The sequence below is a fragment of the Callospermophilus lateralis genome, chromosome 5, assembly GCF_048772815.1.
Source record: "Callospermophilus lateralis isolate mCalLat2 chromosome 5, mCalLat2.hap1, whole genome shotgun sequence".
NCBI classification, from domain to species: Eukaryota; Metazoa; Chordata; class Mammalia; order Rodentia; family Sciuridae; genus Callospermophilus; species Callospermophilus lateralis.
The window spans coordinates 73,533,795-73,637,082 of NC_135309.1; the positions used below are offsets into that span (position 1 = coordinate 73,533,795).

General features: G+C 40.7%; 1 protein-coding gene across 1 annotated transcript; it reads right to left on the reverse strand.

Annotated features, from left to right (window-relative positions):
- Positions 1 to 20,035: 20,035 nt before the first annotated feature.
- On the reverse strand, positions 20,036 to 80,905 carry Ube2d2 (ubiquitin conjugating enzyme E2 D2). Its single transcript, XM_076855981.2, has 7 exons — positions 80,384 to 80,905; positions 36,943 to 37,006; positions 34,554 to 34,585; positions 34,396 to 34,473; positions 34,207 to 34,312; positions 24,346 to 24,439; positions 20,036 to 21,698 (listed from the first exon to the last, which is right to left on the reverse strand). Exons 1-7 carry the CDS (start codon positions 80,405 to 80,407, stop codon positions 21,653 to 21,655), a joined length of 444 nt encoding a protein of 147 aa, XP_076712096.1. The 5' UTR covers positions 80,408 to 80,905; the 3' UTR covers positions 20,036 to 21,652.
- Positions 80,906 to 103,288: the final 22,383 nt, after the last annotated feature.

Sequence of the window (103,288 nt, forward strand, 5' to 3'; positions counted from 1 at the left end):
AACCCAGGCAGGTGTTCAAAGACCGTACCCTTCCCAGAGCACCTTCCTGTAATTCAATAGACACTAGGTCCACTGGGAGAAAAGGGGCGGAATTTTTGTTCCCATTTCACAGGTGAGGAAACTGATCTGAGAAAGGACATTTTGTTTCTTGGGAGGCAGGTGCCAGCCCAACCTACTGAGCCCTGGGGTTAAGGTGACGACACTGTAATGGCTTGAGACTCAAGAGCCTACGAACTCTGAGCATGAAACAGTGCAGGGAACACAGCTGGGCTCAACAGATACTGGTTGAAAGAGAATGAAACCTCAGCTCTGGCAGAATAAACGCCCATTTGGGTGGGTATATCCTCGTCCTTATTCCAGTACCCTCACCACCCCCCATCTGCCCGGTTTGGGCTAATCCTACAGCTGCAGGATGTCTTCTCAGGGACCTATAGAGCAAGGCCCTGATGCCTTCCTAATCCCAAACTGTATATAATCCCAAAGTGGAAGTTCTCAATTCTCGGGATTGGTGGGGGTGGGGTGGGCAATGCGTTGGAGAGTTGGCCTCCTTCTGGTTAAAAGTTACAGTTTGAGCTTGATTGGGGTCCAGATAACAGGGAGTTAACTGCAGCCAGGATGCCTCAGCCACAGGCCTCCCTCGGAGAAGCGAAACCTGCTCCCACCTTGCAGCTTCCTCTCTCCTTTTGTGCTGTGTGGCAGTTTCCCAGCCAGGGCAAAGGCCATGGTCAGTGTCCCCCTGGAGTAGCAGCTGACAGCCACCTCTAAGCCTTCTAAGTGTGGATTTGAAGCTCAAACCAGTTGGGGGTGAGGGTGGTGTAAAAGGGCAGAACTCCTCTGGAATGTTTGCTTCTCCCACTCTGACATCCCAGGCCACAAGGAGTGACTCTTCCCAGTTATCAGGGATACCCCCCTCCCAGCCAGTTCCTTCCTTGCACAAATGCTGAAATGTTCTTCTTTAACTATTGTGTCAAAGAATGACTTCTTGCTGGGTGTGGTGGGCCTGTGATCCCAGCCACTGGGGAGGCTGAGGCAGGTGGATCAAAAGTTCAAGGCCGACCTCAGCAATTTAGAGAGACCCAGTGTCAAAATAAAATAAAGCCTGGCTAAGTAGCAGAGCACCACTGAGTTCAATTCTAAGTACCACCCCCCCCCCAAATATATATATATATATCTCCCTTGGGTGAGGCATTTAGCCTCTCTCCATCTCTCCAGCAGGCTTCTTCAAAGACACCCCAAGTAAACATACCATGTGAGTAAAAATAAGGTTCTTGGTTTGGAAATAAAATTTTAAGACAGTGTATACCTCTGAACGTTCACCCCTAAGTTGCTTAAAGATATTCTGGGCCTCACCTTGAGAGGGCAGGCACTGTTTGTCACTGAGCATACAGGAAAAATGAAGCAGAATCACATGTCTAGATGCTCTAGGATGGCCTAGCACTTAATCCACTCCCATCTACCATTTCAGGGAAAGCAGAGGCACAAACTGTGAGGAAGGACCTGTTTCCTGGGAGTTAAAAGCAGGCCTCCGAGTTAGGACCCAAAAAGTGAAACTAACCTACAAACCCATGAAACCTGATATATAAAGTGCAGAACCTTATCCTGTACACCTGAAAAAAAGCTTAATGCCAGGATCCATGGGAGGATGGTAGACAGTTACCCCATTAGGGAATTATTATTAGTTATCCTTTTTAAAAAATTAATTTTTTTATTATTTCTTACATACATCACTATAGAGGAGTACATTATCCTTTTTTTGAGATCCTTATTCCCACCTCCACCCAACTACAAAGGTGAAGGTCTACAGGTTACAGTGAAAGAAGACCAGGTGATCCCAATAGTGATGGTTTCCTCAGGGAAGCGATGATGACAATTACCTGTCCCAGTTCAGAGGGTGAATCTTGTAGCCTTTTCCTTCTCCTGCAAATCAAGAACTGTGGAGACCCCGACCCTTACCTGTCCAACCCAGATGGGAATAAGGGAGGACAGGGCCAGAATATGGAAAATGTACTATGACAGGAAATGTCAAGTGGAAGCCATCCACATAGAACTCTCCATTATGGACGTTGAGACAAGCAGAGGACACTCAGGAAGGATGAGGTGGGGGCTTTTGCCCTTGTGGAAACCATTCTCACCTTATTCTCTTTCCCCAAGAAGAGAAGACTTGCTACCCCTCTTCTACCTCCAAAAAGGAATGCTTGTCTCACATTGTTATTAAACTTTCTGATGAGGTGTTTTATTTTTTGGTACTGTGTATTGAATCCAGGTGCATTCAACCTGAGCCACATCCCCAGTCCTTTTTTTACTTTTTATTTTGAAACAGGGTCTTGCTAAGTGGCCGAGGTTAGCTTGGAACTGGCAATCCTCCTGACTCAGCCTCCTGAGTCGATGGGATTAAAGGCCTGGGCCATCCACACTTGGCTCTCTGCTGACTTCTTTCAAGTAATCATTCAAACTTCAAGTCAGGATGCCAGTTCCTCAAATCTTCAGGACCTATGGGGAGCAAGAGTCCTTGTACCCAGCTGCCCTGTCTTCTAGGGAGGAGTGCTGGTGTTGTGCTTCTTTCTTGTTCTCTTTTGCAGTGCTGGGCATCGAATATAGGGCCTTGCCCCAAGCACCCTACCACTGAGCTACCTCCCAGCTTGATGATGCTCTCTTGAATCCTGCTGATAAAATTCATGTCTGGCATTTATAAAGCCTTACCCTACCTCAGTAGGTCATTGTGCTAAACAGTTAAGGTATATTATCTCATTAACTTCGTATATCATCTCCATTTTTCAGATGAGGAAAAAAGTGAGATTGCACTGATGTTGTTTTCTAATCCTGAGATTTGCTGTGCTCCTGAGGTTCTCCCATACAGATCTGACCAGGAGTTCACCTGAATCAAATCCTGTAGTGCCTTCCCAGAGCACACAGAATCAGCTCAAGCCCCTTACTCCCAAATGATTCCTCTCAGACACCATGGCCACCCTTCCCAAACCAGCCCTCTTCTCCTTTCAATTCCAGGTCTCTGCTGACCAACACCACTTAAAATCAGCAGTCCTGGGCTGGGGATGTGGCTCAAGCGGTAGCGCGCTCGCCTGGCATGCGTGCGGCCCGGGTTCGATCCTCAGCACCACATACAAACACAAAGATGTTGTGTCCGCCGAAAAACTAAAAAAAACAAATAAATATTAAAATTAAAAAAAAAAAAAAATCAGCAGTCCTCTCAGACACTCCAAGGCCCTCTTGCAGATTTCCAGGACTTTACATGTGCTCATCCCTCTGTCTAGAAGAGCTCACCCCATAAACTCCATTGAAGACCAACAGCATATGTATCACTTCCACTGGGAGCTTTTTGTGTCAATTCCAGCCTGAGTTTGGGCCATGCCTACATGGCCACCAGTAGCATTTGTACAAATTAGAAAAAGTCATCCGCTTAGAGCATATATAGAAACCTATGCAAGAGGCCCATGGACTGCCCTTTAGCCTTCCTAGCTACCTTTGCTAGGTGCCTTTTTGAAGTGCATGCACTGCATAGCTGTACTCTGTGGCCTGCTTTGGGCCCCTTGTCCCCTCCTATGGCCACAGTGACCATACTGCAGAGAAATTTTTGTTTTGGTTCTGAGAATCGAACCCACAGGCACTCTACCATTGACCTACATCCCTAGTCCTTTTTATTTTGAGATAGGGTCTAACTAAATTGCCTAAGGCTGACCTGGAACTTGTAATCCTTCTATCTCTGCCTCCAAGAGTCACTGGGATTACAGATGGGTGCCACCCCACCTGGCTAAAATAGTTTTTGGTGTGTGTGTGTGTATGGCTCTGGGTATTGAACTCAGGGCTTCATACATGCTACACAAATCCTCTACCACTGGGATATATCCCAACCCCCCAAAAGCTTATATTTGCTCCTCTATCTCCCTGTTCTCCACTACCATGAAAATTCTTTGAGGCTACCAAACTGCCCTAGACCTGAAGCCTGGCTCTAGGTAGGTCAGATAATAACAATTATAGCCTACCTCTTTCTAAGCACTTACTATGTGTTGGGCACCATATTAATTGCTTTCTGTGCACATACTTATTTAATCCTCAGGCTGGGTCACCTGTTCAATGTTACAATGTAGCAAAACCAGGATTTCAATCTATGCCTTGTCTGAGGCATTTTCTACAACTGCCATGTATCAGCTAGTGGCCAGGACTGATTAAATATCCAGTGACCAGAAATGCTGCACAGAGAGGAGTCTTAAGAGTTACGGTCTCAAGGATGGAAGCAAGGGTGTTTGCATCCCTGCCTGCTAGGACAGGGTACAGGATAGTCTTTAATGAGGTCATACTGGACAGTGATCTCAGTCAAAATTCCAATATGGGCAGAAGCAGGGAGGGGCTTAACTGCCCAGGACTTTGGGGTCTCAGCCTTCACAGCAACCACTGGACCTCAGGTTTCCCTCACCATTGACCCCATGATTTTTGAAGGGGCAAGAGAGCTGTGAAACTAAAAGGAATATTCAAAAAGCTCATAGGTCAGAGCTGGGTGTGGTGGTGCACGCCTGTAATCCCAGCAGCTCAGGAGGCTGAGACGGGAGGATTCCCAGTTCAAAGCCAGCCTCAGCAACTTGGTGAGGAACTTAGCAACTCAGTGAGACCCTGACTCTAAATAAAATATAAAAAAAGGGCTGGGAATGTGGCTCAGTGGTTAAGCACCCCTGAGTTCAATCCTTAGTACCAGAAAACAAAACAAAACAAATAATTAAAAAAAAAAAAAAAAAAAAAAAAACACCTCATAGTTCTATCTCCCAAGTGGTCCAGACTTGCCCATTTCTGAGCAATCAGTTTGATGGCTCATGCCTGGCCTTGACCTTATGTAAACAGAAGGGAAGGGAGTGGGGCAAAAGAGGGACTCCAGCCCCAACACAAAAAGCCTGGGAAAGAGCAGAAATCACACTCGGCTCGTCATACATACACTTTCCCATGCCCAACCACGGTTACATGCATACCATAGACAACCATAGATATAGCTTCATATCGTCTGCCAGGAACAAGGAACTCAGTATGTAGAGGGGGGAGAGGGAGTAAGGACAATCTGGCAGGGTATCGTGCCCCTGACAGTAACCCTTGGCTTCTCTAGGCAAAATCGTGGTTCAGCTGCCTGTGCTGTGGGAATGGGACTGAGTGCTCCCAGAGGCCAAAGCTGTAGTAGCTCAAGCCCCACCCAACCCCCCTCATCATGAAGAGGGAAAGGCAAACATTGGTGAAGGGAGAGAAGGTAACTGAAGAGGAGGCCTTGGGGGAAGGAGAGGGCATGTTTCAAACCTGAAGGTCCTAGACCTGCGGGAGGATGCCTAGGCATTGAAAAGCCAGCCTGGCCTGAAAGTGCTTTGCCTAAGGCCTGCAGGATGGGGTGAAGTATGGGGGAGGCCTGCTGAAGCTCTGCTGCCTCTCAGCTACCTGGCCCCAGGGGCTGGAGCACGGTTGTAAATGCTCTTCCCACCAGGACTTCCAAAAATGGACCAGAGTAGGGGCCCCAAATACCCAGTCCACCAACCCCTCCTCTGCCTTCCTCTTTAGACTCTACAAAATGGGGTGCTCAGGAAGAGCAAGGGGTGGGCCCCAGGATGAACTGCTCTTTGAACTGGTGGGACTGGTTCTGTGTCTAGCCGCCTGGGCAGTCACGGGTTGCCCGCTGGGCTAGGGAGGAGGGAGGCCTCAGGAAGGGGCCCCTCGTAAATCGTTAACTCCCAGAGCCGCCACTGCGTGCCCTGGGCTCCACCCCTCCGCCATGACTCTGGCCTGAGTACCCCCCATACCAGAAGTCAAAAGTCAGAGGTCAGAGCCAGAGGTCTCAGCACCTGGGCAAGTCCTTCCCCCAACTATCAAAAGTAGGAGGAGGGGCATTTCAAAGGGAATGGCCCTTCCCTCTAAATTCTGAGAGCTTCTCAATCTAATTTGCCTTCCTGTCTTGTGCTGTATCCCTGACCTTTGTTTCTCATAGGAAAGAGCCAGACATTGGGATGGGTGGGGGCCCTCTGGGGGAACCCCTGGGCAAGACTCAAGTCTCAGCAGATAATTATGCTTGTCCCACCCACTCCACCTGGGGTGTCACCAGGACTAGATAATGAATGGGGTGAGAAATAGACACTGCTCAGAACTGGGAGAGTATCCTCAGCATCTTTCTAACCTGTTTCCTGGTGCTGGGGTCCTGAGGGTGAGGGGGGATAACAAAGGCTGCTCTCATGGAGGAGTTATATTAAAACAATTTACCTACTTGGTAGGTAATCTGTTTAGCAACTCATTCCTATTTTGCGAATAAGGAAAAAAAAAAAAAGGGGAGGTAATTTACCCAGACTATGGCAGCTATATAGGAAGATGACCTGGATTTGGACCAGTTTTGTACTTGTGAGCTGAATTCTTGAAGGGGTTCAGCCCATCCTCTTCTCAAATTCTTAAGCAATAGGTAAGGAGACACCCTAATGGCTGGAGGGGCTGGACAAGCCCTCTTCCTAGTATAATAATGCTCAGGGCCCCATATAGTAGTAGGGAGATGGGGGGTTGTATGAGAAAGAGACTATCAATGTCCCCTACTGTGCCGCCTCTCTGGGAGCCCCTTCCCTAGCTTACATCCTCCACATGCTACCGCCAGGGAGACTTAGCTGCTCCCCCCACCCCAGGAAGAATTCTTCAGACAGGCCAATGAGGGAGGATTGATGCTGCTGCCACCCTTTTCACTAGGGAGGCATCTCAGAAGCAGAGGAGACAGAAAAAAACAACATCAACTTTTAATCGAGATTGCAGATTCAGAAAAGATTCATAAGTGAAATGATTCCCTAAGGAAATATAAAGTTACTTATGGCATGACTAAATTAGGCATGCTTCAATCAGGGCTGTTGAGAAATCATTAAGATATACAAGATGATTTTTTAGATAAATGTGAGCTCTGTCAGGAGGACTGGCCATTGCTCGATCTAGAAGGCACGTGGTCCTAAACGGTGACCTGGCCTCCTATGTCACCATCTCCCCCACTGTGACCCAGAACTGAGGAAGAAGGGAAAGGCAGGGAGAACCCCCACCTGCCAGGTCCCAGGGGCCACTATCCAGGGACTCAGAAACTAGTAGGGGAGAGTGGAGCAGAAGGGACTGGTGTAGATAAAGCTTTTTATTGTTGGAACTAATTTTCTCCTACTTTCCAACAGCATAATGGGGAGTGGCAGGGTGATAACTATCTCCCTCCCTTGAAAAACTAAAGGGACTCCCTCTTAATACCCCTGACCTATCTCCCTATTCTTTGGGTTAGCCTGAGGAAATGGGTACCCTATGTGGACACTGAGTTACCAGAATAAACTGGCAGGCCTTTGCCTGGGCATGAGAGGCTGGAGGGTACCAGATCATTCTCTTGGGTCACTCCCTACAGGGGAAACAGGCTATGAACCTCCCAGGTTAAGCTCTAGGATGATTGCTAGCTTTTGAAGACATTTTCTCCTCATCATTGTAGCTACCTTCCTGTTCTCAGGTAGAAGGCTTACCTGAGGTCTAAACTTTCTCTCTTGCTGTAGCCTTTCTTCCTCTTGCTTTCCTCAAGACTAGAATTTTCAGGGTGAGGCTGGGACATAAATGAAACATGGGTCCTTGGGACAGGATCCCTGATGCATATTGATCACCCACCCCTTCTTGCATTCCTGGGGCCCAAGACAGGGATAAGACCTTACCCATCCCCATGCCCTGCCCAGTGTCTGGCCCCCAGTTGGTGCTAAATGTTTACTGTGGAGGGAGGCCATCAGAATATGGTTGGAACAAGTTTTGTGTCTTTGTGGTGGGGCTGCGTATGGGAGGCCAGTGCATGGTCGGGAATCTGTAGTGGCAGTGCCTGAACCCACTTCCAGAGACCAGAGTAGCCCCCTCCTCCACTGCCAAATCATCAGAGAAGGGGGGAAACCTGAGCTGGATGGTGGTAGCCATGCTGCCTTGTGGGTGACCCGAACACGATCCTGGCCAGGCCGAGGCGCTATTTTAAACCTTAGCCCCAAGCGGTGCTTTAGCCCGCCAAGCCCATCTCTGGTTACAAAGCCACTGCCCACCTCCCCAGTCACTCCCTCCTCCTTACCCTGGGACCCCTAGGCTGGTGCTGGGATCAGTGGGTGGTATGATATGGCACCAATCCTATCTCCCCAGCCTTGTCCACTTAGGCATCCCCATTTGTCCATCCACCCAGGCAATGGTTGACCTGTATTCTGACTGAGATTTCCCCATGGGTGAGAATTCTCTTCCCCAGGAATGAGGGCACACCCTGGCCTCAATGTTGGGCACTGTTTTTGCTAGGGCAGAGCATGCAGGCCAGGACAGGGCTGATGCTTTAGGAAGAAGGAAGTAGGTTAGACAGAAGTAGGGACTTCACAGCAGTAACACTGTACAGAGAGCTTTCCCTTCCCTGCCTGCCTGCCTGGGTGGGAAAAAGAGAATGACTCAAAGGAGTCCCCTCCCCAGTCCTCTGGTTCAAGGGCTGCAGATTACGATACTTAGTACCTTTTATCCAACCCACATTATAGCAATAGCCTCCACTGGATATGAGTCCTGTCAGCTCCATCCCTACCCCAGCGGTGACCTAAAGGGAGGCAGCAGACATTGGTAGGGCATCAGGGGAAGGGAGGCGGCTAATCATCCATGCTGGTGGCCCATCTCAAGATGGCTGAACAGAAGGCCACCTAGGTAGCAAGTAGCCCAATGACCTCGTCTACCCCCCGCCACTTCCATGACTCGTAGTCTCAGCAGTGAGATGTTGGCATCAAGCCTGGCACAGCTGAGCAGTGACGCCAACAGCCCTGCCATCTCAAGCAAGCATGGTATGCTCCTACCTGGCAGTTAGAGCCAGGGGTATGAGATATTTCCACACTTCTGGACTCGAGATAGCTGGGGACAAAGCTATTTTAGAAGATCCCTCCCCTGCTACCGCAGATCTTTGGCATCCCCATGGGGTCCTGGTTATCTCCTCCAGAGGGTTGGTCCTAAACTACAGAATCTTCCAGAGGATATCTGGCAATATCTGGAAACATTTTCTATCACACTGCTGCTACAGGCATCTAATGGTTAGAGATTGGAGGTATTAAACATACTACAATGTACAGGACAAAGAATAAAATGTCCTATGGCTCAAAGTGTCAGTAGTGCTGAGTTTTCGAGACCTGGGTTAAACCCTGGGAGGAACTTCCATAACTAATCTGGGAACCTGGATGGAAATAGGAGGTATCCTCCACCTACCCACCCTCCCCCACCCCCGGCCATTCACTTCCATAAAGGGGCCAAGGTTCATCATCTCTCACCTTCTACAGGCAGAGAAGGCCTAATTCTGCCACTCTGGATTCAAAGACCCCTTGTGGCCTTAGAAATGTGGTAAGTTGCCAGCCTGTCTACCTACCCACATGCCAGCCTCTGGACATATAAGAAAAAGTATGGACCTGGTAAAGCATTTCATTTGCAAATGGAGGGGGATTCACACATCAGACTGCACCAAGGATTCTGGGCCTTTGGAAAAGGGTGAAGGTTGCCCTGCTTCAAGCCCACCCGCAAAGGGCTGCCCCAGCCTGGAGATGGCTGGTTGGAAGCTCAGGCCTCCTCCTCCTCCTCCTTCCTCCACCCCCTCCCATTTCTATTTAGGAGGCAGCCATGGTGGCTCAGCTCCTGTCTCTGGTTTCCTAGGGAGCTCTGCTGAAGCAGCCCAGCCTCCGTGGGTCCATCTGTCAGGGAGGCTGTTCCGCCCCATCGATTGCTGTTCCCAGGGGGGCTGTGTTGCTCCAGGGACCCAATGTGGCCGCCAGATAGGAGGGAACCACACGGATAAGAGGCGGGGAGAGGGGCAGCTTGGCAGCAGGCAGAGCCAAGAGGGGCTGACACTGCAGTAAGAAGGCACAAAGCTAGATAGGCATGAGAATTGTAGAAAGCCAGGGGCAGTGAGGCAGCAGACTGGCTGTAATGACGTCTGAAGATGGTTGGCACTCTCAGGACTCAGTTTTGCCTTTGGACACACCAAGTTCCCACTTGCAAAGACAACAATAACAATAGCTGACATTTATTGAACAGGAACAATGTGCCTGGCACTGGGCCGGGCCTTCACACACCTCTGCTTTCACTTGAGGATCATACCCATTCAAAGCAGGTGCTGTTATTTTCTAGCAGAAAGGCTCAGAGAGGCTGCAGCACTTGCCAGTAGCCACACAGAGGAGCTGCAGCTAGTCTTGGAGGCGTGTCAGCCTAGCCCAGTGGCGGTGCCCCAGCTCCAGACAGAAGTGAGCCAGGTCCGAGGGGGAGGAGGCAGTCTCGCCTGGCCAGAGGCCCTGCCCACCCTCCCCGCCTTCCCTGCGGAGCCGCCTCCTCCCCTGGGCTGCGTGACATCTGCCCCGCTTCCCGGCCCCAGACAGCTGCCCAGAGCCACGTCAGCACTTCCACCGGGGAGTCTGGAAACTGGCTCCGTCCCCTGTGTGTGTGGGGGTGGAGGGTGTTGAGGGGGAGGGGTTGCTGGTCCCCAACAGGATGGTTTTCAGAGAGTGACCCACTCAACTGAGCAAGGGATGGGGTGGTGTGACCTCAGGCAGCGCACTTCTTCGGACCTCAGTTAACCATGCTTGGGTGTGTGTATGGTGGTGGAGGTTCTTTGGAAAGACATTCAGAAGAGAAGACAGTAGCATCCAGAGTGGACAAGAAGCAAATATTTCCACGTAGTCACAATTCTGGAGACACCCTGGGCAGCCTGCGACCTTCACGGTACACTTGGGGCCAACTGGTCATTTAGTGGGGGTCACTGGAATGAGAGGGAGGATGAGAAGGTCTGGCTGGGCCCAGGTCTCGCACACCGGCAGGCTGAGGCCAGAGATAACCAGCGCCTCCCGGAAAATCGTTAGCATCTGTTTGGGTCGGCTACACTGGCCGGTTGGCCCGCTGGCGCCTCTGTCAGCCGGAAGCGGCATGGCCCCCACCCTGTCACTTAGGCAGGCGCACCTATAGGGAGCAGCCACCCCAGACCAGACAGCTCAAACTCGTTTGGGGACAGCATCCACCCACCCATCCTGGGAAATAGGCGGCCAGGCCAGCAATGAAGGGTCAGGCCGCGCCGTCGGGGGCTTCCTCCCAGGATGTGGGCGGTCCAGTCCGCGCTCCAGGCGATCCAGGCCGGCTCTTGGCGGCGCCCGTTGTGGCGGCAGCCCAGGGAGTGTGTGGAAATGACACCGCCAGGGCGGCGGAGATCCCCCCTCCTGACATTGGCTGGAAAGTGGAGCAGCTCGTCAGGGACAATCAATGGCGATCGATCGCCGCACGGCGCGGGCGGACAGCACGGGGGAGGGGCGGTGCGGCCGGCAGGAGTGGGGGCACTCGTGGCCGAGGTCAAAAAACACAGAGATCCACAAAAGGGCACTGCAGGGTCTTGCAGACACAATCTGTACAGGGAGCTATCACTTGGGCCACCAACATCACAAAGGAATCACACCACAGTTACACAAGTCTCTGATAGAAGTCACAACACAACAGGACCAAGCACCTAGTTTGCAGGGACATACAACAGGGTCACAGGTATGTAATGACACAGAATTCAACATACAATCAGTCACACTATAACACAACCAGTACACCACACAACAGGGCCTCATACCATCACAAGACACCCACCAAACCACCAGAACACAAAATAAGCCAAACACTCCACTAGTGGTCTCAATCACACAACTCTGCCTGCACAACAAAGCAAAAAAGTCACATACCCATATTATACATAGCCACTGTCTTAAAGACCATTGTCAGACTGGGTCTCACACTATACAACACAACGGGATTAAGAGCCCAAGGATGAAATACAACAGGGGCACCTCCTGCTATGAGGTGCACCCAGTAACTAAAATAAGGATAAAGTTTTCACACCCAACACAAATACAATTGTGTTCCCCTCAACCTCAAATGGCACAAGCACTGTGGCATAGGCAAAAGAGCATTAAACCCAAGGGTTCTCACAGGAATGATGCAAGTGAAGTGTTTAACACAGGGCCAGGCACATGGTAAGCACTCAACACATAGGGGGTCTTGGGTTACACTATATATGGCTATAAATTACTAAGTCATACCTACATAATGCTGCAGGTACTTGGCATCACTTCCAGTTTGGTCCATTCCTCTCTGGAAACCAGATTCACCCCAGTGGCAAAACTTAATTTTGCTATTACACATACCTGGGAAGCAACTCAAGTGTCACAAACACAATTCAGGCTATTGCACTCACTGGCATAGCAGGCCACATTTTCACTTCTCCCAATATACAGCCAACCCAGCCCAGACCCCCTTCCCCCAGGGCAGCAGTGTTTGCCCAAGCAGCAGAGTGCCATGGCTCTGGCTCTTGGTGGGGAAACACTCCCAAGCTATCACCAGGTGCAACTCAACTAGTGCATACTGCTGGCCTAATTTCCTTCTACTCCCACAAGGTTGTGGAATATACAGCATTTCTCCCACAAGGGTCACCCACTCAGGATACCAGAGCCTCCAAAATAAGTTCCTCGGCTTTATCAAATTAAAGTCAGTCCCTCTGACAATTCCTTCATTTTCAACAAGAGAAACAGAGTCCTTGGGAAGGCCTTCCCCATTCCACATCTAAAGCAGGAACTGGCTGGACCCAGATCTCAGCATGTCCCCAATCCCCATTCCCAGGAGTGCATGTGAATGGAAGCAGGGCCAAGATCATTAGTCCTTCAGTGTACCCTGGAGTGGTTCCAGTGCAGGGACAGCTGGACTTGTAGCCCTCACTTCCTCCAGTTTAGATCTGGGCCCACCCAGGGGTTTCCAGGAATGTCTTGCAGCTGGGAGCTCCCCCTAAAGGTCTGGGCTAGACTCCCAACATTCCTTAATTTTGCCTAGCTGTGTGACTCTGGTTAATTCCCTAACCTGTGTCTGGATGCCAAGTCCTGCCCATTAAACCAAGACCCCTCCCCCCAGAGGGCATCCTTGACTAATGTGTGTGTGAGGAGGAATGGGTCACTAAACTAGGATGGGGGCAGCAAGGATGCTGACTCTAGGGTGCTACAATCAACCACTAACTTATCCCTCTCCTTAACCCTTCAGGAAAGACTGAGAAACAGGGGAGATCTGGTTTCCTTCCACAGCACCTCCAACTCCATGCCTAGAGGTGAATTCTCCCACTACCCTCCTTCCCAGCTTTTATTCACCAGGATGGGCAGCTACACACATGCCAGCCAATCATGCCATTTGCCTACTACCCTATTCATGGGCAGACACTCTTGCAGGTCTTAGGGGATATGAGTTGTAGGCCCCAAAGGGCCCACAGCCTATCCCAGGTCCCTGGATATCCAAGAAGCTGGTCCAGCTCCAAGAGGGACAAACCTTTGGCTTTATCCAGGAAAGATTTTTCACCATCCATGCCTACCTACCCTCCCAGAACCCACAAATACTAACAGTCAAAAAAGTATTGCTTATGGACCAAGCTGGGGGCCAAGTACCAATTTTCTAGATGAGAAAAATCAAAAAGACAGAAAAATGATTTGCTTAAGATCATACAACTGAAAAGCCTTGGGCCTGTGGTTTAAACCCAGATCTGATTCCTGTTCTTCAGACTACTGACTTAGGTTCAGTACCTAAATACTAACCTGATTTATGCATAATCATTAAGAAATGTCCACCTTCACAATTCTCTCACAAGCTCCTGAACTCATACATATAACGCACGTGTGCACGTACACACATGCTGCCCTATGCTATTCCAGGTCTGGAGCCCATCAGCCACATTCTCTGTGGCTTCCTCTGTAAGTTTCCACCCTGACCCTGACTTCACACCCACTAGAACTTACATTTCTCCTGCAGCAGCCAGATAATCAGCCCCAGGGGCAGGCTTGGGGGCCAAGCTGCAAGCCCTACTGTGAGATGCTTAAGCATCTGTTCTATTGCCTGGGTCTGGCATAGTAGGAAGTCAGAGTTTTTCCCTTCAGCCAAGCTAGACTGGAGAGTTTCCTCCTTACTCAAGGGACTTTCTTCCGTCCAGAGCTTCCTGCAAATCCCCTACATGGTTAGGAACTAGACGAGGATTTCAAGAGCTCCCATGACCTCCCTCCCTAGAATTTATCAGTAGGCAAAGCCCTGTGTTCCAGACACCAATAGCCCCTAGGCAGCTTTCTCCATCTGGGGGTAGTGTAGTTCTCACAGCTCTGCCTGGGTTGCAGCCACTTGGTGGGTTCAGCAAATCTGGAGATATTTGCATACCCAGATGGCCAAGCCTAGAATTTCAAAGAATTCCCCATGAAGAGGCAGCTGGTTTCCGGGTGGCGGCCCTGGGGGCTCACAGCTGTTGGGCAGGAAGACTGGGGAGCCTGGGGGCCTTCCCCTGAACACTAGATTGAAACGCACAAGAATATTTCCCAGGCACTATGACCAGCCCTGCTTTTCACCTCCTGTCTCCAGGCCTCCATCCTTAGGATCTAGAAAAACTATGTCATAGTTGCCTAGACTAGGTAGAAAGGCAAGACTTGGGTTAGTTAGTCTGGTGTGGGCACAGGGACTGCCTGCTTCAGTAGGTACTAAAAATATGGATCCCCTTATTCATATGAAGCAATGGATAGGTCTTTGCTCCCATGTAACCTGCAAATAATGGCCCTGGCCTGGACAACATTTAGCCTGTTCACACACAGTCTACAACAGCCATAAGGAGGTAAGACAGAAGATAACAGCTTGCAACTACTGGTAGGCCTCTGAGTGGAATATAAGTCACTAACCTGGTTTCCTCACTGAAAGGTTCTCTTAGAACCTGACTGAACCAGGCACTGACTCATCTGGTTACTGACACACCAAACAAAAGCCAAGCCCAGAAGAAGTCTCCCCACCTCAACAAAAGCCCCTCTCAGGTTCTGTCCATGCAGATTCACTGATTACACTTTACAGCTGTTTAAAGCTATGGGTCATCATTGCCCTCTGCTGGCCACTCAGGTACTAGCATCCACTCAGAAACTAAGGCCACCTTCACTCCCCAAACTGGTAAATGGCACCTGTATTTACCTGATAAATCCACCTGCAGGCATTGAAATGTAACCACATCCAGTTGTCACCTGAGTCAAGGCCGGACTGGGGGCAGAATGAGCAGAAACCACCTAGGGACCCAATGTGACAGGGCAATTCTCCCCCACCACCTCCAAGTATAATATTAAGTCTAAAACTTCAAAAGTGCCCTTTCTATGTGGCTTAGAGATTTGAATCCACCTGCGGAGAACCTGTCCCCTTACTCGTAATAATGCACTACAACCTCCCCAACCTCTTCTCAAATGCCCTCCCGGTGTTTCCTACAAAGGAGAACACAGCTGAACTGGAACCATCTTTCCAAAAAGCTCAACTTTACTAGCAGGTCTGGGAAAGTCTTGGCTTCCAGAGATCCTTTAGTCACTCTGCAGCAGGAAGCCCTGAATGACCTCTAAAACAAGAATAGCTCCCCTCAACTCTATAAAACATCCTTGAGGTAACCACACTTTCATAGATAGCACACTTTCCCCCTGGCTTGAGGGGAAACTATCCAGATGAACCATACCAGTATTGTTCCTTGAGTTAGTTGGGGGAAGCTCCAGACACCCCTGCCCAACTTTTGTCAATTACTTTAAGCATACAAACTTCTCTTACCTCTGACACGGTATGGTGCTAGTTCTGGAGCCCAAATGTCTGATTGTATTTGTGGGCTGTTTCTAGAACCCTCCAAAGCCACCTCATCATCTATGGAAAACCTGAGAAAGCTGGCAATCTGGGGAATAGCTAGTCTTAGGGTTAACATAACTAAACCCTCCCATTTAAAAAAAATTTTTTTTAAATTGTTGATGGACCTTTATTTTATTCACTTATTTATATGTGGTGCTGAGAATTGAACCCAGTGCCTCACACATGCAAGGCAAGTACTCTACCACTGAGACACAACCCCAGCCCCTCCCACTCACTTTTATTCCCTAGAGGCCCTGCAATTTAGGGCAGGGGGATACCTGTAAAGATTCAATATTTGTGGCTGGATCGTGCATGCCTGTAATCCCAGTGGTTCAAGAGGCTGAGGCAGGAGGGCTGTAAGTTCAAACACAGCCTCAGCAACTTAACAAGGTCCTAAGCAATTTACTGAGACTCCACTGTAAAAAAATAAATAAATAAACAAAAAGGGCTGGTTAAGTACTACTGGGTTCAGTGCATAGTATATTAGACAAAGGGGGCTGGGGATATAGCTCAGTTGGTAGAGTGCTTGCCTCTATGCACAAGGCCCTGGGTTAAATCTCCAGCAACCCCCCCCCCCACACACACACACACAAACAACTCACAAGGATTCAAGATTTGTAAGTACTAGTCAGGCTCAGGGACATAAGCCTGTAATCGCAGTTACTAGGGAGGCTGAGGGAAGGCAATCACAAGTTCAAGGTTGGCCTGGACAACTTAGTGAGACCCTGTGTCAAAATGAAAATGACTGAGGATATAACTCAGTAGTAAAGCTCTTGCCTAGCACGCACCAGGCCCTGGGTTCAATCCCCAGTACCCCCAAAAACAATGGGGGTGGTAGTTCTCTTAGGTTCAAATAGGAGAACATTGAGAACACCTATCTTAGGATAGACAGAAATGTGCCTGGGGAAACGGCCATTATTCTCCCTCAAATCTTAAGTCTGAAAGAGAACACGGTACATTCACCAAAGCTGCTGCAACTCTTCCTTGTATAGCAGCAGCATAGGACAACTAGCTTGAGCATTCAATTGTTTCTTCTTATTTTTCCACAAGTGGTAAATCATTTGCCAGCCCCCTCCCCTTTTTTAAAGTACCAGGAATTGAACTCAGGGGTGCTTTACTACTGAACTACATCCCCAGTCCTTAGTTTTTGAGACAAGGTCTCACTAAATTACTGAGACAGGCCTTAAATTTGCAATCCCCTTGCCTTATCCTTTAGTCGCTGATGAGCATCAACACGTCTGACAACCATTTGCTTTCATAGTACAATCTAGGGCAATTAGGCACCCCAGCCCTGGAAAAGCCTATTCTACAAGTAGGCTTATATGCAAACAACACAAAACCACTTAATCAAAGAACATACATGTATATTTATCTGCAGTCCTGGCGATTGAACCCATGCTAGGCAAGCACTCTGCCCCAAGTTACATTCCCAGCTCTGAAGATAGCTACTAAACTGCTGTCTTAGGAAGATGGTATTCATAGTTTTAAAAAAATATGTTAATTATATTGGACACAATATCTTTGTTATTTTTATATGGTGCTGAGGATCAAACCCAGCGCCTCATATGTGTGCTCTACCACTGAGCTACAACCCAAGCTCTTTTATAGTTTACATCTGCTAAGAGGCCGATTATATTGTGCCTCTGACCAGATAAAGCCCCACAAATATTTAAAATATAAAACTGGTCATTTGTTTCTGATCTGGCCTCAACCACCCCAAGAGCAGTCACTGAGAAAAAGTAAAAGCTGGTTGGTAACAGGCTAAAGGACTTAAAGGCTTTAAGTAAGTCTAAACCTTTCCACTTATATTGACTAAGAAAAATATAAGGGAACTATTTCATGAATATTAACCCTGACAATATGATCTCCTGAACAGTTTCCCTATTTCTTTCATTTTTTTCCCCCTATAGTACTGGGGATTGAACCTAGTGATGTTCTACCACTGATATATATCTTCAGCTCTTTTTATTATTATCTTTTTTAAATTTTAAGACAGGTCTTGATAAGTTGCTCAGGCTGACCTCAAATTTGCAATCCTATTGCCTCAGCCTCCCAAGTACCTGCAATTGCAGGTACACTCCACTGTGCCCAGCCAGTTTTCCTATTTTTCTAAGCTCAGCCCAGGAATCGATCTGGAAATATTAAGAGGTCCCTTAACACGTACCACTATACCAGCTTCAGCTAAGTAAAGTTACAGTGTCAGTTAAAGGCTTACGAAGACTTCTGTGAGGTTAAGAGAACTTAGAGGAAGCCAATTTTCATCTGAGTACGTGCATAGCACAAAGATGGATTCTTAACACTAGTGACAAAATTTGCTGTAGGGGTAATAAAGATGCCTATTCCTGATTCAAAAGACCAGAAACAAGAGACTTCTTCTATTAAAACCTCATCACGGCATGTTAAGGAGCACTACAGAGCACACCAAGAAAAAGCCAGCATTTCACCTTAATTGCAGACAATGTTTATAAGCATTCTAACTGTACTTTAGAAATAACCCATTTTTGTTGGGCAGAGTGGCACAGGCCTAAAATCCCAGCAGCTTGGGATGCTGAAGCAGGACACTCAGAAGTTCAAAGCCAGCCTTAGCAATTTAGCAAGGCCCTAAGCAGCAACTTTGTGAGACCCTATCTCAAAATAAAAAATAAAAAGGGCTGGGTAATATAGCTCAGTGGTTAAGTCCCTCCTGCCCCCATTCAATCCTTAGTACCAAAAAAAGCAGTATTCCATTTCTCCTGACAACCTAGCTAGGTTTCAAAGTAACTTGTTGAGGCAAAGAGGAATGACTTAGAAGGTAGAATATTGCAGCAGGTGGAAATGGAAAAGGAAAGCTTCTATTTTTTAGCTATGTCAGTGCAGAGAAAGGTCCCCTTCTCTGACCATCGAGTTTTCCTTTTCTACAGAATTTCCTACCATTCCCATCCCTATAGCCCTTCCAAGTCATTGTTCTAGGCAAAGTGTAGAAACCTGCAGGACAAACCAGGCAAGATGGCACATGCCTATAATCCAGGATATCGAGGCTAACGGAGACAAGTTTGAGGCCAGCCTCATCAACTTAGTGAGAACTTGTCTCAAAATGAAAAATAAAAAAGACTGGGAGGGGCTGGGGATGTGGCTCAAGCGGTAGCACGCTCGCCTGGCATGCGTGCGGCCCGGGTTCAATCCTCAGCACTGCATACAAATAAAGATGTTGTGTCCGCCGAGAACTGAAAAATAAATACTAAAAAAATTAAAAAAAAAAAAAAAGACTGGGAATGTAGCTCAATAACAAAGCACCCCTGGGTTGAATATCCACTACAAAGAAAGAAAAACAAACAGGACAATGCTCCCTTTGACTGCTGGCCAATAACAGCATGCAAATATCTGAAATGATTTAGTTTTACCAAAAGGAACTGATCCAACTCTAACTTGACTAAGTATTTCAACCTGTTATTAAAGAAGCAAACAAAAGGAAACCCATACACTAACATTCCCTTGTAACTATTGCTTGAAGATAATCAAGGTTGCTGCAAACTAGCTTTAGAAAGCCACACAGCAACATGCTCCTAGATGAGAACCACCCTGAGTAACACTTTTTTTCAGAGTGGCAAAGGTGGCCTTCGTTCTGGGCAAGGCACATGCACATGACTGAACCAAATGTGTATAATACTCAAATGAGCAAGACTAAATGAAATTTCACTCAAGAGCTTAATGTTGTTTGTGACCATCCAAATCTTTAATCTGGCACCTGCACACCAGGATGGCAGCTTTCATATAGCACAAAAATACTTTACAGCACCTTTGTGAAAATATTCTCATTATGATCTAATAAGTGGTAATAAACGGGTTGCTTTTTACCACTAGATGAGAGGCAAATAAAGAAGGCTTTCAAGATCTATGCAGCTGTCCCACAGTCAACAGCAGAGTTAATAGCAAGTCAAAAACTGATAAATTCATCAGGCTAGGGATGTAGCTCAGTGACAGAGCACTTTCCGAGCATATGCCAAGTGTGCAAGGCCCTGGGCCTGATCCCCAAAACTGGACAAAAACAAACAAAAAAACCCCCCACAACCCTCCTCAAAAAAAAAAAAAAAAAAAAAAAAAACACCACAACCAAATTCCCACCTGCCCATGGTACTAAATAAGGTGATTTTAGGATTTTAGGTTCGAATTCCATCCTCACTCCTTTCCCACACCTATTAATAGTTAAGCCTTTTCTGCAAGGTTCAGGATGCTAATAAGCACCCTTGAAATGCTTACAAGCAGCCAGCATCCAAAGATGCAGAACTTAAAGAGGGTTTTAGGTTGTATCACAGGTAGGTTCTTTCTAAGATGGAGAAGTGACACTGAGAGATAAGACAAGGTGACCAAGTTTAAAACCAAAAGCAGTGGACATTTATTCCTCAATTTTTGTGCAAGAGTGTAAAGATGCATTTAAAGAACCTGATGGCTAGAGAGCATCATTCAAGGCCTTCAGGCTGGCCTGGTTTACATTTAAATTAGGAAAAGAAGGGGGCTGAGGAATGTAATTTGCCTAGTTCACACACATGATGTTTCTGGCAGATACAGTTGTTTACAAGTTTCAAACTACATTTTACTAGAGTCAAGGGAAGACTTAAAAAAGCCACATATAGTACAATTTAAAATTGGATGAACATCCTACAAATGTTAGTGCAAAGTAATTTTGTAGACTCTCAAATACAAGATTGTGCTCAGGTTTGGTCAAAGTTGCTCTTCTAAAATTACAATCACAGAGGATTAACTTACCAAATAGCATCGCCTTCGTGTTTTATGGCCTATGTACCAAGGGAATGTCACAAGGTTTTGGTAATGCAGCTTAGTTTCATTAATAAAGCAAATTTCTTATTTAGTTTAACAGTCATGTTCCTGGAATGCTGCACATACGTTTCATGAAAACACTTTTAAGCTTATGCTTCTCTTTGTTCAATAAAACTGCTCAAGATGTCCTTTTTTCTAGGTAAACTGAAATTGTTTCATGATTTTGAAATGCAACCATTATCAATGAAAACATTTCAGGAGAGAAGGAAAATCCACCACTAATCTCAGCTAGACAAAGTTCTTAAAATCAAAAAGCCTATTCACACAAAATTATATGTAATGACTGTAGTAATCAGTTTATTACACAGATTAATCATTCTTGAACGTACAAGCTCCAGAGGAGCAATTGGGTCTTTAAATATACACAAGTATTTCCATCAAATGAATTTTCACCCTTACATCCAAAAAGACCTAAGCAGTTAAAAACATAAGAAAAATAAGAGCTATTAGCTATGTATTAACTGAGAAACCACATACAAACCAAAGAATATGGAGAAAGGGGCTGACAGGACGAAGGTTGAAGGGACAGGGAGATGTAAAAGAAGTTGGGAACAAAGCCCATCACACTTTATATACTAATAGCTCCAATCCATTTAAATGCTGACCAGTTAAACTTAGACCTTAAAATATAGGATGTGGGTAGAGTTTAATCTAGTTGGTCATAACCTTCTCACCTAAGTTGTAGGTCCTTCGGAATAAAATTAATACAGAAACAGCTTCATGTTCTTCATTTCATAACTGTTTTGAGTTTAAATGGATTCCACTTAAAAACAATCTCCTACAGGTCAGTGGAGCTTTACCCCATCCAAGCATACACCGTGTACCACCCACCATTCCTCACACCTTGTCGTTATCCAAATTTAAGTCAATAAGGAGAATTTTTTAGTCTCACATCTAGGTTACGCCTGGAGAATTGGCTTGTCACACACACACTTCTCTGCTAGGAGGCAATGTTGGTACAGAAGTACAGTATTTCTAGTTTGTTGTTCCAAGTATGTACAACACGCAGCACTGCTGTATCAGGTAAACATGTGCACAGGGGAAGATGAGGCGTGGGCTCATAGAAAGCAGTCAAATGGAAATCAAAAGGACTTTCTCTTTCAGAGTTCCCCTATCTTTATTTGTAGAGGTTATCCAATAATTTCTTTAATTACATCGCATACTTCTGAGTCCATTCCCGAGCTATTCTGTTGTACCTGTACACACAAAGAGAAGCTTGGCTTAACATAGGTGAGGAGTCAGTTATTAAGCAACAGATTTTATTTATTATTCCATCTAATAACTTGAGGGAAATAACTTCTAGCAAAGCTACCTTATTTTAACCTTAATTTTTTCTTTTTGATGATACTGGGAACTGAACCCAGGGATACTCTATCACTGAGTTACATCCCCAGTCCTTTTTATTTTATTATGAAACAGGGTCTCAGTTGCTGAGGCTGGCCTTAAATTTGCAATCCACCTACCTCAACCTCCCAAGTAGCTAGGATTACAGGTGTGTACAATCACACTGGGCTACCTCAAATTTATAATGAGCCTTTACTCAATGGTAATAGGAAAGACCTATAAAATGCACATAATTTTCTGTAAATAATACTTATGGAGAATTTTACTTAAATTTTGGCATTTGCTGGCATGTACTTTTTGTAAACTTGATTGACCTATTTCAACGAAAGACCTTCAACTCTCTTTAATTCATTTATTTGAAGTTTTAAAAACTGGAATTCTACATTATATGATTCTTCAAATCATATACTAACAGTTATTAAACTGACATCATGCTTTAATTTATATCAATAAAATAACTGGTTCTGAAAGAACTTAACTTTGCTTGACAAAATGTATGGGCTTACTACTCCAGAAAACATTCCAGTAGTTTGTAATTTTATACTAAAAGAGAGATGTGGGGCTGGGGTTGTGGCTCAGTGGCAGAGCACTTGCCTAGCATGTATGAGGCACTGGGTTCGATCCTCGGCACCACATATACATACATAAACAAACAAATAAATAAATGGTACATCAACAACTAAAAAAGAGAGAGAGAGAGAGAGATAAGCAAGGCTAGGAATGGTGGCAAATGCCTTTAGTCCCAGCTACTCAAAGGCTGAGGCAAGAGGACAGCTTGAGCCCAGGAGTTTAAGGCACCATAGGGAGACCTATCTGAAAACAAAAAAGCAAACAAAACTGAGCATGGTGGTGGATGCCTATAGTCCCAGCAGCTCAGGAAGCTGAGACAGAAGGATCACCAGTTCAAAGCCAGCCTGAGCGAGGCACTAAGCAACTCAGTGAGATCCTGTCTCTAAATAAAACATAAAACAGGACTGGGGATGTGCCTCAGTGGTTGAGTATCCCTGAGTTCAATTCCTGGAAGTCCCCTCAAGCAATCCAGTGTGTGTGTGTGTGTGTGGGGGGGGGGGTGCAGAAAAGTTCTGGTAAACATTACTACCACATAACTTAGGATCTGCCTTCTGGTAAGCATTCATGGCCACAATTCTAGGCAGTAGGCAAAATGACTAGTTAAAAAAAAAATTAAGGACAACCTAATTTTATTCTGAATGCAGCCAAAAACACTACAATTCTATTTGGACCTAAACACAAACAAAACTAAGAATCAAAGCTATTCCCGATGTAGCTCCATCAAAAAAAAAAAAAAAAAAAAAAAACACAAAATACTATGTCTCTCTAATCCATCAAAATTCAAATAATTCTTTAATTATATGTGTGTGTGTGTGTGTGTGTGTGTGTGTGTGTGTGTGTGTATTCCTCTTTTTCTTTTTTGGTACTGAAGATTGAACCCAGAGTTGCTTGACCACTGAGCAACATCCCTAGTCCTTTTTATTTTGAGACAGGGTCTTACTAAAAGTTGCAAAGGGTCTCACTAAATTGCTGATCCTCGAACTTCTGATCCTCCTGCCTCAGCCTCCCCAAGTTGCTTGATTATAAGCATGTACTATCATACCCAGCCAATCCTTTATATTTTAACTTAAGAAAAATATCCATCTGCTTCCATCTAGTTCGTCCTACAATCCCACTGATGAATACACAAAACAAAAATAGGAAGAACACTATCTGTTGATATTCTGACCACTCTTCAATAATTCACAGTATACAATTCTAAAGCATTTAAATTCTTTTTTTTTTTTAGCTGTAGACGGACAAAATTTTTATTTCTATTTGTTTATTTTTATGTGGTGATGAGGATTGAACCCAGGGCCTCACACGTGGGAGGCAAGTACTCTACCACTGAACTACAACCCCAGCCCTCAAGTTTTGTTTTAAAAGAAATTTGGGGCTTTCATATTCTGTAGCGGTAATTTGTTATTTGTTATTCTTCCTTTAGATAGGTAGAAACATCAATTTTCTTTCCCATTAATTTACAAATACCTATGCAAAACAAATGGGAACTTGATGCAAATTATTTTATATGTCAAAAACCAAACATAAGGGCTGGGGATGTGGCTCAAGCGGTAGCACGCTCGCCTGGCATGCATGTGTCCCGGGTTCGATCATCAGCACCACATACAAACAAAGATGTTGTGTCCGCCGAAAACTAAAAAATAAATATTAAAAAGTTCTCCAAAAAAACCAAACATGAGATGTAAAGATGATGGAAAATGTATTGTAGAAAAGTTTATCTAAACAGGATAAATGAAACAACTAGAGATAAAATCAGTATAATCTATTTATAATGATACTTAGTGCAAACCCTCCTCTTTCTTGTTCACAGGAAAGTATATTAAGACTTCATTTAAGATATTTGGCATATGTTCAGTCCTTAGACAAGAAAGATTTGAAACAAACATTTCCATCCCACCATGATAGCTTTCCGTCTAGAGGCATACTTACTTTTCTCTATCTGTTTTGTAGATCCGAGCAATCTCAGGCACTAAAGGATCATCTGGATTGGGATCACACAACAGAGAACAGATGGACAAGAGTACTAGGAAGAAAAAAATATACATATAAATATGAAAAATTAATAGAGAATAAATGCAAAGAGCTAGCCAGGTGCAGTTGCCCATGCATGTAAACCTACTCCAGAGGCTGAAGCAGGATTTTGAGTTCAAGGACAGCCTAGGCAACATAGTGAGCTATATCTTAAAGAGAAAGAAAGGGCTGGGGGTACAGCTCAGTGACTGAGTGCCCCCCGGTTCAGTCCCTAGTACCAAAAGAGGGCGGGGGGAGGGGGTAGAACACATGCGATGGGTTGAAAAAAACACAAGAGAAAACTTCTAACAATCGATTTAGGGATTGGGAGTGTAACTCAGTGGTCAACTGATAACACTGCCCCCCACACCAAAAACAGAACCTATATATAATGCAGTAACTAGAAACTTCAGTGTTGGGGATTGAACCCAGGATTGTTTTGCAACTGAGCTACATCTTTGGCCCTGTTTTATTCTGTGACAAGGTTTTACTAAGTTGCTCAGAGGCTCATTAAATGGCTGAGGCTGGCTTTGAACTTGTGATCCTAATGCCTCAGCCGCCCTAGTTGCTAGGATTATAGGAGTGTACCATTATGCCAGGCCCTTTCTATTACTACCAGTAATCAGAGATTTTAAGTTGAAACAGCTGTCTGATTCAGTCATTAAAAAATTAAAATGAAGGCCGGGTGCAACAGCACACGCCTATAATCCCAGTGATTGTGAGTTCAAAGCCAACTTCAGCAAGAGTGAGGCACTAAGCAACTCAGTAAGACTCTGTCTCTAAATAAAATACAAAATAGGGCTGGGGATGTGGCTCAGTGGTTGAGTGCCCCTGAGTTCAATCCCTAGTACTCACCTCCCCAAATTAAAACAACAGAAAATTTATGTTGAATGACAGACACCTTGGCCTCCCAGGTAAGAGTATCTGGCCCCTTTGATTCAGTGTCACAATTACCCCATGATGTAAGTAGCATAGACAGGACTGCTTTTATGCCTAAATTCCTAAAGAATCTGGCCCAGAGTTAATGATTAGAATGAAATTTAAAAACTCAGGTCTTGAGCTGGGAGTATAGCTCAGTGGTACAGCACTTGCCTAGCATGTACTAGGCCCTGTGTTCTATCCCCAGCACCACCAAAAGAAGAATGAAAAACAAATTTAAAAAAATCACTAAACAAAATAGGTCTTCCACAAATCTTAGACCAAGAACACTTGTCAGAACAAATGAAGTTCAATTTTCAGAAGCCCAGATTCAAGAAAATATACAGCTTTCAAAATTACAAAGACAACCACATTACTGAATTCTCTTAAGCAAAAATGACAACTGTGAAATTCAACAATCACTGTTTTGTCAATGGTAGGTACCATTATCAGATACACTGGATTTTTTTTTAAATATTTTTTTTAGTTGTTAGTGGACCTTTGTATAGATATATAAGTATTGGAAATCAAACCCAGTGCCTCACACATGCCAGGCAAGCATTCTACCACTGAGCTACAACTCCAACAGATTTGTTTCATTTTTAACTGAAAACAATTTAGTCCAAGTCAAGAACATGAAGGCAACAATTTGCTACCAAATGGGGATAGCCACACATATATAAATACAACACATACTTCTACTAAAGTCTTAAATTCTTTTCAGCAATGATTTAGATTTCATCTAATCTATTTCCTCAGTGATAATCTGGGATGCATCAGATAAACCTTAACAGTATAATTTCTTCTATTTAAATATGTCATTAATTTATGCATTCCTTATTGAATGCAAAAGGAAGGAACAGGTTACTGATAATATTAAGTAGTCTCTGATATAATGAAATAAATTCAAATTCTTTTATTCTGATGGTATCAGAATTTATCTTACTTCTCTCTAGTATTCTGTGCCAAGACGCAATGACTTTGAGTACACTTTATTCCCCAAACACCAAATTCAACAAGAAAAGGGTTTACTAATTTTCCTATCAATCTATTCTACAGAGATCAAGGGCTTCTGAGAGACAAAGAAAAAGTTGACATGCCCCTTTTATTGTTCAGTTTGGTAATTTGAAAAAAAAGCTATTTCCTTGCCTTATACAGCAAATAAAAAAACATCAGGAAAGAATATTTTCTGACTCTTCATTTCCGTTGGGTACAATTCAGGTAGATGGTAGTCCTAAAACATCTTTTCTTCCCATCATGTACCATCACCTAATGCCCTCTTCAAGCATGGCACATTCTAATAGAATCTGGAAAGACTGCATGTATTTCCCGGAAATTACAAAAGGGAGTTATAGATTTTTGAATGTTCATTAAAGTGTTGACTATAAAAAGAAGAAATTTCAGTGGTCTATCAAATTAGCAAGAGTACCACTGGTTCTTTTTTTTTTTTCTTTCTTTTTTGATCAATGGACCTTTATTTTATTTATTTATATGCAGTGCTGAGAATCAAAACCCAGGGCCTTGCACATGCTAGGCAAGTGCTCTTCTACTGAGCCACAACCCCAGCCCCTACCACTGATTCTTCACATAAAATCAGACATACTTCAAAATTAGTATGTGTTACAAATTCCCTTTAATTTTTCTTCTTCTTCTTTTTCCAATGATACTAGAGATTAAACCCAAGGTTATACATGCCAGTCAAGAACTCCACCACAGAGCTAGTCCTAGCCCCTTCCCCTTCTTTTTTATTTTATTTTGAGACAGGGTCTTGTTACATTACCCAAGCTGGCCTAGAATTTATCTTCTGCCTCTGCTTCCAGGTGGCTGGGATTAAAAGTTTATGCCATTATGCACAGCCCTTTACTTATTCTTCTAGACAAAATTAAAAGGATGAATTTTAAAGAAGTAGCTTTTCTGACTTTCTTTCTAGGAAAGAGAAGCAGGATAGTGATTATCTGGACCTAATGAAAGGATTCTTAGTACACCACTTAGCTCCTTTAATTCAGGGAAAATTGATTTTTGGCTTATAACCTTCTGTATTTTCTTCTTCCAAACAAAAATAACTTCTACAACCTGCATAGGTTCCTCACTGATAATGAATAAACTTTTACTTATATTTACACACATACATTTTCTGTATATTTAGGTTCTGAACATGTATCTTGAAAGTAGAGGGAAGCTGGGGATATGCTCATTGGTAGAGTGCATACTTAATATGTCAGACCCTGCATTCAATCCCCTGCACTAAAGTTTGGGGAAAGAAAAGGGTATTTGAGGTCAAAATTATTGTCCTTGAAAATGATCATAACCAGGCATGGTGGCACATACCTGTAAATCCTACCTACTCAGAAGGCTGAGAGAGAATTGCAAGTTTGAGGTCAGCCTGTACAACTCAGTGAGATCCAGTTTCAAAATGTGAAATATAAAGGACTGGAAGTGTAACTCAGCGGTAGAGCACCCGTGGGTTCAATTCCCAGCAATGGGGTGGAAGGAGGGGAAGCATATGTTAAAGGACAATTATTATCACACACAGGATTAAGGCCTTTCACAGAAATACTTGAACACACATTCAATTTATGGAAAGGGCTCAATGAAACATTAAAATCTATGATAGGTGACATATTCAACATGATGGCACTACAATTATCTTAAGAGATACCTATCCAGATAGAATATCAGTTAAATAAACTTCTAACAGTCCTTATAATTTACAATAGTGGGGCTTGAGGGGTGGTGGTGGGAGGAATCAACATTAGACATGAAAAAGGGAAGGGATAAAAAAAATGATGGCAACTATTTTAGATATCTAGCTAACCCCTCAAACATACACACACTGCACACAATTCTACCTCTCTTGGTTCCATTATTAGATTTATATCTCTACTGCTCTTTAGCAAAGAAAGAGCAACCAATAGAAACTTCACCGGGTTAGACAATGACAAAAACACATAATAAACACTTTCTCAAATAGCCCTTGAATTGAAAGAAAAGCCCACTTCTCTGAAAAAAAACTATTTAATTCACAACTCATAAAAATGTAGATTTCTCTCAGTGGCTCAGGAGGTCGAGGCAAGAGGTTCACGAGTTAAATAAAGCCAGCCTCAGCAACTTAGCAAGACCCTGTCCCAAAATAAAATATAAAAAGGGCTGGAGGGGCTGGGTTGTAGCTCAGTGGTAGAGCACTTGCTTTGCATGCGTGAGGCTCTGGGTTCGGTCCCCAGCACCACGTAAAAATAAACAAATAAAATAAAAAAAGAATAATAAAGATATTGTGTCCATCTATAACTAAAAAAAGCATTTTTAAAAGGGGGGAGGGGCTGGGGATGTGGCTCAAGTGGTAGTGTGCTCATCTAGCATGTGTGAGGCACTGGGTTTGATTCTCAGCACCACATAAAAATAAAATATATTGTGTCCACCTAAAACTAAAAAAAAAAAAAAAAGAAGGGTTAGAATGCCCCTGGTTCAATCTCCAGCACCAAAAATAAAATAAAAATATGAAGAAAAATGTGGTTCTCTGGGTTTTTTTGTTTCTATTTTTATTAAAGACTCCAGAAATTTTAATTTAATGCTGTAGAGTTTTGGTTTCCTTTAAAGAATTAATTTTAAGAATATACAAATCTTAATATTCAAGTTATAACATAACAAACTTCTAATACTGTGACAACTGTGCTTTTGTCCCACTTTTGAAGTGTTTATAAGGAAAGAGTTGACTATACTTTTGTTTCTTTAATCTTTATAATAACAATGAAAAAACCTATTAAGCATCCCTATTCTACAGATAAAAAACCTGAAACACCGAATTCTATGTCTCAAGTTTCATTCAATAAGAGGTAGCACTGCAATATGCAATTTGACTCAGAATCTATGTTCTTTTCATTGTGCTAGGGCTTCAACCCAGGGGACTTCCACATTGCTACACCCCCACCCCATTTTAAACATTTTTTATTTTAAGATGGTGTTTTGCTAATTGCTGAGGCTGGCCTCCAACTTGGGATCCTCCTGCCTCAGTCTCCAAGAGTTGCTGGGATTCTAGGTGTACACCACCATGCCTCTTGACTAGATTCACTGAAGAAATGTTATATTTGGGGCTTGGATAGTAGCTCAGTGGTAGAGCGTTTCCTAGCACACGTCAGGCACTGGGATCATTCCTCAGCACCACATAAAAATAAATAAAGTAATGGTATTTTGTTCATGTACAACTTAAGGAAGGAAGGGAGGAAGGAAGGGAGGGAGGAAGGAAGGAAAGGAGGGTAAATTTTAATTTTTTCTGGTACTGTCCCTCTACCACTGATACAAGGTCTTAATAAACTGCCCAGGCTAGTCTCAAACTTTCACTCCTCTGACTCAACCACATAGCAGGGATTACAGGAATGCTCCATTGTGCCCTGCAGAAATGGTAATTTTAAGTAGACATAAAAAAACTTTTCATATATCAAATTTAATACCAAATGCAAAAACTTGGACTGCCTTATTTCTAACTATTTAAAACTTTATAAAAAAATTTTTTATAGTTGTAGATGGACAGAAAGCCTTTATTTAATTTGTATATGGTGCTAAGGATTGAACCCTAGCATGTGCAAGGCAAGTGCTCTGTCACTGAGCTACAACCCCAGCCCTTAAAACTTTTTAATATAACTCAAAGTATACAAATTTTCCCCATTTTGGGGGGGATACTGGAAATTCAACTCAGGGGTACTCAACCACTAAGCCACATCCCCAGCCCTATTTTTGTATTTTATTTAGAGATAGGGTCTTAACTGTCTTAACTGAGTCATTTAGAACCTTGCTTTTTGCTGAGGCTGGCTTTGAACTTGGCGGATCCTCCTGTCTCAGCCTCCTGAGCCACTGTGTCTGGCCCTTTTCTGGTTTTTTCCACACCGTATTTTTCCATTTCAATAACTTTATTTATTTTCAGAGAGGGGTTGATGGGAATCAAACACAGAACTGTATGCATGTTAGGCAAACATTATACTAATGACTTTACGTGCCATACTTTTTTGGGGGAGCATATTAAGGATTGGGTACCAATAATGTTCTACCTCTAAGCTACACTCCCAGTATTTATTTTATTTATCTTTTCCTAGTCTATTTTGAGACAGGATTTCAACTAAGTTGCTGAGACTGGCATTGAATTTGTGATCCTTCTGCCTAAGCCTTCAAAGATGCTGGGATTACAGGCACACACCACTGCCTGGCTAGTGTCATAACTTTTTAAAGGCTTTTTTTTTTTCAGCACTAGGAATTGAACCCAGTGCCTCTCATATGGAAGGCAAGCACTCAGCCCCTATTTAAAAGTTACAAACCCAGCCTTTCATTTTGTTTTTTAGATAGGGACTTTCTATGTTGCCCAAGCTGGCATCGAACTTGTGAACTTCCTGCATCAACCACCCAAGCAGCTGGGATTACAGATGCGCACCAGCATACCAGGCTATAATTGATCAGTACTCTTAAATGTGCTAGAACTTATTTTATTTCTTCCTCTACTACTGCACCTGTATATAATCTCCAATTTTCAGAAATAACATCGCTGTCAGCCAGGTACCATGGCAGACAACTGAAATCCCAGGGGCTTGGAAGGCTGAGGCAGGAGGATGGCAAGTTCAAAGCCAGTCTCAGCAACTTGGCAAGTCCCTCATCAACTCAGTGAGACCCTGTCTCTAAATAAAATACAAAAAAAAGGGGGGGGGGGGGCTGAGGATGTGGCTCAGTGGTTAAACACCCCTGGGTTCAATCCCAGGTACCAAACCAAACCAAACCAAACCATATCACTGTCACAAATGTACTTCAATACAAAGCTTTTTTAAACATTTGCTATTGTTGTAATTACTGGATTAGGGGAATGAAAGTCTCTTAACATGTAACAGTGTACAATCTACCCTTCTACTGTATATAGTACTCATTACAATGTACATCATCAGCATTTAGTCTGTGTGTGGGAGGATGGGTTCCTGGAATTTAACCTAGGGGCCCTGTTTCACTGAGCTACTTCCTCAGCCCCTATTTAAAATTTCAGGAAGATTCCAAGTTCAAGCCCAGCTTCCCAACTTAGTGAGACCTGTCTCTAAATAAGGAATGAAGCTCAGTGGTAAAGTGTCCCTGGGTTCAATCCTCATTATCACTAAAAGAGAGGGAAGATGCTGGTGAAATGGTTTACTGGTGAAGAGCGGGCTCAGGATATATCTCAGTGGTACAGTGTTGGCTTAGCATATGTAAGCGAAAAAAATGGGAACTTAAAAATTTTAAGTTGGGCTGGGGTTATATGAGCAAGTGGCAGAGCACTTGCTTAGCACGTATGAGGCACTGGGTTTGATCCTCAGCAGCACATAAAAATAAAGGTATTATGTCTATCTACGACTAAAAAAATTTTTTTTTTAAGTTTCATTATTCTTTGGTTCTTTTTTGTGCATTTGTCTATCGGGACTGGGGTTGTTTGGGTTTGATTGGGTTGGTTTGTCTGTTTTTGCAGTGCTGAGGGTTGAACCCAGGGGCACTCTACGGAAGACAAATTCACTAAAGAAATGGTAAATTTTATTTTCTCTGGTACTGGAGATTGAATCCAGAGGCCCTTAACACTGAACTATAATCCCAGCCCTTTTTATTTTTTATTTTGAGACAAGAGTCTCACTGAGTTGCCTAGACTGGGCTTTCAATCCTTCTACCTCAACATCCCAAACTGCTAGAATTACATACAGCTGTGTGCAATTGCACATGGTGAGATATTTTTTTTTCCTCTTATTAAGTTCTTCACATTTTAAAAATTAACCCATTTGATTTTCATTTCTTTTTTCTTTTAACTCTTTCATTTTCTTTTTTTCAACACTTTTCATATTAGATAATTGAGATCTAGGGCCGGGTGCACACTCTCACCTGTTATCCCAGTGACTCAGGAGGCCAAGGCAGGAGGACTGCAATTTCAAAGCCAGCCTCAGCAACCCAGCCCTAAGCAATCTAGCAAGACTTTATCTCAAAATTAAAAATAAAAAGCCTGGTGATGTAGCTCAGTGGTTAAGCACTCCTGGGTTCAATCTGTAATAGCCCCCCGCCCAAAAGAAAGTTGAGATCTGACAAATCTTCCCTTTATGGGATGGTGCAGGGGTACTGGGATTGAACTCAAGGGCACATTACCATTGAGTGACATCCCCAGCCCTAGTTTGTATTTTATTTAGAGACCAGGTCTCAATGAGTTGCTTAGTGCCTCAATTTTGTTGAGGCTGGCTTTGAACTCCTGCCTCAGCCTCCAGAATCACTAGGATTATAGGCATACACTGCCACGCCTGGCTATAGTTTAGTTTTTAATCCACTTTTAATTTCATTTAGGGATAATATTGGGGGGATGCAAATATTCAAATTAACATTTAAAACAATTCTCATTACCTATCTCACCAGTTCATTAGTACCAAAAATAAAAATAAAATAAATCCCTAATTTACTCATGTAATGATTTAGTAGAACTACTGGTCTTTCATTACAAATTTAGCAATTAACTTTTTTTAAAAAACATATTTTCAAACACACATAGAGCTATACTAATCATCATTGGAATGTTCAGAGGGAAAAAAAAAATTGGAAGGGGGAAGGCAGTGCTGGAGGATCAAACCCAGACCCTTGTGCACGTTAGGTAATCACTCTACTACTAAATGACACCTACAGTCCAAAAATATTTATGCTAAATTGATCATCTTAAGAGGATGAATCTGTTCCTAAAAATAATATTGGGTGAAATCTTAAACAGTCTCTACACCAATTTACCTACATCTGGCTCTTCAAAAATCTAGTATCCAGCTGGGTGCAGTAGCGCATGCCTATAATCCCAGTGGCTTAGGAGGCTGACGCAGGAGGACCACAGGTTCAAAGCCAGCCTCAGCTATTTAGTGAGGCTCTAAGTAACTCAGTGAGACCCTGTCTCTAAATAAAAATATTTAAAAAGGGCTGGGGATGTGGCTCAGGGGTTAAGTGCCCCTGGGTTCAATCCCCAGAACCAACACAGCCCCCCTCCACCCCCATCTAATGCCTGTGTACTGTATTTATAGCACAAGTAATGCTATTCTTCTAAAGAGCTATTTGTTTTTTCCTTTTTTATTGGGGATGGGATACTGGGGATTGAACACAAGGGCAATTTACCACTGAGCTATATCTTCAGCCCTTTTTTTATTTTGAGCAGGTCTTGTGAGGTTGCTTAGGGCCTTTATAAATTGTTGAAGCTGGCCTTGAACTTGCATTCCTCCTGTTTTAGTCTCTCAAATTGTTGAGATTATAGGCATACACTACTATGCTCAGCCAACCTAATCCAAAATAACATAATCAACAGACTAGTTACCATACCAAGGAATATTTAGGCTCAAAGCCCCAACCCTTTCCCATTGTCATGATGTCTATTTCAGACTAAGGGAGATTGTTCCTTTTAAAAGGAATATGAGCTGGGCATGGTGTCCCATGCCTATAATCCCAGCAGTTTAGGAGGTGGAGGCAGGAGGTTCATGAGTTCAAAGTCAGACTCAGCAATGTAGTGAGGTCCTAAGGAACTCAGTGAGACCTGTCTCTAAATAAAATACAAGATAGGGCTGGGGATGTGACCCCTGAGTTCAATTCCTGGTTACCACACCCTGCCAAAAAAGAATGAGTAATCTCTTCAAAAATAGATAATCTTTTTTAAAAAAATTTATTTTTTAATTGTAGTTAGACACAATACCTTTGTTTTATTTATTTGTTTATTTGTATGTGATGCTATAGATAGAACCCAGGGCCTCGTACCTGCAAGGTGAGTGCTCTACCATTGAGCCACAACCCTAGGCCCCAAAATGGATCGTCTTAAGGGAAAAAAAAAAAAGTGTTTAGCTTGGTATCAAATATCCATTCCATTACCTTTTGAAATAGTTAGTGCTGGAGACCACTGTGACCGTAGAATATCGAGACAAATGCTGCCATTACTGTTAATATTTGGATGATAAATTCTTGTTGTAAATGCAACCTATAGAAAAAGGAAATTTTTTGTAAATTTGTTTAATAGTATCACACAGAGCACATTAAAAATAATTATCATATCCCAATTACCTTAGGTGGTTTGAAGGGATAATCTGTTGGGAAATGAATTGTCAAGAAAAATACTCCACCCTGATAGGGACTGTCATTCTGTTAATGATAAAGAAAAGCGGAATTAAAAGGAATAAATTACATAAACTATTTATTCTGAAATTAATCTCAATACTTACTGGCCCCATTATTGTAGCTTGCCAATGGAACACTGAAAAAGAACAAGAAAAAAATCACCATGTATCAATCTCCACATTGTACCTTATCAAGTAAGTCATTATTCCCCATCTAATCCACATTCATGTATAATCCATTCATCCTTCCTTTGTTTTCTTTCTTCCTCCCCTAACCCCTTCCTTCTTTCCTTCTGTACCAGGGATGCTTAATCACTGAGCTAGATCCCCAGCCCTTTTTATTTTGAGATAAGATCTGGCTAGGTTATTTGGACTGGCCTAGAACTTATGATCCTCCTGCCTCAGCCTACTGGAGAGCTGGGATTAAAGGTTATATGCCACTGAGCCTGGCTAAGCCACTTTTTCAAATGAATGAAAAGAGCACACCATTGCAGGTATGTCATATGATATGGCAGAACGGCAAAAACTGGAATAAAAAACACTGAGAATGACTGCTAGGCATGGTGGTGCATGCCTACAATCCCAGTGGCTCAGGAGGCTAAGGCAGAAGGATTGAAAGTTCAAAGTTGGCCTCAGCAATTTAACAAGGCTCTTTTCAATCCCTGGTACCAAAACAAAAGAAAAACAAAAACAAAAAAGAGAGAGAGAAGAATGTACCCACTTCAGAAATCTCTATGAGGCTTTTATTACTTTTTTCTAAGCTACTTTAAAATCTCTGAACTACTCCCTAGCCAGTTGTACTTAAATCATTTTGTATTGTTAAAGTGTGTGGTCTGCCCTGCCCTGCTTGGTATTAAACACAGTAATTATTAATGCTGGACAGGTCAAAATTTAATAATGTAAATGAGATTTTTCACACATGTACATATTTAGTCTCATAATTTATTTTATTTATCTTTTTTATTTATTTTTATGTGCTGCCAAGGATTGAACTCAATGCTTCACATGTGTGAGACAAGCACTCTACCAAGCTATAACCCTAGCCCCAGTCTCATAATTTATTTTATTTATTTATTTTTTAAGTATTTTATTTTTATAGTTGGACACAATACCTTTATTTTATTTCTTTATTTTTATGTGGTGCTGAGGATCGAACCCAGGGCCCCTCACATGTGCGTGCTAGGCGAGCGCTCTACAGCTGAGTCATAACCCCATACCCTCTCATAATTTGTAATTTATAATATCAGTTTTATCTTTAAAATAATCCTCATACTTAGTGATGCCCTAAGCAACTCCCCGGTACCAAAATCATCATTGTCATCATCATCATTCTCCTTTATAGTAAGGAAAAAGAAAAAAGAAATCAGGGAAAAAAAAAAAAAAAACATTCTTAATAAAATCAAGGAATTGGGGTAAATAGTTCAGCAATAGAGCGCTTGCCTAGCATATGTGAGGCACTAGGTTTGATCCCTAGCATCAGAGAAGAGAAGATAATCTCATTCTCATACTCATTTGTTGTTTTTTTTGTTGTTGTTGTTACTGTTTTATTTTGGTACCAGGGACAGAATCCAGGGCACAACCACTGAGACACAACCCCAGCCAAGTTTTTTTAGGTGCTAAGTTCCTAGGGTCTTTCTCTTTTTAAAAAAAATGTATACAATTTTCTTATACAAATGTTTCTGCCAATTACAATCATTTTTTTAACTGATAAACATTACCAATTTTTTGTGGATTTGTCTGGTGTTACAAAACAGTCATTCAAATATCCTCCCTTCAAACAAAATTAGAAGATATAGGGGGGAAAGCTACATTGAATCATATTAGAAAAAAAGGGAAATTATTACTCAACCTATGTGGTAAAATCATTTAATAAATTATTTTAGATAGTAGTAAGTATGAAAATTAGACATTAAAAATATATTAGGAAAACCTGGCAAGGTGGTGAGCACCTGTAATCCCAGCAACTTGGGAGGCTGAGGTGAAAGAATCACAAATTCAAGGTCAGCATCAGCCACTTAGAGAAGTCCTAAGTAATGTGGTGAGACCCCTTGTCGAAATAAAAAATAAAAAGGGCTGGAGATGTGGCCAAGCATTTTAAGTGTTCCTGGGTTCAATTCTCCATACCAGAAAAAAAAAAAAAAAAAAAGACTGTGGTAGGTAAAGCACTCTTGAGTTTCATCCCTGGTACCAACAAATAAATAAACAACTAAATGTAATTAATTAACTATTTTACCCCACAAAAATACACAGAAGGAATGAAGGAGGGGAGAGGAATAAACCAGAACAACGAAGATAATGCCTAGCCCAGGGGTTTCAAAATATAATAGAAAATGACTGAATAGCTTCTTTCATTGGAAACTAAAAGTATACACTCCCTCCTTTCTTTAGCAAACTATCTCTTAAAGTTATCTTAACTTTAAGAGATTGTATAATACAGAGCTCCCCAGAGGCAGTGTTACGCTGTTTTACTCCATAATTCCTTTTAAATACTTACTATCATCTCCAACAGGACCTGCAGAACACTGTGCTGGAGGGTCCCTTGCCAGGTCATTTAATTCCTTAAGGAAGAAAAAAAGAAAGAAAGAAAGAAAAGAAATGTATTCAACATAAATGTAACTGCATCGTGACTAAATTTTCATTGTTACCAATATTCTCTGCCCTACTTACTGTTGAAGCTCTTAAGGATCATTCCTTCAAATGAGGATTGATAGATAGTAAACTTTGGTCTCTTAAATGCAACTGTATGCTTTTAAAAGTGAGAGGGTATACCTCAGAGGTAAGGATGCTTGCCTAGCAAGCCTAGACACCTGGGTTCAACCCTTAGCACTGAAAAAATAGAACAGTTAGGGTGCGACATTTTTGCTTTGTTTAGAATTTAGTAGGTAAATATAGAACTAAGAGCTGGGCAAAGAGCTACATGCCTGTATTCACAGCAACTCTGAAGCCTGAGGCAGGAAGACTGAAAATCTGAGGCCATTCTGTCTCAAAGTAAAAAAATAAAAAGGCCTGGAGGGTAGTTCAGTGCCCTTGGGTTCAAAATAAATAAATATATTAGATAGATAGATAGAAGGTTGAGATTGACATGGTGGCACATACTTGTAATCCCAGCTACTCTGGAGGCTGAGGCTGAAGGATCTCAAGAACAGCCTCAGCAAGTCTGCAAGACCCTATCTCAAATATGTGAAAAATAAATAAAAGGACTGGGGATGTAGCTCAGTAGTAAAGTGCTCCCAGATTCAACCTCCAGAACTGCCCCCACCAAAAAAAGAGGACTGACTGAAGTAATAAAACCCATCATAGCTGGGCGGTTCAGTGGTGCATGCCTATAATCCCAAGGGCTTAGGAAGCTAAGGCATAAGGTTCTCAAGTTCAAAGCTAGCCTCAGCAAAACCAAGGGGCCAAGCAACTCAGTGAGACCCTATCTCTATATAAAATACAAAATAGGGCTGGGGGTGTGGTTCAGTGGTCACATGCCCCTGAATTCAATCCCTGGTCCATCTCTCCCCACTACACACCCACACACCCACACACACACACCCACCACAAAGCTTTATAGACTGATCTACTTAGGTAATGTTCTACAATCAGATGTCAGCTCTTTAGCTGTTTTTGTTTTTGGTATTGGGGATTGAACCCATAGGCACTTTACCAGTGAGCAACAACCCTTTTGATTTTTTAATTTTTAATTTCTAATTTCGAGACAGGGTCTTACTAAATTGCTTAGGGACTTGCTAAAATGCTGAGGTTGGCCTCAAACTTCTGATCCTCCTGCCTCAGTATTCTAAGTGGCTAGGATTACAGATATGCACCTGAGTGCCCTTACTTCCTAGCTAAACTTGAGAACAGTTAACAGTGGGTATGCCTGAATAATTATAAGGCAGAAAATCATACTACTTTCCCTTGGCTTGGTTTTTTTCTTTTGTAATACCAGAAATTGAACCCAGAGCAGGCACATGCTAAGCAACTCCTATCACTGAACCACATTCCCAGCCTTCCACTTGTGTTTTATTTATTTTATATTATTTATTTGTTTCTTTGTTTGTTTGTTTATTGTGTGTGTGTTTGTGTAGTTGTTAGAGTCTGTAAACAAGTCAGGATGGCGCCTGGCATTTTGCCAGAGAAATGTTAGGGTCTGTAAACAAGTCAAGATGGCGCCTGGCAAAATGCCAAAGGGAGTGGTTTATGAAGTAACACCAGTGAGCCATTAAGTGTGGAGATTCCTTATTGGTTGACTGCTGTATCGAGTTTATGTTAATTAGATAAGCTGTGTGAAATATATAAATACCACTCCTTTCCTACAATAAAGGGCACCCCCCCCCCATTATTTTGCTGCAGCCGGACTGCGGCATGTAGTATTGGGGACTAAACCCAGGGCCTTGCTAGACACTATACTTTCAGTACCCTTTGTTTTGGTTTTGGTTTCTGATTAAAAGAAGTTCTGAAGAAAAACTAGTTTTAGAGTATACTTTACAAGAACAACAGCAAAATCTAATATTTTTGAATGCTATAAACTATTTATAGACTTACCAATGTTTTATAAAGGTATGGTTTTAGTACTCCAAATATTATATATTAATTTGCAACATACTTTTTTTTCTGGTTTTGGTGTTTTGTTTTTGAACAGTTTGGTTTTTTGTACTGGGGATTGAACCTAGAGGCATTTTACCATTGAGCCACAACCCCAGTTCTTTTTTTAAATTTTAAGACAGGGTCTCACTAAGTTGCTTAGGGCCTTGCTAAATTGCTGGGGCTGGCTTTGAATTTGCCATCCTCCTGCAAATCTCAGCCCCCCAAATCACTGGGATTACAGGTGTACACCACAGCACCCAACACATATTTGTCTCTGAGAGTTGTCAGAGTTAAAGTTATTCAACCAGTCACTTTACTAAAACTATTATGCTCTTTACTCCTATGTGTAAACTTGGAATACAAAGCATAAGTAGAGACAAGTCTTGGAAAGAAAGAAAAAAAAAAAAGGTGCTGAGACTTGAGATCTAAAACATTTCCTCAAGTATTTCAGTTTTTAGATTTTGCTTCCCTACAGATTTTCCACCCATTTCAAGAAGAAATATAATTACTGTATAATTCCCATTCCCAAATATTCCTTCAATATAAGTCAGTATAACTAAGAACTATGGCTTGATTTAAGACACTGACTGCTATAGCAATAGGCTACTATTAAAATATAATTTGAATTTAACAAGCTATTCCGAAGTCTTGCCATGTTCATTAAATGGAATTTCACTTCTGATTTAGCCTTAATCTTTTGCTCCTTTCAAACTGATTTACCTTTTTTTATGCCAAATGATATCAAGGTTTGACCTCAAGAACTAAGATTTATCTAAGCTGAGTTTACAATCCATCAGTACATTTCTTGAGTCAGTATGATACAATCAATTTTAAAAAACTTACTCAAGTGTAGGCTAATATACATTAAAACACTCATTGAACACTTCTTTGGTTCAAAGGCAGATATGCATGATGCTAAGTAAAAGAAGCCAGACAAAAAAGGCTTACATACTGTATGATTCCATTTATTTGACATTCTAGAAAAGATAAAACTATAATGACAGAAAGCACATCAAGTCAGGCATGGTGGCACACACCTGTAATCCCAGCAACTTGGGAGGCTGAAGCAGGAGGATCACTGAGTTCAAAGCCAGCCTTAGGGGCTGGAGATATAGCTCAATGGTAGACCTCTTGCCTATCATGCACAAGGCCCTGGGTTCAATCCACAGCACAATGACCACCCCCCCCCAAAAAAAAAAAAAGCTTCAGCAATTTAGTGAGGCTCTAAGCAACTTGTGGCTCAGTGGTTAAGAGCCTCTGGAGTTGATCCCTAGTTACCCCCCAAACAAACACAGATCAGTGTTTCCAGAAGCTGGAGATAAGAGTGAGAGTACTGGTTTCCCGCTAGGAAACTAATAAATAAATGTTCTTCCCTACTCCAGAAAGAAGGGAACCAGGGAGGCCATAAGGAGCTCAGACTCAGATATGCAACAAACTTTGAGGAGGGTTCTTGGGATTGAACCAGGGGCTTCGCCTAACGACCAGCCGGACTGACTGAAAGTCGGGCTGATCTTGGGTACCACCGTCTTTCTGTGGTTCTATCTCATCAAACAACATAATGAAGATGTTTTAGAGTATAAAAGAAGAAATTTTGGGGGAGTAAACTTTGGAGATACTAATATAGTTTGTTCCATATAATGATTATTGAAGATCGTCTGGATTCACCAATCTATTGAGTTTCAAATGTCAGAGAAAGTTATATGTGAATGTGAAGTCAAAATTTGTGTTTTGCTTGATTAAATGAAAATACTTCTATGTTCTGCATATAATACATATTATGAAAACATGTAAAAAACGTGTAAGGTACATTATTAGAAATTCTTAAATACGGAAGACGGCATCTTATAACAAGGTCAGTGGTATTTTAAAAAATTCATAAGAGGACTTGTTCTAGGGGCTGGGGTTGTGGCTCAGTGGTCAAGTGCTCACCTAGCATGCATGAGGCGCACTGGGTTCCATCCTCAGAACCACATAAATGTAAAATAAAGATATTGTGTCCACCTAAAACTAAAAAATAAATATAAAGAAAAAAAGAGTGAGTGTACTGAATACAAACGAACAGGAGGAATATTTGGGGGTGATGAAATTATTCTGTATCATAATTTTGGAGAGTGAACAACTTACATATACTTATCAAAACTCAAACTATATAATTAAAACTTTAACTTAAGGGGCTGAGGCTCAGCAGTTAGCACAGTTGCCTGGCATGTGTAAGGCCCTGGGTTCGATTCTCAGTACTGCACATAAATAAGTAAATAAAATAAAGGTCTATCAACAACTAAAAATTTTTTTTTTTAATTTTTAGCCTAAAATTGTTGAACTCAACATTTTTTTTTTTTTAAGAGAGTGGGAGAGAGAGAGAGTGGGGGAGGGAGAAAGAGAGAGAGAGAGAATTTTTTAATATTTATTTTTTAGTTCTCGGCGGACACAACATCTTTCTTTGTATGTGGTGCTGAGGATCGAACCCGGGCCGCACGCATGCCAGGCGAGCGCGCTACCGCTTGAGCCACATCCCCAGTCCTGAACTCAACTTTTAGATACATATTACAAATGTAAAATTCAACTTCTCGAAGCTGGAGGTGTGGCTCAGTGGCAGAGCGATCACCTAGCACACGTGAGGCACTGGGTTTGATCCTCAGCACCATATAAAAAATAAAATTTTGTGTTCACCTAAAACTAAAAAATAAATTTAAAAAAAATTCAACATCTTGGGGCTGGGGTTTTGGCTCAGAGGTAGAGCGCTCATCTAGCATGTGTGAGGCATTGGGTTCGATCCTCAGCACCACATAAAAATAAAATAAAGGTATTGTGTCTACCTACAACTAAAAAATAAATATTTAAAAAAAATTTAACATCTCAAAGTTGTTTATTTTTGTGGTACTGGGGATTGACTCCAGGTCCTTACATGTACTAGGCAACTGCTCTGCCACTAATCTACATTTTCAGCCTTCAAGGTTGTTCACTTTTGCTGAGCACACCTATAATTCCAGCTTTTTAGGAGGCCAAGACTGAAGGACCTGAGGTTCAAAGGCAGCCTGGGCAACTTAGCCAGACCCTGTCTCAAAATAAAATAAAAAGCACTGGAGGTATAGCCCAGTGGTAGAGCATTCTAGGAAAACAACTTTTCTACAGAAAGAGCAATAGAGAAATAAAAGTATGTATAATCAGATTCTGGGAAAATGTGGGGGAAACCTGGGCATGATGGCACACGCCTGTAATCCCAGCGGCTTGGGAAGCTGTGACAGGAGGATTGCAAGTTCAAAGCCAGCCTCAGCAAAAGCAAGGCCTTAAGCAACACAGTGAGACCTGGTCTTTAAATAAAATACAAAATAGGGCTGGGGACGTGGCTCATGGTGGAGTGCCCCCGAGTTTAATCCCTGTTACCAAAAAACATTAAAAAATAAAAAATAAAGAAAAATATGGGGAAGTCAGTGAAGCCTGACAGTTAAACTAGAAAATCCTCAAATTATAAAAAGATTTTACATTTTTAATTTCCTTGACAGCCTTTAAAAATTAAAATAAGTATCATTTGGGGGAGCAAACTATGTATTTTAGCCAATTTAAGAGAGTTCTTTGTCAGCAGGGCATGGTGATGTACACCTGAAATCCCAGCAGCTCAGGAGGCTGAGGCAGAAGGATCCCGAGTTCAGAGCCAGCTTCAGCAAAAGCGAGGTGCTAATAAACAACTCAGTGAGACCCTGTCTCTAAATAAAATACAAAACAGGGCTGGGAATATGGCTCTGTGGTCGCATGCCCCCAGGTTCAATCCCCATACCAAAAAAAAAAAAAAAAAAAAAAAGAAGAAGTTGGTAAAGTACCCTTGGGTTTAATCTGCAGTATTGGGGGAAAAATTATTTCCCTATATTAATCTTGTATATAGGTATATGGTAGAACTAAGATCTTTAAATAAAGACTATGAACTATAAATAATTTTGCTTCTCTCAAACTATCCTGAGTGTTTTTGTCTTAGTTCAAACAGTCCTGAACCTATACCAACTGTTTTAATTATTTTCAAATAAAGTTTAACTTTCAATGAAACTTTTAACACTTTTCCTACTATCTTTTTTTGTTCAGGAATGTGATTTCTAATGCAGAAATAAGAAAGACTAGTAATAATCCCTTGTTATTCCTTAATACCCACTTCCCAAATAATTATTCCTTATTTATTTGTGTGTGTGTGTGTACGCGCATGCTCACATACGCATACAAACATTTTGCTGGGATTAAATTTTGGGCCTCACCCCAGGCACAAGGCCATTCCAGTGACTCAGGAGGCAGAGATAGGAGGATCAGAAGTTTGAGGCTGGTCTCAGGAAATTAGTGAGACCCTGTCTCAAATTAAAAAGTGGTAGTTCAGTGGTAGAGTGCCCCTGGGTCCAATCCCTAGTCTCTCTCTCTCTCTCTCTCTCTCTCTCTCACACGCACGCACGCACGCACGCACGCACGCACGCACCCAGGAAAGAAAGTTTCTTGAATTTTTTAGAGAGAGGGATCCTGCAATCCTGCAAGGGATATGTAGATTTCTTTTCATTTTATCTAAGTAGTAAAGTCATCTTGGGTAAAAATTAATGCCTCTTGCTTGCCCACCACCACAAGACCAGGTCTCCCTATGTTACCCAAGCTGGCCTTGAATTCCTGGGAAGGGATCCTCCTGCTTCAGACTACCAAATAGCTGAGACTACAAGCATGTATCATCATGTCCAGCTTTTCTAGTTATTCCCCAATCTTAACCATTATAAAGCAACATAAATACAGTGCAGAAAAGGTTTGTTTTGCTCTTTTGGTCCTCACCTTATAGTCTAGAGTGAGAAGAACAAGATGGGAAACTAGGATGTTATAATTAGCTTGGTAGAAAACTGGTTTTAAAATGAAGTATTTTGGGGTGCTGAGCTACATCCCCAACCATTTTTATTTTATAGAGACAGTCTAAATTGCCCAGGTTGGCCTCCAACTTGCAGTCCTCCTGCCTCAGCATCCTGAATTGCTAGGATTACAGGTGTGTGCCACCATACTTGACTAAAGACAGGTTTTAACAGTTTTGAACACTGCTAACAAATCAAGTGTTTTGGTGGTTCTTTTTCATGATTTGAAAAGATTTAAAGAGTTTATGATTCACAGGATTATAACCTCAAATTCAGAAAAGATAATCTAGACCTATTCCCAAATTTTATAACAAAACAAAAACAAAAAGTATCTAACATAAGGTTAAGAATTTGGGTGTTTTATTATACCATGCTTCTTCAGTCTGGATCTAAAATATTCTAAACATGCAAGGTCTAAAACATTAGAAATTCACAAGTTTAATATGTTTTAAGAAACTGTTTGCCCAGGAAATTAAGCTAAATCTCATTTAGAATTACTGACCTGCCAAGAACAAACTAGTAGTTCTCGAAACTGAGGTCCTGGGCACAACAACCTGGTCATCATAGGAAACTTATTAGAAATGCAAACTTTCCAGGCTCCATCCTACAACTACTGAGCAAAACAGTCTTCAGCAATTTTTGCCATTCCTCCCCTTTGCCAAACCCAGGGGTGCTCTCTACCACTGAGCTACATCCCCAGCCCTTTTTATTTCTGAGACAGGGTCTTGCTAAATTACCTAGGTTGGCCTTGAATTTAATTTAACCTTAATTTAATTTAATTGTCTATTCCCAATTTATATGCCAATCTTATATTTAAGCTAATATTTGAAAACAACTGCTAGCATATTTTAAATTACCATATGATATTAAATGTATATAATACTATTAATGAATAAAGTAACAGCTTGGAAGATACGAGCAATTCACATTTATCTGAGTTTGACAGAGAAATATGATTTTTAATAATATGAAATTATCCGGAGCCAACAGACTTAACCCCTTGGCACACTTAAATATTATTTCCTTTTTCTCTCTTAATAATGCTATCTTTTAGTGACAAATTGATGGAAAAGGATCTTTATGAATCTTTCTCTGAAATGACTATAAGAAGTGACACCCTTATCAGAAATAAGCCTATTCTTCCTTAAATAAATAATCCAAGTAAATCTTAAATACAGAAAATAAGCAACCTGAACCTACCACCCAGCTTTGTAGTCTTTTTTTTTTTTTTTGGGGGGGGGGGGTGCGGGGTACCAGGGATTGAACCCATTGAACCACATCCCCAGCCTTCAGCTTTACCCAATCTTAATACTGCCACATTAACTCTGAATCTTTACAAAGTTCCCCATGTATACCATTCCATAAGTATTGATTAACTAAATATAGTGTTTTTTATTCCCATGCAATCCTTTATACTATACTTTTCTCTTGTGTCCATAAACAATATAGCACTGTTTTCATATTCATTTATTTATTTTGCAATAGTGAGGATTGAATCAGTGGCGCTCAACCACTGAGTTACGTCCCCAGCCCTTTTTATTCCTTTTTAAAAAATTTTTAAACAAGGTCTCACTAAGTTCTGAGGTTGGCCTTGAATGTGCCATCCTTCTGCCTCAGCCTCCCAAATACAAGCCTACATCACTGCACATACAATTTTTAAATTTATATTTAGAAAGCCTTACATGGTTACATATATTTCCATACTTTGCCTTCCCCCTCAAAATATTGAGATATTTTCCCATGAAAATACACAGTAGACCTATTTTATCCTTTTTCCATTGCTGTTTATTCTGCTACTCACAACAATAAAACCTTTCTTTAGTTTACGGATATTTACAGTTTATTTCCTATTTTTCACTATTAAAATGCTTTACTAAATATTCTCTTTTATTCATGAGTTTCAAGGTAAACACTAAGTAGAAAGAACTTCATCTTTTAAAATTACATTTCTAATTCTATAGCTATTGGTTTACAAAACAAATTATTTGCTATTTATCTAATTGAAATGTTTCCATTATTAAAGAGGAATTTGCTCTAAAACAGATCTTTCTTTCCCCCTCCTTTGTTGTACTGGGAATTGAACTCAGAGGTGCTATACGTGAAGGCGCTATATTCCCAGCCCTTATTATTGAGACAAGGTACTGCTAAATTGCCCAGGCTGGCCTTGAAGTTAGGATCCTCCTCTCTGGGATTATAGATATGCCCCCAATGCCCAGCTGGCTCTTATTTTCTCTCTTCCTTCCCTTTTTTGTTGTGTGTGTATGTGTGTTTCTGAGGACTGAACCCAGGGGTGGTTTTCCACTGAACTACATTCTAGCTCTTTTAACAAATTACTTACTAAATTTATGAAAAATTCGAAATGAGACCAGCCTCAGCAACTTAGCAAGACCCTGTCTCAAAATTAAAAAAAGTATGAAGGGTTGGGGTTGTAGCTCAGTGGTTGAGCTACAAAAGAACCAGTACAAAATAAATAAATAAATAAAATAAAACCTGTTCTCAGGCTGGGATTAAGGCTCAGTGGTAGAGATCTCGCCAGCATGTATAAGGCCCTAGGTTTGATCCTCAGCACGACATAAAGATAAATAAATAAAGGTATTGTGTCCATCTACAATTAAATATATATATATATGAAAAAAAACCTAATAAATGAATGGTTCTACAAGAATACCACAGAGATTTTTATGTTGCAAATAATGAAATAAGCAGTCCATGTGAAAGCATGAAAATGAAACTAAGGACTAGGCATGGAGGCACATGCCTGTGATGCCAGTAATTGGTGAAGATGGGGCAGGAGGATCACTGTCTCAAAATAAAAATTCTACCATGGAGCTCAGTGGTAAAGCACTCCGGGTTCGATCCTAAGTTCAAAAATAAATAAATAAATAACTTCCTTATATTCTTGCTTATAATCACTAGGGGTAATATGCAGAATTCAGGTTTTCTAAATGCTAATATACTTCAATATTTTTCATTATATGCTCGACATAACTTAAAGCAAATCAGTCAAACAGTCCAGATCAGAGTTCTCATATCTATAAAATAAGGCCACTTTCTCGGCAGCAAACACTGGTGAGTCTCTACTACTCAGGAAGCTGAGGTGGGAGGGTCACAAATTACAGACCACCCAAATAAGACCAGGACTGAGGGGCAGAGAGTTAAGACTGAAAAGGAAATTTACACAGCATGGTTTATTTATAGGTCTTTAAGGGTCAAAGAAATTTGGAAAATGTTGTAATCTACATTCTTACACATTAGAATATTCAAGGTTCTAAAAAGGTTCTGCATATAGAAAACAGTTTTGAACACAAAAGCAGCCTTTACTTCTTTCTTCCTTCTCCCCCTCAAGATTTGATTCTCACAAAATACATAATGTCTAAGTTTAAAAGAACCAAGAAAAATATTTTTATCCCAGACAAGAAATGTTAGTTTCACGAATAAGTCTTTCAACATGACAGAGAAATCTGCACAATACAGCTAAACTGTCCAATAGTTATTCCTCATCTTCATTTTAGATCTATCCAAAAAACTACTTTGAAGTGTTTTAAGCAAATGTTAAAAGTAAGAAAAAGTTCAAGTTTAGTAGTTTCAGATATGGTTAACACAACATAATTACTTTTTTCCATTAAGTTTCATCCACAGCCCCTTTTAAAATTTTGAGACAGGATCTTGCTAAATTGCGAAGTTTGGCCTACAATTTAGAATTCTCCTGTCTCAGCTTTCAATTTCGCTGGGATTACAAGAGTGCACACACCCATTATAAATTCTTCTTTATTTTTTTTAAATCTTCACATGTTTTTTAAACTTTATTTTGTTTATTTAATTTATTTACATGGTGCTGAGAATCGAACCCAGTGCGTCACACATGCTAGGCAAGCACTCTACCATTGAGCCACAACCCCAGCCCAATCATCATAAATTCTTTCCAAGGCAGATTACATGTATTATCTATGAATTTTCAGAGATTGGTTTTATTTTTATGTACTTATATTTATTTATAGGCAGTAGTGAAGACTGAACCCAAAAGGTTTTTATCTCAAACTAAATCACCAATCCCCTGAAAATTGTTTTTTTATACTCACCACTGACCTCAAGTATAAAACTAGGTCTACATATCAGAAGGTAAGGGAGAGCAATATGGAATCAGGAAGTCAGAGAATAATGAATATCACTTTGGCAAGCAGGAAAAAATCTACCTTGAGAAAAGAAGTTTTAAAAAGTCAGTGAAGCTCCTATAGTCCTAGCTACTAAGGAGGCTGAAGCAAGAGAACAACTGAGTCTAGGAATTCTGAGATCAAGTCAGTGAGTTCAGACTTGTAAGAAATTTCTCCCAAATAAATGACAGCTGACTTGATAAGACATCTGAATTTGCTTACCATGTTCTTGTTTGGTTTGGGTACTAAACCAAGAACACTTTATCCCAGTACTTTCTTTTTTAACTCTTTTTTTTTTTTTTTTTTTTTTTAGTTGTAGGTAGACAATACTTTTACTTTATTTTTAATGTGTTGCTGAGGATTGAACCCAGTGCCTCACATGTGAGGGGCAAGCACTCTACCACTGAGCTACAATCCTAGTCCCATATCCCAGTACTTTTTATTTATTTTTATTTTCTATTTTGAAACAGGTTCTCACTAAGTTGTGGAGGCTGTTCTTGGACTTGCAATTCTGAGCCACTGGGATTACAGACATGAACCACCACACCCAGCAAATTTGCTTATCATTGTTTAAAGTTTCACAATGGAGAAATCTATATAAAACTGACAATGCACAACTGACCCAGTATGAAACAGATTTAAAGAAAAATATATTAAGCTACACCCAGATCTCTCCCAAAGACCCCAGTACTGGGGATCAAACCCAGGCCCCTGTGCATGCTAGGCAAGTGTTCTATCACTGAATTGCACCCCCAGTCACCCCTGGCCCAGGTCATTTTTATCTAAATCCACAATAGCACATTTGTGATTTTAAAATACAGCACTAAACATTTCCCATTATAAAGATAGTGTTTATATATATATATATATATATATGTGAACACGTTCTTAACTTTTTAGACCCCATAAATCACCTTCCTTTTCAAAGTTGCTACTTTATTCATTAACAGTATTATATACATTTAATATCACATATGGTACTCTACAGTTGAACTTCATGTTCAATTAACTATCAAAAGTTGACCTCTATATTCTCGCCCTCTATTCCTTGAATGTTTAAATTATAAACTCTTTAAAGTGAGAGATAAGATATGTCACATTCTTCAGTACATTTCTCAAAGAGTGGAAAATAAGAAGCACTTAAATACCTAAATGAAAGGATTCTTAGCACAGTACCAAGCAGAATTGACACAACAAAAAGAATGATAAAGAGGAGCTGAAGCAGTGGCTCAGTGGTAGAGCACTTGCCTGGCATGTGTGAGGCACTGGGTTCAATTCTCAGCACCGTATATAAATAAACAAAATAAAAGTCAACTGAAAACTAAAAAATATTTTTTAAAAAAAGGACAATAAAACATAAAACCAGGATTGCAGAATATAGCTCAGTTGGCAAAGTGTTTGCCTCATAAGCACAAAGCTCTGAGTTCAATTCCAGCACCACCAAAAAAAAAAAAAACACATAAAAAACATTTCCAAAGGCCATGTGCAAAGCTGCATGTTTGTAATTACAGCTACTAGGGAGGCTAAGGCAGGAGAAGCACAAGTTCAAGGCCAGCATGAGCAATTTAGCCAGATCTGTCTCTAAAAAATATAAAGGGGTAGGGATATATAGCTCAGTGGTAACAGTAAAGTGCTCCTGGGTTCAATCTCCAGTATGACAGTGGGGGTGGGACAATGTGAGGGGTATACTTCCAAGGACAAGTCCAATTTGCTCAGCCTAATCACCTATAGTGCCAGAAAACAAAGTCTATAGTGACATACAGAATACATTAAGATTTATTTATTGAACCTGAATGGAAAAGGCATTTGGGGCTAAGACCAGAAAACAAACCAGGGGCAGTGCTACAAGTTTATAATCCCAGGCTGAGAATCCCTGACTGCCAAATTCTAGGCCAACCAACCTCAGCAACTTGGCAAGACCTATCTCCAAAAAAAAAAAAAAAAAAATTTGGAAATGTAGCTCAGTGGCAAAGTATCCCAGGGTTCAATCCCCAGTTCCAAAAAAAACGGGGAACTGGAGCTGGGGATTTAGCTCAAGTGGTAGCGCACTCGCCTGCCATGCGTGCGGCCTGGGTTCGATCCTCAGCACCACATACAAACAAAGATGCTGTGTCCACCAAAAACTGAAAAATAAATATTGAAATTCTCTCTCTCTCCCTGTCTCTGTCTCAAAAAAATGGTCAAACTTTAAAAAAAAGGGGGGGGGGCTGGAAAACACTACAGAGAACACTAAATTTCTCCCTTTGAGCAGAAACCATTTAGATGGAAGTGTTCTGCTATAATTAATGACAACATCTTTTCATAATTTGTTTTAATCTCCTTTTTTTTTTGGAGGGAGGGGAGTTCTAGGGCATGAACCCAGAGGTGCTTTACTATTGAGACTCATCTCCAAACCTTTTTATTTTTATTTTTTTAAAGAGAGAGAATTTTAATATTTATTTATTTATTTTCTTTAGTTTTCAGCGAACACAACATCTTTTTTTTTAATTTGTATGTAGTGCTGAGGATCAAACCAGGGCCACACGCATGCCAGGCGAGCGCACTACCGCTTGAGCCACATCCCCAGCCCCCAAACCTTTTCATTTTAAGACTAGATCTCATAGATGGGCACAGTGGTGCACACCTGTAAACCCAGCAAATTTGAGAGACTGAGGCAGGAGGACTGCAAATTCAAGGCCAGTCTCTGCAATTTAGCAAAGCCCTAAGCTACTTATCAAGACAGTCTCAAAATAAAAAAATAAAAAAGGCTGGGGAAGTGGCTCAGTGGTAAAGTACCTCTGGGTTCAATCTGCAGTATCAACTTAAAAAAGACAGGGTCTCACTAAATTACTTGGGGCCTCACCAAATTGCTGAGGCTGGCCTTGAATTTTCGATCCAATTGCTTCAGCCTCCCAAGTCACTGCGATTACAGTGCCACCCAGCTACTTATTTCTTTTGAGGTCTCATTATGTCACTCAGCTTATCTAAATTTCTGGCTCAAGTGATCCTCCCAGCTCAGCCTCCAAAGTAGCTGAGACACTGGCAATTATCATCATGCCTACTTTCCTCTGTTCCTTATGAGGATCAAGAACTTTTCCTAGGGCTGGGGGTATAGCTTGGTGGCACAGCATAAGCTTACCATGTATAAGGCCCTGGGTTTGATCCCCAGCACCAATAAATAAATAAGTAAATAGACAAACAAATAAATCTTCCCTAGGCTTTATTTCACTTGCTAAGAGCCATAGCCAAGTAGTAATGATGCATGGCATTTTTGGTTGAAAGGTGACGCCTGCAAGCCATTGAGATGATATGATTATGTTAAGATTTGCATTCAAATGGATATTAGACCCCTGCTGTCCACCCTGGCCTGCTACAGGACTCCTGGAGAGTTCCCATTGGTTGGGGAAGTGAGGTAGGAGAGAATTCCGGAGGAGGGATTTCCTGTGTGTGTGTGTCCTAGAGAACACCCTGTGTGTGGGTCGGCATATTTCACAGGAGCATACAGGGCATTGGCGGGAGTTTCAAAATAAAGTTTGTTCCTGTTTGAGTGGCTCATGATTTTGTGCCTAGCAAGACTGCGGCATTTGGTGGCCTGTACGGGGAACGCCTGAAGCTTGGAGGTAAGCAAAATTGCTCGCCCCTGAGGGAAGGCGAGAGAATGGGTGACCATTTCAAAAAACAATGTGTTCTTGTTTTGATTTATTTTGTTTTTGTTTCAAGCTGCCTATCCCTAGAACTGTCTCAGGCAAACTGGGAAAAATGGTTGGCTCAAGGTTTGAAGTTGTTTGGCCCTGAGAAAGAGTAAATTGATACAACAATTTTTTGTTCCATTTTTGTTTCATTCTGTTTCGGTTTTGTTTTATGTTATGTTGTTGGGTTGTGTTATCTTTATAGTAGATTAGAAATTAATAAAATACAAACCGAAAAACTGTTAAGTAAATTGTTAGAGGTCCAGACTATGGTAGAAAACATGTTACGTCAAGCATGAAGGTCAAACATGAAGGTCTCTTGACCTAGTCAGATAGAGGAAGAAAATTTAAAGGAAGAAAGCTTAAAGGACAAACAGCTATCAGGTGGGAAACTACAACAGGAGGCTGCTACTAACTCCGTTCTATCACCAGAGGGCATAATTCAACCAACAGCTCCATCTATAGAGACAGCTCAGAGGCCCTCAACCCCTGTAGTTGATAGAGGGAATCCTGAGGCAGGAACTCAAAGATTAGCATGTCCTGTACTTGAGCAGGCAGGAGGGCAATGAATTCACCATGCTTTAGATTTCAAAACAGTGAAGCAGTTAAAGGAGGCTGTAATAACCTATGGTCCACAAGCACCCTTCACGGTAAGCATGGTCGAATCCATTACCAACTTGGACATGACTCCAGCAGATTGGGCTAATATGTGTCGATCTGTGCTAAATGGAGGACAATATTTGTTATGGAAGGTTGCCAATGAGGAATTTTGCAAGGAGACAGCTAGGCGAAATGCAGCAGCCAGTTACCCTCAAAGAAATCTAGATATGTTGTTAGGAAAGAGACCTTATGAGGGTCAACGGCAACAAATTGAATATGATCCTGGCGTCTACACACAAATTGCTGTAGATGCAGTTAGGGCATGGAAAACTTTACAGGGGCATGGAGATTTACAAGGACAATTATCTAAGGTAATACAAGGAACTAATGAACCTTACACTGAATTTGTAGATAGGCTTATTCAAAGATCTGCCAGAATTTTGGGGGATACAGAACAAGCAATGCCATTAATAAAACAACTGGCTTATGACCAAACAAATCGTTATTGCAGAGAGGTCATTAGACCATGGAGACATGAAGATTTAAACACATATATTAAATTATGTAGAGACATTAATGAACAAGGGCAAGTCTTGGCAGCTGCAGTACAACAGGCTTTAGATGCCAGGCCAAAAACATGCTACAATTGTGAACAAACAGGACATTTTAAAAGGAGTTGCCCCATAGGAGGAGGGTTTAACAAACCTAGGTATCAAAGGAATAGAATACCGGGTATTTGCCCACGATGCCATAGACGGAGACATTGGGCTAATGAATGTCGTTCTCAAACCACCATAGAGGGTATTCTGTTATCAAAAAACGGACAAGGACCAAGTGTTTACCCACAATATCGTGGAGAAAGGCATCAGGCTCCACTGCCAAAAAACGAACTGGGGGCCCCATGCTCCGGGGCCCACAACCACAAATATACAGGGCAATGGAGGAACCCAGCAACACCATCAGGGTAGTGCCCAGGACACATTATCCATTAAATCCCTCATCAGACAAACCAGAGGGAGCGCAGGGTTGGACATCTGCGCCTCCCCCACAGCAGTACTAACTCCAGAGATGGGAGTTCAAATCATTCCCACAGGAGTAAAAGGACCTCTTCCCCAAAGAACAGTAGGCTTATTATTGGGACGCAGTTCTTCTACACTAAAAGGACTTATGATAAGTTCTGGGGTAATTGATCCCGATTATGAAGGTGAAATAAAAATTATAGCTAGTTCTCCAAGAGGTATATCAGTAATTTCACCAGGAGATAGAATAGCACAGTTATTAATAATACCCAGCCTGCATGATAAATTTTCCAGTCATACTGTAGAAAGAGGTTCCAGGGGATTAGGCTCCACAGGTGTGGATTGGGCTATGCCGTCTTTAAATTTAGATTCTCGCCCAATGCTAAAACTAAATATTCAAGGACATGAATTTAATGGGCTACTGGACACAGGTGCTGATCTCAAAACATTGGCCATTACAACAAGCCACTCAAACGCTTCGAGGCCTAGAAGTGGCAACTAATCCCCATAGAAGTGCAATGGTATTAGATTGGAAGGATCCTGAAGGATGTGAAGGAACTATACAGCCATATTTACTGGATCATCTTCCTATAAATTTATGGGGACGAGATGTCCTAGATCAATTAGGTTTGACATTAACAAATAACATCAATCCTAACACGCCCACTACTAGGGCTAGACAAGGCTTTAGGAAAGAAAGATTAAGAGAACAAGAACAAGGTATAACAGCACCAATTCAAATAGATCAAGGAATAAATAGACATGGATTGGGTTTTCAGAAAGGGCCACTGAAACAATCAAAATTACTTGGAAATCAGAAAGACCAGTATGGGTTCCTCATGTGGTCCCTGACTAAAGAAAAGATATAAGTAGCCCATGACCTGGTCAAACAACAATTAGCAGAGGGACATATACAACCTTCCGTATCTCCCCATGATACTCCTATTTTTGACATTAAAAAGAAATCTGGTAAATGGAGATTATTGCAAGATTTAAGAGCCATTAATTGCCACAGTCCGGCTGCAGCAGAATAACCGGGGGGTGGACGATAACTTGTGTACGCTGATGCAGCAGGAATAGGAGCCGTTTATTGTCGAATAAGAGTGGTATTTAAACATTTTACATAGCTTATCTAATTAGCATAAAATAGATACAGCAGTCAACCAATAAGGAATCTCCACACTTAATGGCTCGCTTTTGTTACTTCACAAACCACTCCCTCTGGCATTTTGCCAGGCGCCATCCAGACTTGTTTACAGACTCTAACATTTCTCTGGCAAAATAACAGGTGCCAATCTGACTTGTTTACAGACCTTAACAATTAATAATGAGAGGTTATTATGGGACCTGCTCAATCAGGGATACCCCAATTGTCTGCTTTGCCAAAAACCTGGTATGTTTTAGCTACAGATATTAAAGATTTTTTTTTTCAATTCCAATTCATCCCGAGGATAGTCCACATTTTGCATTTACTATCCCTGCACTGAATCATAAAGGTCCTGATCAGAGATATGAATGGAAAGTACTCCCTCAAGGGATTAACAGCCCAACTATGTGTCAAATTTATGTTAACAAAGCAATCCAGCCACTTAGAAATCAAAATCCTGAACTACAAATATTTCACTATATGGATGATGTATTATTGGCACATAAAGATAAAAACACATTGCTAGAATGTTATGCCACACTTACAAATTTATTAAAAAATTATAATCTAGAGATAGCAATAGATAAAGTACAATTAAATCTTCCAATTAATTATTTAGGAGCTCTATTATCCTCAACCATGGTCCATCCACCAAAAATTCAAATACGAGTAGATCAACTCAAATCACTTAACGACTTTCAAAAGTTATTGGGAGACATAAATTGGATAAGGCCTTATCTAGGCATACCAACAGGAGAATTGGGACCTTCATTTGATATCTAAAAGGTCCATCAGATCCAAATTGACCCCGCATGTTAACTCCTGAAGCAAGAAAGGCATTAAAAATCATTGAAACATATATGGAAAATATGCATTTGGATACAATTGATATAAGTTTGCCTTTATCATTTATTGTACTACCAACAAAAAATATTCCTACAGGAGTATTTTGGCAAGAAGGTCCATTACTGTGGATACATTTATCTTATTCTCCTAACACTATTCTTACTAGGTATCCTGAGGCTGTAGGACAATTAATACTCAAAGGAATAAGAGCAGCAAAGGGAGTGTTTGGGATTTCTCCCAATAAAATTATTACTCCATATACTATGGATCAAATTGATGAGTTAGCTAATGAGTTAAATACTTGGGCAATAATCATGCGTAAATCTAACGTTTCATTTGATAATCACTTATCATCTAATCCTTTGTTGTCTTTTTGGTCTTTGCATCCTGTAGTTTTTCCAAAAATGACAAAAAAAAAAAACCTATCATGAATGCTCCAAATATATTCACTGATGGGTTAAATAATGGTACACAGCAGTAGTTACCCCTGATCAAACTTTTACATTTTTAGTACCCAAACAATCAGCTCAAAAGGTAGAGCTTAATGCAGTATTACAAGCTTTTGTGATGTTTAAAGATTCTGTATTTAACTTGTGGTAAAAAGGTCACACAATTTTGACATTGTTTTATTATGTCTGGCTTGTTCCTTAGTTATTTTAAAGTGCTTTTGTAAAGTATTAGCATTGACATGGAATCTTTTATGAAAATTTATAGCTTCTTCTATTGTGGAGAAAATATGTATGTCATGTGTAGATTTATCTGCTAATTCATTGTCCAAACTAAGGGCTCCAGGCAATCCTGTATGTGCCCTGATATGTCCTCCAGATTAATCTACATTATTACAAAAAGGCTGTCCTTTTTAAGGCTTAATAATATCCCATTGTTTATAATACTTTTTCTTAATTCATTCATGTTTGGTTTCTGGAGATTTTTTGTTTGTTTGTTTGTTTTTTGTGGTACTTGGGAATTGAACCCAGAGTCTTGTACATGTTAAGCAAGTGCTCTACCACTGAGCTACATCCCCACCCCAATTCATTTCATCACTTTAGAACTCCAGGAACATACTGCCTGGAATACTCTTCTCTCTATCCCTACCACCTCCAGATACCTTTGGGTTATATGTACACATCGTCCTTAGACATTCTCTGAAATTCCTTACCCCCATTTTTCTTTTCTTTCTTTCTTTTTTCTTTAACTGCAGTTGAACCCAGGGGTGCTCTACATCCCCAAACCTTTTTATTTTTTGAGACAGGGTCTCACTAAGTTGCTTAGGGACTTGCTAAATTGCCGAAATCACTTGCCATCCTCCTGCCTCAGCCTCCTGAGTTGCTGGGATGACAGGCATATGCCACTGCAGCTGGCCCATTTTTCATTAATTTCTCCTTAAATACTACAAAGAAGCAGAAGATACTCTTCCGACTTAGCATAGTTCATATTTCTGTTTTTGTTGGTACTGGGGATTAAACCCAAGGCCTTGGGCAAATTAGGCAAGCATTCTACCACTGAGCTACATATCCAGTCCTTTTTATTGAGACAGGGAATCAGAGGTTGCCCAGGTTGGCCTCTGAGCTTTGTGTACTATTTAATGTCTCATGACCAAGTACCAAACAGGAACCTAACTTAAAGCAACAGAATAATAGGGAACTCATAATAGAAGTAAGATGGCAATCTGATTCTCATTATACCCTGTAAAACTATGCCCCTCTCCCAAAGAACCTATGTGAACTATTTTTGTTAAGCAGCATATGGGTACTTAAGTGGGGTGATGTGCTGAAATACATAAAACTGTCAGAACTGTAAATCCTTGAAACAAAAAGTAATGCTTCTCATGGACTTTCATCTTCATTCCTCCACAGTAAAGCCAATAGTTTTCATTTCACAAATTTTCAATGACTATCAAGAGTTTCAAAGTATGAAACTGCTGGGCACAGTGGCACACATCTGTAATCCCAGCAACTCTGAAGGTAGGCCCTCAGCAATTTAGTGAGACCCTGTCTCCAAAGAAAAAATACAAAGGGCTGGGGATGTAGTTCATGGTATAGTCTCCCTAGATTCAATCCCAGTTATCAAATAAATAAATATGTAATAAGAAATCTGACTATGGTTACATCAGTCTTCACACAGATTGACAAACTGTATGGTACATGATGGGTAAAACAATAGTCAAGTAAGCTGTCAAACTGTACAATGGTAAACCAAGCACAGTGTACATTCCTGTCACCCCACTTGAGGCTAAGGCAGGAGAACCACAAGTTCTAGGCCAGCCCAGGAAACTTAGCAAGACACTGTCTCAAAAAATAAGGGGTTGGGATGAAACTCAGTGGTAAAGGGCCTGTGGGTTCAATTGTCAGTACCAATCACTAGAAGACTCGTTGTATATCTGCAAAATTTCCTCACATAATGAATCAAAGGCACAAGAGTTTGTAATCCCAAGTATTTGACACGCTAGGGGGCAGGATAATTGCAAATGCAAGTCCAGCCTGTGCAATTTAGTAAGACCTTATCTCAAAATAAGAAAATGGAGTGGGGGACATGGCTCATGGTAGAGCACTTGCCCAGCACACAAGACCCTGGGCTCAATCTCTAGCACTGAAAAAGAACAAATCAAAACACCAACTAACAGAAAGAGATCTTATCTCTCCCTGGAACATTTCAGTCTCCAAAACTAGACACTAATAACAAATGTGACTTGGTACATATGAAATAATGTTTTTAAAAATTACATTGTATGTAAGCTTAAAGATAGGAGTCCTTTGTCTACATTAAAAGCACCTGAGATGGTATCTAATCACCTTTCTTCTATACAGGAACAGAAGCAGTTAGTACAATCTTGGGGGATAGAGTACTTAGACAATAAGAAAGTAGAACAGTTTGTTTTCCTGTGATGATGAAAATTCACACCCTGAAAGAACTGTCATGCTATCTGCAAGTAAAGTGGAAGAGGCCAAACAGGAAATTCAAGTCTATAGCTAGGCTAGAGTACCAACCTGCACTGTCTGTTTCAAGAAAACATTTAGAAACCTCAGCTCTAAAGCAGTTTATTAAGGTGGGGAAAAAAATACTAGGTCAACTTCTTTCATTAAATACAAAAATAGCATGCACAAACTTTTCATAGTATATTAATTTTTTTTTTAATTTACTTTTTGTGGTACTAACGATTAAACCCAGAACATTTTAGCACTAAGTCACATCCCTAGTCCTTTTTATTTTCTATTTTGAGACAGGGTCTCACTAAGTTGCTGAGGCTGACCTAGAACTTGGGATTCTCCTGCCTCAGCTCGAGTTGTTTGTTTTATAGGCATGTGCCACCACGCTTGGAAATCATTTATCATTTATACATCTGTACAATGAAGGACAGTCAGGCACTCCAGTTCTGGAAAAGGTTATTCTACAAAAAACAACTTACCTAGCCAGTTAAAAACAAACAACACAAAACCATTTAAATGAAGAAGAGTTTCTGTGATCATAGGTATGCCACCATGACCAGCTAAATTTACTTTTTGACATAAAAATTGTATATATTTATGAGTACCATGTGATGCTTCAATACATATTTATATTGTGTGATGTCCAAGTCAGAGTAAACATATCTATCTTCTCAAACATTATTTCTATGTAGTAAGTAGTTTACAATATGATAGATATGATTAAGTTTTAGAGGATATTTAATCATACAATCATTACAGTGGTGCTACTTGAGGATTCCAAGAGCATTTCTGAGATTAATACAGAGGAGGCAGAAAGTAGAAAAGTTGTTCTGTAGTACAATAGAAGTATAAAAATATTATGAATGAAGTCCTTCCCCCTAAAAACACAATCTAGTCAGTCTCAAGTCTTAACAAGTGTGGGCTATCAAGCCTATGACTCTTAAGTGAAAGTTTCAAAAGAAAAAGGCTGTAAAAGCATGAAATTCATCTGTTATTTAATTCTTTTACCTTTCTAACTTCTTTCCCTTAGTCTTAGCACTAGGCTAAACAAAGCAAATTCGGAAATTATTCTGACAGGAAGCACCCCGTCCTCAAACTAGATAACTTCTCAAAACAATCACACTTTTCCCCTGCCATCTCCTTCTCTATTCCCGCCCACTATTCCCAAACAAATCTTGAGAAAAGAGTTTTGTTGGATAAACATTTAGAAAAACATGTTCATTTAGGGCTAGAAATATAGGAATATAGCTCAGTGGTAGAGCACTCCCAGAACATGTGTAAAGCCCTGGGTTCAATCCCAGCACCACAAAAAATTATTTAATTGTAGATGGACCGATATCTTTATTTTTATGTGGTTCTGAGGACCAAACCCAGTACCTCACATGTGCGAGTCAAGTTCTCTACCACTGAGTCACAATGCCAGCCCTCAACTAGCTCATTTATAACGACTCTATAGCAGCAAAAATTACATTAAGGGCTGGGGATGTGGCTCAAGCGGTAGCGCGCTCGCCTGGCATGCCTGCGGCCCGGGTTCGATCCTCAGCACCACATACAAACAAAGATGTTGTGTCCGCCGAGAACTAAAAAATAAATATTAAAAAAATTCTCTCTCTCTCTCTCACTCTCTCTTTAAAAAAAAAAAAAAAAATTACATTAAAAAATAAATTTATGGCACATGAACCTTATCCAATAATTATGTTAAGAAAGCATTAAATATCTTGCCGGGCACAGTGGCACACACCTGTAATCCCAGCAGCTCGGGAGGCTGAGACAGGAGAATCTAAAGCCAGCCTCAGCAACAGTGAGGTGGCTAAGCAATTCAGTGAGACCCTGTGTCTAAATAAAATACAAAATAGGGCTAGGGATGTGGTTCAGTGGTTGAGTACCTTTAAGTTCAATCCTCAGTACCTCACCCCTGAAAAATAAACAAATAAAAATAAAACATTAAATATGTCCTGAAACACATAATCTTCAAAGATGGCTACAAACAATTTCTTCCTTGTTATAAGCAGGGCCACTTCTCTTATCAGTAAATAGAGTCTATATCTCCTCCCTCTGAAGCCAGGAACACGTCTTGTTTAACCCATCAAATGTAGCAAACATGAAATTACAATTACAGGTCCAGTATTTAGAACTTTACCAATTTTTTTCTTTTGCTCAATTACACATTTGATACAAAAATTATTGTCCATATTTTTAGATAACTACTGTGCACTTTTTAAAAATCCTCATCACACCAGGCATGGTGGATGGATGCCTTTGATCCCAGCATCTCAGGAAGCTGAGGCAGGAGAATGGCCAAATTCAAAGCCAGTCTCAGCAACTTATTGAGGCCCTTTAGTGAGACCTTGCCCTGTCTCAAAATAAAAAATAAAAAGGGCTAGGGTGGTGACTCAATGGTTGAGTGTTCCTGGGTTTTTCTTTGGTACCAAATAAGTAAATAAATAAATAATAAAAAGTCTTGTCTTGGTGTTTCTCAATCTTAGCACTACTGACATTTTGGGGCCAGATAATTCTTTGTTGTTATTTCTATGTACTCTAGAATAGTTAGCAATTTCCCTTATACAGCCATCCCTCAGTATCCACCATGGGCAGCAGTGAGGAAAGAGGACCAATCCCCAGGGATACTGAAATCTGATGCTCAAGTCCCTTATACAAAATAACATAGTTATATACAAAATATAACCTAGCACATCCAACCCTGTCACAAAATAAACTGGGTGGTGCACACCTGTAATCTCAGTGGCTTGAGAAGCTGAGGCAGGAGGATCAATGAGTTCAAAGCCAGCCTCAGCAACTTATTGAGGCCCTAAGCAACTTAACAAGACCCTGTCTCAAAATAAAAAATTAAAAGGGCTGGGGATGTGGCTCTGAGGTTAAATTACCCTGGGTTCAATTTCCAGTACCCCCCCAAAAAATGAAGATTAAAAAAATAAACTGGGAGCTGTGGTGCATACCTATAATTTGAACTGCTGAGGATAGTTACAAGTTCAAGGCCACCCTGGGCAATTTAGTGACCCCATCTTAACATTTTAAAAAGTTAAAAAAAAATGAAATTAAAACAAAAGGCTGCAGGCCAGGGTTGTGGCTCAGTAGTAGAGCACTTGCCTAGCATGTGTGAGGTACTGGGTTCGATCCCTGGTACCACATAAAAATAAACAAACAAAATAAAGGTATCATGTCCATCTATAATAACAAAAAAAAGGGCTGGGAAGGTGGTTCAGTAGTTGAGTGCCCCTGAGTTCAATGCCCAGAACCCCTAAAAAAAGTTTAAAAACAAATAAACAAAAGGCTGGGGATGTAGCTCAGTGGCAAAGCACCCCTGGGTTCAATCCCCAATACCAGGAAAAATAAATAAAGCTAGGAAAGTAGCCCAGCATGCATGAGGCCCTGGGTTCAAACCCCCGGTACTGCAAAAACAAACAAACAAAAAACACTTAAAACAATCCAACAAATGAAATTTTCTGAGAATGAAAAGACTTTAATTGAAAGGCTGGAAGATAAAATTGAGAAGACCTTCCAGAAAGTACACAAAGACAAAGATGAAAATTACAAAGGGAGCATAGTAGGACTAGTGCAGATACTCTTCAAACTAAGCTATAGATTCTCAATGCAATCTCTATCAAAATTGCAACTATTTTTACAGGAAGTAAAAAAGCTGATGATAAAAATCATATGGAGTCAAGAGCAGTGGTGCACACCTGTAATCCCAGCAACTTGGGAGGCAGAGGTAGGAAGATCAGTCAGCCTCAGCAACTTAGTAAGGTCCTAAGTAATTTAGTAAGAAAGACCCTGTCTCAGAAAAAAACAAAAAAGTTAAGTGCTGGAGCTGTCAGCTCAGTGATAAATTGTACCCGAGTTAAATCCCCAGTACCCAAAAAACAAATAAATAAAATTCACATGGAAATACAAAGGGCTCAAAGAACAAAAACAATCTGGACTCACTTATGGACTCAAAACAAAATGCAAATGTAAAGCATTCAAAACAGTATGGTAAGGCCAGGTGTGGTGGTGCATGCCTGTAATCCCAAAGGCTTGGGAGGCTGAGGCAGGAGGATCCCTAGCTCAAAGCCAGCCTCAGCAAAAGCAAGGCATTAAGCAACTCAGTAAGACCCTGTCTCTAAATAAAATACAAAATAGGGCTGGGGGTGTGGCTCAGGGATCAAGTGCCCCTAAATTCAATCCCCAGTACTCCCAACTCCCCAAAGAAAGAGACAGTATGGTAGTGGCATATGAATATAAAGACCAGGGCTAGGGTGATAATTTAGTGGTAGAGTGCTTGCCTAGAACATACGAGGCACTAGATGCAAGCCTCAGCACCACATAAAATAATAAAATAAAGGTACTGTGCCCATCTACAACTAAAACAAAACAAGATTACAGATATCAATGGAATAAAATTGAAAGTCCAGAAATAAACCCAAACATCTGTAGTTTAATGGTTTTCAATGCCAAAACAATTCAACAGGGTTCAAAGAATAATCTTTTCAATAAATAATACTGGAACAACTGCATATTCACATATAAAAGACTAAATCTGGACCCCTATATTATTAAATAAAAAAATTATCTTAGAATGGACTAAAAATCATCACCTCATATCCGCTGGGGAGGGAGGGAGGGAGGGAAAGAAAGAAAGAAAGGAAGGAAGGAAGGAAGGAAGGAAGGAGGGAGGGAGGGAGGGAGGGAGGGAAGAAAACAACTGTCAGCAAAATGCAAAGAAAAATGAAAAAAGGGGGGCTGGGGATGTGGCTCAAGCGGTAGCGCGCTCGCCTGGCATGCGTGCGGCCCGGGTTCGATCCTCAGCACCACATACAAACAAAGATGTTGTGCCCACCGATAACTAAAAAATAAATATTAAAAAAAAAAATTCTCTCTCTCTCTACCTCTCTATACCTCTCTCTCTCTTTAAAAAAAATGAAAAATGAAAAAAGGAACCCTTGTGCATAACTGGTGGGAATGTAAAATGGTACAATCACTGTGAAAACAACATTGCAGATCCATGCAGGGACTGGAGGCATGCTCACTGATACTTTACCTACACACATGAGTCACTGGATCCAACCTCCAGCACCAGAAAAATTAAATTAAATTAAATTAAATGAGGGTTGATGAAGCATCATGTTGGCAACTTCCTCTGAAATGGCTCAAGGGAAAAAAAAAAAAAAAAAAACAACTCTTTATACTGTATTTGCAACTTTTGTGTAGGTTGAAAAACTGTGTGAAAAAGCCCAAAGGCTAGCCAGGCCTAGCAGCACATGCCCATAATACCAGTGACTTGAGTTGAGGCAAGAGTCTCATAAATTCAAGGCCAGCCTCAGCAACTTGGTGAGACCCTGTAAAGGACTAGGGATGTCACTTAGTGGTAGGAGCCTCACCCGCCAGATTCAATACCCAGTACTTCTCCAAAAAAAAAAAGCAATTGAGTGACTGAGCTGGGCACAGTGTGGCACATGCCTGAAATCCCAGTGTCCTGGGAGGCTAAACCAGGAGGATCTACAGTTCAAGCCAGCCTCAGCAAAAAGTGAGGTGCTACGGAACTCAGTGAGGACCTGTCACTTAATAAAATACAAGATAGGGCTGGGGATGTGGCTCAATGGCCTAATGCCCCTGAGTTCATTCCCCAGTATCTACCACCCCCCCTCAAAAAAAAAACCTGAGTGATTAAATGCTCTCATGTTGAGATTGGGCATGAAATTTGGTGGTACAGCACTTGCCCAGCATTGGGCTCAACCCTCAGTGGACTAAATATCCCATCTAAAAAATAGATACCCACATGCTTTAATTCCTGGGACCTACAAATGTCACCTTATTTGGAAACAATGGTATCTGCAGATATAATTATGAATCTTTAGATAAAATCATCCTGTATCACCTGGGTGAACAAGTTTTTGGATTTGTTTGTTTTTTAGAGTATTGGGAACTAAACCCAGGTACTTACCCATGCTAGACAAGTGTTCTACCACTGAGGTACATCCCCAGTCTTGGGCAAGTTTAATTACAACTGTCATATATATAAAAGACAGGGCTGGGGATGTGGCTCAAGCCATAGCGCGCTCGCCTGGCATGCGTGTGGCCTGGGTTCGATCCTCAGCACCACATACAAACAAAGATGTTGTGTCTGCCAAAAACTAATAAATATTAAAAAATTCTCTCTCTCTCTCTTAAAAAAAATACATATATATATACATATATACATATGACAAAAGAGAAGATAAGACACACAGAGAAGGTGCTATAAAGATGGAAGAAGCAGTGACTGAAAGAGATGTGACCACAAAACAAGGAACCAAAGAATGCTGACAGTCACCAGAAGTTGGAAGAAACAAGAAATCATTCTCCCCTACAGCATTAAAAGGAATGTGACCCTGCTGACACACTGATTCAGACTGCTGTACTCCAAATCCAAGAGAGCACATTTCTATTGTTTTAAGCCACCCACTTTGTGGTAATTTATTATGACAGCATGGAAAACTAATATGCATAGTATAAAGAAATGCATACTTTACCTAAGAAAAGCACTTATGTTAGTAGGTTATTTTTTAATCTTTTTGTTTCTCCCCCCAACTCCCCGTACTGGGGATTGAACCCAGGAGCCCTCTATCACTGAGCTACATACACACCCAGACCTTGTTATTTTTTATTTTCAAACAGGGTCTCCCTAAGTTGCTAAAGCTGGCCTTGAACCTGGGATCCTCCTGCCTCAGCCTCTAAGCCCCTAGAATTACAGGTATGCAACACTGTGTCCAGCTAGTGAGCTACTACTTTAAGAGATTAATTCCAATACTCTTTATCATTGATGCTTCTGTAAAAAACAAATTTGATTTCCAAGTTTTTACCTGACATAAGCCCTGTAGAAACTAACAAAGAAATGTTATCACTTTTTTGGAACAGTCCTCTATAGATGGTGAAGGAAGTCTTCAAATAACAGCTGACATCTCTATTACAAGGTAACATTTAAGAGAACTAGTCACACAATTCTAGACTATGAAATTTGCACATGTTATTAGAGGGCAGATGTAATTCAGTGGTAAACCCACATGCTAGTTACCTAGCATATCCAAGGTCCAGGGTTCAATATCCAGTATTGCAAAAGCAAAACAACAAACAAAAACACTAAATAATGATTTTAAGAAGACTAACAGAAGAAAATTAAAATAAAAACAAAAATAATAAAAAGCCTAACAGATTCAAGAAACCTCTTACTTCTGCAATGTCCTTCCAGTGCCCTCTACTGACAATGCCTAATATTTTGCTAAATGCAAAAGTGAAAGAGTCCAGCTCCTTACAATAGAGAAGGTTCTAAAGGCTGAATTTAAAGCTGAGTTAATATATAAGTGACAGATACCTATCTTTTATCTGCTCCTTTTTATTCATTCATTTATTTGTTTATTTTTGGTGCCAGGGATTGAACTCGGGGGCATTCCACCATTGAGCCACATCTCCAGCCCTATGTTGTATTTTATTTAGAGACAGGGTCTCACTTGAGTTGCTTAGTGTTTGCTTTTTGCTGAGACTGGCTTTGAACTCCGGGATCCTCCTGTCTCAGCCTCCCACTGCACCAGGAACTGCTCCTTTTTGTTGCTGGGTAATGCTACATTGTATGGATATCCTATATTTTGCTGTTATATTCACCTATTGATGGTTATTTGATTTGTTTCCAGATTGTGAAACAAACTAAATGGCCACATGTTGTAAAAACAAAACTAAAAGCAACAAATAACCAAACAAAAAACAAAACAAAACAAGAACCTACACCTTTTGTGTAGTTCAAAGTACCAAGAATTATTCCTGTTAATATTTCCCACAGGCTTGTGGGATATATGACATTATCCCCCTTCTATACATAAGGAAACTGAGGCTTAAAAACATTAGTGAGAATACCTGCCTAATGCCACAGGACTAGAAAATAACTCAGTAGGTATGTTGCTCCAAAATCCTCTTATCTTTTCCTACCACACCACTGGAACTGGCATTCACTGAATACCTACCATGCATCAGGTATACTACAAAGAATAAAACAGAGATATTGTCCAGGAAAGCTAAGTCCAAAAGAGATAAAAATCATTCATGTACACATACTAAGAAACAATACTGGGGCTAGGGTTGTAGCTCAGTGGTAGAGCACTTGCCTAGGACATGTGAGGCACTGGGTTCAATCCTCAGCACCACATAAAAATAAATAAAAGAAAGGTATCGTTAGTTCCATTTTTTATAAAATCACAAGTAACTCTTTTCCTTCAACACAGATGGGTACTTGGGATTTATTTTTCTAGGTGGTAAGTGTATGTTAAACTGAAAAGGCTGGGACTCAGGTAAACTTCCCCAGTTGGAATTGGACTTTCTCATTACCAAGGAGTCTGTCTCAGAACCAATGTTTCCAATCCTCTGGTTGTTTCATTGTAAATTTAGAAGAAATTCAGGATCTGGGAAAAAACCTCAAATAAGAAAATAATTCTGATAAAAAAAAAAAAAAAAAGTATCGTGTCCATCTACAGAAGGAGGAGGAGGAGGAGAAGGAGAAACAACAATTCTATAGTAGTGCAAGCTTCTCAGAAGTCTTTAAGTTTGAATAAAGAATTTGGAAGGAGAGGAGTGTGGGGTGAGAAGACATTCTTTGTATAAGGGAAAGCACTCAAAAAGAACAAAATAAAATGACCGAGCAGGATCAATGAGAATTGTTTCAATTACAAAGTTTTTCCCATGATAAACTACTATGTACTATAATAGTAAAGGCAGCAATATTTTTTGTCCTAAATTTTATCCACTTTTAATACATACTTTTGTGTGTTTGTGTGTGTCTGCGTGTGTGGTGCTGGGGATTGAACCCAGGGCCTTGTGCATGTGAGGCAAGCACTCTACCAACTGAGCTATATTCCTAGCCCAATACATATTCTTAAGCAATACTTTTTTTATTTTCAGCTTTAGAGCAATAATTTGCCTCAAGAAATCTGCACATCAAATAGCAAAAGCAAATGATAAGCCCAGCCAGTGGCAGAAACTGTAATCCCAGGTATTGGGAGGCTGAAGATGCTTAGGCAAGAGGAGAGGATCACAAATTCCAGGCCAGCCTAAGCAACTGTACCAGACCTGTCTCAAAAAAAAAAAAAAAAAAAAAAAAAAACTAATTAAAGACACTGGGGATGTATCTCAGTAGTAGAATACTTGCCTAGCATGTATGAGGAGGTCCTGGGTAGTTGAACTCAAGTAACACACACACACACACACACACACACACGTGCAAATGATGCCAAACTTCTGTCTATCAATCTGCATAGAGATGCAATCTTTAACCACCAGCATTACTTTCTTCTTGACCACCAATGAACCACTGATCTACCCTATTTCTTGTCATAATTCCATGTATATTTGAGAAGTTATTTAATCAAAGCTCACCGTAATATTAAATATTTTTAGCATTCTAACCTATTTCCCAAAGACTGAACAGGTTTTAAATGGAAAGCAGAGTCCTTTGATTCTTTAACCCAAGAAGTCAAATTATTTTTAAATAAACAAGCAAGAGTTAGCTGGGGCTGTAGCTGAGTGGCAGAGTGCTTGCCTAGCAAGTGTGAGGCACTATGTTCAATCCTCAGCACCACATAAAAACAAACAAATAAAGGCTTTCTGTCCATTTACAACTACAAAAAATTAATAATTTAAAAAAAAACATAGGGCTGGGGATGTGGCTCAAGCGGTAGCGCGCTCACCTGCCATGCATGCGGCCCGGGTTCGATCCTCAACACCACATACAAACAAAGACGTTGTGTCCGCCGAAAACTAAAAAATAAATATTAAAAATTCTCTCTCTCTCTCTCCCCCTCTACTTAAAAAAAAAAAAAAAACATAAACATAGCATAGTCTCTGGTTTTTAGAAAAAACTAGGTGACTTGTTCATGAAGCACAATTAATAATGTTGGTAAGCTGGGCATGGTGGCACATGTCTATAATCCCAGTGCGGGGCTAGGGATGTGGCTCAAGTGGTAGCACGCTCGCCTGGCATGCATGCGGCCCGGGTTCGATTCTCAGCACCACATACAAAGATGTTGTGTCTGCCGATAACTAAAAAATAAATATTAAAAAATTTTCTCTCTCTCTCTCTCTCTCTCTCCTCTCTACTCTCTCTTTAAAAAATAATAATAATAATAATAATCCCAGTGCCTAGGGAAGCTGAGGCAGGAGAATCTTAGCAAAGTCCTGAGCAACTTGGAGAGACCATGTCTGAAAATAAAATATTAAAAGGGCTGGCGATGGGTTTGGAGTTGTAGCTCAGCGGTAGCACACTCCTCTAGTACGTGCAAGGCCCTGGGTTCGAGCCTCAGCACCACATAAAAGTAAAATAAAGGTACTGCGTCCAACTACAACTAAAACAAAACATTTAAAAGGTGGGGGGGCTGGTGATGTGGCTTATTGGTTAAGCACCCCAGTATTCAATCCTCAGTACCAAAAAGTGTTAGTGGTAGCTGAATTGCCTACATATGGCAAATAAGAATAGTATAAAATAAGCAGTAGGGGCTAGGATTGTGGCTCAGGGGTAGAGTGCTCGTCTAGCACATGCGAGGCCCTGGGTTCGATCCTCAGCATCACATAAAAATAAATAAATAAAATAAAGGTATTGTGTCCAACTACTTCTAAAAAATAAATATATATCTAAAAAATAAATATAAGAAGTTTGTGTTCTTTTACTTACAACAATGTACCCGTTTCAAACAATTTTCATACCCTGTAATAAAAGTATCCAGTAATACATTAATGCAGCACCTGATGAGGATCACTTTTTTTTTTTAAGAGAGAGGGAGAGAGGGAGAGAGACAAAGAGAGAGAAGAGAGAGAGAGAGAGAGAGAGAGAGAGAGAATTTTTTAATATTTATTTTTTAGTTTTCAGCGGACACAACATCTTTGTATGTGGTGCTGAGGATCGAACCCCGGCCGCACGCATGCCAGGCGAGCGTGCTACCGCTTTAGCCACCTCCCCAGCCCTAGGATCACTTTTTTTTTTAATATTTTTTTTTCACTTGTCAATGGACATTTATTTTACTTATTCATATGTGGTGCTGAGAATCGAACCCAGGGCCTCACACATGCTAGGCAAGAGCTCTACCACTGAGCCACAATCCCAGCCCCAAAGGATCACTATATTAAGTAAGAAAAGTACCTTTTTTTGTGTGTGAGGGTGCTTGTACGTGCTAGGCAAGCACTGCCAATGAGCTATGTCTCTGGCCTCCCAAAAATACTAGTCTTAATAAATATGAAAGATGCTCCATCTTAATATCGTTTTCAATAGTCCCTAATTTTTTTTTGCTTATTATAGTGTATTTTGATTATATATTTAAATTAATAATGATCTCTTGTCTGAGATCAAATCTTCTCTATTTGTTTAGAGATCCTAGGGATTGAACCCAGAAACTTAGCTACATCCTCAGTCCTTTTATTTTATTTTTTATTCTGAGACAGGGTCTCCCTAAATTGCCCATACTGACCTAAAAATTGCAATCCTCCTGCCTCAACCTTCTGAGTAGTTGGGACAATAGGCTTAAGACAATACAACTGGCAGTGTGATGTCAAATTTAAAATATATATGAATTAATTAAAAAATATTTAGCCTGATGCAGTAGCAAGTGCCTGTAATCCCAGGGACTAGGGAAGCTGAGGCAGGAAGATAAAAAATTCCAAGGCAGGGGCTGGGGTTGTGGCTCAGGGGTAGAGTGCTGGCCTAGCATGTGTGAGATGCTGGGTTCGATACTCAGCACCACATATAAATAAAATTAAAAGTCTAAAAAAATAAATCTTGGGGCTAGGGATGTGGCTCAAGCGGTAGCGCGCTTGCCTGGCATGCGTGTGGCCCGGGTTCGATCCTCAGCACCACATACAAACAAAGATGTTGTGTCTGCCGAAAACTAAAAAATAAATATTAAAAAATTAAAAATAATAATAATAAAAAAATAAATCTTTTTTAAAAAAGAAATGACACAATTAACACACACATACATATTAAAAAAATTTTTTTAAATTAAAAACAAAAAGGGATGGAGAGGTGCTGAGGCTGTATCTCAGTGGCAGAGCACTTGCCTAGCATGTGTGAGGCACTGGGTTCAATTCTTATCACCACATACACATAAAAATAAAGGCATCTTTATAAAAAAAAGAGGGGGGGAATACTACCCCTTGGTTAAATCTCCAGATCCAAAAGAAAATTTTTTTTTCATTTGCTGGAATTGGCAGTGTAGTCCAGTGGCAGAATGCTTGCCTAACATGCACCATTCCTTAGTTCATCCCCAGCACCACTAAACAAATTTGTTTATTTAGAAAGGGAAAACACCTTGGATAAATCTGGATGCTGAAGAAGACTAGTAGAGCAGACACTGGAACTATAAAAGCAGACAATTTACTAGAGAGCAAGGACATTTAAGAAAGAATAGGATAGAAGGTAATTGTTTGGCAACGGGAAAAGTACAGTTTCTCTAGAAACAAGCAGGGAGAAAAACAATGATAAAGACAGTCAAATGTAGAGAAGCAGTGGCTCTACAGTCAAGACCTGCATCTGAATCCTGACTTTTTCTACCATAACCATATAATCTTGGACAAGTTTACTCCATGTCTCATCTAACCCGGGGAAAGCAATTCTCATAGAACTGCTGAAAGATTCAGTAATTCTTGATATACAGTTAATCTCTAAATATAGTAGCTGGAATTTTTTTTAATGCCTCCAAGGAAATCCGAAAGATTCACATAATAAAAGATTTCTATTTTCTCTGTAGAATAGATGCTTTGGTCATGATGAGATTAAAGCTATGTTTAAGAAGGTAGGAGGGTGGTTCTTAATCTTTTGTAAAAATTTAAGAACCCATTTGACTTTCTTCTTCTTCTTCTTCTTCTTTTTTTTTTTTTTTGGCAGTACTGGGGATGGAGTCCAGGAGTGCTCTACCCTGAGCTATATCCCCAGCCCTTACTGTTTTTCAATTTTTTGAGCCATGGTCTTACCAAACTGCCTAGTTAGCCTCAAACTTGAGATCCTTCTGCCAGATCCTCTAAGTAGCTGGAATTACAAGTATGCACCACTGCACCCATTTTACACTGATGAAAAATATATAACGAGACTGGAGTTGTAGCTCAGTGGTAGAGCACTTGCCTCACATGCATGAGGCCCTGGGTTCAATCCTCAGCACCACATAAATACATAAAAAAAAATAGATATTGTGTCCATCTACAACTAAAAAAATATTTAAAAAAAAAAATATATATATATATATATATAAATGAATGAATGATAAAGAATATCCAAGTGTGTGATCATGGATATGCTCTTAATGTGACCCCCATCAACAATTCAAAGGAAAGTTTACAAAGATATTCAGATTCCAGGACATAATTTAATCCTAATTATGTCAGGCTAGTGGAGCATATCTGTAATCCCAGTGACTAGGGAAGTTGAAGTAGGAGGATTGCATTCAAGGCCAGCCTGGACAACTTGGTGAGACCCTGTCTCAAAATATTAAGAGCTGGAGCTGGGGATGTAGCTCAGTGGTAAAGCACTTCTGGGTTCAATTCCCAATTTTTAAAAAAAATTGTTTGAACAAAAGAAAAAAAATCGCTTCCTTTTGATTTATATCCTAACACCTACATAAAGATATTACATGGCCTTCCAGAAAAGACATTGGATACAGTCAAGAAATCCAAATTTCTTTCCCTCTACACCACCCCTGTACCCAACAGGGACAGAACCCTGAAACACAGAACTCTGAGTCACATACCCAACTTTTTTTATTTTGAAACAAAGCCTCACTAAGTTGCCAAGGTTGGCCTCTAATTTGCAATTCTCCTATCTCAGCTTCCCAAATTGCTGGGTTTACAGGTGTACACCGCCATACCCAGCAATAAATCCAGGTTCTGGATTCAGGCCTAGTCTTACCTAGCAAGTCACATGGCCTTTTCAGATAGCAGCCCTGAGATATGTTGCAATACTTAACATTATGATTCTATTAGTTGAAATCTCACTTGACTTTGAACAGAAAAAAATGGTACTTTATTTCTCTCTGTTATAATTTAATATGATTTTGAAGATTAGCCTGGGAACCTAACCATCAAAACTTTATTTGTACAGGAAAAAAAAAGTGTGCTCCTATATTTCCATGATGTGGGGGGCAGAGGATTCTGGAAGTATCAGGAATAAGTCAGGAATTCGTATCCTGGGAGCTGCCTGAGATATTTTAGCAGCCATCCCTTTTTCAACTATAATATCCAGAATTGGGCCTTATTAAAACCTCCTTAGTCAGCATTACAATAATATACAATCCCTGAGGATCTCTAAAGAAAAATCTGCATTAAGTTCTCCTCAAAGACAGTTCCCCACCACCTCTGGTAGTGGGGACTAAACACAGGGGCACTTCACCACTGAGCAACATTCCTACCCCATTTTATTTTACTCTGAGATAGGGTCTTGCTAAGTTGCCCAGACTGGCCTCAAATTTGTGTTCCATGCTTTAGACTCTGGAATAGCTGGAATTATAGGTATGTACCACAACACCTGGCTAATAATGGCTATTTAAATTATATTTAAATAGAAACCTAGTAGAACCAAAGAAAGTCTCTCAATTCAATGAAATGTTGCAAAGAAAGGTTTCTATTTCTTCTTCTTTTTTTAAAATCATGCTGGGGGTCGAACTAGGGCCTTATCATGTATTCTAAGCACTAGGTATACCACTGAGCTACACCCCCAGTGTTTTTTAAGAGATGAGATCTTTCAGTTACCCAGGCTGGCCTGAACTCCTTATCTCAAGTAATCTTCCTGCCTCAGCCTCTCAATAGAGCTAGGACTGTAGGTATGTGCCACTGCCCCCTGGGAAGAAATCCTTTTCTAATGGAAGGAGAAAAAAAATCTTCCCAGAATACTTATATACTCATCCTAAGAGCTGGGGTTGTATGGGGTTGGAGCACTTGTTTAGCATGTAGGAGGCCCTAGGTTCAAGCCCCAGCACCACCACCAAAAAAAAAAAAAGCTATTTTTTGGAATAAGGTACACCTACTTTCCAAGATAGAACTTTCTTTTAGCCAACTACTTACTATGTTGAAGTTCCCAGCATTTCAGAGGAATATTTGCTAATTTGTTTCATCGTTTTGATAGGAATTCATTTAGATGGAGCCCAGGAGGACCTTCCACCTGCTAGGTGAGAATACTCCCACTGAACTATATCCTAGCCCTCCTCTGATGATAGTAATATACAATCCAAATCTCTAGTATTTCTTCCACATGGTGCTAGAGATTCAGCTTAAGGCTTTGTGCATCCTAGGGGAGCACGCCACAACCCAAGCTACGTCCCCAGCCCCCAGTCAACTTTTAAGTAATATTTTAAAATTTATTACTGTTACAGTATTACAACTCCTTTCCCACATCCTTAGGAATCACACCTGAACCAGGTGCAATGAGACAATGACACACACACCTATAATCCCAGCAACCCAGGAGGCAGGTGGATCTCAATATATATAAAGGGCTGGGGACATAGCTCAGTCTTAGAGTGCCTCTTGAGTCAATCCCCAGTGCAAAAAAGAAAAAGAAGAAAAAATCATTACTCTGGTAACCTCTCAACCTCAAGATATTTTGAAAGTGAACCGTCTACAAAAAGATGAGTAACAACATGAAACAGATCATAATGAAAAATAAGATGTATGGACTGGGGTTGTAGCTCAATGGTAGAGCACTTGCTTAGCACATGTGAGGCACTGGGTTCAATTCTCAGTACCAGATAAAAAAATAAATAAAGGTATGATATCCATCTACAACTAAAAAAAAAAAAAAATATATACACACACACACACACACACACACACACATATATGTATATGTATTTTAAAAAGAATAAGATGGGGCTGGGGGTATAGCTCAGTACAGCACTTGCCTCACGCATCTGAGGCCCTGGGTTCAATCCTCAGCAACACATAGAAATAATAAAAACAACGGGCTGGGGATGTGGCTAAAGCGGTAGCACGCTGGCCTGGCATGCGTGCGGCCTGGGTTCAATCCTTAGCACCACAAACAAAGATGTTGTGTCTGCCGAACTAAAAAAAAAAAAAAAAGAAATAATAAAAACAAATAAAAATATTGTGTCCACCTACAATCAAAATATATATATATATATATATATATTTTTTTTTTTTTTTAAAAAAGGATAAGATATATACCTCTAAATGGGATTAAATCTATTAAATTGATGTTTCCTATAACCTCACACCACAATATAAAGCTAGGTGCAGTAGCAGGCACTTGTATTCCCAGCAACTGAGGAGGAAAATCATAGGTTCTAAGCCAGCCCGGGCAACTTTGTGAGATAGTCTCAAAATAAAAAAAGGGTGGGAAATGTAGCTCAGTATTAGAGTACTTGTCTAGCATGCCTTTCGCACTGGGTTCAATCCTCAGTACTAAAAAATAGAAGAAAAAAAAAAGTTGATTAGGTTGCCAAAAATCTAGACTTTCAGCTTCTCTTTCATGGGTACAAAAAAAAGGAAGATCTGGCAACACTGGGCCCAAGGATCTTGGCAATGGCAACATTTGGAGGGAACAGGGTAGCAGCTGCCCTCATCTGACACAACACATGCATTTGCTAATTCTCTTCTTTCTTCTTGCTCACTTTGGTTACCTTGCCTGGATTTCACAGTCATCAGAGTTTAAAATCTTTAGCCGAAAACTTCATCTTTTTGTTTTAGGAGGCTTAAAAGATCTAAGGCAGCTAAAAAATAAAATCTTAAACAAAAAACAGAATATTATAATATATATTAGGTGATGTTTTAAAGCTAGTATACCAAATGTTAACTATAACCAGAAGTAGCAAGGGCACCATTAGGATATCTTTTTTTTTTTTTTAATATTTATTTTTTAGGTGTAGATGGACATAACACAATGCCTTTTTATTTTGATGTGGTGCTGAGGTTTGAACCCAGGTCCTACCCATGCTAGGTGAGCGCTCTACCGCTGAGCCACAATCCCAGCCCCAAGGATATCTTTTAAATGTATATGACTCTATTACTATTAAAAAAGAAGCTTGTCAGATATGGTTGCACATGCCTATAATCCCAGCAACTCAAGAGGCTGAGGCAGGAGGACTGCAAATTCATGATGAGTCTCAACAGCTTAGAAAGGCCCTAAGCAACTTAGTGAGATCTTGTCTCAAAATAAAAGAGCTGGGAATGTGACTGACTCCATGATAAAGCACCTCTGGGTTCAATCCCCAGCACCAATTAAAAAAAAAAAAAAAAACTTTCAGTATCCAAAGTTTGGTCAATCTTCAAATCCTCAAAGATCAAGATACTGAGCCTTTAAACTTCCTAAAAAATACAGAAATTAACTTTGTATGTCAGTATTATGGCACTTACAAAAGAACCTCTGGCATCTATATAGCAAAAGAAAAACAGGAAACAAGTCAAAAAGGTCTCTGATCTTCCAGAGACCACACAATTCACAGAACACATGGACCCTCTTCACTCAGAACCTACCAGATCTTATTTTAGACACAATTTTAATAAGCTCCATGATCTGGTTTCTTAGCCCACAACAGATGAGATGCAGCCAACTAGAAAAGGGATGGGGGTGGTGCTTCAAGGCACTCAAAGCATCAAAATCAAACCTGAAGACCTATATAGTCAGCAGAAAAACCTCAAAACATAGCAGACCAGAGCCATTTAATATAGATACAAAAACCCCAGAGGATCTCAACCTTTGTCAGAACTACAATGTATATTCATAATAATCCTCTTTGATATATTCTGCTTAAAGCATAGGTCTGACAACCTTAAACTGTATCTCAAAATAAAGCCCTTCAAAAGCTTTTTCCAAAAAAGACATGGCATTTCCTCAGCACAGGGGAAAAAAAAAAAGATTTGAAGACTGCCAAATTCAGATACAAATAGTGTCCCTCTGTCAAAGAAACAAGATACTAAATTCCTAAAAATGCCATGTCAAATGTGGTTTTTCTTAGAAAAATTTTATTGGGGGCTAGTGTTGTGGCTCAGCGGTAGAGTGCTCGTCTCGCACGCGCGGGACCCTGGGTTCGATCCTCAGCACTATGTAAAAAATAAATGAGTGAAATAAAGATATTGTGTCCAACTATAAAATAAATACTTAAAAAAAAGGAAAAATTTTATTGGAATCCAGATGCAGTTCTTGACATCTAAAGTTGAAAAGGCATTTAAGGAGAATTATTATTTCAGAAAATGATAATTGAGAAGGTTCAAGACCAAGATCAATATAAAACAAGTATGTTACTGGCCACAGTGGCACATAACTGTAATCTCGAGGCTGAGACAGGAAGATAACAAATTTGAGGCCAACCTAAGAAATTTAGCAAGGCCCTCAGCAAATTGGTGAGACCCTGTCTCTAAATAAAAAATAAAAAGGTCTGGGGATGTAACTCTGGTAAAGCACCCCTGAGTTCAAACCCCAGTACTAAAAGGAAAAAAAAAAAAAAAAGATAAGCAAGTGTCTTGCAGATTCCATTAGAGATACACTACTAGGACTGAGGATAAGATGGGACTGACTGCTCTGCCATTCAGCCTAAAATGGGCATCATATGAAAAGTAAAAAACTTAATTCCATCTTGTTTTCATAATCTTTGAATGGTATACCAGAAATAAATTTCATTTTTCTAATCTCTGGCCTCTAAGAAGTCAAGCCATACTTTGAAGAAGCCTTTAGTTAAAAACTAGGAAAAAAAGGAATAGCAGTTTTAAAAGTTCAAGCATTGCCAAGGGTGGTGGTACATGTCTGTGATCTCAGTAACTTGGGAAGCTGAGGCAGAAGGACTGCAAGTTCAAGGCCATCCTCAGTAGTGAAGCCCTAAAACAACTTGAGTGAGAACCTGTCTCAAAAAATAAAAAGGGTCAGAGATGTGACTCAGTGGTTAAGCATCTGTGGTACCATTCAAAAAAAAAAAAAAAAAAAAAAATCAAGCTATCGTTCATTTCTAAATTTGATTTTATTATAAAAAATTTATTCCTTAAAAATATGTAGTAACATGCCAGTATGATGGGGCACACCTATAATCCCAGAGACTCAGGAGACCAAGGCAGGAGGATTGCAAGTTTGAGGACAGCCTCAACAATCGATACAGACCCTGTGTTAAACTTAAAGGGGGGGGGGGGGGGGGCTGCAGATGTATCTCAGTGGTAAAGTCTCCTAGATTCAATCCCCAGTACCAAAAATAAACTTTAAAAAAAATGTAGCTGGGCCATGTGGCTTATGCTTTCTGTAAACCCCAGGAACTGAAGAGGCTGATGCAGAAGGATCGCAAATTTTGTGGCCAGCCTTAACAACTTAGTGAGTCTCAAAATAAAAAGAGCTGGAGATGTAGCTCTGTGACAAAGCTTTCCTGGGTTCAATCCCGGTACCAAAAAGGAAAAAAAAAAAAAAAAGATGTAGTAACTCAGAAGAAATCACATTACTGGGGGCAAGTAGCAAGTACAATTAGATTAAAATGTTATGTTTGTAATCAAAATGCTATTTTCAATCAATGTAGGGATTAAATGCTACAATTCTTGATCTGATAGTTATCACATAGTATACTCAGTTGTAGAAGAGCACAATCCTCTATAGGTATAAACCAAGTGACATCTCCAAGTTGGTAACATCCCAGTTAGACTCTAGAAGTACTTAGTAACTCCTAAACACCTCAAAAATACATATATTTTTTTACTTGGATGATTATCTCTCAATTGTGCTTCTGCACCTTAAATGACTCTACTAGAAGCCTTTACTTTTTTTTTAACTTTTTTTTTTTAAAGAAAGAGTGAGAGAGAGGAGAGAGAGGGAGAGAGAATTTTAATATTTATTTTTTAGTATTTGGCGGACACAACATCTTTGTCTGTATGTGGTGCTGAGGATCGAACCCGGGACGCACACATGCCAGGCAAGCGCACTACCGCTTGAGCCACATCCCCAGACCCTGGAAGCCTTTACTTAAGGTTCACGTTTTTTTAACAAATATCCTGCTTCATTTTAATATAAGATTTATTGTCTAAAGTCTGCCATTTTTCATTTGTAAGAACTGAAGCCAAAAAAGTGGGTAAGAAGCTAAACTAACCTATAGTAGGTGATGGGACTCATTCTACTCATTTAAAGGTCTTGATTGATCAAGAATGAAGTGAGGACTAGCCAGAGAGTGCAGTTCCCAGTTATTCCAGAGGATAAGGTAGGAGAATCACAAATTCCAGGCCAGGTCAGGCAACTCAGCCAGACCCTGTCTCAAAATAAAAAAAGGGATGGTGATGTGGGCTGGGGTTATAGCTCAATGGTACAGCACTTGCCTAGCATGTGTGAGGCACTGGGTTCGATCCTCAGCACCACATAAAAATAAATAAAATAAAGGTACCATTAAAAAAAAAAATCAAGCTATCATTTAATTTCTAAATTTGATTTTATTATTAAAATTTATAAGGATATTTTGGAGAAAATCGATTCCTCAAAAATATGTAGTAACATGCCAGGTATGATGGGGCCCACCTGTAATCCCAGAGACTCAGGAGACCAAGGCAGGAGGATTGCAAGTTTGAGGACAGCCTCAACAATTTAGACAGACCATCTACAATTTAAAAAAAAAAAAAAAATTTAAAAAAGAGGGGGAGAGGAGGGGATGTAGCTCAATGGCAAGTGGCCAGGGGTTCAACCTTCAGTACAGTAGCAACAAGAATGAAATGAGGATCAACTACTGAACTGAGGTGTTTAAACTGTCAATCTGCATCCTAACTTGGTTTAAGGCAAAGTAAAATATGGTTCTCTTCCTCCTGCATTCCCACCACAGCGTTCAGAATGGATAATTCCAGGACCTACTTCTCACTAAGCAGCTAAAAGTTTAATTCAGCCAATCTGAGTAGCCAAGCGAAACACCTAACAAAAACCACCAATGGTGTCTCCCCACTTCCAAGAAAAAAAAAATTACAGTAAGTGGCACTAAAAAAGTTACAATAGCCAGGTGTGGTGGCACACGACTGAAATCCCATTGACTACTAAGGCTGAGGTAGAAGGGTTGCAAATTGGAAGACATCCTCGGCGATTTAAGGAGGTCCTAAACAACTTACAAAGACTCTGTCTCACAGTAGTTAAATAAAGAGAAGTTGGAATGTGTCTCAGTAATAAGGCGCCCCTGGGTTCAATCCCCAGCGCCCCAAAAATAAAGTAAAATAAAAATAAAAGGCTACAATATTAGATAAAGAACCCTAAATTTTCAAGACAAGCCCACACTCTTGATGCAATTATTAGGAAAACCTCCTTATCCATAACTAAACGAACAACCTTTCATTTCGAAGAGCAAAGAAATTCTTTCTCGTCGAAAATCAAAAGGGTCTCCCTGAACATACAACACTGTGTTAAGTCTATTTTGTGAATAGACGGTGAAAGGCTTCTGTGTGTAAATTCTCCAGTGGTTTTCAATGTTCAGTTTTTGAACTGGCTCCTACCCTTGCCAATTTAACAGTTTTTCTATCAGATCTAATCTTGCAAAACTGAAGTGATAGTTTCTGACTACATATGGCAATCTCAAGGAATAAAAGGCTTCTCCCTCTACTTCCCTCCTCCTTCCTAAGAGTCACATTTATTTTCCTCCTAACTTCCTACTCTAGCACTTTCTGCTAGTCAGATGGACCGAAGTATACAGTCACCAAAGAGGTAAGTGAACTCAAGAAATAGTTGTGGATCGGGCAATACAGCTTCCTCCGCCGGCCCAAGAGAGGGTCCCTGAGCCCAGGCAGTTCTCCGAAGGGAGCCAGGGCGGAGACGGGTGGAGGAGCCCTTTCGAGCTTTATCTATGGGGACTCCTAACGCCCTCGCACCACCAAACCCCTAGTTTAGCTGGACAATGCCTTGGAGTGCAGCCGTCCCAGGACGGAGAGACACCCGGGGACTCCACACCACGCGGGAGCGGAAAGGCAGACAGGAGAAACACTAGGAGTGGGAGCACCTCCGGCCTAAGCACGGGCCGCGCGCCGGAGCCTCCACGGGCGCCATCACTGGAAGTGGGGTGTGAAGGCCGCCCCGCGGGGCCAGCGCCGGCAGCGAGAACCAGAGGCCGCGAGCCCGGCGGAGGCGACGGCGGGAAGTGCAGGCCGCAGCCTGCTCAGGAGGCCCGCCCGGCGGCCCATCCCCGCAGTCGACCTCGGGACGCTTACCTTGTGGATTCTCTTCAGAGCCATGGTGGGAGGCGGTGGAGGTGGCAGCGGCCCCCGGGCCGGGGGCGGGGGAGGGGTGGGGAAGGGATGAGGGGGCCTAAGGCCGCCTCGGCGGTCGCGGGTCGGCCGGAGAAGATGGGGAGTTCGGGAGCGCGGGTCCGACAAGATAAGCTGAGGGCTGGGGCCCACTCAGCTTCTGGGCCTGCCGCAGCGGTCACCGCATCACCCGGCGGCGGCCCCTTTATGCGCTGCCGTCCTAGCCGCCGCCGCCGCCGCCGCCGCCGCCGCCGTAGCTGCCTCTTCCTTCCAGTCTCAGAGCCTCCACAGCCGCCACGGATCCCTCCGCCGGGAGCAAGAGCCCGAGTCTCCGGCTCAGCAGACGCCTCTCGGTCAGACAGCGAGAGGAACTGCCTGCCCTCCGGCCTGCTGCAGGTGGACCAAGGGACGCGCGGGCGGGCGGGCGGGCGGCGCCGCCGGGGTGGGGCCGCCAGAGCGCGGGGTGGGCCCAGGCCGAGGGGCAGGTCGGGAGGCGCGGGGATTGGCGGTCCAGCGAGGGAGGGCCGGGCCGCGCCGGCGGCGGAGGGATACGGTCCGCCCCTGTGAGTACCTTACGCACCGTCGCTGTCGCCGCCAGGGCCGCCACGGCCGAGGGGATGACGCCGCGAAGCGCTGGGAGGAGATCTCGCGAGAGTCGAGGAGCAGGCGGGTTCTGGATGCTCTGGCGCCAGGACCCTTTAGTTCCCAGCGCCTGGTATCTTGCGTGCGTGTAGTCAAAGATAAAAAAATATTTAAAGGCACATGTTTTGCATGTCGCTTTACCATCCCCAAACCAATCCCGGAAGGAGGCACTTAATCCCATTGCAACGTCCCCGAAAGAGGGAGGCACTTGTCCACTGTCACACAGCTCTAGTCGCAAAACTAGGACTTTTCCGAGGTCTAATCAGATGCCTTTCCAGAAACTGTGGTAGTAGCCTGGACACCCGCTGGGAATGAAATTCCTCGAGCTTGGGCGGGCAACCCCAGAAGATCTTGTTCCGTCCTGAGCCACTGGCATATCTGTCTTAAGAGAGGTGTCCCTTGGCTTGGTAAATTGTTGTAAAAAAGCACTTTACCAAGTGCTTCAGGAAAAAAAAATTAAAAACTATATAGTGTGTGCTCCAGTAATTAAAAATCAACTATGTGTTCCAGATCATCAGGAATACCTATTGATAAGCAAACCTGGAATACATGCATTTGTTTTTTAGAAGGTGGGGACAAACTAATTCACTGAGCACATACTCTGTGCAGAGATCTACATTAAGACCAGAATGAGCTACCAGGCCGGGCCATCCCCAAACATTTTTATTTTTTATTCTGAGACAGGATCTCGATAAATTGCTGAGGGCCTCCCTAAATTGCTGATGCTGGTGTTGAACTTTTGATCCAACAATCTTCCTGCCTCAGCCTGCCAAGCCACTGGGATTCAAACCAGCACCACCGCTCAGGGCAATGCCCACCCCACTTTTTATCTTCCATCTACTGGAAAGGACTTTGCCTTCATTGTTTCTCACTACTAAATTTATTAAAGAAAAAAAAACTACAGCCGAATTAAGGAAAGGATCTTGCCACAGTCACAGCAGGTGAGTGTGGCAAGATTTATACTGTCTCATATACTGAACAGAGAAGGGTTGAAATTAGGGCAGAGCCACTGTGGACCCAACGGGGAATAAAGATATTATATATAATTCCCTTATTTTTCGTTTTACTATCTGTAGCAACTATAATGGTGTCCCTTTTTCCTGACATTAGTAAAGTGTGTTTTCTCTCTTTTATTATTATTTATTTATTGGTGATAAATCTAGCATAGGATTTATCAATTTAAATAATTCCTCCAAGTGCTGGGGATATAGCTCAGTAGTAGAGCACTTGCTCAGCTGCAAAAAATAAAATTTAAAAAAAAAAAAAGTTGTTTTTTTGTTTTGTTTGTTTGTTGTTGTTGTTATTTTTGTTTTTGTTTTTACTAGGGATTGAACTCAGGGACACTTAACTACTGAGCCACATCCCCAGCTCTTTTTACTTTTTATTCTGAGAAAGGATCTTGATAAGTTGCTTAGAGCCTGGTTAAGTTGCTGAGACTAGCTTTAAACTTGTGATCCTTCTGCCTCGGCCTCCTGAGTCACATAAATTGATGAGGTCTAAATTGCTGACATTGACCTTGAACCATGTTCAGCAAGAACAGTTTGTGTCCTTGTTGTTTTCTCTATTGTGCAATTCATTTCCTATTTTATTGACTTCTGCTCTTATTATTTTCTTTTTACCTACTTTGGATTTAATTTGTTTCTTTCCTCTTGAAGTAGGAGCTTAAATCACTGTGTTTTTTTGTTTGTTTGTTTGTTTGTTTTTGTTTTTTGTTTTTTGTTTTTTTTGTGTGTGTAAATTAGAGATTGAACCCAGGGATTCACTCATATTGAGCATGTGTTCTACCATGAACTACTGCCTCAACCCCACACTTTTCCTTTTCTCTAAAAGTACTTCTTTCCAGGGACTGTGGTTTACACCTGCAATCCCAGCAATTTGGTAGTCTGAGGCAGGAGGATGGCAAGTTCAAGGCCAACTTCAGCAACTTAGCAAGCCCCTCAGAAACTTAGCAAGACCCTGTCTCAAACTAAAAAGTGAAAAGAGATAGAATGTAGCTAAGTAATAAAGTGTTAGTAAAGTGCCCCTGGTTTCAATCCCAAGCACCAGAAATCCCAGTGGGGGAAAAAAAAAAAAAAAAAAACATTAATAAAGTACCAAAAGCATGCTGCTTTTGTTGTATTCCCCTCGTTTGATATGTTGTGTTTTCAGTTTTGTTCAGCTCTAAGTTTTTTGTTTGTTTCCTTTGTGGTGCTAGGGGTCTAACCCAGGGTCATACTAGATAAGCTCTCTACCATTGAGCAACATCACCAGCCCATCTAATTTTCTAATTTACTTTGTGATATATTCTTTAACCAAAGTTAATTTTCAAGTATTTTGGAATTTATTAGTCATCAGGGAAATACAAGTTAAAACCACAATAAGATGCCATTTGACACTGTCTAGAATGGCTAAATTAAAAAACATTAACAATAATTAGTAATGACAAGAATGTACAGTAAATGGAACTCTCCTACATTGCCAATGGGAGTGTAACATGATACAACCAGTTCAGAGAATTGTTGGTAATTTCTTATAAAAGTAAACACACCCATATGACCTAGCAACTTTATTATTGAGTAGTTACTCAAGAAAAGTGAAAATATATATTCACAAAAGTTTTGTATATAAATATTCATAGCATCTTTATTCATATGTGGCCCCAAACTGGAGACAGCCCAAATGTCCATCAATGGGAAAATGGAATAGCCCACTCTGATATAGTCATACAATGGAATGCTTCTCAACAACAAAAAAAACAAGTAATTGAACTAGGAGTTGTAGCTTAGTAGTAGTAGAGCACTTGTCTAGCATGCTTGAGGCCCTTGATTTGATACCTAGCACTGGAGGAAAAAAAAAGAAAAAGAACCAACTATTGATGCACTCAATAGCATGCATGAATCTCAAAATGATTACGTTAAACAAAAGAAGCAAGACACAGAATATGGATTGTATGATTCCATTCACATGAAACACCAAAATAGACAAACCCTATTTGGCGTTGAATTCAGGAAATGATTGCCATTGTTGGGAGGTGATTTTCCAAGAAAGGAATTGAAGAAATTTTCTGGGGTAATGTAAATGTACTATATGTTGTTTTGGGTGGAAGTTACACAGCTATATACAATTGTCAAAATTTATGGATCTGAATGTTAAAGGTCTGCACATTTTATTTAAGTTGCATATATACATATAAACAATATTATAAATTTGTACAGAGTGTGTAAATTTTCTTATGTAATAAATTTGTCCTTGGGGTGATTTTTCCTCCCACTCATTCTACATACAGCCCTTGAGTTACCTTCCATTATTTTTCTAAAATTGTGAGCACACTGCATATTCTTGAAGTTTGTTTTTGTTGTTGTCTGGTTGTTTGTTTTTGTACTGGCAATTGAACCTAGGAGTACTTAACCACTTAGCTATATCCCAACCCTTTTTTATTTAAGTATTTTTTTAGTTGTCGATAGACCTTTATTTTATCTATCTATCTATCTATCTATTTATTTGCAGTGGTGAAAATCAACTCAGTGCCTGACATATGCTAGGCAAGCACTTTACCACTGAGCTTCAACCCTAGCCCCCTTTTTTATTCTTTATTTTGAGACAGGGTCTCACTAAATTGCTTAGGACCTTGCTAAATTGCTGAGGCTAGCTTTGAACTTGTGATCCTCCTGCCTCTACTTCCAAAGCTGCTGGGATTACAGGCAAGCACCACCACACCCAGCCATGTGATATTTTTTAAGGTATGGTTTTAGTCTTAAAATGAAAGAATGTCCAGGGGCTGGGGCTGTAGCTCAGTGGCAGAGCCCTTGCCTGGCATGCGTGAGGCACTGGGTTTGATCTTCAGGACCACATAAAAATAAACAAGTAAAATAAAGGCACTGTGTCCATCTTCAACTAGAAAAAAAAAATTTAAATGTAAGAATGTCCATAAATAGTCTAGATGTCTTAAGTTGATACTACCATTATAGTCTGTCTGTTAGAGGTTAACTAGTAGCAACTAATCTATTTCTTTGAAAAGATGGACTTTGTGAGTCTGAAGCAGCTTATATATTCATGGTAAAATATCAGAGCAAAATATCAGAGTCTGAAGCAGCTTATATATTCATGGTAAAATATCAGAGCAGTAGTTTATTAAAGAAATTGCACTTGATTTTACATTGTTTGTGCATAGCCACCCTCTCTTGTTATATAGCTCGATTTGGGATGTGTTCTGCCTACCAGCATTTATTCTTTTGTTGGAGTCTAGTGCCATATTCATGCCTACTTCATAGAAATTGATAAGAAATCAAACTTAGTGTGGTGATGCATACTTGTAAACCCATCAATTCAGGAGGCTAAGGCAGAAGGATCCCAAGTTTGAGGCTAGCCTCAGCAATTTAGGGAGACCCTGTCTCAAAATAAAAAATAAAAAAGGACTAAGGAGCCTGTAATTCCAGCAGCTTGGGAGGCTGAAGCAGGAGGATCACAAGTTCAAAGCCAGCCTCAGCTAAATTTAGCAAGCCTAAGCAATTAGCAAGACTCTGTCTCAAAATAAAAAAAATAAATAAGGACTAGGAATGTGGCTCAGTGGTTGAGTGCCCCTGGGTTCAATGTCTTGTACAAAGAAAAAGGATTCAGCTTGATGGAAGATACCTAGTAGAGCAATCCTCAGTACTACAAAAAAAAAAGGAAGAAAGAAAGAGAAATAAATGACACAGGCTTTGTGCCACCTGAGTCTTATACACTTCCTTAGCTTTGTTGCAGTCTGATTTTGGCCTAAGAGTCATCTCTGTCAGGAAGCCTTCCCTAACCAGAGCACTTGCCTGGCATGCGTGAGGCACTGGGATTAGGTTAGGGGCCCTGATTGGAGTCCTTCCAGAGATTGATCACACTTGATTGTAATTGTCAAACACCTGTTTCACTCAATAGACTGTCAGTTTCTTTCTTTCTTTTTTTTTTAAACCTTTGTTTTATTTGTTTATTTTTATGTGATGCTGAGGATTGAACCCATAGACTGTCAGTTTCTAGAAGGCGTAGATGTTGTCTCTGTTGCTCCTCTTTTAATCCCCAATGCCTGGCATCTCAAAGACACTTACTGAATGAAATCATGAATGACTGAATGAGCAGCTCAGGAAAATCCCTTTATCCTCACAGGCTGTTAGGTAAGACAATAGCTCCCTTAAAATTATCTCTTTCCCTCTCCTCCCCGCACTCCACCCCCCCAGTATCTAAGACTTTACATCACAGAACTCTTAAGGTCTACACCTAGTGTAGAAGGGTTCAGAAAATCCAATAGAAAGTAAAAAGACCATCCTTGCTTTGTCCTTAGAGATAATAGAAATAGCCTTGAGCAATGTGAAGCTCTCCTGGTGAAAAGGTCTGATGTGCACATTTGTGCTTCTTCTTATACTGAGGCCAGTGGTGCCAAAGTACTATGGTTCAGTGATAAAATGGTTTAGAACAAGGGCTCTGCAATCAGTGGGTTCAAGCCCTACTCTGCTACTTGCTCCTAATGGGAAGTTTGGATGTTATTTGACTTTTTAAAATTTGTTTTGTCCCATCAATAAAAAAAGAGATCATGGGCTAGGGATGTGGCTCAAGTGATAGGAAGCTCGCCTGGCATGTGTGCAGCCTGGGTTCGATCCTCAGCACCATATTCAAACAAAGACGTTGTGTCCACCAAAAACTAAAAAAAAAAAAATTTTTTTTTAATTTTTAAAAAAGAGATCATTGGGCTGGGATTGTGGCTCAGTGCTAGAGCACTCGTCTAGCACGTGCAAGGCCCTGGGTTCGATCCTCAGCACCACATAAAAATAAATAAATAAACATGAAGGTATTATGTCCAACTCTTCTAAAAAATAAAAAAAATAAATAAAAATAAATAAAATAAAAAAGAGATCATTGTTACTACATTCATAGGATTGTGAAGTTAAATAACAAAAGCTGTGTATAAAGTTCCTGGCCTGAAAAAAGTACTCAATAAATATTACCAGTGATAATGGTGATAATTTTTCTGAGAAAAGTAGGATTATATAAAAAAAAAAATGGTTCACATGCCTATAATCCTAGCAATCTGGGAGACTGAAGTAAGAGGATCACACATTTAAAGCCAGCCTCAGTTATTTAGTGAGACCCTGTCTCAAAATAAAACAGGTTGGGGATGTAGCTCAGCAGTAAAGCTCCTTGGGTCAATCCCTAGTACCCCCCCCAAAAAAAAATGGTTCCAACTTTTGACACATGAGAGAAATCCCTAAACTCAGCCTTTGTGAAGTTGGGATTGGTATTCAGTTTCAGGTTCCCAGAGCTCTCAATTTCTCTTTCCTGTGAATCTTTGGCCAGGTTATGTGGTGCAATGTAGGGGATTTTTAGCATGGAAAACAAACAGCCTGGCTATTCAATCTATAGATGGACCCCCAACCCTCCTCTGTATCCTGGGAAGGAGGTGGAAAGATGAACACTTGAATGGGAAGCTGTGCATTTGCAAGTTGTCCACCAAATCTGTTAGTAATTATTATTTGGTATCATTCCAATGGAAAGCTTAATTTAAAAATCAGCATCTCTTCTTCGTTTCTAAGGCTCCTGTTGTTAGTTGTGAACCTAATTTACCTAACTGTAAAAGCAGCTTACATAATAATGTGGCAAGTCATGTATTTATCATGTGTCAGAGAGTAATTTGTAAAGATAAGAGCAGAAACAAACTTAGTGTTCCAAAGAGTTTGGGATCTTTGAGGAGTTAGATAGGGAAGTTGCCCTGGGCAGGAGGAGGTTCTTAACAGTGAGACAGCCAAATAAATTCCCTGTTTCTGAAGAGTTGGTGGTTCTTGTATTCCATAGGTTAAAAGGCTTATCTTCTTTGCTGCTAGGAAGATAAAGACCTGGAATTCAAAATGCATTGACTTCAGTAGAAAACAAAACGTGTAATATAACCACATTTGTGTTACCAATAATGTATAGAGCTACACAATGATAGATGATATATGTGGTATATGCATAGAGGAACATCTGTATTTGGTAGTTATCTGAGAAGGAATTATGAAGAACTTTTGCTTTCTAAGCCATACATTTCTGAAATCTTAAATGTTTTACACTGAGCATGTGTTACTCCTGTATATACAAAGAAGAAAAATAAAATTTAGGGGTTGGGATTTGTGGCTCAGCGGTAGAGCGCTTGCCTCCCACCTTTGAAGCACTGGGTTCCATTCTCAGCACCACATAAAAATAAATTTAAAAAAAATAAATAAAGGTATTGTGCCCATCTACAACTAAAAAAAATTAAAAATAAAATTTAAAATCTGGCAATATGTAATAGCAAAAACATTGGAGCAGGTGTAGTAGTGTGCACTTATAATTCCAGCTATTCAGGAGGTTGAGGCATGAGGATTGCCTGAGCCCATCAGTTCTGAACAGTCTGGGCAACATAGCCAGAGTTTATCTCACAGGAGGGAAAAAAAAAAAAAAAAAAAAAGTTTGAATGTGTGTTAGAATGTGCATAGAAAAAGGGCTAGGCAAATGAATACCCAATTTTTAAAAGTGGTTAGTTACATTAGCCTGTGAGATTATGTGGAGAAAGGGAAGAGTCTTTCACTTCTTGTTTAACATTCTGCTAAATTATTTAATTTCAGATAATAAACATGATTTGCTTTTGTGAACAACAACAACATCAAATTAGAAAAGAAACTATATTATACAGAATTCTCTAAATCATTCCATTGATTTCAAGAGCCTTCCTGCCACCTTCCTTCCATTTCACGTGAAAGTACACTAATGGCTTCCAGCAAATTGTGCCTAATGCAGATGGTGGGAATTGCTGATTCGGCTTTAATTTACATGAAGGAACTTTTGGCTGAAGGAACTTTTGGCTGAAGTCGATCTTGTTTAAAAGAGAAGGCAAACAAGGGTTACTGCTCTGAGCCCACGACCTTGTAACCTCAGCACTGCTCCTGGAAACGAATTGTAATTTGGCAGCGACAGCTCTGCGTGAACCTTATCACTTTTTAAACGACTATTTTTACGGATGTCTTAGACGCATTCCTTTAAAAAAAAAAAAAAAAAATGTCCTTGTTGCAATAGAAACTAGCCAATGGGAAACAGGCGCAGGACCTGAAAGGCGGGGTCGGTCCAGTCCCTGGTGTCGCCATCGCGCCTGCTGCTGCCCTTCTGCGATGTAGGACTGGGACCAACCGCGACAGTATTCTTCCTCTGCAGCCAGCCGCACATGCAATCTAGGATCCACGCGGAGTTTGAAAGAAGTTCCAAAGTAGTCAGTTATGACTTAAGAGGGAAACACAAAATGGGATGGGGAAAAGGAGACCTCCTAATAAAGGCTGCAGCGCACTGTGCGGAGCTTTGAACTTTCTAAATAATGTGACTAATATAGGGTTGCTCAGATCCACCATTAGGACACTAAGGAAAGGATGCCTCACTAACTTTAACCTTTTTCTACTTTCTCTCCAATGAAAAAAGAGTAACAATAGAGATCTATAAAACTGAAAAATTAAACTCTCTTTGTCTAATTTTACTTTACACACACACACACACACACACACACACACTGTATGTTGCAACCATTAAGAATATAGGTTACATCTGACAATCAAACCCTAACCTTTCATATGTTTTCTCAAATGTAAAATGTGATAATAATAACAGTCATTGAAAATTTTTAACACAGTGAAATCAGACCATATCTAAAATTCTGTAAGTGTACTTTTTAAAATATTTTTTAATTTTAGTTATAGATGGGCATAATATCTTTATTTTGTTTACTTATTTTTATGTGGTGCTGAGAATTGAACCCAGTGCCTCACATGTGCGAAGCAAGCAAAAAAATTTTTAGCATAGATGGACACAGTGTTTTATTTATTTTATTTTTATGTGGTGCTGAGGATTTTTATGTGGTGCCTCACATGTGCTAGCAAGCACTCTACCACTGAGCTATAACCCCAGCCCTGTAAAAGTACTTCTAAAACTTTTTTGGGAGTTCTATTTATAGGCTCATTGGAAGTAGCAAAAATAGTTCAGAGTTTCAGTGTTCTCTTCCTCCATTTTCTCCTAGTAATTACCTCTTACATAATTATAGAAAAATATCAAAATCAGGAAATTGGAGTTTGACCAATGGGTATATATAGTTTTACATCATTTTGTCACATGTGCAGATTCCTGTAACCACCACCATAATCAAGATGTAGAACTAGGCATGGTGGCATACACCTATAAGTAATCCCAGCAACCACAGTCTGAAGCAGGAGACAGCAAGGTCAAAACCAGCTTCAGTAGAACCAGATAGTAAAGCCCTAAGCTATTTACCAAGACCCTGCCTCAAAAATAAATAAATTTAAAAAGAGCTAGAGATGTGGCTCAGGGGTTAAGCACCCCTGGTACCAAAAAAAAAGCAGAACTAGTCCATCACTACAAAGACCTACTCCATTTCACTTCTTTATAATCACACATACTCACACACACACACACACACACAAACCCCTGGGTTGGTAGTTTAGCTCAGTGATAAAGCACTTGCCTACCTTGCTTGAGACCCTGAGTTCAATCCCCAGAAACACACACACACACACACACACACACACACACACACACACAAACTGTACCTTGGAAATACAAGAAGCAAAATCCAAATTGTGAGAAACTATATGACAACACAGTTTCTTCAGCAAATAAGTTAAAAGTCAGTATTCCACATATATACACAGGGAGGAAACCTAGAAATCAAAAGATATTTAAGAATCCACACAAGGCTGGGGTGGAAAAAAAAGAATCCACACATAAACTTGTACACAATATTCACAGCAGCGTTATTCACAATAGCCAAAAAGTGGAAACAACACAAACATTCACCAACTGATGAATGGCAAACAAAATGTTGTGTAATCTTCTTTTCACATCCAAGTATTCTGCATCCTCAGATTGAACCAATCATAGATCATAAATATTCAGGTGGGGAAGGTTGCACTGCAGTGAACATGTACAGACTTTTTTCTTGTTATTATTTTCTAAACAATAGAATATAATAATAATTTACATTATATTTATTATTATAAGTAATCTAGACATGATTTAAAGTATGTAGAAGATACATGTACATTATATGCACATACTGTGCCATTTTATATAAGGGACCTGAGCATTTTATAAAATGGACCTGTGGATTTTGGTATCTGTGGGAGTCCTGGAACCAATACCCCATATACCAAGAGATGACTCTTGGTATATGAAATGGACTGTTATGCAGCTCTAAAAAAATAAAATACATGTACTACATAACATAGGTGAACATTTAAAACATGTTAAGTGAGCTAAGCACAGTGGTGCATGCCTATAATCCCAGCAACTCAGGAGACTGAGCCAGAAGGATCACAAGTTTGAGGCCAGCCTCAGCAATTTAGCAAGGCCCTATACAACTTAGTGAGACCCTGTCTCAAAATTTAAAAAGGATGGGGGTGGGGGCTGAGGATGTGGCTTAATGGTAAAATGCCCCTGCTTTCAATTCCTAGTTTAAAACAAAAACAAAAATCACTTAAAACCAAATGTGGCACACACCTGTCTCAGCTACTTGGAGGCTGAGACAGGAAGATCTCAAGTTTGAGCAATTTAGCAAGACCCTGTCTCAACATTTTTAAGAAATGAGGAGGCAGTTGGGGATGTAGCTCAGCAGTAGAGCACTTACCTAGCATGCCCAAAGCCTTGGGTTCAATTCTCAGCCCTGCAAAAAAAAAAAAAAGATATTTAAGAAGCATATCAATCATAATTTATGGCCCCTATTTGTATTCTAATTCAAACAAACTATTAAACATAAAATTATAGAAATAATTGGAAATTTGAACACTGACTAGATCTTTGAGAATAGTATGGATTTTTTTTTTCTTTTTGTGGTACTAGGGATTGAACTCAGGGTGATGTACAAGCATTCTATAAATGACCTTCATCCTCAGCACCTCTGCCTTTTTTTTTTTTTTTTTTTTTTTTTTTTTTTTTTGTACCAAGGATTGAACCCAGGGATACTTAATCATTGAGCCCCATCACCAGCCCTTTTTATGTTTTATTTTGAGACAGGGTCTCACTAAGTTGCTCAGGGCCTAGCTAAGTTGCTGAGGCTGGCCTCGAACTCACAATCCTCCTACCTCAGCCTCTCAAATTGCTGGGATTACAGATGTGTGCCACCATGCCCAGCCCCAGCCTTCTTAAATTTTATTTATTTTATTTTTACTTTAAATATTTTTCTTTAATTGTAGGTGATCACAATGACTTCATTTTATTTATTTTTTATGTGGTGTTGAGGATGGAACCCTGTGCCTTACACTGAGTACTCTATCACTGAGCCACAGCCCAACCCTTAAATTTTATTTTGAGACAGGGTCTTGCTGAATGTCTCAGACTGGCCTCCAACTTGTGATCCTAATGCCTAAGCCTCCCAAGTAGCTGATCAAGGATTTATTTTTTAAGTGCAATAATACTATTGTGGTTATGTGTACAGAGGAAATGATAATGATGTCTGACATTTGCTTCAATATAATATAAGAAGTGAATGAAGGTATAAATGAAACAAGAATGCCCATGAACTAGCAATTGATTATTTTGTTTTGTTTTTTGTTTTGTGATAGTGGGGTTTGAACCCAGGGGCACTTTACAACTAAACTATATCCCAAGCCCTTTTTATTTTCTATTTTAGTTAATTAATTAATTTACTTGGTACTGGGAATTGAATCAAGAGATTCTTTGCTTCTAACCTACATCCCCAGTTCTTTGTATATTTTGAGACATGGTCTCTGTAGTTGCTTAGAGCCTCACTCTGAGGCTGAGGCTGGCTTTTTTTTTTTTGCCCCCCAGGCCTGAGGACCAAGCTCTGGGCCTTTTGCATGCTAGACAAGAGCTCTGCCACTGAGCTAAATCCCCAACCTGAGGCTGGCTTTGAACTTGCAATCTTCCTGCCTCAAACTCCCAAATCACTGGGATTACAGGGGAGCATGTACTACCAAGTCCTGGAGATTGGTGATTTTTAAAACTAGATAGTGAATGCACTAGGGCTCATTATAATCTATTCTATCTACATTTCCTTTATAACAAAAATACATATTATAAACATCTTTTTAAAATTTTTTTAAGTTGTCGGTGGACCTTTCTTTTCCTTTTTATTTATATGTGGTACTGAGAATCGAACCCAGTGCTTCACACATGCTAGGCAAGTGCTGTATCACTGAGCTACAACCCCAGCCAGACAAACATCTTTCTATTTCAACACATGGAAATTTGCCTTACATAGCTCTTCCATATTTATTTAACCAAATTCCTAATCCAGGACCTTTGAATTGTTTACAAATGTTTCTTGACAAATATTCAATAAATTCTATAAATTCAATAAATTCTGCAGGAAATATCTTTGCACAAATATCTGTGCCCAATTAACTATTTCCTTAGTAAATTAGTAGGGGGCAGTGTAGTTCAGTGGTAGAGTGTTTGCCTCTTAAGTGTGAAGCCCTGGGTTCAATCCCCAGTTTTGTATAAATTTTTGGAAGTGAGGGTGTTTAAAAAAAAAAGAAGAAGAAGAAGTAGTGAAGCTAGGTCAAATGATGTACTGACTTAAAATTTTTTTATATGTGGCTAGAGATGTGGCTCAATGGTAGAGTACTTGTCTAGCATGCCTGAGAGCCCAGGTATAGTTCCTAGCACCGCAAGAAAAAAAAAATTTTCTGTATGGAGAGACTGTTGTCTAGAAAACTCCTCGAGTTTTATACTGGACTAGTATATATTTCTGATATATACTAGTCCAGTATTATACTAGTCTTTATCAATCGTTTTCCTTTTTTTCTTTTTCTTTTTAAATCTTTTATTGTTGTTTTGTTTTGGTACTAGGGGATTGAACCCAGGAACACATAAACACTGAGCCACCTCCCCAACCATTTTTTATTTTTTATTTTGAGACAGGGTCTCCCTAAGTTGCTTAGGGTCTCCCTAAATTGCTGAAGCTGGCTTTGAATTTGTGATCCTCCTGACTCAGCAGCCTCCTGAGCCACTGGGATTACAGGCATGTGCCATCTCACCCAACTACTTCTTTTAACACCTTTATTTAAGTATGACATTTCATCAAATTTGCTCATTTTAAAGCGTATAAGTCAATGATTTTTTTTTTGGGGGGGTACAAGTACAGAGTTGTTCAACAATCACTGCAAACCAATTTTAGAATACTTCCATCATATCAGTAAGAAACGCTGTGCCCTTTTTTATTAATTTTAATTTCTAACTCTGTGCCCTTTTATGGACATTCCCCAGGTTCCTCGTGTCACAAATGAGAAAAATGAAGCTGAAGGAAGTTTAGTAATGTTCCCAGGACTACAGAGCTAGGAAGTGGTATGGCTAGATCACTGTGCACATGCTCCAAGCCCCCCACCCCCATTCTGTTGGCTTTAGATATCTTGGGATAGGAAGTGGGGAAGGAAGGACTGGAAAAATGCCCACCCAATGAATATTTAACATTGGGAAATAGAGATTCTGAATCCTACCACTCCACAAAAAAAGAAGGTTGATCTTACTAAGAGTCTTTCAGCTTCCTCTGTCATTCTTTCAACAAAATTTTCCTGAGCACTTACCAACATCTGCAACAATGTCTGGCATATATTGAATGATCTATCAACAATTATTTTGTCCAAGGGCTGAGGATATAGCTCAGTTGGTAGAGGGTTTGCCTCACATGCACAAAGCCCTGGGTTCAATCCCAAGCACCATTAAAAAAAAAAAAAATTATGTATCCAAATAATGAACAAATGATTGAGTAAATTAATGAATGGGCATCTACTATGTTCCAAGCATCTGGCCTGGGTCTTAGGATACAATGAAAGAGATTGACGTAAAAGTGCTATGGTCAAACAGACAGAGATAAATTATAATTATAATTATAATCCTATGCGGGCTGGGGCTGGGGCTAGGGCTCAGCGGTAGTACACTTGCCTGGCATGTGAGAGACACTGGGTTTGATGTATAAGTAAATAAAGGTCTATCAGCAACTTAAAAAAAAAAAAAAATATATATATATATATATATATATATATATATATATATATATATATATATATATAAAATCCTGTGGGATAAACCCCACAGCAACAGCAAAAACAATCATTTATCCAACTCTGAGTTTTGTCTCTTTTTAATCCTTTTGTCTCCTTTTATCCAATGAGGTGGATACTATTTTTATTTTACAGATAAGAAAACAGTCTCCAGATAAGGAAACTGAAACTTTGGTAGAGGGAGGTATGGGAAGCCATGAAGCACAAAGGAGGGATCTTAATCCAGGTTGGGAGGTTTAGAGGAGGGAGTTTGGAGAGAACAAAATTTCATTGGAACCTGAGTTACAGGTAAGAGATTATCAGGCCTGGTGAGGAAGAGGCTGCCCTTCCAGGCCCAGGGAAAAGCATGAATAAAGCCTATATGTCAGAGAAGCTGTTATGGTCTCTCCTCTGTGCTGAGGTCCACAGTTCAAAAGTCCCAAGGCAAGTATCTGCTCTGTGACAACTCTTCTTGTCTTCCCCCAAAGATCTCTTTGTCATCTTGAAGACCAAAGCCTGTATCCTAGTTGCCCTTTAGAAGTACTAGGCACAGCCAAGTCCCTTGGAATGGGTGGCTGAGCTGAGGCCAGTCACATTCACAGCATGTCCAGCACAAGATCACTGTGGCCAGCTGCTGACACTAAAGCCAGACAGGAAGTCAGACATGTGGGTTAGGGAGGAGGGGTCCCCTTGATAAGCCATACTAACCCTTAGTCTTGATTGCCATCTAAAATGTAAATGGTTCCTACATAGAGGCATTTTCAGCCCTTAATGCCTTAGGACCAATTATATCAGCTGTTTGAATGGAACTGGACAGAGATATGTAGGGAAGTTCAATTTTTTCCTCTAAAGGTTCAAATCTTTTAAGTCTGTTGCAATAGACAGATTTAACATGAGAAATAGGCATATAAAACTATGATCTATTTACTGGATCATAGTTTTACATAATGCTGGAGCCTTCTGAATGAAGACCCAAAGTCCCAGGGTGAATTATCTCTTTTTATGCTTAGGCTCAATGATACAAGGACAGTTGTGCACAATGTGATTGAACAAAAAGCTTATGCACTAATAGAAATAAACTGAGTGGGCAAGGCTGTCTATTCAGATTCTTCCCGGATGCTCCATGAAGCATTTCTTTTCCTGGATATGGGGCAGGATCCCTCTGGAATGAGGGTCTTATTTTCCTTATGATCAACTTTTACACAGTATATATGTGTGTGTTAAAGGGAAGATTAAAGTAATATTTTTATAATCCCAGCAGCTCAGGAGGCTAAGGCAGGAGGATTGGCAAATTCAAAGCCAGCCTCAGCAATTAAGTGGGGCTGTAAGCAATTTAGCAAGACCCTGCCTCAAGATTAAAAAAAAAAAGCGGGGGCTGGGGGGCTGGGGATGTAGCTCAGTGGTAAAGCACCCCTGCATTCAATCTCTGGTACAAAGAAAAAGAAAAGGTAATATTTTTAGGCTTCATGCATGCCTTTGTGGAAAAAGAGTTCTGATATCTATGACTCATCTTGAGGAAATGGAATTCTAGTTTCTTTGGCATGCCTGGAGGTGGAGGTGGGAAATAAGTCGGGGGACAGGAGGCCAGGAGAAGGTCATAGTATCATCTTCTGAACCCCAAAAGGTATATCCTCTCATTCAGCAAATATCTGTTGAACAGTGATTTAGCACTTGTACTAGGCACTGGGCCCAGAAAAAATCCCAGCCCTCACAGAGCTGATTTCTAATGAAGGAGTGTTCCAGTTACTTTGCTTGTATAACTGAGGACCCCCAAATTGAAACAATGTTTATTATGTACACAAATTCTGTGGGTCAGGTTGAGGGCATGTAGCTCAGTTGAGGAGTGCTTGCCCAGCCTGCATGAGGCTCTGGGGTATTTTTTGTTTTATTTTTACACTGGGGATTAAACCCAGGAACACATAACCACCCAGCCACATTTCCAGCCCTTTTTAGTCTGTATTTTGAGACAGGGTCTTGCTGAGTTGCTGAGGCTGGCTTTGAACATGTGATCCTCCTCCTCAGTTTCCCAGTCTGCTGGGATTACAGATGTGCACCAATGACCCTGGCAAGGCTCTGAGTTTAATCCCCCAGCACTGCAAAAGTAAAATAAGTCTTTCTTTCTTCCTTTCCTTCCTTCCTTCCTTCCTTTCTTTCTTCTTCCTTTCTTTCCTTCTCTTTCTTTCTTTTTTCCTTTTTTTTTTTTTTTTTTTTGTACCAGGGATTGAACCCAGGGATGCTTAATCACTGAGCCACATCCCACCCTTTTTTGTATTTTATTAGAGACAGAGTCTCGCTGAGTTGCTTAGGGCCTCACTGCCACAGTCCGGCTGGCTGCAGCAAAATAACCACGGGGTGAGGAACAACTTGTGTACGTTGATACAGCAGGAGTAGGAGTAGGAGCAGTTTATTGTAGGACAGGAGCGGTATTTATACATTCCACATTAGCATAAACTAGATACATTAGTCAACCAATAAGGAATCTCCACACTTAATGACTCAGTGGAGTTACTTCACAAACCACTCCCTCTGGCATTTTGCCAGGCGCCATCCAGACTTGTTTACAGACTCTAACATTTCTCTGGCAAAATGCCAGGCGCCATCCTGACTTGTTTACAGACTCTAACACCTCACTACATTGCTGAAGGTGGGTTTGAACTTGTGATCCTCCTGTCTCAACTATGATTACTGCCTTGCTGGGATTACAGGTATGCACCATTGCGCCCAGTTTAGCCTTTGTATTTTTTATGTTTGAGACAGGGTCTCAATAAATTGCTGAGGCTGCCTACAAATCCTCCTGCCTCAGCCTCTCAAATTGCTCAATTACAGGCATGTGCCACCACGCCAGGCCTAAAAAGTCTCTCTTGCCTATGGGTGAGGAATTCAGACAAAGCACAAAGGCTTATATGTGCTCTACCATGTCTAGGTCCTCAGATGGAAGACTGCAAAGCCAGGTCCTTGAAAATTTGTTTTCTTTTTCTTTCTTATTTATTTATTTTTAGTATTGGCGATTTGAACCCAAGGGCTCTTAAGAGACACATCCCCAGCCCTTTTAATTTTTTTTTTTTTTTTTTTTTTTTTTGAGATAGGGTCTTGCTAAATTGCTTAGCATCTCACCAAGTTGCTGAAGCTTTTTGCAATCCTCCTGCCCCAGAGTCCCAAATTGCTGGGAATAAGGCATGTGCCACTGTACCTAACTTCCTCAGATGGTTAGAAGGCTTATGCATTCACATATGTTGTGATTGGTATGAGTTGTTGGCTAATTCCTTACCTAGGTCTGTTGGCTGGAATACAAAAATATAAAGGAAGGAGGGACTGAGAGATGAAATTAGGAGAAGAGATAAGTCTGGGTGGACAGGGAAATGAGCCCTAGGTTACTTCCTAGGCAGTAGAGCACAAATAGCAGCTGCAGATATTTGCTGAAAAATTTACATAAAGACAATTTTTAAATCAGGACTTATGTGACTGGGGTCTATGCCTCTCCAAAGAAGGAAAAATACCTGATCAATATTTTGATTGAATTAAGGCTGCATAAATAAATCATGGACATGGAATACCTTACCCAGGATTGGACAGGGGGCTGACTTCCTTAAACCTGTAGATCTATATAAACCCGTAGATCTATATAAACCCCTAGACAATAGCCACTCTTTGGCATCCCACTCTTGGGACACCTCCCTCTTTGGGAGCACTGCTTTCTTTCTATTCCTCTAAATAAATCATGTTACTTGGCTCTTACCCTTGTGTCCATGGATTTTATTCTTCAAATTCATGAGACAAAGAAACCAACCTCATGGTCTGTCTACAAAAGGAAAGCAGAGTGCCCTTGGGATGGCACCATACAGCTCGTATTTATTAAGTGCCTCCCCTGTGCTAGACCTGGGGAAAAGGAACATCAAGGTTAATGGGGGAAATCAGATAAAACGGGGCTGAATGGTAACTCTACAAATTGCTGATTATTTGAACATGGGCAACTTTATTTTTTAGTTATAGGTGGACGCAATGTCTTTATTTTACTTTATGTGGTCCTGAGGATCGAACTCAGTGCCCCAAGCATGCTAGGTGAGCGCTCTACCACTGAGCTACAACCCCAGCTCCATGGGCAACTTTTTCTCTTAAAAATAGCATATATGGGGGCTGGGGTTGTGGTTCAGTGGTAGAACACTTTTGCCTAGCATGCATGAGTTACTGGGTTTGAGCTCCAGCACCACACAAAAATAAATAAATAAAGGTATTGTGTCCCTTTACAACTAAGAAAATATTTTTAAAAATAGCATATTTGGGGCTGGGGATATAGCTCAGTTGGTAGAGTGCTGCCTCACATGCACGGGGCCCTGGGTTCAATCCTCAGTACCAAAAAAAAAAAAAAGAAAAAAGAAAGAAAGAAAGAAAAAAACATGTATGATTCCAGTGGCTGAAGTAGAAGGATCATGAGTTCCAAGCCAGCTTCATCAATTTAATGAGACCCTAAGCAACTTAGTTCGACCCTGTCTCAAATTTTTTTAAAAATTAAAAAGGGCTGGGGATGTGGCTCAGTGGTTAAGTTCCCCTGTGTACCAATCTCTAGTACCAAAAAATTAAAAAGTAGAAAAAGGGCTGGGGATGAACTACACGGTAGAGCATCTGACCATAATTCCCAGTAACAAACAAAATACACTGAAAAAAAATGTCTGGGCTTGTGCAATTCCTGCCTTCGTAGCCCCCACCCCATGCATTTTGGCTCCCTTTTTGAAGAAGCCTTCTGGCCCTGGAGGGGGAAAACTTGGAGCTTCTGTTCTGAGTGGACTTTGGGTCTTTTGGGCAGTGCATGGGAAGCTTCCAGCTGATAGTTAGCAGTGACAAAGCGCATCTGTATCTACCTGTATGACAGCTTTATGGGGGTGAGATTCTGCAAATTTAACACAAGATTCCTTGAGAAGTATTGTGGGCGGCTCTAAATTGGGCCCCCCAGCGCCTCCCTGAAGGTAGGTGTCAAAGAAGCAGGGTCTCCAAGTGGATAGAGGTCCTGGCACTGCTCTTCATATTGCTGAATAATAAAGTACTGGACAAGAGCCTTCCCTAATCTGAACTCAGCATTTTTATCTATAAAATGGGGATAATAATACCCAATGAGATTTTGTAGGAATTGATGATCTAATGCATGAAGAACACCAGGCACCTAACCAGGTAGTTATTATTATTCTTACAGATCTCCAACAAAAGGTTTCAGAATCTCTTCCAAAGTAGCTCACTTACTGCTGTCAGAGGGAAATAAATCCCTCTTGCAGTCTGATTTCAATCCTACTACTGCCATTTCAAGTCATTCTCTTGAATTTTGTATGTAGTGTGAGGAGGTCATTTTTAAGGTCCTGTAGCTTCTCTCTCTCTCTTTTTTTTTTTTCCTGGTTCCCTGTGCCATCTGTCAAAAGTCTACGGGGGCAGAAAGGTGGCCTGGGGAGGATGCTTTTGGGACTGCTTCCCATTCTCTGCCTTGAGGCTGACCCAGATGCTCACCTGGTCCAGCTTTGGCTTGAGGTATTCCCTATTTTCACTGGGGGCCTTCATATTCCTCCTGCCAAGACCCCAGGGAGACCATTGACTCTAGAGAAGGAGCAGGTGGGGGTAGTTGGCTCAAATTTGACAGCCCCTCCTCCCCACTCCCCTGCTGTCTAGTGCTTAATAATCATCACAAAGCCTTCTAGGCTGGGGTCCCAGGATCCTTGGTGGCTTGTCAGGGGCTTTCACATTCAGGATCTTCAGGCCTTTGATCCCTCACTCCACCCTGAGAGGGGGTCAAGGCTGGGCCTCCAGGGTCGCTCAAGTAAGTATTGCATAACAATGGCCCCCCATTACTGAGCACTTACCACATTCAGGGCCATATCTTAAGCACTTTGTGACAATGGCTAGCATTTATTGAGTACAGTTAGGTACCAAACCCCTCACAACTATTTTGGGAGAAAGATACTGTTGCAGACAAGAAAAATGACACTGAAAGTCCTTAACTGCTCAAAGTGATCACAAAACAAAATGTCCAGGCCTTCATTGAAAGCCGGTTCTGGGACTGACACTAGTGCTCCCCTCCTCCTCACCACCTGCACTTCAGGACCTGTCCCTCCCCTCCCTGGACCTTCAGCTTCCCCTCCCTTCCCTGAATCAGTTTTTTTCTGGGCTCTTCTAACCTGACCTCCAGCCCACCTGCTGGGGTTCAATTCCCCTCATCATCGATCATTGTCCCTCTAATTATTCAAGACACCACTAAATTACAAAGGGATTTATTTTCCTAATTCCTCCCAGTTCAGCTACCCCTCTATCTTTTCCAGTGCCACTACTAGCCAACTTACCTAAAGCTCAAAGGTTACCAGTGTTGAGAAGAGTCTCTGTCAATGCCTTCCTAGTCCAAGGCCAGAATGTAGCTTCTAGAAAATGCTGGGAGGTGGTATATCAGCTTTCTCTTCTAAATTCAACTCCTGAAGCTTTAAATTCTCTTTTGTCATGAATCTCCACATCATGTACAACCACAAGACTGGGATCCTACTTAGAAAAAGTTGTATTCCATGTTTGTATAAATATGTCAGAATACACTCTACTGTCATATATAACACAAATAAAAGGAAAAAAATCTCTTTTGTGACATTCTCCCTTCCCAGATTAAGTAGGTCTAGATCTGTTAAAAAAAAAAAAAAAAAAAAAACTTCCAAAAAACAAATAAACAAACAAACATCCAGCAGAGCTGAGGGTGGAAACAAATTGGCAGAGATCTGGCTCCACCACTTGCTGCCTATTTAACCTTGGCCAAATCATTGAGCTCCTTCATGCCACAGTTTTGTTTTTGTTTTTTCTTCATTCTTTTCTCCCCTACCAGCCCGCACCCCCACCCAGTATTGGGGATTCAACCAAGGGCTAGCAACTGAGCTATATCCCCAAGCATCCCCCACCCTCTTTCTAAAATTTTGAGGCAAGATCTTGCTGAGTTACCCAGGCTAGCCCCAGATTTACAATCCTCCTGCCTCAACCTCTCTAGTAGTTGGTTATAGGCATGTGCCACTGTACCCAGCACTGCATCAGTATCTTTATCCATAACTGGGAATAAAGATAACACCTACTAATGTAGATTTTGGTGACAATTAAATTAGGTGATACACAAAAATGCCTAAAATTAAATGCTGAGAAAGAATACAATGGTTTGGATCATCAATTTAGCATAATTGGTCCCAAATGGAGATAATCTTATTCCTCACACCACAGGGATAAAAATTTCCCTGTTCTGCTATACTATCCCATGGGAGATGCTAGGCTGTGGGAACTTGAACATCATGCAGGGAAACAGTGTGTGATAGTTAAAGGATCCAATGGTGACTTTCTAGTTTTATGTTCCAGGACTCCTTGGAATAGCCAAAAACCCAGGCTAACTTCTTTCCTCCTACACATCCCTCTCCATCTCCCATCAGCTTTATCTCCTAAACTCAAGTCTTTTTTTTTTTTTAATTTTAATATTTATTGTTTAGTTTTTTCGGCGGACACAACATCTTTGTTTGTATGTGGTGCTGAGGATCGAACCTGGGCCGCACGCATGCCAGGCGAGCGCGCTACCGCTTGAGCCACATCCCCAGCCCCTAAACTCAACTCTTAAAATCTAAAAGAGGCCCCTTTATATTTTGGCAATATAATCAAAAGTTTGCCCCTTAACCAGCAAGTCCTAATCTAAAAATGTTTCCCAAAATAACTAAAGAGGCTGGAAGAATTTGATTATTAGCTTTTTTTTTTTTTTTTATTGGACATCAAATTCAGAGGTGATTGATTTACTACCACAGAGTGACTGAGCTACATCTCCAGCCCTTTTTTTTTTTTTTTTTTTTTTTTGGTACTCTGGTTGAATCCAGGGACACAACCACTGAGCCACATTCCCATTTCTTTTTATTTTTTTTATTTTGAGACAGGGTCTTGCTAAATTGCTGAGACTGGTCTTGAATTTGTGATCCTCCTGCTTCAGCCTCCCAAATCGCTGGAATTACAGGCAGTGCCAATCCCTGGCTTGGTGATTTCATTCTTTATACTCTTTGGCATCCTCAGTTATGTCTTGATGATCTGGAGATATGACCTGGCAGTTGTTCCCATAGATTTATATCAAAGCTTCTCTTTAATATAAATAATTAATGCTTTCTTATTCTCATGCAAATGCATCCAAAACCAGGGTTCCCCTACGGAGTCCTTTTTACCAGGTGGGCCCCCTTGGTACCCCAAT

What these genes read in the sequence shown, in the direction of transcription:
- Ube2d2 (XM_076855981.2), bottom strand. Translation starts at nt 80,407, where the DNA reads ATGGCTCTGAAGAGAATCCACAAG. An exon ending in AGCACTAACTATTTCAAAAG is followed by an intron (nt 24,440 to 34,206) that starts GTAATGGAATGG and finishes TTTTCTTCCTAG; the next exon opens with TACTCTTGTCCATCTGTTCT. An exon ending in TACAAAACAGATAGAGAAAA is followed by an intron (nt 21,699 to 24,345) that starts GTAAGTATGCCT and finishes TTGTGTGTACAG; the next exon opens with GTACAACAGAATAGCTCGGG.